The 135,425-nt window shown below is 39.7% G+C and overlaps 3 protein-coding genes across 5 annotated transcripts; all 3 read left to right on the top strand.

Moving 5' to 3' along the window:
* Positions 1 to 27,168: 27,168 nt before the first annotated feature.
* Positions 27,169 to 35,890, top strand: STMND1 (stathmin domain containing 1; the record flags this gene model as incomplete). The annotated part of the gene is made up of 5 exons (XM_081324412.1): positions 27,169 to 27,249; positions 30,157 to 30,304; positions 31,477 to 31,610; positions 34,085 to 34,192; positions 35,642 to 35,890. 5 exons carry the CDS (start codon positions 27,169 to 27,171, stop codon positions 35,888 to 35,890), a joined length of 720 nt encoding a protein of 239 aa, XP_081180538.1.
* A 20,454-nt stretch (positions 35,891 to 56,344) lies between these two features.
* Positions 56,345 to 77,437, top strand: RBM24 (RNA binding motif protein 24). The gene is made up of 5 exons (XM_081324413.1): positions 56,345 to 56,596; positions 56,724 to 56,915; positions 58,287 to 58,410; positions 62,700 to 62,754; positions 74,915 to 77,437. The coding sequence occupies exons 2-5, from the start codon at positions 56,748 to 56,750 to the stop codon at positions 75,252 to 75,254; spliced, it is 687 nt and encodes a 228-aa protein (XP_081180539.1). The 5' UTR covers positions 56,345 to 56,596; positions 56,724 to 56,747; the 3' UTR covers positions 75,255 to 77,437.
* Positions 77,438 to 84,257: 6,820 nt separating this feature from the next.
* CAP2 (cyclase associated actin cytoskeleton regulatory protein 2) lies at positions 84,258 to 133,493 on the top strand. 3 transcript variants are annotated; one of them, XM_081325795.1, is made up of 13 exons: positions 84,258 to 85,229; positions 93,902 to 94,008; positions 96,603 to 96,703; positions 103,976 to 104,053; positions 113,687 to 113,830; positions 114,409 to 114,494; positions 114,656 to 114,761; positions 118,464 to 118,650; positions 120,957 to 121,126; positions 122,804 to 122,927; positions 123,297 to 123,379; positions 123,772 to 123,912; positions 131,304 to 133,493. In XM_081325795.1, the coding sequence occupies exons 2-13, from the start codon at positions 93,903 to 93,905 to the stop codon at positions 131,385 to 131,387; spliced, it is 1,410 nt and encodes a 469-aa protein (XP_081181921.1). In that variant the 5' UTR covers positions 84,258 to 85,229; position 93,902; the 3' UTR covers positions 131,388 to 133,493. The 3 variants fall into 3 exon arrangements, with proteins under 3 accessions (XP_081181921.1, XP_081181923.1, XP_081181922.1); XM_081325797.1 differs by lacking the exon at positions 84,258 to 85,229 and adding an exon at positions 85,812 to 85,827; XM_081325796.1 differs by lacking the exon at positions 84,258 to 85,229 and adding an exon at positions 85,883 to 85,964.
* Positions 133,494 to 135,425: the final 1,932 nt, after the last annotated feature.

The raw sequence follows: 135,425 nt of genomic DNA, 5'->3' as shown, positions 1-135,425 counted from the left end.
TACTTACTTACTTACTTACTTACTTAGCAAATAAACTATCAAGAAAAAATGATAGAAAGACAATTACTAGGTGGGCCACTCAAAAATCAAAAACATAGTTAGCATAGTGGAGGATCCTTATAGATGTAGGAGTAACACTCTTCTAGAGGAACACACAACCTGTTTTTAAACACATTTAGTGGCCTTTTGAAAAAGTGCTAGACCCTTTTTAAAAAGAGTGCTAGATTCTGCCTGTTATTTGTTGCTGGTTTTGACACCAATGAGCACTTTACAGATTTTCTGTTGCTTCTTTCTGTCAAGGAATTTCACAGCCATACATATTTTCATTTCTTTAGGAGGGGGCTGTCATTTTGCCTACTCTGCACGTTCAGTGTTATTCCTGGGTGCCGTGGGGCACAATCACTTGCTGTCAGCGTCATTATTCTTGCAGACTTTATCTATTGGGGATATATGAAGCCTGTGTGAAGGCTTTCTCAAGTTGAGGGAATTGCAAGAGGCACAAATGTGTGTAATCAAATGACATGCAGATGAAATAAATAAGTCAAGCTCAACTAGATGGATATATCATGCTGTTTTCTTGGCAACAATATGTGTTTTGCTTCCCCCAACCCTAACCCTAACCCTAGCCCACACTATACCCTAGTGACCTATTGGTGGTACTGCATCCAAGCACTCTCCAAGTCTGACCCAACCAGGTAAACCAAGTACAGTTTATTTAATTATAGACAGATTGAGGCAAAACCTTGATGGTGATTACATTGTCAATAGGTTCTTCTGAAATTTTATTGCTTAATACATTCTTTGCCCTGGTCTGTTCATTCTGACTGCTGTTCAGAATCCTTCATCCACTGTTTCTTAGCATATGCTTTAGTCCATGACACTTATTTGATATTTATATATTTACAGGCATTTATGAAATTTACAATAATTTTATACATTTGCATAGGCTGTTAAGCACAATGGCTTGTTGAATCACTGAAGTTTATTAATTACAATTGGCTAGGTTTACACAACGTGCTTGCCCTGAACCTGTAGTTTAAAAAATACAGAGGGTAGATTTGTGTCACATGCTAATAAAAATTAAGTCAACCACATTGTTGTCTAGTACAATAACACAGATTATATTTAATGCAACTCCGATATTAGAGTGCAGAGAGAGTTGCAGTCAGAATTTGGCAGTTTCACCAAATCAGGATTCATTTCAACAAACCTTTTAAAAGTTCATTGACTTACTAAGTGCCCATAGTAAAAAAAAATATATGTTAATATACTGTATATATAGATAGTCCTTGGCTTACATCCATTCCTATAATGATAGTTTGGAATTACAATGGTACTGAAAAAGTGACTTACAAAATCCCTGTTGTGATCACAATTTGAGTGTTTGGCAACCAGGCCAAATATATATGATTGTTGTAGGATTTTTTAGCCTAATGAAGAGAAGACTTAGTGGTGACACAATAGCTGTCTTCCTATACTTGAAGGGCTGTCAGAGGGAAGAGGGGGTTGATTTATTCTCCATACTACCTGAGGGCAAGACAAGAAGCAATGGGTGGAAGCTGATCAGAAAGAGAACCAACCTGGAAATAAGGAAGAATTTCCAGACAGCGGGAATGATTAATTAATGGAACAGCTTGCCTCCTCTATAGCTGGAGTTTTTTCCAGAAAAGATTGGACAACCATTTATCTAGGATGGTATAAGAACGCCTACCTTGGGTCTAGGTCTAGTACAGGAATAGGCAACCTTGGCTCTTTTATGACTCGTGGACTTCAACTCCCAGAATTCCTGAGCCAGCCATGCTGAGGGGAAAGGGAGATGTTTTCAAGCCGAGCCATGGTGGCTCAGGAATTCTGGGAGTTGAAGTCCACGAGTCATAAAAGAGCCAAGGTTGCCTAACCCTGGTCTAGTAGAAGACCTCCAAGGTCCCTTTCTCTCCTATGATTCTATGATTCTAAGAATTTTGCCTGGCTGACATGTCAAATATGCATCAGGAGAGAGGAAGAACCCCAGTGATCCTCACAATTAATATACCATGCTGGGTCGTGTGGGCTGCTTCAGAACATGGTCCTTGAAGCCATGTTCAAAAAACAATCAAACTAACAGATGGATTTGGAGCTTAGTATGAAGCATGATCACCTCACATTTCCACCATGCCACCAACCTATGCTTTGGCTCTTATGCAAAAAAATCTCTAGACTGTTGGTCATACATAGCTGGAGGGTCATGGAAGCGATGTAGAGAGCCTGTAAAGCTCTCTATTCCAGGCACTCATAATCTCCCACTCAACCTATAGTACCCTAAGGAAAGAGTTTGCTGGTTTCTTTTTCCTAGTAAAGGTAAAGGTAAAGGTTCCCCCGCACATGCGTACTAGTCATTTCCGACTCTAGGGGCCGGTGCTCATCTCCGTTTCAAAGCCGAAGAGCCAGCGCTTGTCCGAGGACGTATCCGTGGTCATGTGGCCGGCATGACTAGACGCCAAAGGCGCACGGAATGCTGTTACCTTCCCACCATAGTGGTCCCTATTTTTCTACTTGCATTTTTACGTGCTTTCGAACTGCTAGGTTGGCAGAAGCTGGGACGAGTAACAGGTGCTCACTCTGTTACGCAGCACTCGGGATTCGACCCACCAAACTGCCGACCTTCTGATCGACAAGCTCAATGTCCTAACCCACTGAGCCACCACGTCCCTTTCTTTTTCCTAACTTGGGCTTATTTCCAGGTAATAATTAGCTCACAAGAAAAATTAGTGAAAAATAAATAAGTAGATGCATATGATTTTGCAGATTAGTACATCATGGTTAAAATTAGTATTTTACATTTACTATATGCTACTATTTACACAGAGTAAATCTGGTGTTCGTAGGGAAATGCCAAGTGGTAGAGTTCAGAAATATTATTTATTAGATGTGCGAGAAGGATTGGCAGAGCTGGGGATGAGTAAAAAAAGGGATCAGCCTAGAATCATTACATAGTCAAAAAGTTCAACCCCCACCCTCTTAACTGCCATTACCCTTATCTAACTATAAACAGGTACTGGCCTTAGTTGACAAGATTCCTGCCCAAAGGCGTTTAGCAATAATTCAAGTTAAACTGAATCTTCACATGTGTATTTGATCTTTGGTGCCTGACAATAGCACCTACAGATAATGGTTTTGGAAAAGGCTTTCCCTGTTTTTATTAATATAATTAGTTTCTTTTAAAAAAAATCTACTACCATATTGTTGCTCTCTAAGAACATTTCTGATAAGCCAGTAGGGTAATAAGAATTTGGTGAGTTTCTGAATGTTATCCAGATTAAAAATCCCATAGCAGCCTTCATAGCATGCACCGGTCCTCTTTTTAATTCAATGCTCTTTGCATTTAGGAAAGAACTTAAAGTGTAGATCACTTTCTCCATCCCACTCCTTTTCTTAAAAATCAAAGAATCATAAGGCTGGTAGAGAACTTTGGAGGTCTTCTAGTCCAACCTTCTATTTCTAGTCATAAAGCACCCAAACACAAATACAGAATGCTCTATCAGGTCTCCAATGGCCTTAGTTAAATACTGGAATAAAAGGAGTTGTCTATAGAAATTTTTTTTAAAAATGGTAACCCAATCCATAAAAGAAACTGAGTTAGGAACATTAACCCTCCAAAACAGCTCAAATCTTGGCTTTCTTCCCTGTCTGGGTCATTGTAGTAAAAGATTACACCTCCCTTTGGTGGCAGAGGGCAGAAAGCTCATTTCAGAGAACGGGTCTACCATTATCTGGACAATCTGATTACTAAGCAGCAATGCCTCCATTAAAGCATTGGGTCAACTGAACTTGATACATCTTCCACTTTGTATTTATTGTATTGCTTCCACCTTATCTTCACACCATCATTTCCCCCCCCCCCAGAAAAAAACCCCTCTACTCTAAACACTAAGTGATTGGATAACAATAGTGAGTTACACTGCAGATATGTCATGTACAGTAGCCACAGATATGAGTTCCTGGATTTCTCAATTATTTTCTATCACATAGTGATCTTTTCTCCACCAAAGAAGACTTGTCTTTCCTCTCCCATAAGTTACATTAAAAATCAATCAGGAAGTTCTTTCTCCAGAACAGCCATCACTATATGTATCATTGTCTGTTCAGTCTTTCATTTGTTCATTCATTCATCCATGCATTCATTCATTAGCCAAATAAACAGAAGGGCTGAAACAAGTTTATTTTTAAAAAATAAGAAATCTCAGTTGAGTGGGACAATATCCCCATCTTCCATTGTCTCTCTTACAGATGATCTTTTTCTTTTGAAGGATCTAAAATCTCCTACAGCACTATGAGCTACCACACCCCAATGCCTAAAGCATTCGCCAGATTTACAACAATTATCAACTTGCAAACTTTGGACATTTGCGATTCTATTTATATATTGCACTGGCTACCAAATCATCTGGAAATTAACACTTGGAATCATGCTCAAAGCTAATATGCAAAGCTTTTAATCATTAACCTATTGAACCATTTGCCACTCTTTGTACTGAATGCAATTAAGACACAGTGGGGGTTACAGTACTGCTTCTATATATTTGAGTTCAGGAGACAAGGAATTGAACTTTATCTTAGCTCTGAACTCTGACTTAGATGTATACCTTATCTTCTTTTCCCCTGCCTGAATGAGAAATAAAGTGAAAACTTGACAGCCATCAGAACAGCAGGTATGTTTCATCTGAAAGGTAAAATTCCATGTCAGGTTAAAGCAATTAGTTTGATTGTGCCTCTGAAGGTCAGAAGGACAGACATGCAAACAAACTGAAAAAATAAAATCCTCATGTTGAGCTTGACTCCTGGAGACACTGTGGACACATCCATGTAGCTTTCTTGGCAACAGGACAGAAATGGTTTGCTGCTGCCTTAGTTTATCCTATCACCTTGGCTTTCTCTGATAATCTCCTATCCAAGAATTAAGCAAGCCCAGCCCTGCTTAGCTTCCAAGAACAGCCACATTCTTTTACCTACCCAGACACGTTTAATTTATTTTTGTCATATTAAACCCCTGCTGTTGTCTGTTTAGGACATAGGTGAACCTTCTAAATAAAGCATTTTGAACTATTCATTAGAATATTTTTTTAAAAAAACAACAACCCAACAACCCTGTGTTATTTGGCATTTACAAAAAAAATATCTACATCTGCTCCAGTGACTATTTACTTCTCACACTACAGCTTATAAAATCCCAGCAGGCGTAGCTGTGTCCAAACAGTATGTTTTTAAATTATTATTGGCAGAAACCCATGAAATCCAAAGTGCTAACACAGATATCATAAACCACATGTACTGGCAGCTGCTGAAAGAAACAGTATGAACTGACAGACCACCAACAGATCTTGCTCATATAGTAAAGAATGCCTAGATCGTAGTTTTACAAAATCAGATTATTTGAAGGAAAAAGCCATAGAAAGACACAAAGAATGTTTGTGTCACATAGTGTTAATATACAGTAGATCTTGGAGTATAGGACGAGTGGAGTATCTGACAAACAAGGCAGGTGCTTGAAACTACAGGTGTCAAGGAGCTGGAAGACAGAATTAAATGGGTCCTGAGGCTTACCTTGTAACCCACCCCAAAAGCCTGTTGCCTTCCAGTGTGGTAGAGGACACCCTTACCCTTGAAGTAGAATTGAAATAAAATTGAAGTGCAATTCAACTATTGTTCCAACTGGTCTATACCAGGGGTAGGCAACCTCAGCTCTTTTATGACTCATGGACTTCAACTCCCAAAATTCCTGAGTCAGCATAGCATAGCTGACTCAGGAATTCTGGGAGTTGAAGTCCATGAGTCATAAAAGAGCCGAGGTTGCCTACCCTTGGTCTATACCACGGGTAGGCAACCTCAGCTCTTTTATGACTCATGGACTTCAACTCCCAAAATTCCTGAGTCAGCATAGCATAGCTGACTCAGGAATTCTGGGAGTTGAAGTCCATGAGTCATAAAAGAGCCGAGGTTGCCTACCCTTGGTCTATACTGATGGTGGGAGGTGCCATCTTTCTCTTGGTTTTAGGGGGCAGAATGTCTTGGGCCAGCCTTGGTGGAGTAGATCTAAAAACATACTCAATATTTACTATTTGACCCTGGGCTGACTGGTCTCATTAAGTTATTAACAAGAGCTGGGACTATTTGTCTTGCTTTAAAGACTCTAGAGAAGAAAAATAAACATAGCAGAAGTTGACATATGTGCCCCTGGAGTTATTAACCTCTAACTCTCTGGCCTAATTCCTGTTTGATGCTTTTCTTATGCCTTATTTAAGTTCCATATAACATCCACATATACAGTATATATCTCTGTATGTAATATAATATCTTTCCTGAGATGCCATCCCTTCAAGTTACATTTCTATTGTGCTAATACATTCATTATTAAATACACAGTGCACAGCATATTACTGCAGCTTAACTCAATCTATGACCACTGGACTTCAGGGGAATACAATGACTAACATCCCATATAAGGAATAAATGGACATTTTCTTTCTTCTGGGTCCAGCACAATACAGATGGTCACGTCTGTCATCTTGGGTGCTTGTTACAGCTCAACCCCTAATTCCTTCTACTTCTATGGATAGGGGCCCCATCTTTCCTTCTAAGATATAATAAATTTGACACCTCTTTAATGTGTTGAAACTTTTAGTCCCAGTACCTTTGCCGGGCACTTAAATAATGTTGAAGGGAAGATGCTATTGCTTCGATACCTTTTCCTAGCTACACGTTGGTGTGTAGAGAAGAATATATTTTCAAACATCCAGATGGACAGATAAATATTATTTTTCAGTCAAGTTAATAAAACATTTCCCTTTTTTCCCCTCCTAGAAATATTTTTTTAGATTTTTTTTTAAGCTGTGAAGTTTTGAAGCCTGGAAAATTGTCTGCAATGCTTCAGAAGCCAGAAGAGATAATCTATGCAGTTTTTGTAGTGAAATCCATTTTTCAAATTGTGAATGTGAAGGCAACTTTGTGGAGATGCACTAATGTACACAGATATGGATTACAGTAGCTTCCAAATGTGAGGTTGGCTTGATGAATCAGATTCAATTCACCATTCCTAATTATTTCTGATGTTATGTGATCACTTTTGAAAGATTATGTGCCATCAATTTGGTTTTGACTCTTAGCAACCACATAGACTTTTTTTTCCCAAGACAATTTGTCCCCAGATTGATTTTTTTTACAATGCTACCATATCTACTCTGTAAATGTCTAGGCAATCATTCAGTAGCATCAGAATTGTCCCAGGGTATGATAAATGAATAAACAAACAAACAAATTGGTTAGAATGACACAATCAAAGCTCAGTCTGCTTTTCATGTGCATGGCTGACAAGCTTATATATTTTTTTCACTATAAGCAAATACTTTTTGTATCTCTTTCCTTTTCTTGAGTTAACCTTTCAGGTTTTGATAACTTAAATCTTGTAGAGCTTTCAGATGATCATAAGAAGACTTGTTTCTAAAGGACTCCAAGTGTTAATCAGAGCTTGTCGTTTATCTAAGCTAATTTTTCCTCCTCTATGATTTTGTCTGGAAACAAAAGTGGTGAGAGACAAGATGACAACAAATGATGGAAAATACTATCTAGAGCAGTGGCCCCTAACTTTTTGGGTACCAGGGACCGGTTCCATGGAGAAAGATCTTTCTGTAGACCAGAAGGGGCGTGGTTTCACATGCTACCTGCATCCTGCATATGGGGCTTCACTTGTTTGTGTGGCCCAATTTCTGGCATGCCACAGACTGGGGCATGTCCATGGACCCCTGATCTAGACCAAAATCAAATTGCATTAATAAAGCCAGGCAATTGTGGGAAATGAATCTCATTTGGAAATATCTTTACACTGAAATTATACATATGACAATATCTTTGAACTCGGTGGGAACTGTGAATAGACAAACAAAGAGTTCTGCTGTAAAATAGACTAAAACACTAAAAACAGATTTGGTATGTGTGTGTGGGGGGGGGGGGAAGATGTGGAGTTTGTGTGTGGTGCACTTATGTAGTTAATGCTGCTATAGTAGCACCAAAAGATAAACATGTATCTGTGACATCCAATTTCTTGTAAAGAAATGTCAGCTACACCAGAAATTATTCTAAGGTTTATGGTATTACTTTTTATGCATTTTCCTGATTATACTGTTCTCCCAGTGCTATATCTGCTTGCCTTTCCCATTTCTCTAACTGCTTCAATAGCCTCAGTTGTAGAGAAAAGGGAAGGTCCATCTAGGAGATTGTTCTCACAATCTTTGTTGCCTTTCTTGCCTTCTTCTTTGTCTTGAACCTTTTTCCACAATAATGGACCCAAAATATAAATTGTTGGTTCATCCACTTTATATCCCTTCAATCCTAAGTCTATCATAGTCTACATGCAGCTTCAAGTAACTAGTCGCATTGATGAACATTGTTAATATTTTCACTTTCTCCAGATCTCAACACTTCGACTGGAAGGAGGGAGGAACGGGCCTTCACACTGTACACTTATAAATCACCTATTATCTTTTCAGCTATACTCCTTTAAACTCTCTTCAAATTCTTTCTCCTATCAGTCTTCAATCCTAGAGCCCGTCCTCTCCCCATCAGCCTTTAAAAGCCTCTCAAGTCTCTTAGCCAAACATCCAAATTCAAAGCTTCTCTGGGAGAATGTCCCAAACTGAATCAAATACAATCCAAACCTCAGGAGGAAAGCAAGGAAAGTAATTCATGTTTCATAATCTCTTAATTTTCATAGTCCTTAATTGGGTGTTAATCAATTCTCCGCGATGGTCCAGAGGCGGCAGAAATTCAGTTTCCGTTATCCATTCAAGCTAGCTCCGCCCGCCCCCCACTTTATATCCCTTCTATCCTATCATAGTCCACATGCAGCTTCAAGTAACTAGTCACATTGATGAAGATTCTTCACCTTTCACAAGATATCCTGGTCTCCAAACAAGCTGAACCACATTGTTCAATCAATTACGTTATAACTTGTTTATCAGGCTTTTGCTGCTACACACCATCTAAATCAATCATCCTCAGAGCATGAAGGGGTTGGGGACAGGTGGAAGTTACCTAGCATGCAATGCAGAATGATAGAAGCCATTCTTATATAAAGTAAATGTTGTCCCAGTTGAAGAGAAAATGGCTTAAGAGCCAAGAATTAGAGATTTTAATATTTTTAATCATTTATTTTTGTCCCTTGTTAATCACACAAGTGATTAATCAATCCCAGTCAATTTAATTAAGTTATGTCATTCATCTATATTTTAATCAATCAATAACTTCTTTCAGAATATACCTTGGAGATATTCAATTGCTCTTTTTTCTTCCTATTATTAAGCACAACGAGGATGTATTTTTCCAGATGTTTTTGCTCAGGGGAGGGAAAAGGATATGTTTTTAAAATGTATTCTTCACTGTCGCTCTTTGGTTATCCATTAGCAGACAGCTTTATTGACTTACAACTCTACTTCTGCAACATTCATTTAATTATTTCACAGTGGGATTTTCAAAACAAAGCTACATATTAACATTTACTGTTAGCCACTATTTACATTAAATAGACCCATTTTTTTCTTCACATGTAAAATAAACACAGAGAAATTTGTTCCTTTGCAAAAGTCAATGAGATAAAGGCAAAATTAACTATTTCCAATTTTGCAGCCATTTACAATGTTGATTATATTACAAAGGGAAGATAAAGTCCAAATGTCACTAGAAAAGGCTCTGTAAAATTCAGTCAGTCAGTCAGTCAGTCAGTCAGTCAGGTCCTCATTACTTGGAAGTTAGGTAACTTGAATTATCCAGATTAGATCAAGTATCAAGTAGATCAAGTACAACAAAGTATAGCAGGTAACAAAAGTTGTAGGCAGAAAACTATGCAAGACTGTTGGATATATTTAATATAGTTACTGCTTCTTACATGCCATGGGAATTACAATTAATTTATAGTTCCAGTTGCAGGGTACAATTTATATACTTTTTAGTTAAGTATGAATTTATAAGCATTTTGGTGCTTATTCCACCTTTCTAAAATATCAGCATTGTACTGTTGCTTGTTCCCTAAAGAACAGCCTCTAAATAGGCCTTCAGGATTGATTTCTGAAGTTACAAACAAAATTTCTAAGACAAACAAGTGGGACACAGGAATGCGATGTACCAGAATTACACATAAAAACTGTACTAGTGGCATATAAGCTTGCTATTCATATTTATAGGAGCTAGTTATGAATATTTATGAATATGTCTAATATAAACCACATCCAGTTTAATACCATGCAGTATGCACATTTTCTTTATATTCACTTGTCTGAGACTTTTTTTCCCAAAGTAAAACACATTCTGCAATTTACTTGGAGTGCTATTATCTTGTATTCAGATCCACTATTAGAAATCACATCTTTCAAAGAAGCTGTTTGACTCTCTGCTCTTCAAGCAGCACTGTCAGAAGCCTTTTCTAAATTTGCGCCTGAATATTCTGCCTATGACAAATTTTAGATATAATAGCATGAGCTGATGAATAAATTTAACCCATACCATATGCATATCATTTCCATGCTAATGATTTGGATAATCTAGGTGACTTACTTATTAATATATGTAAAGAGGAAGCAGCATATAAGACCTTCGACATTGAACATTGCCCTCTTTAAATAAACTGAATGAATTAACGTGTGAATAGGGTACATCAACGTGACTGAAGCCCAAAATGTTGCCACACGTTTACAAGCAATGGGATCTGGTATGATATTCCTGAGTATCATACTATCTCCTGTTTACCTGACTTACGGGTGGCCTGGCCTGGAGTGGCTTATTATTGTGAGGCAGCAATAATGTCATCTCGGTTACCAATCCACCAGAAGAAAGTGTTATGCACAGAAAATCAAAAAAAGTATGACAAGTGGGAAGTTTGCTGCCTCCCTGACTCCCTTTCCATAACATGCATGTAATGTTGGGGAAGGAAGGAAGGTAGGAAGGAAGGGAAGGGAAGGGAAGGGAAGGGAAGGGAAGGGAGGAAGGAAGGAAGGAAGGAAGGAAGGAAGGAAGGAAGGAAGGAAGGAAGGAAGGAAGGAAGGAAGGAAGGAAGGAGGGAGGGAGGGAGGGAGGGAGGGAGGGAGGGAGGGAGGAAGGAAGGAAGGAAGAAGGGAGGGAGGGAGGGAGAAAGGAAGGATTGTGCTTTCCTAAGATCTTGTGTATGCATGTATGCAGGCGCACATACACACACATACACATATACACATAGGCAGAGCTTCCATGAATACACCCACACTTGGGAATACCAAAAATCTTTGCCTTGCTTGTTGTACACATACCATTCTTTATATTGTTGACATATTTCAAGCACAGATGACAAAGAGGAATACAGTAGTCCTTGAAGTTCCTGTCCTGGCAGGCACAAGCTTTTCGACAGGCCCTCATGTAAAGGAGGAGCGTTTGTATCCCTATGCCAAGGTGAGCTCAAATTCAGATGAGGAGACCGACGATGAGCAGCCAGGTCCAGAGTTGCCAGACAAAGCACTGCCTGAGGAGCTGCAGGCAGAGAAAGTGGGGCTGTCCGGGAACCAGCAGGTCCAACTGCTTCCTGTCTCTGAAGAAGGAAAGTCTGAAATTTTCCCCCAAAAGGTGGGTTGGCCACACACTGTCCTATCACAAGTCTAGCACACACAAGCACACAGAGAGATGGTTTCAAACTTTGCTTCACAGTTGGTGAAGAAAATAAACTAACTTCTAAATAAACCACTCTGTATAGTCAGGAAGAAATCAACCCTCTTCCTCACTTTTAGAGATGGGTGGCATCGGCAAAGAAGACTGTGATATTTAGATTGCCAGTTGGCACTGGAATAATAGCACCCTAAGCTACATAAGCTACATAATAAGGGACGCGGTGGCTCAGTGGGTTAGGACGCTGAGTTTGTCGATCAGATGGTTGGCAGTTTGGCGGGTCGAATCCCGAGTGCCATGTAGCAGAGTGAGCGCCTGTTACTCGTCCCAGCTTCTGCCAACCTAGCAGTTCGAAAGCACGTAAAAATGCAAGTAGAAAAATAGGGACCACTACAGTGGGAGGGTAACAGCATTCTGTGCGCCTTTGGTGTCTAGTCATGCCGGCCACATGACCACGGAGACGTCCTCGGACAAGTGCTGGCTCTTCAGCTTTGAAATGGAGATGAGCACCGACCCCTAGAGTCGGAAACGACTAGCACGCATGTGCGGGGGAACCTTTACCTTTACCTTTAAACTACATCCCTAGTAAAATTGAAAAAGAATCTACTGAAAATGTGATTATAAGGACTGTGGGCCAATATTATTAGCACTCAACGCAAGTCAAAGTATCTTAATGGAGAAATTGTTGCATCCAACCTTTCAAAGTACATTTAAATGATGAGCTTCTCATTCCAAATGTACTTTGACAGAACAAGGCAAGAAAACATCAGAATGTTTGCAACTCCATCTCCTACCCTCCAGGTAACTATACTTTGGAGAAGCCTTTGCCTCTTCTCTGCTGTCTCCCAAAAAGTTCTCTTTTTTTTAAAGACAATTTTCTTTTACAGATCATATAATATTCAGCATCGGACCACACATCTCTAATCTGCTCAAGCTAAGGAGAGGGTGGATTTCTTCCTGAGTTACCGAGTGGTTTACTTGGAAGTCAGGAGACAGTCAGCTAAATTTCCATACCACTAATCAAAGATGAACCCATTTCCCTTTCTCTTTGGCCCTCACTCTAGTTCAAATTCTACCATGAAACCTTTAGCAATTTAGGCATGTGGTTGAATTGCTTCCTTTAAAAGTGCAAAAAAAACCAAATCAGATTGAAGTATGAATAATGATTTATTGAAGAAACAATAAGAATAGGGTAGCAAGGAAAGGAGTACATTGTCAATAATAAAAGTCTGTTCTATGTAAAAGTTGAATTGTTACATGCATTTATTAAGGAAAACTACTGTAACCAAGCCCTTACTCAGCAGGCCAGCCCAGATGGATAGCATGGCTGAAGGTATCAAAAGCCATTCAAAGGTCTAGCAGTGGTAATAAAAATGATAACAACAACAATAATAATAATAAAGTTGGAAGGGATCTTGGAGGTCCTCTAGTCCAACCCCTTGCTCAGGCAGGAAATCTTATACCATTTCAGGCAAATAGTTGTCCAATCTCTTCTTAAAAACATCCATTGTTGGAGCATTCACAGTTTCTGGAGGCAGGTTGTTCCACTGGTTAATTGTTCTAACTGTCAGGAAATTTCTCCTTAGTTCTAGGTTGCTTCTCTCCTTGATTAGTTTCCATCCGTTGCTTCTTGTCCTGCCTTCAGGTGCTTTGGAGAGTAGCTTGACTCCCTCTTCTTTGTGGCAGCCCCTTAGATATTGGAACACTGCTATCCTGTCACCCCTTGTCCTTCTCTTCATTAAACTAGACATATCCAGTTCCTTATATGTTTTAGCCTCCAGTCCCCTAATTATCTTTGTTGCTCTTCTCTGTACTCTTTCTAGAGTCTCAACATCTTTTTTACATTGTGGTGACCAAAACTAGATGCAGTATTCCAAGTGTGGTCTTTCCAAGGTGTTATAAAGTGGTATTAACACTTCACGTGATCTTGATTCTATCCCTCTGTTAATGCAGCCTAGCACTGTGTTGGCTAATGGAGATCCATACCCTGTCCAAAACCCTGGCTGAAGTGGACCCAAACTGTTGAGATTAAATTGAGAAGCCTTCTATGGAAATTTTGTCCCAGACAAGCAGCAATGGAATTTCTTCTTGTCACACAATTTGTTCACGGGAACAGTCCCATAGAAAAATAAGTGTCTTCTCTGCTGAAGGTTTTATAAGACAGCCTTCCCCAGTGACATTTCCTCCAGGAGTGCTGGACTACAATTTCCAGAATTCATAGCCAGCATGGCCTTAGGCTGCTGTAGCATTTGCTTTGTATGAAAACTGTTATATTAATGACTAGCTGACAAGATCTATCAGTTGGCCTGAAACGATATTTGTAAAGCTTAAAGATCGAATGCTCTAATTGCACATTTGATCTTTTGAATGACAGCCTTTTGGAAGTCCCATGTCATCTGTTATGAATGTGCTTGTAGTGCTTATGTTCTGTTTTATCTGAGTTTTGTGGACCATTACTCAGCAAATCTATTTTGTATCGTATTTCAGGATGATTCAGAAACCCACGTGAGAGTTTTCCCTTTGATCCCTAACTGTTCTGACCAGGGATTTAAAAACTACGAGTGTTTCAGATACCGTTGCTGGGAAATATTATGGGGAAGGGATAGAATTTAAAAATAGCTGCCACCTTTCTAGGAGGATGCTGAACCAAGAGACGCTACTGATGTCACTTCCCACTATGTATAGAACAGCCTGGTATAATCAGACCTGCTTACTCACCCTGGTTGAAAGGCCTATTTAGGCCCAAAGACAGCCTCTCATTTCAATATTTTTTCTTCTTTATTCCTTTGATTCTTTTGGTGTTTCCATGACACTTTTTCTACCATCTCATTTTCTCTCTCTCTCTCTCTCTCTCTCTCTCTCTCTCTCTCTCTCTCTCTCTCTCTCTCTCTCTCTCTCTCTCTGAAAAATGCTCACACTCTTCTCTTATAGAGAAGACAATCTGACAGGGAAGAAATGGGCCAGATTCTGGTTTTTGTTAGACATGGTCCTGCCACAGCATGTCAAGTGCGAAGAATCAGGACCAAACGTTACTTTCTAAAGAAGATTTCTTGCTCATGCCTACACACGAGAGGAAAAAGGAGAAGAGGACAGCAAGGATGAGATGGTTAGATAGTGTCCTTGATGCAATGAATAAAAAATTGGGCAAACTCCGGGAGAAAATTTGACTTAAAGATGTGATTTCACAGGGGGCATGGCATGCTATGGTACCAAAGTATAGGACACGACTTAGCGACTGAACACGACAGAGACAAGAATCTAGTCAATTAACAGCACTAAATAGGCACTAGATAAGAGTTCATGGAATTCAAAAGTGATTCCACATAAGGATTCCAGACTGATTCCTCTCTTGACTCAACCCCCAGATTCTGCTTCTTATTCTCTTACAAAGCATAGGTGATAATTCTTTTAATTTTCCTGATTACACTGTCCAGTAGTTTAGACTAAGCAAAGGATTTCTCAAAGCCTTCTGCCAAGGCAATGTTTCAGAGCAGAAGTCAGTTCAAGCCATGCCAACAGAATTTCCCATAATAATAATAAAGGATTAGTCCATAAGGAAAGCAGAAGTCATTCAAGCGTTGGGAAATGTGACAAATGGCTTGGTTTTTTAAAGGCATTTAATCCCTTGGTGATGCATGTGAGTATCACAGTATGCAGAAATGGGTGCATCACAACAAAGCTGTACATGGACATCCTTTGATGTATGGCCAAGTCTCTTCCCTCACCTGCCATTTTACGCAGCATAACTAGAAATTCAATGCAGCATAGCTAGAAATGAATTTTATGGTAACACCAGCTCAAGCCATTTCCAAAGAATTAAGGCCTGTGACACAGTTAAGAATGTTGCTTCATCTAATAACTGTTTTAATTGCATGACTTTTCCTCTCACCTTTTTCTGACTAGCACTTTCTGCAACTCATAGTAAGAGACAATTATTTGTTGACATTCCACACATTTTTGCTCTGAGGAACCTGAGTTCCCAACATCTCCCCATTTTTAATGAATACCAATGTTCATTAAGAAATGTTTGTTCATTCTTTGTGTGCATATATTTTTATTGGAAGAGATCAAATCTTAAACTGAATTTTAAATGCACCTTCTCTAGGATACATCATACAATGAGACATAATTAAAGGAAGCAATATAGACATTATTATTCCTCTAACTAAACATTCAGAGGAGTGCATGTTTCATGAGGTTAGGATGATGGGCTGCCAATTGGCAGGCTTGTGTTTGAGATCCAGTTGCTGCTGTAGGGTGGGGTGAGCTCGTGTCATACGCTCCTGCTTCTACCAACCCAGCAGTTCAAAAGCAGGCAACCGCAAGTATATAAATGGGTACCACTTCGGTGGGTAACTTAATGGGGATGTGAAAGAAGCCTCCAACTTGGCATCCCCCATGCAATTATTATTATTATTATTAATTTTATTTGTATACCGCCCTTCTCCCGAAGGACTCAGGGCGGTGAACAGGGCAATACATGTTAAAAAGACAGAATACAAAAATTAAAAAAGATTAAACAAGTGCCCAGAACTCTTAAATAGATTAAAACACATTTAAAAGTAATAAAAACCCAACCCCCTCCCATCAGGCCAGGCCAGCTTGTTCAAAAAGATACGTCTTCAGATCGCGCCGGAAGGAGCGAAGGTCGGGCGCCATCCGGAGCTCAACCGGAAGACGGTTCCATAAATCCGGCACGCCCACAGAGAACGCCCTCCCCCTGGGGGCCACCAGTCAACATTCTTTGACCAGTGGCACCCTGAGGAGACCCTCTCTGTGGGAGCGTATTGGGTGGAGGGAAGTTGATGCCGGCCGCAGGTGCTCCCCAAGGTATTCCGGACCCATGCCATGTAGGGCTTTGTAGGTCAATACCAGCACCTTGAACCTCACCCGGAAGACAACTGGGAGCCAATGCAGCTCACGGAGAAGAGGTGTAACATGGGAGTATCGGGAGACTCCCAACACAACTCTCGCGGCTGCATTCTGTACCAGTTGGAGCCTCTGAGTGGTCTTCAAGGGCAGCCCCATGTAGAGAGCATTGCAGTAGTCTAAACGAGAGGTCACGAGTGCATGAGTGACCGTACGCAGGGCATCCCGGTCTAGATAGGGCCGCAACTGGCGCACCAGGCGAACCTGGGTGAAGGCCCCCCTAGTCACGGCCACTATGTGATTTTCCAAAGTAAGCCGTGAATCTAGGAGGACTCCCAAGTTGCGAGCCCTATCTACGGGGGGTAATAGCTCACCCCCCATAGAAAGAGATGGAATATTCTGAATATCCCAGGATGCCGGTATGCACAGCCACTCAGTCTTGTCGGGGTTGAGTTGAAGTCTGTTCCTCCCCATCCAGACCCGAACCACTTCCAGGCAACAGGACATCACGTCGAGGGCATCACTGGGGTGGTTTGGGGTCGAAATAAAAAGCTGGGTATCATCAGCGTACTGATGATACCCAACTCCAAAACCACGAATGATCTCACCCAGCGGTTTCATGTAGATGTTGAACAGGAGAGGCGAGAGGACCGACCCCTGAGGAACTCCACAAGCGAGAGGCCTCGAGGTCGACTTCTGCCCCCCTGCCAACACTGACTGCGAACGTCCCAGGAGATAGGAGGAGAACCACTGAAAGACTGTGCCTCCCACTCCCAATCCCCTGAGACGCCACAGCAGGATACCATGGTCGATGGTTTCGAACGCCGCTGAGAGGTCTAATAGGACTAGGACAGAGGAATGTCCCCTGTCCCGGGCCCTCCAGAGATCATTCACCAGAGCGACCAATGCCCTCTCCGTGCTGTGCCCGGGCCTGAAACCCGATTGGTACGGGTCTAGATAATCCGCTTCATCCAGGACCAGAGGGAGCTGATGCGCCACCACACTCTCAACAACCTTCACAAGAAAGCGAAGGTTGGAGACCGGACGAAAGTTTTTTAACACAGCTGGGTCCAAGGCAGGCTTCTTGAGGAGAGGTCTCACCACCGCCTCCTTCAAGACGGTGGGGAAACAGCCCTCACTCAAAGAGGCAGATAAAACCGCCTGGAACCAGCTTCGTGTCCCCTCCCGAGCCGCATAAACCAGCCAGGAAGGGCACGGGTCCAATAAACATGTGGTGGAGCTCAACCTCCCCATAATCCTGTCCACTTCCTCTGGAGTCACAGAATCAAACTCCTCCCAGATAATATCGACAAGACCGCCCGTGTCCTGATCGTCAGACTCTGCCCAGTCAGAGTCCAGACCGGTTCGAATCTGAGCGATTTTGTCCAACAGATGTTGACTAAACTCCTCAGCATGACCCTGCAAGGGTTCCTCCCTCACCTCCTGATTAAGGAGGGAGCGGGTCACCCTAAACAGGGCGGCCGGGTGGTTATCTGCGGACGCGATAAGGGTAGCGAAGTGGTTAGACCTCACCACCCTTATCGCTGCGAGATAAGACCTCATATAGGTTCTTAGTCGCAATTGATTGGATTCGGATCGGCTGGACCTCCAACAGCTCTCTAGGCCCCGTCTCCGACGCTTCATCTCCCAAAGCTCCACGGAGAACCATGGAGCTCGCTGGGATCTGCGCCAAGTCAGGGGCCGCAAGGGTACAACTTGGTCAAGTGCCTCCGTGGCTGCCCTTTCCCAGGCTTCCACTAAGGCATTCGCCGAGTTGTGAGCAACGGAGGCAGGTGGGGGTCCCAGCGCTGCCTGGAACCTATCAGGGTCCATTAAGCGCCTGGGGCGGTACCATCTAATTGGCTCCACACACCCACGGCGGGGAGTGGCAAAACGGAAGACCAATGGTGATGTCCCCATTTAATCCTTTCAATCCAGGTCCAGATGGGCTTCTGGTGGAGTTATATAAGAATTTACAAGAGATACTAAGCGAACCATTGAAAGACATTTGTAATGGACTTTTATTAGAAGCTAGACTTCCAACTTAGTGGATTGAAGCAAATATCACTTTAATACCAAAAGAAGATTCTGATTTGACCCAGATTAAGAACTATAGACCGATTTCATTGCTCAATGTGGATTATAAAATTTTTACTTTGATAATGGCGGAGAGATTGAAAAAAATATTTAGTTGAATTTATATATCCAGATCAAAACGGCTTTTTACCAAAGAGACAAATTTAAAATAATCTAGGAGTGATAATAGATGTATTAGAATATTATGAGCTACATCCAGGGAAACAAATGGCACTAATATTCTTAGACACTCAAAAGGCATTTGATAATCTTTCATGGCAATTTATGATTTACCAATTACAAATAATGGACTTTGGATAGAATTTTATAAATATGGTAAAAACAATATGGAGATTGTACTGAGAGATTTGAAATAAGAAAAGGCACAAGGCAAGGATGCCCATTATCCCCTCTGCTATTCATTTTCACTTTGGAAGCTTTAAATCGAAGTATCAGACAAGATACAGAAATTAAAGGGTTGGGGATAAAGGCTGAAACATATAAATTACAAGCATTTGCTAATGATTTAGTATTTATTTTGGAAAAACCCCTGGAGATGATTCCCAAATTATGGGGAAGGCAGAACAGTACGGAGAAATAGCGGGATTAAAAACAAATAAAGAAAAAAACTAAGATAATAGTTAAGAATCTCACAGATAAGCAAAAAAGCCGATTGTCAGAATCAATAGAGGTACAGATAGTGAAAAAGGTTAAATATTTGGGTATATATTTATCAGCCAAATGCTCAACAATAAAAGAAGACAATTATATAAGGCTATTGAAACAAATAAAGCTAGATTTAGAAAAGTGGAAGAACCTACAATTGTCACTATTAGGAAGAATTGCTACAGTTAAAATGAATATATTGCCTAAGATCTTATTTTTATTTCAAACAATTCTGATAAAACTTGAGAAAAAATTCTTCCAATAGTTAAATTCATTAATTTTGAAGTTTGTTTGGCAAGGAAAAAAAAGCTAGAATAAAGATGAAAACGTTGCAAGATGCTAAGGAAAATGGAGGTTTTGGACTACCTGAGTGGGCTTTGTATTATCAAGCATCTGTATTAACATGGGTGGAAAAAATGGATAACTCTTAGGAATAAAAGGTTGTTATATTTGGAGAGACATGACTTACAATTGGGGTGGCACGCTTTTTTGTGGTACGGGAAAAACAAAATTCATAAGTATTTCCAAAATCACTATATTAGAAATGCTTTGATAACAGTATGGAAAAAAATCAAAACTAAAATATATGTAAAAATTCCAGGGTGGCTATCAATGACAGAAGCTTTTTCACATCCAAATTTGGTAGATTTTGAAAAAATTTATGCATATAGAGATGTTTTAAATACTGATGGGACATTAAAATTGAAACAAGAGCTGGAAAATCAGGGCATCAACATGTCATGGTGGGTACAATTACAAATACAAAATAGATATGAAAAAGATGTGAAACTGTATGGGTTACCGTATATAAAGAACAAACTGTATTTGATAAGATATTGTTAAATTCTGATGAGAAACTAAGAAAATGTATAATTTTTTGTTAATTTTGGAGATTTATTTAGTTACATTTATATACCGCCCTTTCCCTGAGGACTCAGGGTGGTTTACAGGGAATTAAAAAAAAAATCCAACATACAAAAGTTAAAACCAAATTAAAAAATATTAAATTGACCCTGTACACATTAAAAACCCCAATTAAAAATTTCTCCTCAGCCTGGGCCCGAGAGCTCAAAGAGCCAGGTCTTCAGGCCCCGGCGGAATGATCGGAGGTCGGGGGCAGTTCTCAGCTCCACCGGCAGCTGGTTCCAGAGGGCAGGCGCTCCCACTGAGAAGGCCCTATCCCTGGGTGTCACCCGCCGGCAATCTCTCACCGGCGGAACCCTGAGCAGACCCTCCCTGTGGGAGCGCACTGGGCGAAGGGCGTTTGATGCCGGCAGCAGGTGTTCCCTCAAATAACCCGGACCCAGGCCATGTAGGGCTTTATAGGTAATAACCAGCACCTTGAATTTCACCCGGAGGGCAACCGGAAGCCAATGCAGCTCGCGGAGTAGAGGTGTTACATGGGAGTATCGGGAAACCCCCATTACAACTCGCGCGGCCGCATTCTGCACCAGTTGAAGCCTCCGAGTGGTCTTCAAGGGCAGCCCCATGTAGAGAGCGTTACAGTAGTCCAAACGGGAGGTCACAAGCGCATGAGTAACTGTGCGTAGGGCGTCTCGGTCCAGATAGGGACCAGGCGAACCTGTGCAAAAGCCCCCCTGGTCACGGCTCCTATATGGTCTTCAAAATTGAGCCGTGAATCCAGGAGGACGCCCAGGTTGCGAGCCCTATCAACGGGGGGTAACACCTCACCCCCCATCATTAAGGATGGAATAACTTGGTTAACCCGAGATGCCGATATGCACAGCCACTCAGTCTTGGCGGGATTGAGACGAAGCCTGTTTCTCCCCATCCAGACCTGAACCGCCTCCAGGCAACGGGACATCTCGGAGAGAGCATCACTGGGTTGGTTCGGGGTGGAAAGAAAAAGTTGGGTATCATCAGCGTACTGGTGATACCCCACCCCAAAACCACGAATGATCTCGCCCAACGGCTTCATATAGATGTTGAACAGGAGGGGCGAGAGAACCGACCCCTGAGGAACTCCACAAATGAGAGACCTCGGGGCGGATCTCTGCCCTCCTGTCAACACCGACAACAAACTAAACAAACAAACAAACAAACAAACTAAAGAAACAATGACAAGGTGGGCGAAAAACTTTGGTTATAACATAGAACTAGAAAAATGGCAAAAATTATGGGAGAGAAATTATAAACTGAAAATGTCAACTGCGTATAAAGAAAATTTATATACAATGTTTTATAGATGGCACCTGCCACCAGCAAGATTAGCAAAAATGTTTAAAAATATGTCAGATAGATGTTGGAAATGTAAACATAATTCAGGCACATACTATCATATCTGATGGACATGTGATAAAGCAAAAACTTATTGGAAAAAAGTACATGCTTGGTTAGAAAAAATATTGGGAGATCATGTAGTATTTAATCCTGAATTTTTTCTATTAGGTATAATACCAGAAAAGATTAATAAGAAAAGTTTATATTTGGTTCTACATATTACAACAGCAGCAAGAATAATCTTCGCGCAATACTGGAAAAATGAAGGAATACCACCAGAGGAAGAAGTAATTTAAAAAATACTGGAATGCGCTGAGATGGACAGACTAACTATGAGATTGAAAGATAAAGAAGAAACAGAATACTATCAAAGCTGGAAATTATTCTACAAATGGCTAGAGGAGAGAACCAATGAGTAGGATTTGATTATGTATTAGCGTTTTTGAACCCAGACTGCACGCTGGTTGAAAAATTAACATATGTATGTAAAGAAAAAAATAATAATAAAAAGCTTATACAAAAAAAAGAAATCAATTTATTTAGAAGCACATTAGCAAAACACTTGTCTGTACTTGATTGCAATGAAATGGGCACTAGGATCTAGGAATCTACTCTTGAAATGTTGGCAAATATCTCTCTACTCAGTTTTTTGAAGATAGATGTGCATTCCTTACACAATAGGAATGTGTTCAAATATACTTTTATGCCCTTAACTGGATATATTATTAATATTCAAAAGCCCAATACACTACGCGAGGCCAAGGTAGTGACATTCTTTTTAAAATTATATTTCTGCTATTATTCTGGTTAAAAACACATGATTGTAAACAATGCAGTAAGTATAATTGTAGTTAATGCTAGGACAATGTTAATGTAATTCTTGTTGCTTTGTTGCCCTCTGCTGGTTTTGAGATGTATTCATTTGTATCCACTAAGTTACATAAATATACATAAATACATCCACTGAGTGAGTTTGTGTGATCTCATTGTGTGAGCTCACATTTTGGTGGGGTTGTCCAGTTACATTAAGCCTTGTGTGATTTAGGTGTTGGGAATACTTTGTTCTATTGCATTAAGCTATAGTGGTTTGTAAACCTTGGTTTATGATTGAGTGTGGCATGTGAAGTCCGAAGGAGATAGGAAAAGAGATATAGCTATTAATTAGCTATCAAAAAGATTGATTGATTTTTACTAAATACCTTCCAGCTACTGTCTGATGCAAAAACAGCTGGTATTTCTTCACAGGTAGTTTCAAGCAGTGCCAGTCAAAAGATATCGCGCAGGTCTTTTACCATTGTTCTCCTTAATTGACATTTTTGGTAAAAGTAGAGGAGTTGCAGAAAAGCATTACATACAGCTGCATGAATGTAGCACAACATTTATTCTAATGGGGAATAAAAAATGCTTGCTATTCTATTACAAATCATTCAGGGATCTGTCAGTGAATCCCAGTCCACCTTCAGCCTAAAAATGATTGTATTTGTGATGATAATACACTAATGGTTTACAGCTAGTATGAATTTAGCCTTCAGTGTCTTATCTCCTCAGAGGTCATCTATTCAAGGTTCCATCTAAGATAATGTTCACTTTTGTTGATCAGAATATTTGAACTAGAGAAAGACATACAAAGACAAGTGCTGGTATTTATTTTCTGTAAGGAATGTACAGGGCTGTAGATAAACCTAGATATAACCCTGATTGTTTTTAGATATCGGATGAGAGTAAACTCCTGCAGAAAGCAACCAATATACAGATTTTCTTTTTTCTGTCATCACTCAGCTCAAGTACTGTAGATGGGACACAAAAAACTGGCCTGGATTTATGGCATAGGATTAGCGCAGGACCTGACCTGAACCTGCCAAGGTTTGTACCAACACACAACAAGTGACTGTAGTCGTGCTTCTAAGTTGTACCATCTATGCCAATGTGATAGACTGAAAATATCTTTATGCTTACCATACAAACATAGGAAACTTTCAGATGGTTTGTTTTTACCCTTCGTAAAATACTTAGACATTTGGCTTAGTGGAATTATCTAAGAACAATTTCACCCCATTATTGCTTTCATTTCCTGTCCCTCAAAAAACATGTGAAGGTAATTCATGAATGTCTTCGAACCTGCTGACCTCAAATCTCTGAAAACCGGAAATAAAAATCATAAACAGGCTCCCAAGCTCTCACAGTCTCTGCAGTAACAAAAATCTCCACCCAACCACTCAGTTAAAAAAAAAGGAAAGGGGAAGAAATGGCTTGAACCTCTTCTTTCTGTGTGCATCTGTCTGGTTTTATATACATGTACACGTACAAACAGAAACCCTAGCATTTCCTTCCTCTAAGGCAGGGGTCCCCAATCCCTGGGCTGCAGCCCACTACTGGGCCATGGCCTATTCGGAACTGAGCCACACGGGCAGCGGGCAGCATGCACACATGCACGCAGCTCAACCTGTGCAAGTTGAGATGCACACGCTTGTGTGTGCGTGCTGACCCACCCCTCACACAAACCGAACTGTGTATGTGCGCACATGAGCACCAGCCTGCTGCTTGCGCGGCCTGATTCCCCTCTTCCCCCCTCCCACAGAGCTGGGCCACCAAACCCCAAAGGTTGGGGACCACTGCTATAAAGGGCTGAAAAGGCCGCAAGCCACATTTGCCCTTTGCAAAATATGAGGTAAGTGGCCAAGAGTGCACAGTGAGGTTGATGTTCTTATAAATGAACTCAATTCAATTGTTCATTCTAACGACTTTTATCTTCTATTTGCACATGTAATGTCACATTATTTTATTGAAGCTTGATTGATTTATGCAGCAACTTGAAAGCCTACCCTATATCTGATTACCCACACTATATCTCTTATAGAGGTGGGCTGCCTTACCATATTAATACAAGAAATAAATACATTCTTAAATTGGCAATATTTTTTTCTTTAACTGTTCTGGCTAGCTAAGGGGATTAGAATTCTTTTTTTTTTATTCCATTTATATCCCGCCCTTCTCCGAAGACTCAGGGCGGCTTACAAGCTTAGCAATTTAGCTTATTGCAATGTTTATTTGCTTATTGCAAATAATTTTTGACTGATTTAGAGATCATTCTACAAAATACAAATGCTTTGCAAAACCAGGGATAAATGCAAAGCATAGAAACATGGAAACATATTATTCACATAAACCTCTAGTTGTTTTCAACAAAGGAGCAGGGAAGACAAGTGATCATATCAAATGTAGTTTCCCTCTTTTTAAGTTTTATTCATACATGTTATTGTTAATTAAGATCACAGCAGTTGTAGACATTTGTATGGTATCAAAAATGAATTTAACATTTGTACTTTATGCTTGGAACATGACATTGTTACCGCTGTAACAATGAAGGCAGCTAAAGAGAAGAAGAGTGCCCTTGGAAGTCAAAGCATTGGATAAAAAGAGCTATGATCACATTTCATACCATTTGGCACCATCTGCCAGGACTTTCCATGCAAAGTGAAGAGGCAGCTGATGCCTCTCTATGATGGAATTTGGGAGCTCGCAAGCAGTAAGGGTTCTTCTGAATGATTGCCACCGATCAATGCTTTGCCAGCAGGTGTTGCTATCTACCATGGGAACAAGTAGCTTATGGCAGCTGCATTGGTTGAATCCGTTTTCCTGCTGATATTGTCTATAAAATTTAGAAAGTGTGTGCTACAACTGATGTTTCACAAGCCAACTAACTTGTCATTTGTTAAGCATTGTGAGCTACAACCATCTCTTCTGGATGTAAAATTGTTCTGTTAATGTCAGATGATCCCTCTCCTTTTTCTTCATCCTGTATGCAATGGGTACAGTCCTTGATAGGATGGGTAAGCCCAATTATGAGCGAGTTCAAATTGCCCCTTGTGTCCTTTCAGTACCATATACTGTGTAGCTGGCCTTTGTACTGTACTTGCGTAGCTATCTCCAGTGGCAATGACCTTGCATTGGCTGGGCAGAGGCTGCCCACTCGTTTTTGCAGGCAGGACCTGGGGAAATCTCAGCTCTTAAATCTATTAGGTGCTGTTTTGCACTGTCAGAAATACGTATATATGAATGGTGATTGTCATGGGATGAACTTTGTGCACTGAATATTAAGAGTTATTTGATGGTTCTCTTGTAAGGATGACTATGAGTTGTCTGTCAGTGGGAGCTTCTGATATATTGTTGGCAATATAATTGATCCATTGTCAGAAAAGGGCTATTTTCTTTCTATCTGTCTGTCTGTCATCCATCGTCTTTCTCTAATTCTCTCTCTCCATCCATCTTTCTATTTATTCATTTATTTTATATGGCCAACCATCTCAATTTGACTCTAAGCAGCTAACAGCAATAAAATAGCCAGCATCTACAAACACAAAATAGACAATTGGCAGCCAAAAGTTTCTTTTAAAATCAATGCAAATATCATACAAATATTTCAACAAAAACCTATTTGTTATTTGCCTAGTGGGCATCCTTCCCTTTCAAGGGAATTCATATATTACACTGTAATAACGTTTAACCCAATGGCTTCTAAATGTGCTGAGACTAAAATTCTCAAAAACACCACCAACACATCTAGAGGAGGGGTTCCCATCCCCCAGTCCATGGACAAGTACCAGGCTGCAGCATGCCAGCAACTGGTCCGCACAAACAAGCAAAGCAGGCAGCACACAAAACCATGCACCCTCCGGTCCACGGAAAAACTTCTCTCCACGGAACTGGTCCCTAATGCCCAAACGGTTGGGGACCTCTGATCTAGAGGATACTAGTTAGTGACGGTTGACAGAGAATATTTTGTGTGGGCTAACTGGGTTAGACCTGTCTCCAAGTTATTTTGTACAACTGAATGTACAGCACATAAGCCTAATATTCTTTTATTTGCTTTGAAAATACAGAAAGAGGATGGTCCATATCTCAAACAAAACTGATTGATCATATTTGGAATCCCGTTAGGCCTTATTATAATTAAGTGTAAACTATAAACCTTAACAAAGCACTAAGTTCAAGAATAATAATTTCTTGACTATTGTGTAGTTTATTTCTTATACTTATCTATGCTTCCATGTTTCAAGTGCCCACTTTCAAACACTGCTTAAGCTTTCTGTTTTGTGAAGAGCAATTAGCAAGCAACATATGTTATCTTAAGCTTGTAACAACATTTAAAAAGATTCCCTATTATATCAGTTAATCCTCTTTTTTATTAGTGTGTCTGTCTTTGAATGTAATATGAATGTAAAATGAAAGAGCCACTGAACTGAACTGAAACATTTCTCCCAATAAATTTAAGAGTATTTTCCCTTTATTTTTGTTTTTCTTTTGTGTTATTGCCAAGGAAAATATCTGGATTCTGACTTACACTAGAGAAAAGACTATACACATGTGAGTTTTTCTCTCCTTAACGGCGCTTGGGAGCATTCTTGCATAATCCACCAAGATTTGAGAATGTTATTCTACTGACCATATAAGACCCAACTCTGCATGTTTAAGCAAGGTCATATAGGTAGATGCTGAGCACTTGCAAGGTTAGGCCATAGACAAAAGACTTTTCTGAGTCTCATTTATTGTAGCAACAGACCATAGCAACAGCTTAAGTTCATAGCAATGGTGAAGTGCTCACACAGTTTTCCTGAAAACCAGAGGGCAGAACTACTTGTTCTACTTTTCAATCTTGTTTTACCCATGGGCTGCACTTCCAGCCAAGCAATTATCAAGGAATCGGCATCCAAGAATCGGCATCATGACAGAGAAACCCCAAACCAGGTAACACACTCTTAAATCTTCTCTCTGCTTCCACTACTCAATGAATATTTCTAAGGTCAGTGTTTAATTTCCTTTTACATTGAAGATCACTGGAAAATGTGAGAGAAGTTTGCAATGTCCATTTTGTTTACTTATATTCTTGTGGAGCACATTGAAGACAAATAACATGCTGTGTCCTTCTTGCACCTGATTTCTAATAGGAACCACCTGAGAAATTATCTTACCCCTACCCCCAATCACATTGACCCATGCCACCCAGTCACCCAGGGAATGTATCTTACAGATCCTATTGATTAAAACATATGATTGGCATGGCCCAGAAAGAGAGCCTTCTCTGCCATTGCCTTCTTTGGAATATTCTCCCCTCAGAAGTGAGTCAGGCCCCGCTCTCCTCATCTTTCAGAAAGGTGTGAAGACCTCCAACTTGTGTGTAGCATGCAACTCGTGTGTGTGTGTGTGTGTGTGTGTGTGTGTGTGTGTGGTTAGCAGTTTGAAGGCGCTCCCTCTGCCTTTTAGCTTTTAATTTATACTATCTTTGTTTTTAGTTGGCTCCCATTTTATTGATGTACTTCATAGGGTGGTCTGGTGGCCCAGTGGTTAAGACGCTGGGCTTGTTGGCTGGAAAGCTGGACATCCGTGTTAAAGACCCAAGCTCCACCTGATGGAGTGAACTCCTGTCCTTGCCCCAGCTCCTGCTAACCTAGCAGTTCGAAAGCATACAAATGTGAGGAGATAAATAGGTACCACTTCAATGGGAAGGTAACAGTGGTCCGTGCTGTCACACTGGCCGCAAGATCACGGAAATCTCTTCGGACAGCGCTGGCTCAATGGCCTTGAAACAGAGATGAGCACATCCCCTGTAGCTGGCAACAACCAGTGGAATAAAACCTGCAGGGTCTCCTTTCACTTTATCTTTTACTGTATCTTTTTATGGATTTTCAAAAATACTTTTACCTGCAAACTACCCAGAGTCACTCTGAAAGTGAGATGGGCAGTATCTAAATTTGACAAATAAATAAATATCCCTAAGAATCCCCCAGGTAACTTCCAAATTAATTAATTCCACTAAAAAATCCTACAGTACAGATAGTCGTCAACTTTCAACAGTTCACTTAATGACTGTTTGAAGTTACAATGGCACTGAAAAAAAGTGATTTATGACCATTTTTCACACTTATGACCATTGCAGCATCCCCATGATCACGTGATTTACATTCAGATGCTTGACAACTGACTCACATTTATGATGGTTGTCCCAGTATCCCGGGGTCATGTGATCACCTTTTGCGACTTTCTGACAAGCAAAGTCAACGGGGAAATCAGATACATTTAACAACCGTGTTGCTAATTTAACAACTGTAGTGATTCACTTAATAAATGTGACAAGAAAATTTGTAAAATGGGGCAAAATTTAACAAATTTCTCAACATAAATTTTGGGCTCAATTGTGGTCATAAGTTGAGGACTACCTGTATTTTGCACTCATCACCACTGTAACTGCGTCCATTCACCTTGTTGTTGGGAATCCTCTCCTCTTTCCCTCCATTTTTACCAGCATTAGAGGCTTCTCCATGGAGCTAGAGATTTGCATAATGTGTCTTAAGTGATATAATTTGAGTCCTTTGTGTCTTGAGTGAAAATTCTGAGATGACCCATTTGTTTTCTTGGCTAACCTTGGTATTATCAGAATAACAGAGTTGGGTGGGACCTTGGAGGTCTTCTAGTCCAACCCTCCGCTCAGGAGTTTTGTCCAACACCAAATTTCAAAAGCACTAATAGTCTTTCTATCCTGCTTCTTCAAACTCTACTACTACTACTATTATTATTATAGTTCATTGCAAAGTCAGCCACATATTTAGACTGGAGTTGGCACTTTTGTCCATCTATTGAGTCCTTCCCATATCCCTTAAGAATTGTTTTATTATCTCCTTTCCCTGTTCTAGTGGTTATCTTATTCCTATAACTAAAGGATATTCTAGGCCATTAAGCACCACTACAATCTAGAAGCATCTCAAGACACTATATTATTATACATTATTGTAAGAAACGGCATATGAAAATTATGTTTATGAAAATGAACACTGGAATAATGTAGTCTTCTTGTTCAGTCTTGCCTACTTATTCCGAAGTCAGTCTTCAGGTTTTTGTCTTATGAAAAATCTGTTACTGCTCTCCCCACAATATAAATATTGCACCTTTTTCTCCTTAATAGATTTTTCTATGAAAAAATTAAAAATTGTAGTGAGTCTGACTTTGTCTTCTACTGCCAAAAAACTCTGAATGGGGGCAAGGCAATCTATAGGCTACTAAAAGTCTCTTTACCATAACCTTTAACTGGCTGAAAAAGTGCATCATAGGGCTACAATGTTTGAACCAAAGTACCTCAAATGGGCTAACTTACAGAAAGTGTCTAAGATTTAGGACACAGGACTCTCAAGGAATTGAAATTTGGCAGATTTTATAAAACATTTTATGGTATAAAGGTTTATACAAAATGTCATAAGACATTTCCTGTTCTGTAGTTTGACTGCGCTGTACATTTCAACATGGGCTACTTCCAAGGTAGATATACTGTATCTCTGAATGTATCCAAAATAATCATGTTGCCTGAGCCAATTCTATCTGGAAAAGGCAGTGCTATCTATTCTTTGGAGCCAAACTACGGGGGGGCTTTCTGGGCAACAACCAGCACAGAGCTTAAAGGACAGCACAGAGCTTAAAGGACAGGCATCATCTGTTCATGGCAGCAAATTGTATCCCAACAGATATGGAAAAAGCCAAGTTAGGAAAGTCAGCAGTCAATCATCCCGCCCAATCTCTTAGCCAACACTTTCTGTGTGCATGCAGGCACACAGAAACACATCAGATGTTGTATATGTACAAATGATGCTGTAATTTATTTTTTAGGCTAGAGAGAAAATATTTCTTGGCACAGATAGCCTGGGCTCACAAGGTGAGTCAACAGCTGCAGATGGTTCTTGTGAAAGAGGCTTGCCAGAAGATGGAATGAAGGGATCCCAGTCCATTACAGAAGAGACCAAAAGTCAACATATGGGTGTGTGTGATAAATTATAAAAGAGGGCTGTTTCATAGGGAGATGAATGACTTATTCAAGAACCATTATTCTGGGGTATAGCTATATTGAGTATTTCTTGCATGATTGGCATAGTTTAAAGATGAGGCCTTGTGATATACTGTAAGACATAAAATGCATGACCAGCTGTCTCAGATCTACACCTGGGCTTCTGTCCCATCTTTGTCCTTTCTGTGTCCTTCAATTTCTTTGCGTATTAAAATCTGCTCCACAGATACACATTGGCAGGCATTCCAGCATAATTCTTGAGATGGGCATGGAAAGGGTGCTCTTGGGCAGAGTGACTGGTGGGTTACTATAGCAGCAAACTATGTGAAATTGTTAGATTGCCAGGCTATCAGTATTGCTGATGAGCTATATGTGCACAAACTGCAACACACAGAAGAATAAGCAATCGCACTTAGACGTATGTACCTCTTCACAGTGCTTTATAGCCCTCTCTATGCAGTTTACAGAGTCAGCATATTGGCCCCCCCTCCCCTCCAACAATCTGGGTCCTCATTTTACCGACCTGGGAAGGCCAATGAGGATCAAACCCCTGGCAGTCGGCAGAATTAGCCTGCAGTACTACATTCTAACCACTGTGTCTCAGGGCAGTAATGTACAGGAAGATTAAGCAAAACCAAAAGTAGAAAAACTACAGCTGGGCAATGTGGATAATAGTGTTTAATTACATGCATATACAAAAGAGTGTTTGCATTGGCTTGAAAGTTTCATTTGCTAGTTACTTCTACTATAAACCAAACTGTCTGGTAGGTAAAGGTAAATAAAATTAAGATTTTTTTGGTGGGCATGGGAGGAAAGGGCAATAAAACTATAGCAACCTAAAAATCCAAATTAGCTGAATTAATAGGAAAAAAGGTTATGATGTAACATTTTTTTAAAAAATGAACTCAAAATATATTTTAAGGCTATTTTGAGATTGAAGGGAAGAAAAAGAGATGATTCCCAAGAGTACTGTGATTTATATTTTTCTCCTTCTTTTTCCAACTCTTTCCCTCATGCATTCAAGTATTCTAAGTGAAAGTATGCTAATTAATATTCATTTAATTAATTTGAGTGATTGAAAATAGGAAAGAAAAAGCTGATTAATCATTCTCTCCCTCCACTTAAAAATAATTCAAAACATTTAGGTGCCATTAAATCACTTAGCAAGCTAGAAACAGAAAGACAGACATCATCAGACATTTTGGAAGAACTTCGGATGCAAGGAATAATCAAGAATTCATGCCCAACCACTAAAAACAGAACTGCAGATGATGCCATGGTAAGGATTCTTCAAAATTAGTTCAGTATACTTTAAGTTTGAGATGATGTTTTGAATGTAACCTATGAATTACTCCAGAAATGGATCTTTCTTCTAGGTGAGAGAATTGATGTTTTTCTGAAGGTCCCATTTCTGCCCAGTTTCTCCTTAAATATGAAACTCTTTCCAAAACAGCTTTGTGATCAATTTTTTCCCCCTTTAAAAATACAGTTCTTGGGAAGTTTGCAGACTTTCAATTCCATGCCAAAAACAGGCAAAAGTACATGTAACCAAACAGAATAGGTTGGCCTGAATTAAAAGCATGCTGGGGGCACGGTGGCCTAGTAGTTAAGATGCTAAGCTTATCAATCAGGTTTGCAGTTGAAAAGCTAAGTACTGTATGATGGGGCGAGCTCCCATTCTTGCCCCAACTCTTGCCCACCTAGCAATTCAAAAACATGCAAATGCAAGTAGATAAATAGGTACTACTTTGGTCAGGAGGAAACAGCATTCTGTGAGCCTTGGTGTATACTCATGCTGGCCACATGACCACGGAAGCATCTCTGGACAACGCTGGCTACCTTGGCCAAGAAACAGGGATGAACACCGCCCCCTAGAATCAGACACAACTAGACAGGGGAAACCTTTATCTTTACCTTTAGGAAATTCTTCTAGCCTACTTCATGCTAGTACTAACCATAAATCTCCTATGAATTCATTTCCTGAGACTGAGGATTAGCTGATTAGTATGTAGAATGGTATATTACTTGAACACCCACTTTACAATGCCTTGGTAAGTCCACACTTGGAATACTGCATCCAGTTTTGGTCACCACAATGTAAAAAAGATGTTGAGACTCTAGAAAGAGTACAGAGAAGAGCAACAAAGATGATTAGGGGACTGGAGGCTAAAACATAAGGAATGGTTGCTGGAATTGGATATGTCTAGTTTAATGAAGAGAAGGGCGAGGGGTGACATGATAGTAGTGTTCCGATATCTCAGGGGCTGCCACAAAGAAGAGGGAGTCAAGCTATTCTCCAAAGCACCTGAAGGCAGGACAAGAAGCAACGGATGGAAACTAATCAAGGAGAGAAGCAACCTAGAACTAAGGAGAAACTTCCTGATAGTTGGAACAATTACCAGTGGAACAACCTGCCTCCAGAAGTGGTGAATGCTCCAACAATGGAAGTTTTTAAGAAGAGACTGGACAGCCATTTGTCTGAAATGGTATAGGGTTTCCTGCCATCACCATTAATGCAGATTGTTTACAATGATCATTGGGTTGATGTGCATACTGTGTGTCATTGAACCAAAAAATGTAAAGGTGGTGAATTGAGAAGAGCTAATTTGTGTGATTAAGGATAAGTGAATGACATGACTACAACTAAGAGGATTAATTTGAAAACGTTTGATAAACTAATTAAGGACAATAGGTAGATTATGCAAAGGGAATTGCTGTCAAGCTTATCATTTCACAGAAATGTTCAGATTGCATTATTGATGTTCCTCAATATCAAAATAATTGTGCTGGTCTGTGACAGTAATAAAGATCAGATTGAATTGAACTGAAAAATATTGTGCAAAATAGGTTACTTGCGTGCTGATAGCAGAAAAGAAACAAACTGGAATTTGCCAGCAATTGTCATGCCATGAGAAGGAAGTGAGGAATTTCTTCACAGCACTGTCCAGTCTATGAAACACCATCGTTATGACCAAAAATGAAGCATCAGTCCATGTTACATTATCACAAAACTCAGATGTGAGGGAAAAAAACAGAAAGCTGAAGCTTCAAGATTACAGTTTTTTTGAGATGCAGATGATGTTATTCACATGGATTTCCTGAGCTATTAGCTCAGACCATTACAGTATGCTGTAATAGTCAAAATTTTAAAACAACAATTAAGCAAAGTTCTGAAGGATAGGAAGGAAATTGTTTTGTGGTGTGAAAACAACAGACCTCACACCTCTTAAGCTACCCAAGAGGCAATTGCAAAGCTGAATCTTATTGTCTTATACTATCCAATACTCCATCCAATTTAATGTCATGCAAGTTCCATCTTTTCCCAAAACTGAAGTAAAACCTTCATGGGTATCTATTTGATTAACATGAAGAGGTGGAAAGGATTGTCAGGACCTGGTTGAAGAGACAAAGTAGCAAATAACAATGATTATTTGGAGAAATAAATACAGGTAACAAAAGAGGTCATCTCAAAAATAATTTTCCTGGTTCATGTATTAAAATATCCCTATTTAATTAAAGTTATGTAAGTGGTGGCATTACTTTTTATTCAACCCTCATAAATATCACTGAGTATCTATGGAGAGTCTCACTCATCCAGGTCATAGTTATCCCAAAGTTGCTTCTTCATGAGGCAACTGGACTTTCTTTGAAGATTCAGAGAATTTACATTTTCATGTAAATATACAGAGTAGAACAGCCTGTTTTCTTTCAAAATACAATATCCCCTTCACTAATTATCTTGCATTTCCACAGCTGGTACCAGCAGAAAGGACAATACAAAAACCACCAGCCAGACTGGAAAAGCTAGAACTTAAACAGAAGAAATTGCATCCTTTATCAATAGAACACCCTGAAAATAAGGTAAAAAATACATTAATCTACCCCACTTTACATTAACATTTGCATATCTAGTAATCAAGGATACATTAAACAGGGAAGGCCCTAGGCCTAGACCAGGGGTGTCAAACTCAATTTCATTGAGGGCCGCATCAGTATTGCGGTTGCCCTCAGGGGGCCAGGTGGGTATGGCCTGGGTGGGCGTGGCCTACTGGGTGGGCGTGGCTAGAGTGCGTATGGCCTACTCGGTGGGCGTGGCCAGCTCTACATCGTTTGCATCAAGGGTGCCTATGGGGGCCTGGGCAGGAGTGGGACAGATCTGAGAGTCTCTGGCAGGAGGAGGGTCTCTGGGCCAGGGCCAAGGCAGTGGGGGCCGTTCCCTCACTGTTTCCAGGATGGCTTCACGGGCCACATGAAACCACTTCACGGGCCGGATCCGGCCCCCGGGCCTTGTGTTTGACTTGTCTGGCCTAGACTGTCCTAATCCTCAGCAAGCATGTTATAAGATGCTGTAAAATACATCCCCAGTTTTATTTACCGAAGATTGTAGAACTGGATGTTTTTAATAGAAAAGTGACTCAGCTCTGCTTCTGCATACATCTGAATCAGAAGAATGTGTACATATTCCAAACCAGTGCCTGGATGAAGTGATCAGTAGAAGAGGGCAATAAACTGGGAATGATTTTCAGTAAGTCAGAAGTTTTTGGACTGGGTGGGCCCAAGTTTCAAGAAAGGGGAGTTGACTTGCTCTAATGAGACTGCACTCCTAGTCAATGCGGAATGTGAGAGCCAGGTTGCTGACTGGGCCTTGAGGATGCTCTTTGCGAATCAAACAACAGCACAAAGTGCCAGTTACCAAGTCAAGGTCAACATTTTGATTTTAACATGCAAGGCCCTAAATAGCTTGGGATTGGCATACCTGTCACACACATACTTTATCTGCTGTTATATCACTAACATCAGAACTACTGAATGCCATCTAGGAGATGCAGGTTTCTGAGATGTTCTCCATAATTCAGAAGGCTCTAGCCTCTGAAACTACGGAGCTGTTTCCTATTACTATTTTAAAGCATCTGTTGAAACATTCAGCCAGGCTGCTCTGGCATGAATGTTGCAAGAAAGCTTCCTCTGCATTTTCATTATGTTTTAATTTTCATTTAAGATTACTTCATATTGTTTTAAGATGTTGTTTATTGTATATTTTACTGCTGGTTTGACTGAAAATGCTTCAGAAGAGAAAGTTACGTAGAAATAATTTAACTAGATTAAAATAAATCAATAGATGGAGATCAGGTTAGGCTCTTTCTCTGTAACTCCACTAAGTATTCTCACAGGCTGACTCCATCCATATTAGTAATTTCTTAATTAGGGCCAGTTTTGTGTGTGCACGTATGTATGCCTGTGCACAAGTGTGTGTTTGATGCTCAAAAATGTGTTATGCCCTGCCTAGCCTAAAGACTTGTCTCTTTTTAGACAAGAGAACTGAAAAAGGAATTGCTGACTGATAGATCATCGCCAATAATTCCTCCTGAAAAGAGAGTGCAGATAGGCAGTTCTATAATTACAACACCTCCCAATAGTTTTCAATTGCCACCCTTAAGTCTGGGGACAGAAACTTGGACAGAGAAGGAAGAAGTGGATGAAAATATAAACAACGGTTTTGAGGATTTTACAGTGGTGGAATCAGACATAACTTATAATACAATTCATGGAGTATTTTAATCACCAACATTTGTATGAAACATTTTGATCTCTAACCAATTTAATTTAATACTATTGCTACCAATAAAGGCTGCTGGACTCTGAAATATCGGATATTCTGTTTTCTGAGCTGGCCTAAGGGTTTTTCCTCTCCTTCCCTTTTTTAAATTTTAAAACAAAAATAAAATGCAGTTCAAGGCTGTGCCCTGGATTTGCTTCTGCATTAGCAAATCTCAACCGAAGGCCCACAAAAATGCCATGAAAATTAATCTTTGCCCCATGGAACTCTGGCTTAGCTTTTTTTTTAAATAATAAAAAATAAAAATGTTTGTGCCAATTTATTAAAAGGAATGATGCCACCCGCCAGATTTTAAGATTTTTTTTCTTTGTGGCCCATCTGAAAGGGGAAGGACAATCAGGTTTTCCTACTCTTTCTGTCAGAGATATTTTATTTGGAAAAGCTGAAAAATAAAATCAGGGAAATTTATACATAAACCTGTGCTATATGATGAACAACCAAATTATGTATACTGTGCTTCATCTGTGCATGTGTGATCTCTGGGCCAAGCTAACCTTTGCATTCTCCCAGTGTAACCAGTATTACAAATAGCACACATATGAATATCTATCGATGGGACTGGTTAGTATTCAGTTGGCACTATGTCCATCACACAACCTGCATTCCAGGTAGGGAATGTAAATCTCCCTGGCTGGTTTCTCTGTTGACCAAACAATCAGTACGTGCCTTTTCTTTTAGTTCTTCCTTCCTCCCCACTTCCTGTGATTTTCCTTTGCTGCTTACAAATATGGAAGCTTTCATACACCCCTTTCCAATACTATATCCTTTGAAATATTGCAGATATCCCCCTCACTCTTTTCCCTATTTTACTGCAACATCGTTGCTCTAATGCTATAATAATCACAGCAACAGAGGACTAGGTTGTTCTTTCATTCCTACTTTCCTCTGAAGATTCAAGGAAAAAATTGTATAAAGAAAGGAAGAACTGGCAGTTCTCTTTCAAAGAATACAGAACTGCCAGTTCTTTCTTTCTACAGGTTTTTAAAAAGGGAAGGAAAAATTAGCAGTACTAATCTGCTAATTTAAAAGCAAGCAAGGGGAACTCGTGTAGATTATAAGTGGAAGATGAAAGGTTTGAGTTACGGTTTTTCATTTTGCTCCTTGGGCAGCCATTTTATAAGCAAGCAAGATTATGAAGAACGTAGAGGACGTAACAGATCAGGACAAAATGGCTGTCCAGGGCAATGACCCGTTGCCAAATTGGAACAAAGTGCTCAAGAGCTTCCACTCTTAAGGGCTTGAGATGTCATTTTCATGTCAGAAAATAGCAGTTTTGAACTGAAGCTGGAAAACACAGGTATGTGGAGCATTTGCAATGGGCTGGGAGTGAGAACAAAACAATGTCAGGCATTCCTATACTCAGGGACAATGACTAACCCATGCTGGTCATGGGCCAGGCAAAAATTGTAGCTCTCTTTGGAGTATCATCAATGTCAGGTTGCTCTGTTCAATTTCCATTCTCATATTGCACTGTCTAACATTTTTGCCAGCCCAGACTTGATGATTGCAAGATTAAAGCAAAATAAATAGTGTCCAACAATATTTAAATATGAGCCCTTGATCCTTGTGACCACATACTTGGGTCTCAGCTTCTTCCATAATAATAACTATAAAATTGAGCATAGTGACCAGCGGTTGTTGACAACTGCTTGAATGTTTTGCCTATACCTACAGTAGTTGATTCTTCTAGGGCAGGGGTAGGCAACCTTGGCTCTTTTATGACTCATGGACTTCAACTCCCAGAATTCCTGAGCCACCATGGCTCGGCTTGGAAACATCTCCCTTTCCCCTCAGCATGGCTGGCTCAGGAATTCTGGGAGTTGAAGTCCACGAGTCATAAAAGAGCCAAGGTTGCCTACCCTTGTTCTAGGGACACCAACAGGATCAAGAGAGTCACAATCGTATAATCAATACATATGAAAAGGACAGGTCTTTGATCACATAGTTGTGGCTGCTATCATGACTTTTCTTTTACGCCCTTGTACACCTCCCTGGATCCTGCCCCCAAAAAGTAGGTGTGTGTATGTCTCTGTGTAGATCCAGTAAACTAAAACCCAGATTGTCTAGCACTATATTTCACTATATAGGCATTTTTTCAAGCTGTAAGAATCAGAAAGTTAGAAAACAAATCTTCTCTTACTGTCTCAGGAAATCCAATTAAAATCCAGTCACTCTATGAATTAGTGGGCTCACTTAAAGATCTTTATTCTTCCACATAGTTCTATCCACCTCCCCCGCCCCTGCATAATATGGAAACAAAAGCTATCAGTTTAACTGTCCTCTTTCCAAGAGCTGCACTTAGCCTTCAAGAGATAGGCCAGCATTCAAATACCATGAATTGAGCCACATTCAGAAATTTTACAGGGCCACATAGAAAGCGGCCAGATCCACTTTAAAGGCACAAAACATCCAATGCTCTCATTGTGTTAAGTTTCAAGATTGTACCTGTGTAAAACTCTTCAAGTGACTTTGGGCTACTCCCAGCCTAGCATATAGGGTTGGTTGTGGAGAATAAAACAAAAGGAGAATCTAAGTCACTTTCAAGTCTTAGGAAAAGGCAGGATATAAATGCAAAAAATAAATAAATAAAGCAGTTAATCTATGCCTGTCACATGACATATAGCAATCACCTCTCCAGGGTATATGCTCTTTTTAGACAGTAAAAATATAGCAACCATATTATACACCACCGCGGGCACCATGATTGCCTCAACCCAAATTATCCTGCATAAAATGCCACATTTATTACTTAGTTCATTGTGCTGAATGGAGGATTTGCATATACATTTTTCCTAGAACTGCATTAAGTAAAACAAAATTCAGAGGAAGAATGAGTTGGATGACATTATGATGAAGTTGATTTCTAAAAGTGAGGATTAGCATATTCAGTTAAGGATGGGAAAACAAATCCCACATCACTCTGAAATTGGCTGCTAGACAGTATTTATCTGTCAGTATTTATCTAATTACCTTGTTGGATTGTTGCAAAGGTAAAATAAGTTTATTAAAATGACAAAATATTGGTAAGACACATTATAAATAAATAAATGTTGCCTTGCTTATTACAGGATATAAATGTAACAAATAAATAATTCATTGTTTTATGATATAATAATACTGTCTGTCACCTATATTTGGGAGCATCACACATTCTTAAATTATGATTTAGCAACTGTTGACATAGATCATCTGTACCAGATCAGTCCAACTGTTTGGAACTCAAACTCAATGTTGAGTAAATATTTTAGAAATAAATATTATTAATCAGCAAAATCAAAGAACAAAATTAAATTAAATTATGACCTTCCCAAAGTATCATTCATTCATATACAAATCCATATCCCCACACTTATTTCAAGAACAGTATGTTTCATATTTGAATTGAAATAAGTCCATGCATAAAGAAACAATATTCATTCAGTGTCTCTTGAGCAGCATATGTAATGCAGAAAAAAAACACAGTAACATATTATACAGTATTTGAAATATAAAGGGAAAAAACTATGATGAAGTATTTGGATAGAAACATAAATGAAACAGCCTAATGGCTTTTGCACATGCTCAATGGTCTCTTGAAGCCATATAATTCTAGAAGTTTCATTGAAACCACAAGTGGGAAAATGCCTGAGGATTGTTTTCTTTGAGCTCCACCCACTCCCCATTTAGTACTCTAAAAGAAGGTATGATTTATTCTTTGAACGTCAGAATACCATCACTTCTTTTAAGCATCTTGTAACACTGTGGGCCATCCCATTTGTTTCCTTTAAGAGCTACTTCAAGAGGGCAGCATGCTGGGAAGACTGAAGTCAAGTAGGATCAAGATGAAACTGCAGGAAGGGCTCATTAGGACTGAAAATTATGGGTGTGGAGGGGGAATCACAAAAGCAAAGTTTGCTTTCCTAAAATGACAAATCTGTAAAATAAAATCACAGAATATTACTTGTGTGGAGCAGTGATAAATATGTTTGCTTCAATTTATACTCTCTTCCCAAGTTGGTCCAATGATGAGACTTCAACCATAAGTGGAAGAGTGGGAAAGATTTAAGTAGAAAACAACCAACTTGGAGAGGGAAAGATAAACTGGATAAGCCAGCAAATAGAATCTTACAAGGGAATATGCCTAGTTGGCTGGCATTTTAAACAGGAACATCCCATACCAGATCATCTTATTGCAGAACCATTTGCAGCCCACAATATGCTGTGTGTGTGTGTGCGCACGTGTGTGTATGTGTGTGTGTGTGTTTCCTTAGCAACTCCTTTATTTTCAATCCATGTCTTTAATCTGGTCTTCCTGGATTAAGAAAAACTGAACAAAGACATATCTCTCTCACACTCTCTCTCACTCTCTCACTCTCTCTCTCTCTCTCTTTCTCTCTCTGTCTGTCTCAGTTAAGATAATGCAAGCTACATAGTTCCCATTGTGAGAAGAATAGTAAAAACTACAATTTAAATCGGGGACTGATTCTGAGATAGACACAGGAAATGCTGAGTGGATTTGAAGATGGGCTCTAAAATAACAGGAAAAGAGACATGGTTGTTTTTCCCCCCGATGGAGGTCTCAGTAGAGAGTGAATTGGCTGGCAGGCAAAGAGATTAAGCAGTGCATTTCTGCTCAACATCTGAACATCACATAATTCTATGCAAACTTCAGTGAGCTTCTCTCAAGGAAAACCAAAGGAAGATAATTAGCATCCCTTTAAAAACAGTCTACAGCTTGATAAGTGAGGATAGTGTAAGAGTCTTCCTTAGCCTGATGATTGCAAACTGAACAGAAGCACTTCTGCTACTGGTTTTAGCTACCTAAATATTTCCCAGGAAAGCCTTGGCTGCAGAGAGAATCTTCACATGAGGTACTTTTCCTGACACAAAGATTAATCCTGGTTGTTAGGAAAGCAATATTTCCTACTCTGAAATGTTGTGTTGAGATTTTTTAAAATTTTTTAAACTGGGATAGAAAAATATTTTATATCATTTACAGTATGTTTTGTGTTCTTTCCCACTGGGTATGAACAATAAACACCCTAACAAGGTTTTAGATGGAACTTCATTCTTATCAAGGAAACTGTATGCATACATTCAGGTGTTATGTAGGCACTATAATTATTTTAAACCACATTTTCATCCACAAAAGCAAAAGGATCTCAGGATGGCATGTATGGATTTAAAATAAATTTCAGTAATATGAATAATTTATTAAGTACTGTACATTCAATTTAGAGACAACCAAAAGTACTAGTCAGGAAAAACGAGCCAAAACAATGATTTTAAAATATCCAGGCAGATTAAAAATGAGTTGGGCTCAACAAAAAAGCAAAATCATTTTAGTTTTAGTACTCCCTCAAACTGGGAGACCAGTTTTACCACCACATTGGTAAAACACAATATACTCCTGAAGAAGATCTTTCTAAATGCAGAAGTAGGATGGTAGTGAAGATGATGCTAATTTGGACATAAAACATGTGTTTGCGGTGACAGATGATTAAACCTGTTATGTATGCAGGCACCTGCATAGCAACAGCCACCAGGGGGCATTGGCCTGGACAGTTTCGGCGGGAAACCTAGGGCCAACCCCATTGGCTGTTAGCTTACCTGGCCAGGTATATAAGGAGGCCAGGTAGCCCTCATTCCCCAGTTCACTACCCCCTTCAATAAAGAGCTGAACTCACACACCGGCTGGCGTCTCTTCCTTGCGTCGGACCCACTACACAATAAAACCCATGTGTCTCTAGATAAAGGGAGAACATAGGTTTAGACACTTTATATGCTCACATCCCTATTACCTGCCCTAGCTTTCTTGAGTAGGCAATGAGGGACAAATGTAACACACAGCTAAACCTCTGCTCCTCCTTTGTAGTTTGAACAGCCATACGTTGTGGGATTATTATTTTTTTTCTAAATTGGCCAAGACACCAGGACTGGAATGCAAAAGTAGGACAGTTCTAGTCAGGGCTTTTTTTGTCATAGAACGCTCAGAACAGAGTTCCAGCACCTTTTTTGGATGGAACCTTGTACGGTAGGCAAGGCGGGTTGTATGACATGTGTGAGTTCCGGCACCTTTTTCTTTTACAAAAAAAAAGCACTGTTTCTAGTCAAACTGGGATATATGGGTTTAAAGTTTTCAAGGTAACTCTCCAGACCTTAAATTGGGTTTGGTAGGAGATCAAGTTCAATGTAATTCCTTTGGAATTATGGCTCCATAAAAAACAAGCCTAACCAAATTCTGCAATCATTGAGGCCTCCAACATCTTTCAAAGGGGGTACACACACTTACATCACACTAATACAACCTTTTTAGATTCATTTGGCATCTTTCACAGAGTAGCTAAATTATAACCTTTCTGGACAGAAACCATTGGAACTAATGGAAGTAAATGTTTGATCATTGCACTACATTAGAAAATAGCTTCCAGGGGTGAATTTTCTCTTGCTTCAAGCAGTTACTACGTCTCTGATATAATTATGACAGCAGGGCTCTGCTTGAATGCCTTTGGCAGTGTTTTTAGACCACTAACCAAGTACAGCTTTGTACCTGAAAGAAGCAGACATATCTTACATGTGAAGTATTTTATTTGGCAGACAAGATATAACTCCCACGATCCACACATATCTATTCTGTGTTAATTCCAAAATGTGAGCTTCTAGCTTGCCTTAAAATAGATCTTACAAGAATGCTTGAAATGGCCTGCATCTGTCAACAAGTGATAAATAACATTGTGGGTGTTAAAAGCTCACCCAGAATACTGGTCTAGAAGAAAGACATCAGGTTACCATTTGGTCAGCAATTTAGAGAACATTCACAACTTTCTGAAAAATAATTTCACCATATTTTTTAATATATTTACCAGTATAATATTTATTATCAGTGGAACTACATTCATAGTATTGAACATATAAATCTCAAGCATTGCACAGCATACAATTACTTAAAGGACAAAAAAACAGCAATTATTTTTCTTTTAGGTGAGAGTTCTATCTAAACTATTTTGCAAATTCCAAAATTTTATTTTATTTTATTTTTTGTGGGGGGAGAAATTATAGATTCCTTAAATATAATAAATAAAATGCATTAACATTTTATTATATTTATTAATAAGTTTATTATATTTATAATAAATAAAATGTATTAAATTCCATAATGCCAGTTTGATATAGTGGTTAAGGCATCAGATAGAAACCTGTAGATCTTAAGTTCTACCCCTGATTTGACCACAAAGCCAGCTGGGTGACTTTGGGCCAGCCACTTTCTCTCAACCCTAGGAAGGAGGCAATACCAAAGCACTTCTGAAAAACTTTGCCAAGAAAACTGCAGGAATTTGTCCAGGCAGTCTCCAAGAATCAGACAGGCTTGAACAGAGGAGAAAAAAAAATACAGTACAGTACATTAACATATCGTGATGCCAATCTTTATATATACACTTTATAAATACACTGCCTAATGTGCAATCAGCCCAGGTTCGAATCTCAGAAGGGTATGGCTGACTGATGAAGACTAAAGAGTCAGAAATGCATTTCAGTCTCCCTTAATTCTTTGATAGTAATTTACACAAATATATGAACTGTCCGGTGTGACTACAGCCTGCTCAATGGCCTTCAAGCTAGGCTGAAAACAGGAAATAAAGATTTGCCCCATGTTTGGGGCCTAGCAAGGTAATCTAAATAGTTAACATTTCACACACACACACACACACACACACACACACACACACACACATATATATATATATATATATGTGTGTGTGTGTGTGTGTGTGTGTGTGTGTGTGTGTGTGTAAATTACTAACAAAGAATTAAAGGGAAACTGAGATGCATTTCTGACTCTTTAGTCTTCATCAGTCAGCTATACCCTTCTGAGATTTGAATCTAAATAGTTAACATTTGACACATACACACACACACACACACACACACACACACACTGATAGGAAAGGGGGCAACAGATGAAGCTTTCCTGTGCTAGAAGAAGCATAGCATAGTCCATTTCTTGCCATATTATGCTTGAACCAAGGCCCAATGCTGCAATAGGCCAAGAAAAGGAATCTGGGTCACAAGGCTGCAATTTAAGTTTGCATACTCAGACATCAGGATATAAGGCCAGATTGGTATTATGACATCATAAATGATCGTATTTCTTTTTTGTTTTACATCATCAATTTTTTTAATTGAAAAGTTTTAAAATACATTTTAAAAAACATAAACTCCCTCCCTCCCCCTCCCTCCGCCTCCCCCCGACTTCCCGGAGCTGAATACAGGGTATAAACTTTAACCAACTTAAGCTAAAATATGCTAACCAACTAAAAAAGACACTTTAAATTCTATTGCGCTTTAACTCCTCTTAACATAACTAAATAACTAAATAATAATAACTAATTAATAATACGTCATATAATACTAATACTTATTCATATACTAAATGAAACTTTCTAGTCCCATATTTATTCTGAATATAATCAATCCATCTTCTCCGTTCCAAAATATATCTCTGTTGCGATTGTTCTTTTAAATATGCTGAAATCTTTGCCATTTCTGCCAGGTTTGAAACTTTTAAAGTCCACTCTTCTATAGTAGGCAGTTCCTCCTTCTTCCAATATTGCGCAACCAAGAGTCTTGCTGCCGTAATTAAATTTAACATCAATTTAGTATCTATAACAGTACAATCTGTAATAATACCCAACAGAACTGTGGAGAAAACCTTATCTTTTTCTTAAATATCTTCTGCATATTCCACCAAATTTTAATCCAAAAAGCTTTAACTTTTTTACAAGTCCACCATATATGATAATAGGTTGCATCATCACAACCACACCTCCAACATTTAGGCTGATAATTCGGACACATACATGCTAATTTTTTAGGATCTAAATGCCATCTATAAAACATTTTATAAAAATTCTCTCTTAAATTTTGTGCCTGTGTAAATTTCACATTTCTGACCCATATTTTTTCCCAGATATCCATCGTTATGGGCTCCTGAAAATTCTGGGCCCATTTTATCATGCAATCTTTAACAAGTTCCGTTTCTGAATCTATTTCTATCAGTGCATTATATATCCTCCTTATATGCGCTGGACTTTGATCTCTTATTTGTTTAACCAAATTTTCAGCAGTTATCGAAATACCAACTTTCTGATCTTCCTTCCATCTAGCTTGTAACTGCCCATACTGAAACCAAGTCCACACTATTCTTTCTTCTTTTAAAATATTAAATGGCTTTAATTGCCATACATTCCTTTCCATTCTAAGAATTTCTTTATATGTAGTCACATCATGTTTAAATCCCACACTTATATTTTCTATTGCATGTTTAGGTATTGCCCAAATTGGTATTTTATAATTTAGCTTATATCGATATTTTTTCCAGACTCGCAACAGGGCATCATCAATTTGTATCAGACATTTATGTAATCACCTATCTTATCCAGGGAAGTTGTGCAGGATTCCATTCCTTCAAGAAGAATCAAGTTTGCAGTCCAGGAGTGTTGATAAATACAAATTGCTTACCAACGTTCTAAGTGGTATCTATAGCCAAAGTTCCTTTTGGTAACTAGAGAGAGTTCTGTTATGTGAATTCTCCTGGACAGACACTATTACAGTATCTCTCACTGGGACCCTTGTTTGTCATTCCAAAAAGTGCCCTATGTTAGACTTCCTTTGAAAGATTCTTAGAAATTGGCCAACGTTCTTCAACAATGTCTCTCAGTTCATTTCTAGATACTTTCCAAAGAGCTGAGGCTAACTTTTACAGTACCTTTTACCCTTTTATATGAAGAGCTATAAATCTGTTTCTGAGCCAAGAGGTTACGGCCAGAAATTGGTCTCGTAATGCCTCCATATTCTGACATGAGGAAAGGCTGTACAGCAACCCAAGACAGAATTTAATTATAATTTCCACATTTTTGGAAAAATTTTCACATACCTCCTCAGAGGATTCTTATTCCTACAGAAGGTTTTTCATTAAGCAAACACCATTCTATTTTTACCCAACCTCTTAAAATATTGTGAAATATTTAGCTTCTATGCTATTTACATTGTATTGCATATGATTTTATTGCTGTCAGTTGATTTTCAATTGATTCTCTTAACAACCCTTTGAATTTGGGAATATCCAAGTTCTAAACACATGCTCCCAATATATTAATATGTCATAAACCTAGTCTAGCCTCTTTCATAATTGCATGGGTCTAAAGTAGATCTACTATTAACAAAATGGCTGGTGAACTTGTGATAGAGTCATTAGAGTTCCACCACTGCTTCATATGCTATTTTAGAAGACTTTCCAACTGTCTGGAAAGAGTTTATGAGACTGCAGGGGTCAAACAAATATAGCCCCACCCCAAGCAGAGTATCTCATGAGCAGAGTCTGTTTATGAGATCTCTGGATTCAGTCCTGCTACTAACTTGGCATTGATGATATTTTTGAGTGCTCAAAGTACATCACGTACCTTATCATATTCAACAACAATCTTAATAACAAAATATTATTCTGACTATACAGTACATACTGGGAAGCAGACTGGATCCCATTCCCCATGCATAAATTATCTCATACTGTACAACCGATATGCCGGCAGACTCCATTTATGTAAGAAGGAATTTTACTTACTGAGTCTAATGGAATATATGACTATAATTTAATGATTCCTCTGTTCATTTTACAGCTGATCTGAGGTCTGCTCTGTAAAACAGCACTGCCATTGCCCTTGTCTTCCCATGCCCATCATTCCAGCATTCTGTTTTACATAGAATTCCAATTACTTTTTCCTAATATCAAAAATTAAATTCCCTCCTTGCTTTTTGATCTCAAATTTGTCTTTCAATATATTGGAAATTGCTGCAAGCAGAGTAGTAAATCATAATTTCAATTATCAGAAAAATATTAGTAGTACATTTGAGAGCTAAAGAGAATCCAGTTCCTCTCCCTCCACCCACCCCTATTTTAGCATTCACACAAAGAACTCATCCATTAGTAAATCTATCTTGTATAGAGTTACCTGTTCATTTATTTAGGAGGTGTTATCTGATTTCAATACTCAGTTTCACAAATGAAACTGTAGAATAAAAAGAATGCAAGGCAACAAGACAAGAGGTGTGCCTTGCACCCCCAGACAAATGCACAAAAAGCTAGCCAAACAATCCTTTTCTTATCTGGAAATAATTCCAATTAACTTCCAAAGATAAGATAGGGCTGTGTGTTTGAAAACCAAAATTCAGGGCACAAATGTAAAGCATCTGTACCTAGGCTACTTATTAGGGCTGTTACCTACAGGTATAAATAAAAGCTTTATTACAGTCTCAAACCAACAAAAGAAATATATCCCCCCCTCTTTGTTTATATAGTTGGAACTTGATCTTTAAGAAGTACTAGACAACTCATACCCCATTGGCTCATTGTTTCAGAGATACTTTCTTACCTAAACAGAAACACAGAATGACCAAAGTGGGGAAAAAATCTGTGGGAGCAGGAATGACTTCTAGTTTCCTGCTGGCTTCCGCATTGAATTTGTTTGTGGGAATCTAGAAAGGAACATATTCCTTCCTCCCTCCCTTCCACTTCCCCTTTCCAGCAGGAAAGGAAGTAGCTGCTGCTGGGTGGGGAGTGAGTGAGTGATTGTGAGACTGGCTGGGAAATTGTCACAATGAGGATAAATGAGGATCGTGTGACTAAATCAGTAGTATAGCAGTAGCCAATAACCATGGAAGAGCCATATCTTCCCCAAATTTCTTTCCCTTAGGAGTCACGTGTCCTAGATTTTGGACACATTTTGTAAGTTAGACCATTTGAGGTACCTTGATTCAAAATTTGTTGCCTTATCTTGCACTGTTTTACCTAGTTAAAAGTCATAACAATGAGGGGTTTAGTATTATCTAGATTTTCTGTAGCAATCTTGAAACAAAGTAGCAAAACCTGGTGTCATTGTAGCTAAACTGGAATTTTTGTTGATTAATAGAAAAACTAGGTGATAATGATCTGACTGCCCTAAGATTGTTGGTAGAAAAGAAAAAAAATAAATTTTTGACTAAATCGGAATAAAAAACTTCAGGGAAGAAGCACATGCGTGATGCTTTCAACTTTCCCTACACCACAAGAGAACAGGCAGCAAGTGAGAGGAATGTTAGATGCCATATATGTGTCTGAGATAACCTCCCAATAGAATTTGCCTTTACATAGACCATCAATTTAAAAATTGCTCACTTATGAACAGGTGCCTTACATTTGCTGCCTTGATAGCATATTCTCTGGGGTGACTTTCAAGTTGGGCACTGTCTTTATTTCTGTCATGTAAAATGCCAAGCAGAACATCTGTGCATTATCATGTTACGCTTACTATCTCAATTGTAGCTGTGCCAGATAGAGAGGATCTTTTTTTCCTGAGGCCTAACGGGACCTTTCTTAGAATAAAACCAGAGTCTTGGATGATATTAGAGTCTCCTTATAAAGCACGCCATGTATTTTCTGAAGCACTTCACTCCTAGCATACCCAAGACTCAGAAATCTCACCAAAAAGGGAGACAAGCACATTCCACAATCAGCAAAGTATGATAAGCAATGTGATAAGGGGTGTGTCTAAACCACAACAGTTACCGACTTCTTGAAAATGTTGTGACATGGAGCAGACAGTTCATTACAACTGGTACAACTCCCAAGGGCTTGCCAATTTCTCAGGGATAACGAATCCTAAGAGGCAGTGCTTTCTACAAACAGCAAGAACTATGTTTACTTATATGCATTAACAACATTCAAGCTACTGAAATATTTTATTAATGAAATTTATGGAAGAGCTGAGAAGTAAGTGGTAAAATGTAAGGAAACATAAGGAAGTAGTAAAATGAATGGAATTATATCTTGTATATAACTCAAAATACAGCTCATAATATTATGCAATTTTGCATCCCACATAGGAGATCATCATGGCTTTTACTAAATACCTACACATGATACACTTCAGTTGACCAGAGTTTATTTTTAAGAAGAGACTAAGTAATTAATTTAAAAATTAAAGAACAGAAATTAAATTCTCACCAAATAAATTATTTTGGTATAAATGAAAACTGTTCTTTGATTTTATTTATTGATTCTATTTCCTTAGGCCGAATAATTATAATATTATGGTACTCATCCACAAGGAAAAGAGCATTTTCAAAAATACTTCACCTTAAAATGGGTAGTTGTTATAGATTCTCTGAGAATATAATGTTACAGGCAGACAGTTTTTTTTTTCTCTGTCTATATGCTGAGGATATCAGTGATACCTTTTTGTATGTCCCTACATTCAGGAGAAAGTCTCATTAAATATAGTTGCTCCAAATGTTTCTTTTTATCTCTTGTTTATTAATAGGCATGGGGGATGCAGTCTAACAATAGACAAAAGCAAAAATCAACCAAGTTATGACTGAGAAGAGAGGTTCATGTTGGGACCCACCCCAGGAGAGCCAGCAGCTTGGGGGACTGGGTTACAGTCCAACTTTGGGGTAATATTGATCAGATTTCCATAAGCAAAACTGAAACAACTGTCAAAACCCACTTTGGGCCTGATTAAGATGTAATGATTAAAGGTAAGGGGAACATATTTCTTGCTCAGACGTAAATGTAAATTTATTCCTGGGCTGTCCATACAAATTTCTGCACCTGCCATACCCATTGTTTTCTTATTTTGAATTTATGAACACTTCCACACAACTTAACTGCCCTGTAAACCGCCCTGAGTCCTACGGGAATAGGGCGGTATACAAATTCAATTAAATAAATAAATAAATAAATAAATAAATAAATAAATAAATAAATAAATAAATAAATTGTAAACTGGCATCAAATTTGTAGAAAGATATGCTGTGTAACTTTATCATGGAGAAGTTGTGTGAGCTTCTTTTTACACAGAAATTCATTGAGACATAGAATTTGACACTAGTGTTTACTCTCCCATGTAACTGTTTACTGAGAACTTACTTAGATATACGTATTTTATTGATGAAGGTTTGTTTTAAATTATAGGTTCAAAGCCATCATGGAACTATATGAAATGTAATATTCATGAGTTAAAAATGTGTCTGTCTACAGCCTATTTCACATCTAAATGGATGCATGATTTCTGTTTCAAATATCACATGAAACCTCAATGTAGGCTGCAATTTTATACACATGTACCTGACAGTAAGTCCACTGGAACTCAGTGGAGTTTATTTCTGAGTAGGCATGTACAGTATTATATTGCATGATTAGATCATAATGCCTATGTCCTGTGTCATTATATGGTGCAGTAGACCATTAGTAGTAATAAACAGAGTGCAATATAATCAGAGGCCCTTTGTTGTCTTCACCAGCTTCCTGGTGATTATATAGCATTGTTTTCTCTTTGCTATGACAGGCATCTGGTGGGTATAAATAAATAAAAAGGTTGACAATAGACTTAATGTTAATACCATTGAATTTGTAGCAATTGGTAAACCGGTAAACTGTCTGTTCCTAGCTGCTCTGACAGAAGGTTATATAGAAGTGTATCAGTTAAAACCATTAATTGTAAGTGATAGCTTCTGGATGAGGCCATCTTAACATATTCTCCAAGTCACATTAGATAGTTTAATTCTGCTTGAGGTAAACCATACTTGTGAGTATTTAGAGCAAAGGCTGGTATGATAATGACGATGGATTAAATTATTCAGGTGATCTATGATATAATATGTGCAAGGCCAGTGCTTTTTTTGTAAAAGAAAAAGGTGCCGGAACTCACACATATCATACAACCTGCCTTGCCTACCCTACAAGGTTCCATCCAAAAAGGTGCCGGAACTCCATTCTGAGCATTCTATGACAAAAAAAGCCCTGTGCAAGGCACTCCACGAGGACATAATTAAACTTGAGATTTCTTTCTGCAGAAATATGGCTTTTTATTTTATATCTGACAATGAGTAACCAATGCTTCTTTTTTACAAGCCTGTTCTAACTTCCCCATGTGAGGCAGTGTTGTACAGTGGTTAAAGACACTGGGTAGAAACCAAGACACAAAGAATATTAATCCTACCTTAGGTAGAAAGTCATCTGGCTGATTTTGGGCCACACACTCATTTCTTCTCACATTTCTTCCTTATGAGGAAAGCAATGGAAAACCATTTCATTAAGAAAACTACAGGCATTAGTCTATGCAGTCACCAAGAGACTTAGTCAAAGGAACACACAAATTATTTTATTTCTTATATCAAAGAAAATCATTCCTATGACTACCAGCTTTTGTAATGTTGTGATGAATAACAAAAGGAACTAATCCCATGTTGAATTGTTCCATGATGAGTTGTCCCATGGCAAGTTGGCCATGGCAAGTTGTCATAGACCCCCCCCTCCAATCTTCACTCAATCTGTGTCACCACAGAGATGTCCACAGACCAACATCTGCAAGATGAAGAAGATGATGTCATGATCTCTCTCTCTCTCTCTCTCTCTCACACACACACACACACACACACACCTGCCTCCAGTTGTGTTTAATTTTTGGTAGTAATGCTGGCTAGGGCTTAGAGAAGTTTACATCCAAAGAATCATCAGTTTCAGATCTAAATTGTGTATATCTATATGACTTCTGTCAGGTAATAAATGTAGTTATTGCTTCACGCTCTATTTTTAAACAGCAGTTCATTCATCTCTCTTGTAATACATAAGCTGTAATAAACTCTCATAAGATGAAAGTTTATTACATCTTAATGTGGCATTTTATAAGTCATCTTGCAAACAACAATAGTATAATAATAAAAAGAGTTGCAGATAAACAGAAACGTTTCTGCATAATAAAAATTTTAAACATGGTTTGGCCTTATAACAATGCTTGTAATGGTTTCAAAATTGTGAGGCTAAGCATTAGTAAATAGTTTTTTTAAGTTTCTATAAAATAGAAAAATAGAACTATTTATAAAAACTTCCTTTTGAAACATGTGACATTTTGAAACATATAACATTCTGTCTGTTTCCTATTGGAATACTGGCCAAAGTATCACATAGAAACAATCATCCAGAAAAACCACATTAGTCCTATGCAAATTCTGCTATTGAAACATTCTGATGAGAGACATGGGAAATACCATCACCTAGATATATTTAGAATGGGTTTATTCTGAACATAATTCAGATAAATGGGTTTGTGTGTGTCTGTACAGAGGGGCTTTTGCAGAGGGGACAAAAAAGTCAAAACGGTTGCCACAAATGCACAATTGAACCCCTGATCTTACCTGAAAAGGTGCATGTTGATAATAAAAATAATTTATCTTTTTTCATTTCACTAGATACCAGCTTTTATGGAATAAATTCAAGGTGAATTCAAGTACATTTTGTATATTTCTCAGTACATATCCTTCAACTTATAATTGCTTTGAAAAAAGGCACTTTGCCATCAGAGAAGTTGCTCACCTTGCCATATCTAATTTTTAACTGTCTAGTTTGGACATCTCAGGAAGGACTCCTAAGAGTCCCTTCTTTATCCAAGATTTATAGGACATGGACAAGCCAGAAGCTTTCTTAGTGGTGGCCTGCATAAGAAATGTATTATTTTGACTAGGAAGTTCACAAATCATGCTTCCTTACTGCATTCAGTAAGATGATGTAAACATTCTTTTTTAAATGATATTTGGGCTCCAGCTGATTGGTGCATAGGCATTCCTAGATGTATATTACTAATAGATGATTACATTATTTTTGTGTCTTTGTTGTACACCACCCACAGTTATAAGATTGGAGTAGTTAAACAGTATAATAAATACATAACTAGATTCTAGATTCTATAATTCGGCAATATAATTTGGCAACATATTAACAACACATAGGCTGCGGTCCCCAACCTTTCCAGCTCCGTGGACCAGCAGCAGCGAGCAGGCAGGGGGGGAGGGGATGGTTTGAGGTGCATGCCCATCACTTGTGCAAATGGAGTTTTGTGTGCTTGCCTGCCACTTGCTCAGATTGGTTCCAAAAAGCCGTGGACCTGTGCTATATAATTCAATGTTTATAAAAACTAGCTTTTTGACATTGAAACTTCTAATTTTTAATATTAAATCAATTTGGGTTACAATAATAATGTAAGTGGAAAGCAACTTCTCCTCTATATTTATTTTAAATATGTAAATTAAGAGTCTCTGTGTGTAAACTTTATTCTACTTGCTATCTTTTATCTTTGTTTTTTAGGCTTTATTGGTTTTATTGTAATTTTTTTGATTTTTGTAAATCCCCTGAGTATTCTGTTCTGTTCTATTCTCTGTTTCATTTTCCCCTGCAAAGCTACCTTTTATGGTCTGAACACTTCCAGAGAATCCCTGAGTTAAGTATGCAAGTAAAGATAACACTTGCCAGTTCTGTAGGTTTTCCAGTGCAGCTCACTCTCTTTTCACTCCTGGCCAACATCTCCACTCAAAATAAAAGACATTGATTCCTATGATTCTCCTTTCATAATCAAAATAATAGTATACTTATTTTGGACCCACCAGAAATACTTTAGCATATGTGCTGTCCCTAGCATAAAGAGATGCAGTATAGAAGAAAGGCTTCAGCTGGTATTTGGTTTCTCATTCAGAAAAACACAGAAGTTCTAAGAAAAAATAAAAATCTCGTAACATGTTTGCAGGATGCATCTCCATGTTTAGAAATAAGATGTTGCAACAGGGTGGAGGAAATGTCCCTGTTCCGAGCACTGGGATGCAATACAATTGAATACAGGTACTTCACAACAACACAAACCACAATTGAGCCCAAAATTTCTGTTGCTAAGCAAGACAGTGGTTAAGTGAATTTTGCCACATTTTATGACCTTTCTTGCCACAGTTGTTAAGTGAATCACTGCAGCTGCTAAGTTAGTAATGTGGTTGTTGAGTGAATTTGGCTTTCCCATTGACTTTGCTTATCAGGTCACCAAAGTGATCACACTGCAACCATCACCTGAATTTTGATCACCTGACTCTGGGGTTGCTGCAAAGATCATAAGTGTGAAAAGCAGTCATGTCACTTTTTTCAGTGCAGCTGTAACTTTGAATAGTCACTAGATAAATAGTTGTAAATCGAGGACTGCCTGTATATTCCAATGAAAATTAGAAAACTAGATTAAACAGGAATTTGCAAGATCTGATAGATTGATGAATCCTTAAGGATCATTTTATACTTCATTTACTGCATTGTAAAATAGAAATAATATTACAATTTAAAAAACAATTTCAACAAATATAGGCAATAAAATAAAATAAAACAAGACACGTGTTTTATCGAATGTCCTAATAACTGAGAATTGACAATAATTTTCAAGTTTTGTGTTTGGTTCATATTTCTTGGAGTTCTGCATCTGTAGAGCTTGGGTCTTTTCAGCTGGCACTCTAGGACCAATTTCAGAACAAAAGCTACACTGGACATTTTGTGCTTGCTTGTTAGAGTGAGTGGGTTCCTATGGCTTTTCAGGCTTGGGAAGGTAATTGCCCTCCATAACTGCTGGATCAGAATTCCCAGCAGCAACCAACAGTTTTGCCCAAGCTGATAGGCACTACTAAGCTTTATATTACAACAAGCTACAGAAGTCAATACATTTCCAACCATTTACTACTAATTCAACCATGAGTGCTGACAGGCTGGAGGCTGAATTGCAGATTCCCAGAGAAATAATTGTTTTGAACTTGCTCTCATTTTAAACACTGGCTAGGTAAGAAGTGAACATGGTGATTAATGAAACACTGACTGAAATGTGGGCATTGTGGATAAATAAATACTGGTCTGGGATGTAATTCTGCTTATATTGGAGAGAGCTGCACTTCCCCTCAGGCATCAGGTTCAGCATGAGAAAGGCAGGGAATTCCTTAACACAAAGATGCTTTTAGACAACCTGCTGGTTGAAGCTGCATGCAAATACCAAAACTTTGGGTTTGGCCTACATAATATATTCCAAAATTGCTGCGGATTGTGACTTTTCTTTGTGACAAAGGAAAAGATCTGGGAATAATTCATATTAATCGTGTTTACATGATTTTTAATTAAACTTTAATAAACATTTTGTCCTGGTTCTGACCACTGTTTGATTTAGGGACCTGACATTCCACTCATATCAAGGGGTTGTTCTGAAAAAGTCCACCCGCCTAGTTTAGAGATTCGGCAGCAGACGGTTGTTCGCCCCTCTTGTGTATCTCTTCTTGGCAAGCTCCTGCATACTTACACATTATGCTTCACTACTGAAATGTATCCTACATGGGTTGCACTTGGCAAGCAATCAACCTTTGAAAGAGCTGGTTGGGTCTGCATCATATCATGACTGGAGCACACCATGATCTGCACTCCCTTTTCCAGAAAGCTGACCTACAGTTTGGGAGCTATGCTCAATTCTCTGTGCTGCCCAGACCACAGGATGAGTTCAGGCAGGTAAGACAAACACTTCCTTCTTTCCTCTTCTTTCTCTGTCTTTAACTCATCTAATGACCGGGACTGAAAGTGATGTTTCCCATTGGGAAACGCCATTGCAGGTTGCCTCACTTTTTCACTTGGTGGATGTGTCCATTTCCCTTTCCTCTTTGACAAGCCTGACAGGAAAGGGTAAGAAATGTCTCCTTAGAAGCCAGCAAGCTACTGATTCTGCTTGCTCCTCCTTAGCAACAAATTGAGTTGTTGAGTTGGCTTTCACCGCTCTACTTCCCTGCCAGAGAAGGTAAGATAGCAGGAGAACAAAGGCTCTTTACCCAAACAGCCACCTCTGCCCATTCACACTCCAAGGAGCGCCCTGGGGAAGGCACCGCTCTCTCAGCCAAGGCTGAGGAATTCGCAGGCCTTCGGACCTCTTTGGACAATTACATCCCGGCAAGGCCGCCTCAGGCAGCCAACCAATGGGAAATTGGGAGCCCAGCCCGCCTGGTGGGCACAAGATAGGGGCCAGGCACGGCACCAGATGGGGCAAACCCCGCCTCTTCCTCAGCGCTGCCCGAGGTTGAACTTTTGCGCCCCGCCACGCGCGCTCGCTCGCTCGCTCTTCACGAAGTAGGGGGAGCTGACGGATCCGCCACCGACGCCCAAAGAAGGCTATGTGGTGTTAGCGTCTGGGAAGGCGGAGAGAGGCGAAGCAGAAGCTGCTGGTTGGCAGCGCTGTCAGCCGAGCAACGGGGGAACAACCGAGAGGTTCCCGCGTAGACTAGCAGCCGCTTTTCCCACAGGGCGCCGCTCGGCGCGCAGGTGGCGAGGTCGCCCGACCCCCACCCGCCCACCCACCCACCCCGGCCGCTTCCTCGCCTCTTTCTCTCACACTCTCTCTCTCTCTCTCTCTCTCTTCCCGACGCCACGCGCTAAGTCCCCGCAAGCGGGTTTTATAACCCTGCCGGCTTCTCTCCCAGGAAGAGACCAATAACCAGAGGGGACTCCGCCTGGTTACCCGCCCCTCCGAGCGGGGGGGGGGCGGGAGAGAGAGAGAGAGAGAGAGGCGGCGGAACGGGGAGCTGGCGCGCGCGCGTGTGACATTTGGGGGGGAAACCTTCGCCGGCGGAAGACTTTCCCTGCACTTTCCTCGCCCGACACCCGTCTACCTCAAGAGCATCCGACGAGGCTTCCTGCGTGCCTCGGAGCCGAGCTCAAGCACTGCTCGGAGCGAGAGGAAGGAAGGTTTCCTGCTCGGCAATCAGGGAGTTGCTGCTGTTTGCGCGGCTGGGGAAGCGGACTCTGGACGGTGAGAAGAAGTTGCTTGGGAAAAGGGGGCAGTTGGCGCCTTAGCAGCCGGAGAAAGAGGCTTCTCTCCCCGTTCCCGCTCCCCTGACTTTTTTTTCCCCCTTCCTTTTTTTTGGTGGGTCTTGTAGCAGGGGAGAGGTCTTTTTTGCAAGATGCACACGACGCAGAAGGATACCACGTACACCAAGATCTTCGTCGGGGGTCTGCCCTACCACACCACGGACTCCAGCCTCCGGAAGTATTTCGAGGTCTTCGGCGAGATCGAAGAAGCCGTGGTCATCACCGACCGGCAGACGGGCAAATCCCGGGGATACGGATTTGTAAGTCAAAAGCGCGGCGGGGGGTGAACAACTTCGAAAAGGGATGTTGGTGGTCGCTGAACAATGGGGGGAGACAAGGCAGAGCCGGGGCGGGGGGGGGGAAGGACTAGGTAATCCCGCAGTTTTCGGTCTCTCTCTCTCTCTCTCTCTCTCTCTCTCTCTCTCTCTCTCTCCTCTCTCTCCCCCCCCCTCTCTCTCTCCCTCTCTCTCTCTCTCTCTCTCTCCCTCTCTCTCTCTCTCTCCCTCTCTCTCTCTCTCCCTCTCTCTCTCTCTCTCTCTCTCCCTCTCTCCCTCTCTCTCTCTCTCTCTCCCTCCCTCTCTCTCTCCCTCTCTCTCCCTCCCTCTCTCTCTCTCTCTCTCCCCCCCCTCTCTCTCTCTCCCTCTCTCTCTCTCCCTCTCTCTCTCTCTCTCTCTCCCTCCCTCCCTCCCTCCCTCCCTCTCTCTCTCTCTCTCTCTCTCCCTCCCTGCAAAAAGGGCTTGAAAAGATTGCGACCATTCGGTTGGGAGGTGTAGAGTGGACAAACGGCCAATTCCCCCAAAGTTAAGCAACATGTAAACAAGGCGCGCTGGAAAACACAGCCTATCAAACGGAGAGGTCCCGCGATTAACTACACTACTGACTACAATCTTGTGTGGGGATATTTGAGGAGGGGGGTGGGGATGCTTTCTTCTCTGAAGAATACGCTGTGGGTGCCGTGTGCTGTGGATATTTGCTTCGTGCCTGCATAGGAAAATTTGCTAATAAAGTTTTGGCATTGGATGAAGCCAGCTGGCTGCAGACTGATAGGACATGTTCGTATTTTTATCTACAGTGACACATGCTACTGTGTCACTGGCTTAAGAGTCCTGCAAACTTTCTGGGCCACTCTTTAGGGAAACAGAGAAGGCTTCCAATAGTACTGGATATTTCAGTGTTTATGGTATTAATTTCACACATACACACACTGTCTCCAAAATTCAGACACTGAAATATACTGCCTAGTTGTATTTTCATTTGGGTGAGGGGACTTTATTTATTTTGTTATCACTGTGTGTTGGGGGGGAGAGAGCACAGGGGGAGGCTCAGCTAATCTCAATGTACACATGTTGTACTTTGACAATAAAGGTTTATTATTATTATTATTGTTTATTTAATAGGCCACCCAAACACCTGTGGGCAGCTTACAACTAAATAATCAATATATAAAAGAATGCAACCAACTGTGAAAGCAAAATACCAAAACCAAACCAGATCAGGACAAAAGAAAACAAAAAGGGAACTCCCTGATCATCCTAACCTGAAATAATATATCAGACAGAGTATTGTTTTACTATGTCTGGGAGGTTATTTTGAGGGTTACAGTTTTGATACATTTTCTATTTATTATCAAGGTGACAATGGCTGATCGAGCTGCTGCTGAAAGAGCCTGCAAAGATCCTAATCCAATCATTGATGGCAGAAAAGCTAATGTGAATCTTGCATATCTAGGAGCAAAACCAAGAATTATGCAGCCAGGTAATAACTGTGATTATTATCTTCTACTTTTAAAATGAGTGGTTTGCAAATGGACAGTGAAAGTTCTCAAAAAACATAGTTCTGAAGCATTTTATCATCACCCATTTTTGTGATTTTAATAGTGGCCAATTCATATTGAGGATATCTTGTGTCAACACAGTGCAAAACTCAGATATTACTGATTCAAATGTAAGAATTATGTCCAAGAGCCATGTCATGTGATTTGCTGACTGTGGGGCAGAGCTTCCTAGAGCTGACAAGACATTTGGAGCAGAAGATGAAAAAGGGATAAGTTATTTCTTCCCAGGTATACCTACCTGTTCTCTGTAGAAAATATGGCCAATGAAACAGCCAGAAAACTTGCCTTGTTTGCCTTGCTATGGAAACCCTTTGCTGACAAGCATAAAATGTGCACACTAAAAGTGTAGTTCTAGTTGTGTAAAGAGGTTCTTGCACAGTCCTTTTCTAAATACTTGACTGCTAGAAGTCCAGGAAACAAAAGTGGAAATTTAGAAAGCATTATCTTGAGAATGTAGAAAATAACATCATGGCCTCATGCAAAACCTAGGGATTTCTGTAGGTTACTCCCTTAAATAATGCACATAGGATTATGGTCCCTGTATATATTTATTGTGTATATATAGGAAGAGATTAATGTATATAGGAACTCTTTCAAATATTCAACTTCGTTCATTTTTGGTGAGTCAGTTCCATTTGATGTCCCCCTTTTATTGAAGATTCTAATTAATAGCACTAATTTAATTTATCTAATTAAGTAGAGAATAATCCTATTGTTTGTGATTCAGAATATAAATTTTCTTTTAATATTGGATTTAATGTTTCCAGTACAATATTTGGCAGCATCTGCAGTCAACTTTTGCTTTCTAAGAAACATAAAAAATAAAGTGCTTCAAAATGAAACCTGGAATAGCTTCCAGTTTCTTTGTGAGACCTGTCTTATTTTGCATTTACAATAATAGTCAGCAACCTATTCTGGCACCATATATGACACTGTAATAATTCCTAGGCATCTCAAAAACATACCAAATTTTGCGAAATCAATAATCTGCATAACTGTAATAATTTTTGATTAATAAGTTTGCATAAATTTGTGGATCAACAGACATCATTGGGGTGTGTAGTTGCTGTGTTGCCAAACTCTATCTTCCTGAGTTATTTCAGTTGTTTATTTATTTATTTATTTGATTTTTTTTTATCAACACTGTATTCCTGAAATACTATGCTCTTCTTTGTTCAGCCAGGCTAGCTATAACTTATTTATGGAAGGGGTTTTTTAGTACTAAAATCAGCCTCCAAACAAGTTCAGCGTGTATTCTGTTCATCACTGAGATAACTAGGAATAACCATGGTCAGCCTCTACCCCATATGTATACATTTAAACCCAAGATAAACAATTTGAAATTAAATAGAGTTTAGCGATCTTTCAGGAAAATGAACAAGTTATCACTAAAATTCAGTGGGTATTTACTTTTTAATAAAAAGTTAGATGTATGTTGTTTGAAACCCATCAAGCCTGTCATTGAAGACCTCTCCTATTGAAAACATGAAGTCATCCCCACTTACTTAGAAAATTTCATGTTTAATCTTAATTCTTTTGCATCAATCCTTTCGGTCATAGTTATTAGTTATAAATATATTATGGAATTGTTTAGAAATCACTTAGGATGAATGCATTCACCCTGTTGCATTCTGCTTTCTAATTTACCTATTTCTGTTAATTTTAATATTTAATATTTTAATATTTTCTATTTTTGCTTTTTTGATGCTGTAGATTTGCTTGACAGTGAAATGGGCTTCATATAAATTTAATAAATAAATATAAGAAGAATGCAAAGTTAAAGACTTTTATTATGAATACTGAAACTAAATGAAAACTAAAAATAAATTGTCAGTTATTTTGCTTTTATATTTAAGTTCTAAACCAGGAAATGCCTTCAACTATTATGGGAATATATAGTATTGTATGTGTATTGTATGTATATCAGCTTTTAGCATTGATTCAATTTAGACTCATCCCAACCATTTGTTCATTATTATTATTTTTGCTATATTAGTAGGTTGCTCATTCTATACAACAGTTATCAATTTGGAGTAATGGATTCCATGAGTTGCTAAACCACGATTAGAATCCATTCATTTGATACACATTTGCAAGCCATGGTTTGGCATGGTGTTTGAATTATCAAATAATTTTTTTATGTAACAAAATTACCTAAACTGAGGGAATAATAAACTGTAGTACATTACATTTAAATAAATGCAAATGACATTAATTTAACTTTGCTTTTTATCCTGACTACACAAGTCCAGAGCATTCAAATGCAGCATTAGGTTGAAAAAATGTTCTTTACTTCTGATTTAGTTAATAGTTTATTGAAACAAACTAGGATTAAACCAATTTGGTACAGATAAAGGTTCCCAATCTTCCAACCTCAGATAACAGATTGGGAACATGAATATCCCTTTTTTATTTTGTCCTTCCATCTTTGATTTTAACTATGATCTGGCATTGCCTCTTCACCATCAAGAACTAACCAGATTAACACATGATAATATGATTCAGGTTCAGTCAGTTATTTTGTAAAACTTCCTCTAGTTATAAAAAGACATAGATCATACCAGTGCAACTCCCAATAACACAGGAGTTTCATGCACAACAGCCCAAAACAGCATCGCCGCACCCATATCAAAATATTCTATATTCCAGTATAAGATCTTGTGAGATTTCACACATGGCTGCTGCAAGCTCATGAAATTTCAGTAGAAATGTTTTGAAAGAAAAGTTTTGGGGAAAATAGGCCAATGTACAAGAGTTCCCAGGACCGCCAGGCACCTGACAAAATTGCCAACTTATTCCCTTTATCATATTTAAAGCAATCCATAAAAGGGCAGCAGAAACCTTTAGAAAACCGTCTGTACAAAAGAAATTGTAGAAAAACAAAAAAATCAAATACAGCAACCAAGAGACTGTGAACATCACATCTGCCCCAAACTGTAATGATATATGACAAATAATAACTCTCTGTTTTGACGTATAATATTATTAATATTGTTGAAAGAAAAGATTACTATTAAGGCTGTGAATGCTTCAAAAATGATTCAGAGAAAGCACAGTACCTTGCTGCTATTTGGTAAAGCAGCCTGATTTTGTTTCAGGTTTTTTTTATATGTGGGGGGGTTGGCACAGTTGGCTCAGTGGTTAAGATGCTGAGCTTGTCAGGTGGAACACTGGCAGCCCAGGTTAGAGACTGGAACGCCACATGTCAGGTTGAGCTCCCATCCTCGCCCCAGCTCCCGCCAACGTAGAAGTTCGAAAACATGCAAATGTGAGTAGATAAATAGGTACCACTTCAGTGGGAAGGAAACAGTGCTCCCTGATGTCATGCTGGCCACACAACTATAGAAGTGTCTTCAGACAGTACTGGATGGATGGCCTTGAAACAGAGATGAGCACCAGCCCCTATAATTGGAAAGGACTAGCAGAGTAAAATCCATATATATAGGGGGCTATATGTTGTAAGAGTGTATTAACCTTAACGAGCTGACTAGTTAAAGTTGCAGCCTTTACTTCAAACAAGAAAAAAGATTTGTGCTTCAGTGAATTATTATTATTATTAAATTTATTTGCTGCTCATCTTGCTGTTCAAGGCTACGCTAAACATTGAATAAAAGCGAGGTTCTACTTACACAAACTGAAAAGTAGTTCTTCCAAATTATTTGCAAACTATGCAAAGTCTCAATAAAGGAGAATATTTATAACTCAGGGATGAAATGAAAAGGCCTTGGTGCTTTTTGATGATGGTTTCCTGACATTATCACTGATAATGTTACCTAGTTTGGGTAATGAAATATCTGCAAGAAAACAACCAAATTCAGAGAGCGTGACGACCCTTTATGCAAAGTCTTGTTACTATTTTACACTCTGTTATATATACCAGCCATATTAATAATTTTTGGACCACATTCAGTCATGTATTTTTAATATCGGAAGCAGCTAAATAATATAGAATTACTGTCTGGCCCCTGTGCCTTGAAAACCAGGATTATTGTTTTGTTAATTGAAACAAAATGCACTCATGTATAAAACATTTTCATGACGGGTAAGTGGCATTTTACCTGCTTTTCTTTAAGAACGATCCCAGGATAGAATTTATTATACTCTAATAAATAGACCTAATTCTCCATAGAGGGTAAAAGATTGCCAACACAAAGTATCAATGCAACAAGAGGAATGCCTGTATACAGAATGTGCTTTGTTTTGTTGTTAGGTTTTGCCTTTGGGGTTCAACAGCTCCATCCAGCCTTAATCCAGAGACCCTTTGGGTAAGTTTCCTCTAAACCTGGTTTTGTTTTGTTTTTTGCAGTGGGAAACAGATAGCGTATATATGTTAATGTCCTGTAATGTGACTGCTGTCAATAAAACTATTACTTTTTTTTCAAATATGCAGATTTAAAATGCCCTCACTTCCTTAATGATTTTCCAATAAGCCTTACAGCTGGAGGGACGATGCCCAGCATCCTGCAATGAAGCAGTCCTGTGTGCTGATAAGATAATGTGGGGAAAAACAGGTCTGCCTGTAATCAGCACTCCAGTGTACCCCCAAACAATATTTTTTTCTTAAGCTAAACTCAATGTTATTTATCTCTTTCTAATCTGACAGGGATCGTTTACAGTTAAGATAACTGATGAGAAGGATATGAGGTGGAATAGTTCTGTTTGGAATTAAACTCTGTAACCAGTAGACTCAAACACACAAACAAGCTAAAATGGTGATTAACGATGCATGTATGTTTTTTTTCCTATAGTCCATAGATATCAGTGTGGTTTTTATTTATTGATTACAGTAATGAAGTGGTGTTGATAGCTAAACTGTGTGCTTTTGTTTAATTGAAAGAGCTGTAGTGAAAGTTTTTGGTGGCTTTTTCATTTTGGTTTTGTGAAGAAGTGTTGACTTTGCGAAGAGGAGCAAAAAACCTTTTTTTCCCTCTTGCTTTCAAGCTGTAGCCTGCAACTTATTTATCTACTTTTTAACCATATTTTGTAGTGATTGCTAAATCTGTGTGATACCATTTTAATTTCTTTTTTTAAAAAAAAGAAAGCTCAACATTGCTTGCATGTTACATTTTTTTTGTTTTGTTCCTTGGGAAGGATGTGGAGCTTTGTGTTATTAACAATATGCGTCCACTTGCACTTTCCCATTAATGATTTTATTTTCATCAGCTTTAACTTAACAGTATTCTTTAAAAATATGCTACTTTTAATAGAACTTTTGGTTTTTTTAATTCAACAATTAAATATAAATCTAGAAAAGGAACACACTTTGCGCTCTTTTCTCCTTGCTAATCCTTGCTAAGTAAAACTCATGGTGAAACTGGAGAATAGTTTTGAAATACTATAACTTACTACTGCGAAACCCTAGCAGCAATAATTGTACTTAGCCAACTGAAGACTGAAAAAGACAATATCTAGATTTACATATTACTATGTTTGCCCAACGCACTGAGCTATAAACTAGCCAACCACTTTTTAGTCAAAGTCATAAAATGTGATTTACAAACCATAATTGCTGGGTTCATTTATAATGAACTGCATTATGATTTGGTATGATGTGTAAATTCAAACAGTGAGTTGATGTCCTACAAACAGAGGAACTCTAATGATAAGGGCCTGGCTATAATGGAAAAAGGAGAGAGAATTAAAGAAGTGAAAAATGTTGTGCCCTTTCAGATAGCAATTTTCACCAATTTGGTGTCCCCAGATAAATCTGACATATTTACAGGTTTAGGTAGCAGAACAACAGAGACTTTTGGGAAAGGTAAAATTGGCAAAATTTGATGGCCTTTCATCTATAGGATCATACCGGGTTTTCCCAAAAGTAAGACCTACCCTGAAAACAAGCCCTACCCCAAAAATAAGCCCTAGTATTTGGGCAAAGAGCACCCTAAAAGTCAAGGTTGGGGGGTGGAGCTGCCCCACATGCCCTGCACCCACTTACCAGGCCTCCCATGAATTGACACCTGCCTCTCCTTGCCAGCCCACATCTTCTGTGGCATCCCCCGGTCTGCATTTCACAGTCAGAGGCCTTTCCGGAAGGCCTCTGCAACCGAGATCCGAGCTATAGATTCAATCCGTAGCTCAGTTCTCTGCTGCAGAGGCCTTCCGGAAGGGCCTTTGAGTATGAAATGCAGGCCGGAGCTCCATTCTCAGCTGCAGAATGAAGCTACTCCTTTGGCCACAGAAGAAGTGGGCCGGCTGGGCAGGGCTGTTGGTGCCGCCATCACGAGGTGAGTGGAAAAGACACCCCGTGAAAATAAGACCTGGTGCCTCTTTTGGAAGCAAAAAAACAACAACAAGGTAGTTTCTGGAGTTCCACTTGATACAACACTGGATCCAGTTCCTTGCCTGCAATTATATGTAATTTTTCTGGGTATTTTTAAAATGGTTTGATTTCCCCAACTATTTTTCAGCTTAGAGTAAGTAAAGCTGTAGAAATATTAAATCTATCTGCCATTAACAGAAAAATTAACTGCTTATATAGGAGGAACATGGGAGTGGATAAGTAAGATAAAGGCTTCAAGATACAAAGCTAAATAGATCTATATCCACACAAACTTTTATTTCTTTAAATCTTCAGCCTGTTTACTTCTTGAATACCAATAAGCAGCCATACAAATTTGTTAAGAATACACAAGGTTTTGCTTCCAAAATTACGATATTTTAAAAACATCATAGTGTAACCATGTCTTAAATTGGTTTTTTCATTTCTCTTAAGTACAAAACTTTTAACGTTTTAGCTATTCATCAAAATAAACCTCTACCTACTTCCTTAAAGGGTGCTAGTGTTCTATATCAAATATTTATACAATAAATTCACTAAAGTTATCTAAATAGAGAAGAAAAGCATTTTCTATCATTCTGATAGAAAGACTTTATTTTCGCTTTACAACTAGAGAAGCCCCTTCCCCCACCACTAGAAGTGAAGTGTGCAAAAAAGAGTTTTTTTTTCTCCCACATCGTTTCTCCTGACATTTGCTATTATTGTGAAATTGCAGCTTCAGGAGGACCATTCATGCTGGGATCATAGTATGGGAGGAAAGATTAATTTCTCTCCCCTGCCATGTGGTTTGGCATTTAGCCAGTCTATTGAGAAGGATAACCATATGCAAAAGGCCGGTGTTTTGTAAAAGAGGGAAATTTAACAACTATAGTTTGGCATTTAGCCATAGAGATGAAGAGCTAAAAACTATTTAGTCAAAGAAAATACTATAAGTAGCACAACTGCATACTTTTGTATCAAAAGTTAAGTCCTCTAAATTTAATAGATATTGCTCCTTAGTTAATAAGTAAGTAAATAAATATTTCAAATACCTCAAATTGTTATTTACCTATGCTGCTGTTCATAAACCTAAGTAATATAAAGCAAGGTCTTCTGTCCATTTGTACACTATTCTACAGTTTATGTAGAATATATGTAGATGTTACAAATGCTTGCATTGATTTAGTAGCATAAATATTACAGTAGTTTCATAGTCAGCATCCCTGAATAGCTATTGTGTGTTCAGTCAGTAAAGAGAATGAGAAAGTTCCAACTATAGACTACCGTATATACTTGAGTATAAGCCGAATTTTTCAGCCCACTTTTTGGGCTGAAAAATTCCACTTCGGCTTATACTCCAGTCAACAAAAAAAACTTACCGAGGACTTGTGCGCGGCCGAGGCTTTGGTGCTTCCGGGATCGCGCGCACCTCTCCCAAGCCACCGCCGTCCGGAGACCTGCCGAAGTTTGGGGAGGTTTGGGGAGGTGCGCGCGCACCTCCCCAAACCTCCCCAAACGTCGGCAGGTCTCCGGACCTCCGCGCCCTGCCTGCCTGCTTCTTTCCGCAGCGGAAAGAAGCAGGCAGGCAGGGCGCGGAGGAACGGAGACCTGCCGACGTTTGGGGAGGTTTGGGCGCCTCCCCAAACCTCCCCAAACGTCGCCGGGTCTCCGTTCCTCCGCGCCCTGCCTGCCTGCTTCTTTCCACAGTGGAAAGAAGCAGGCAGGCAGGGCGCGGAGGAACGGACACCTGCCGACGTTTAGGGAGGTTGGGGCGCCTCCCCAAACGTCGCCGGGTCTCCGTTCCTCTGCGCCCTGCCTGCCTGCTTCTTTCCGCTGTGGAAAGAAGCAGGCAGGCAGGGCGCAGAGGGAAATTTAACAACTATAGTTTGTTAGCGCCTCCCCAAACCTCCCCAAACGTCGCCGGGTCTCCGTTCCTCCGCGCCCTGCCTGCCTGCTTCTTTCCACAGCGGAAAGAAGCAGGCAGGCAGGGCGCGGAGGAACGGACACCTGCCGACGTTTAGGGAGGTTTGGGCGCCTCCCCAAACGTCACCGGGTCTCCGTTCCTCTGCGCCCTGCCTGCCTGCTTCTTTCCGCTGTGGAAAGAAGCAGGCAGGCAGGGCGCAGAGGAACGGAGACCCGCCGACGTTTGGGGAGGTTTGGGGAGGCGCCCAAACCTCCCCAAACGTCGGCAGGTCTCCGTTCCTCCGCGCCCTGCCTGCCTGCTTCTTTCCGCTGTGGAAAGAAGCAGGCAGGCAGGGCGCAGAGGAACGGAGACCCGGCGACGTTTGGGGAGGTTTGGGGAGGCGCCCAAACCTCCCCAAACGTCGGCAGGTCTCCGTTCCTCCGCGCCCTGCCTGCCTGCTTCTTTCCGCTGTGGAAAGAAGCAGGCAGGCAGGGCGCGGAGGAACGGAGACCCGGCGACGTTTGGGGAGGTTTGGGGAGGTGTCCGACCCATCGCGACCCTATGGACAACGTTCCTCCAGGCCTTCCTACGCTCACACCTACTGCTTCAGTGACTCCATCCAGCCACCTCATTCTCTGTCATCCCCTTCTTCTATTGCCCTCAATCTTTCCCAGCATTAGGCTCTTCTCCAGTGAGTCCTTCCTTCTCATTAGGTAGCCAAAGTATTCTTTGGAATTGGAATGTAAACTGATCTTTTCCAATCCTGTGGCCACTGTTGAGTTTTCCAAATTTGCTGGCAAATTGAGTGTAGCACTTTTACTGCATCGTCTTTTAAGATTTTGAATAGCTCAGCTGGAATACTGTCACCTCCACTAGCTTTGTTGTTGCTCAGCTTTTCTAAGGCCCACTTCACTTCACATTCTAGGATGTCTGGCTCGAGGTCAGTGACCACCTCATTGTGATTATTAGGGACATTAAGCTCATTCTTCTATAGTTCTTCTGTGTAATTTAGCCACCTCTTCTTAATCTCTTCTGCCTCTGTTAGGTCCCTGCCATTTTGGTCCTTTATCATGCCTATTTTTGCATGAAACGTTCCCTTCATCTCTCCAATTTTCTTGAAAAGATCTCTGGTACTCCCTATTCTATTGTTTTCTTCTATTTCTTTGCATTGTTCATTTAAGAAGGCATTCTTATCTCTTCTAGCTATTCTTTGGAATTCTGCATTTAATTGGGCATATCTTTCTTTTTCTCCCTTGCCTTTCGCTTCCCTCCTTTCCTCAGCTATTTGCAAAGCTTCCTCAGACAGCCATTTTGCTTTCTTGCATTTCTTTTTCTTTGGGATGGTTTTGGTTGTTACCTGTTGTACAATGTTGCGAACCTCTGTCCATAGTTCTTCAGGCACTCTGTCTATCAGATCTAATTCCTTAAATCTATTTGTCACCTCTACTGTATATTCAACAGGGATATGATTTAATTCATACCTGACTGGCCTAGCGCTTTTCCCTACTTTCTTCAGTTTAAGCCTAAACTTTGCAACGAGAAGCTCATGGTCTGAGCCACAGTCAGCTCCTGGTCTTGTTTTTACTGACTGCATAGAGCTTCTCCATCTTTGGCTGCAGAGCATATAGTCAATCTGATTTCTGTGTTGACCATCTGGTGATGTCCATGTGTAGAGCCATCTCTTGGGTTGTTGGAAAAGAGTGTTTGCTATGACCATTGTATTCTCTTGACAAAATTCTATCAGCCTGTGCCCTGCTTCATTTTGTACTCCAAGGCCAAACTGAACATCGACATCTTAGGTATCAGCGAACTAAAATGGACAGGAATGGGTGAGTTTAATTCAGATGACCATCAGGTATACTACTGCGGCAAGAATCCCTCAGAAGAAATGGAGTAGCCTTCATAGTCAATAAAAGAATAGGAAAAGCAATACTGGGATACAATCCTCAAAATGACAGAATGATCTCAGTTCGAATCCAAGGCAAACCATTCAATATCACAGTAGTCCAAGTCTATGCCCCAACCACCAGTGCTGAAGAGGATGAAATTGACCAGTTCTTTGAAGCCCTACAGCACCTTATAGAACTAACACCAAAAAATGATGTCCTTATCATCATGGGGGATTGGAATGCTAAAGTAGGAAGCCAAAAGATAACTGGAATAACATCTATCCTTTACCTGGAGCTTAAACTGATTTTTTAAAAAATAACTTTACTGGGAACAGTGAAATATTTTTAAAATTCAAGATTATTACTATTTTTTATCCAGTGGCTTTCTTTTCTCTTTCTGGTTTCTTCATTTAATGCCTACATTTGGATGTTACAGAAATAATACTTTAAACTATATGAATCTGCGTTATCATTATTTTCATGGAAGTAAGCCAATATCTTGATGGGTCAATTTTTTCCTCACCCCAAATCATAACTACATGATGGTTTGACTGTATCATCATACCAATGAGGTTGGCTACATTAACTCAATGACCACTAAACTATGTTTACCAACAATAAGAAAATTATGCACTATGGTCACTTCAAATAACATAGCCAATGATGATATAAACAGTTTGCATTTTTTTTCTTCCATCACCAGTAATTCTCCTAGTTAGCTCTAGATTTTTTTTTACACTTTTGTAAAAATAAAACCATCAAAGGCAGACATCCTGTACCCTGAATGGAATCAGAATTGCTGAAAGCAGGATGGGAGAACTGTAATTCCTCCCCCACTTTCTTTGTTTCCCAAAATAACTTCCTACCAGCCCTGAAGGGATGGGAAAAAAACCAGAGCAACAGAGATGAAAAGTGAAGCAACAATTTGGGGCTATTCCTGCAGTCTTACTAGATTTTCAGTGGTTGTTACATTTAAAGCAATACAGTAGCATGACTGTGAATAAGGTGATTTGAGTTCAGCAAATTTGATAAGGCTTTCTGCTTTGTTGAGCTTCAAATATTGACACAGGTTTCCTTTCATATATGGACAAAGTAGGGGAGGGGTGATGACTGTTACGATGGGTTCATATCATAAGTGTTGTCTATAAAGAGTGCCAGGGAGATTCTTGCTCTGCTTTTTGTGTCTCACACATTGCTAGAATCAGACAGGCTCATTTGGAGGAAGACATAGTGTGAGAATGACTCAGATTTATTCACTGAATGAGTTAGAGATTATGTGTTTGCTAGTAGAATTTACGTATTTTACATTATTTATATGTTGTCCACATTGAAAGATTCTCAGTAGCATACAGCAAATAAAAACATTGTGTTAATTGTCACCAAAATAAAATAATAAAATTAGAGGTAATATTCTCTAACTCTGTAACTCTATGGACTTCGTAATCTCCCAATGCAATTTACAGAATTATGCAGTCAAGCAGGCTCCAAGCCAATGAAATTCAGTGATTTTATGCTTAATTGAATTGATTAAATTTGACTATTTTAAAAGCAGGTTGGAACCTACATCCAATTCTTCTGCAAATAATACATTCAAAAGTAAAAGTGTTTCCATCAATGTGAACTTATTTTTAGTTAGGTTTATACAGTGTAATGAGTGGCAATTAATTAAAAAATACTAGAAGTAAATGTTTCCAAAATTTTCCCTATGGCCTGTCAAATTCAAGAGGCAAAATCCAAAGATCTGGAAAGAGGCTAGGTCATTTTCATCATAATAAAACTTAGCTTACTGTGATGTTGGTGTTTTTGTACATGACTATCTATACCAGAAATCTGTTATCACTTAAATATTCTGATTCCGCTGCAGATACTGTGGAAATATTAAATGCTTTAAAGTTAGTTCTCAACTTACGACCACAATTGAGCCCCAAATTTTTGTTGCTGTGAGACAGTTAAGTGAGTTTTGCCCCATGTTATGACTTTTCTTGCACAGTTGTTAAATGAATCAATGCAGTTGTTATGTTAATAACACCGCTGTAAATTGAATCTGGCATCCCTGTTGACTTTGCTTGTCAAAGGGTCACAACAGGTGATCACAAGACCCCGGGACATGACCATTATAAATATGAACCAATTTCGAAGCATCTGAATTTTGAACCTGTGACTGTGGGGATGCTACAATAATCACAGTAACTTTTTTCAGTTCCATTGTAACTTTGAATGATCACTAAACAAATGGTTGTAAGTTGAGGATTATCTGTAATAGCCTGTTGTAAGTTAGCCAAAAGTATTAACTTTGTGGTAGCATCACATACACACACACACACACACACACACAAAATGTTTAGATCAGTATCATTAATCGTTGAATTCAGTAAAGGTTGAATTCTGAATAAAAATGCATAAGATATAGTTATATAACAAGTTCAACACACACACACACACATAAAAGTGAGCTCTTTTGAAAGGGATGAATCCAACTCCAGATTTTACAGTGATATATTGTAATATGCATGTTTTCTCAAAAGTGAGACCCATTAAGTTTTTTTAAAAAAAACTTAAATTAAATTATACTAGCACAAAATATGATGTCCCCACTGACAGACCTTATCTTGATATAGACACAAAGCTGGAAAATGATTCTATCCAGATTATGTTAAGGGTTGGTAGAACCGCCAGCTTTGTTTCCCTCACCTCCTACTACATCTTCCACCATATCACCAATAGGCATAGTGGCCATCAATTATTCTCCTTGTTGTACACTGGGATAGGAAAGAGCCTGAGGAGGCAGCAATGGCTGGATAGACATCTTTAGCAATCTGTCAAAACTCACGCTGGTTTTGCCTATTTGTTCTATAAGTGAATTTAAAATGAACCTGAGAATTGTCTGCTAGGCTTCTTTTGGACATAGGTTTAGCATTCTTATAGAATAGTACTATTCCAGAATATTTCTAAACCTATAATGGGCTGCCAGACTCCTAGACATGGTTTGAGAACTGCTCCAAAGAAAATTAAACCCATATTTAAAAGCAGCCTGAACTACAGCTAACAGGTGTGGGAACAGAAGCAGAGAGACAGCTCTCTCTTGCCACTATGCAGCTGCTCCACCACTACTGTCGGTCAGCTGTAATTCAAACTAATCCAGGACTGATCCGGGGAGACCCCAGTTTGAAAAAAAAAATGGGTTAGCCTATTGCCTAGAACAAAATGGCCAGAGAAGACAGAATGCAAAGACTGAAGGGAGAATGGTGTGCCCATACCAGCTTCAATTGCTGATACATGGTGAGTTTACTCCCTTTCATGGGTCACCTTGGTCAGTAAAGTGCATCTGTGATAAGTCTTTTTAGGATATGAGGGAAAATAGTGCTTTAATTCCAGTACAGCTACAGATGAATTAAGGCCTCCTCAGGTATTTGTTGGGGATCAAACACAATGCAGTACTGTGAGGTCCCAGCACAATATACATTCATACATACATACATACATACATACATACATCTAAAAATCTTATTTTTGCTATTGCTTGATAGAAGTCAGGAAACACTCTGTTCAGTAGGCTCACTTGCATGCAAATTTTTATTTATAATAATCTGGAATGAAAACTGATGAGTTTCAGTGCCTATTTCTAATGTACCAAAGAAAACTACCTTTGAAAAATCTGGAAAAAGCTGCAGATCCAGGGTTTCTCCCAAAAGTAACTTCAGAACATTTTTCAATCTATTGTACCGCAAAGATGCCTGAACAACCTAATGAGAAGCTCCTTTTTAACCTTTTGACCTTGAAGAACATAAAAGGAGCTAGCATTTTAGTATCATGACAATCTCTGCATGCTGGCGTTTCCAACAGATGGAAGTTTACTTTGGCCTTATAAAGCCATTTTACTCAGCTGGAAGCTCTTGTCGCATGACAGATGATCAAAAATAGACCCACTGCAGCTTGTGCTGTCAGTCATGTGAGATATGGCATAAAAGCGGGCGCCTGAACAGAGTGCATGCATATTGTAGGCTATGAAGTTCTAAAGGGGTAAAGTTTCATAATTCTCCCACCTGTTCACTTCTTGGCTTAATAGAAACAAATTACAAGAGCTTGAACACATATATTCATCAAGATATTCTAACAAGGAAGCAAGGTTAAAATCTATGATGATAATGCTTCTGTCAAAACAGAGCTATGACCTAACTATAATAAAGTGATTTGCATGTGTCTTTTAAAGATCATCTTTCTTAAGTCTGATAGAAATGAACCTTGGGAATTGATCTGTTTTTAAATGAGCATTATGATCAAATTACTATGTGTATAGTTTTATATCTATTTAAAACCATATAAAAACAAAGTTATTATTGACTTTAATACCACAGATTTCTTTACAGAACACTCAATATAAGAGACGAATAATTTTTGCTGTGTTTTTTAAAAAATTCTTAATGAATGATTGTCATTATTCTGTTCAATAATCTCTTCTTATATGCATCCTAATGTGTCGCTGTTTCTCTATCCAGAACAGTAGCAAACCAATGGTGCATTTTGTTTAGTGTTAGAGTCTTGATGTTGAATTGTAGGCATTGAAGGGGGAGTGATTAGTTTCAAAGCAAAGTTGCATGGATTTTACTGTAAGTCCAAAAAAATTATTTTCCAATGCATTAGTATTATATAACTAAAAACATTTTTTTTGCTTGGCAACTTCATACAAACATTGAAAATAATTTTTATTTTTATTTCAACGCAGCTGTATTTAATTTGGTTACAATAGGGTGATCAAGTGGATCTAATCTGTGCAATAGAGAGAAAGGAAACTTACAACATTGCATGAGAAACTGAAAGCTTTCATTCTGCATCTGAAGCTTTGTGTGTGTGCGTGTTCCCTGGATTTTATCAGAATTACATATTATGCAGGAGAAAAAGTTTGATTTCCTGATAAAGTTTTAGCTGCAAGTTAAAGCTCTGGAGAAGATTCTGTTTATTCCAAAGGGAGTAATACACCGAATACATAAGATACAAAGGCTCCATCCATATGTGGTACATATAGGTGGAAAACTAAGCAACTTACAAAGCTGTAGCAACAAGGTTGTGAGCTGGAAAGCTCATCTTTCAGAGCTTATTTTAAGCCATGCGGACTTATTTAGAGATTTTTAGGCAAACCATTATTTTTCAGCTTCACCCTTCTATGCATAATAACCATGGTCTCCATCACCAGGCCTTTTGTAAGTAATCCTGAGATAATACATGAAGCTTTTGGGTGTTGAAAGCACCACAAAAGTATTGTTATCTATACATATGAGAGCTTTATTACAAATATCAACACTGGCTTGCTTGTGCTTCTAACAGTACCAAAAAAGGTAATGTTTAATGGTAAGGAGAATATTGAAATATGTATTTAATAACAGCAAGGTTGTTCCTCAAAATATGTTTCTCCTTTTTTTTATTAAATACTAGATCTACCTGAACATAATTCTACCCCAGCTCTCCCTATTTCCTTCCAAAGCTATGCCTTATATAGAAATAAGCAAGCTGGCACAGGATTCCGTGGCCTGATATGTCATAACAGGTTTGACTTTCATGGCCTTACAACTCTTCAGAAGTGTGATGCACATCTACCCAGAGGTCACTGTCATGTATTTTAATGGCATCTATGTAGCTTCCCCTCAATAGCCTTTTGTGACGGAGTGAATTGCACTATAGTTCGTTTGACAAGTGTGATTCTTGCTGTGTTTACCACACCTGTGAACTTCTATTTAAATTCCTTTGTCGCCTGTGGTTTTTTTTTAATAAGGATGACTGAAGTTGCAGAGGAATTAATGTGTGTATAGCAATTCAAGTAGGATTGCCACAATACAAAACATTTACTACCCTACATCAAATACATTTGAATAATGTGGGTAATGCATTCAAATAAGCAGAGGTCCTGTGAAACCATCAGTACTGTGCCATGAGACTAAACATGTAGGTTACAAAAAAGTATATTCTAAGGAAAGAATTATATAAACTCTCAGTATATTACAATCCTTAGAGGGAAAAGTAGTCACTTCTCTGTGGCTATGCACCCAGACCCTAACCAGGATTCTTTAATCTTTCTTTTAACAAATGTACATTTTAAGATTATCAGTATTTTAAAATTAGTAGTGTGCCTTTTTAGCAATCCTGATCAGAGTTGTTAAGTCGGCACTAACACTGTACACTGCTATTTTTTTAAAAAAAACACACAAACAAATATATTTTCATCAGTGTGTCTCCTTTTTAGCTTATAACATGATCACTGAAATTAGTTATTGTGGCAACCCTATGCATATAACAACAACTAAATTTGAGTTTGGTTTTTAGTTCTGAGCCGGGGAGTGAGGTTTCCCAGTGGTCTAACTTTATCTTCTGTTTTTCAACAGGATCCCTGCTCATTATGTATATCCGCAGGCTTTTGTGCAACCTGGAGTGGTTATTCCACATGTCCAGCCTACAGCTGCTGCTTCCACTACACCTTACCTTGATTACACTGGAGCTGCATATGCTCAGTATTCTGCGGCCGCGGCGGCTGCAGCAGCTGCAGCCTATGACCAGTATCCCTATGCAGCTTCGCCAGCTGCTGCAGGATATGTCACTACTGGGGGATATGGCTATGCAGTCCAGCAACCAATCACTGCAGCGGCACCTGGAACAGCTGCAGCTGCAGCAGCTGCTTTCGGCCAATACCAGCCACAGCAACTGCAAACAGATCGTATGCAATAGCAGATGGACCTGGCAAAAAAGCATTCTGTTATTATTACTATCAATTTACCTTCAAGCCTTCCAGTAGAAATAATTAACTTTTAAGTAATCCAGCTTTAAAAACAAACGCTACAATGCAATAGAATAGTGTAAGAACAAATACCACTGTCTTTTTAAGCATTATGCCTCCCATAGAACGAATAATATTGTGGGATAGGTATTGTAAGAGTTTCTAAGTATCATCTTATCATGAATGCATAGCAGTAACCAAAAAAGGTGATTTTTTTAAAAAAATAAATAAGGTGCATTTTACAGTATCCAGGGTAAAACGTTCAGGTGAGCAATATGTCACTATCAAGTGGAAGATTACTATTACTTAAATATTGAAAGTGCTGACTGTCATTACAACTTTTCAGTATGGCCTATTTTGTGTGAATGAGTAGAAAAATATTTTTTTGACAATCTCATACTGGGCATCGAACAAACTAAGGAAGATGGCCCTTGGGAAGTGGGGGAAGGGTAGATAGCATCAAAGTTATTTTCTGATCTGTCCTCTCTATGAATGGGACTATGGACCAAGTGGTGTGGAATTAAAGGGCGTAACAGCTGTACAGACAATCAATGACACAGCCGGTTCTGGAAAGAACACATCACTTGTTCTCATTTGATGGGGTTGTCACATTCTAATCCCTCTCCCCATCCTGTTTCACTTTTAGGAAATTTTGACTGCTGGAGTCAGCTATTCTGATTCTAAAACAGGATCAGCTCTCCTACAACAGCTTTCTCCTTTTATTTACTGTATCTATTCATGGCTTGTGAATAAAGGCAGGAAGAATATTTGCTGAATTTAAATATTTAAGAACTGTACTAGGGAATGTTTTTTGAAATGATTTGTACACAAATTAATTCCTATTTAAATATTTATTTGCAAAACATAGGTCTCTTTCCTGCGGCTACTTGTTGAGACTGCAATTCTTCAAAGGTTAATTCTATGTGAGCTATATTGTGCCTTAATTGTAATGCTATTTAAAGATATATTTATTTTGAAAGTTGTACGATGCTGCATTCTAAAGAAATCCACTTTAGATGTGAAACTGTAAAATATTGTATTCATCTCATAGTGTAAGTTATTTAGCAGGTTTAGCAGTAGAATATAAAATAATAATCTAAGCAATTAAAGATGCTGACATAGGTTTATTGTCTTCAATAAACATACCTTTGTAAGAGTATTTTAAAACTTTTGAAAAGGTTTTGATCTTTAAAATGCTAGTTTCATGATTTTCCCTGTGTTTCACTGACTGTATACCTGTTTTCTTGGATGAAAGCCTTACTGTTTTTCAATAGCTTACTTATTCTGAAATATGTTAAAATACTACACATACCAATTGAGGAGTAAGACTCAGTTTAAAAAATTACCGCTAAATATAGGAACTATATTTATATCATTGGTCATACACATCCATAATAACATCTGCATATGGAAACCATGTAAATTGGCTGAACAATATGGGGGGAAAGCATGTAATTTGTCCAAGCCATGAGTTTCCTGTACAGAGACTTTGGGTTGCCCATATGACTGAGTTGCAAATAGCTTCAGTACCATAACAGTAATCCAGAACTGAGTCTAAGTCTCACTGATCTTTATGGGGACTTTTTCTCAACCAGCTGTATTACCGGTAATGATTAAGTCTGAAGCCCCAATCTTAAAACTCAGTATGTGCAAATAACCTCCTATAAAGGAATACCTATCATGTCTTTAGAGTGGTTATTGGTATTTTCTGCTACGAAAAGGGGTCATTTTTCAGTTTCATCTCTATATAGATCAACTATTATTCCTTAGCTAGGAAATGCTGCTTTCATTTGTCCTGTGAAACTGCAATAACTTGTAATTTTTATTCTTGACCTAAAAAGAAATTTAATATTTTAGACTGTATTGGAATCTTTTTATACTTGAACAATTTCATAAAAGGGAAGACAGGATAGCATTTTTATGGATTTCTCCAATGTCACTGGATTTATTTTGAATACTAGCCAGTGTTATATAAGATATATAACATGACTACTGTGCATGTTATTTATTATGTATATTGCTTTATAATGTTTCAGATCTTTTAATCTATACACTTGTATTAAAATAATAAAAACGTCATTGAATCCAAACTTTTTACAGTTGTACACAAAATAAATTTCTTAATGCATCAAGACATCTTAAAATGCATTTCAGATTTCCCCTATTGAGTAAAAAGCTGGTTCACGGTTTTAAAAAGGTTGATTGAGACAAATGAAATGTTACTTGCTTTGCCTTTATTTATGCAGTGCTGTCAAATTAAATTTTAAACAAGAGTTATTACATGCAGTGCATAATTAAGTTGTGGAACATCAGCATGCCATTCCTCTAAAAATTGGAATCAAGCCTATAAATCCATAAAAAACATTGTTCTCGTTCATAAAAAAATATAACTTTGTTTTGTTTTTTGCATTTTCAAAAGCATCATCATTGAAACAATATGCACACTATTCTGAGTGTCTTATTGGGGGCAGATAAAAATGAGAAATTTTCTAAATCGGGGGTCCCCAACCACTGGTCTGTGACCCATTTGGAACCGGGCTACGGAAGTGGTGGGCAAGCACATGCGATGCTGCATTTGTGAAAGTGGCACGTGCCTGTGAAACTATCCCCTATCCCCCTGCATCCACCACATCCGCCAGTCCCCCAAACAGGAACAGTTAGAGACCACTGTTCTAAATAAATGGCCACAGATCTGTGTGAATCCATATGATCCCACATTCCAAGATTTTATTTATTTATTTATTTTTATTTATTATTGGGACTTATATGCCGCCCTATCTCCAGAAGGACTCAGGGCGGCTAACAACAATAACATACAATAAATACAGAAGTTAAGATAAAATTAAAATTAAAGGCCTCTGTACAATAAATTAAAATTAAAATAAATTAAAAATTAGAGTTAAAAATTAAAAACATAATTAAACTCCCTGTCAGTCCAGGTCAGCCTGGTGGAAAAGGAGTGTTTTGAGGCCGCGGCGAAAGGACTGGAGATCTTGGGCCATCCGAAGCTCATGGGGGAGCTGGTTCCACAGGGCTGGCGCTCCCACAGAGAAGGCCCTCCCCCTGGGGGTCGCCAGCCGACATTGTCTAGCCGATGGTACCCTGAGGAGGCCTTCTCTGAGTGAGCGTACTGGGCGATGGGAATTCGTTCCCGGCAGCAGATTACCTCCCTTGTGCTACAGTATCAAAAGAGGTAAAATGAGGGGGTTGATGCTATGCATACCTAGGTGTAATTTTTTATTATGCAGAGTTTCATCACAAAATAAATCACCTCAGTGTAATTATGCATCATAGTTATTATCCATCCTTCACTGTTACTTGAAAGCTCTCGGTTTTTCAGAACTGAGACGGACCTTAGGAAACGGAAAGAGAAAACACTAAAAGTATTCTTAGAGTTGTTTGAAATATGTTTCATTTTTCTTTAATTATTTATTTAGGAATTTAAAATAATGTGTCAGTTCACTGATTATTACTGTATAATTATGGTGTGCTGTTATTTTATTTTCATACTGCAAGCATACTGTAGTTGCTGTTTCTCTCAGAAAAGCTAAAAGTGATTTACAACTGAATAATTAAAAAAACACCCTAACTTAAATAAAACCAATAATCCTTAAAATCAACATATTCCAAAATTAAAAATGTTCATTTGGCGGGGGGGGGGAACCCAGAGAAGATTGGAATTTCAAGCCACACCCTCTGATGATTTCATAATGTCAATTACCCAATCATTGTAGCTTACAACAACCAAAAAAAAAGGAGGGCAGTCCCAGAATCTAAAGCCTGACCATGGCAAGTTGCTTTACCTCTTTTCAGACCTTTTCTAATTGTACTTATACTCACTGACAGTTCCTTACAAAACTAGAAAACAATGATTAAATGACATGAATTTAATCTTACACTTAAAGGATTTGTTGGATCAAACCAAGTTTCCCCAAGGTGCCAGAGAGTATATTACTAGCCTTGAATGATCTTAAAGCTAAGCAGGGTCAAACCTTGATAGTACTTGGATGGGGGACCAGCAAAAAATACTAGAGTAGAAGTAGAAACTGGGAAGTAAAAAACAAATATCCTGGAGGAAGGAAATAGGATTTCCATATTGCTGCCAATAAACTATATGGACATGTCCTTAAAACTACCTAAAATGAATTGAAATTTCCCTTTATAAATGAACATCAGGTTGACAATTGCTTTTTATGTATAATTGTTAATAAAAACAAAACAGCATACCTTCTACATGAACTTGCAGTGTTGTGTAACTGTCAAGTGCTACATGCAGGATTCTATTAATAAGAAATGTCATGTGGAAAGCTGTCAGTCAGCCATATTCTAAGAAACAAAATACTATGACATAGCATCTTGTATTTTCAAATGAGATCATCTAATATATTTGACACAGATAAATTATAATGCAATTAGCTATCTGATCGAAGTAGACAAGTGTATATACACTTCAGGAATGTATTTTTGTAGATTTGAGGACTTGTGGAAAGTTTGTATTATTTAAATGCTATAAAATGTGTATTCTATCTGTAGGAAATGCAGGAAAACTCCTGCCTAGAAAGAATGCAGGGGTGACAAAAGTACACAGATTAGCACCTGACTATCTGAAAGACTCCCTACGTTAATAGGAACATGTTTGGGATCTAAGGTCAATAGAAGATACCTTCTTAAGTGATCAGCCAATTCCAGAAACTTATTTGTCAGGCATGTGGGAGACAGTAAATTCCTACATTGATCCCAAGCTTACAGATTCTACCCTTGAGAACACATGTTCTTTAAATATACCCAAACCAGCCACTGAGCTATGGAAGCTTTATAGCAATGCAATGATATCACTAAGAGAGTGGTCCACAACTTCTGGACCATTTGGGGTGGATGTAGGAGTACTAGGATGAGCCTTAAGGGTGAGAACAGTAGCATTTCACATCCCAGAGGCCTATGCTCATCTTTGTTTTACCATTTTTACCTGAATCGAAAAACATCCCCAAAAAAGGCAATGACAACTTATTTCCTTATCACTGCCAAGCAAATTGCATGGTTTCAGGAAGTTGTGATGGAATTCAGAAGTAGAAAAAGTCTTGGACATTATTTTGCAGGGCAATCTTTGGAAGGTCAAAAGACCACTCTTAATTTTTGTGAAGGTTGTTACAGTGACTGGAGTGGTGATGCAAATTGGTTGAGCCAATCATCTCGACTTACAAGCAATCGCATAGTGACCGTTTGAAGAAAATGGTACAGAAAAAAGTTACTTATGACCACTTATGACTCTTGCAGCATCCCCATGGTCACATGAGCATAATTCAGGTACTTGACAACTGGAATGTATTTATGACAGCTGCAATGTCCCAGGATCATGTGATCACCATCTGTAACCTTGCCAGCTGATTTACGGCAAGCAAAGTCAATGGGGGAAGCCAGAGTCGCTTAATGACTGCATAATACACCTAATAACTGCACTGGTTCACTTAACAACTGTGGCAAAAAGGTTGTAAAATGGGATGCAACTCATTTAACAATTGCCTTGCTTAGCAACAGAAATTTTGGGCTCAATTGTAGTCATAAGCTGAGGACCTGTATTACCTTTTTAGAATAGAATAGAATAGAATAGAATAGAATAGAATAGAATAGAATAGAATAGAATAGAATAGAATAGAATAGAATAGAATAGAATAGAATAGAATAGAATAGAATAGAATAGAATTCTTTATTGGCCAAGTGTGATTGGACACCCAAGGAATTTGTCTCCGGTGCATAAGCTCTCAGTGCACATAGAAGCAACAAGTGATAATTCATGATCATAATCATCATATTACCTTTTATATATATTTTTTCCATGGAGAATATGCAGGTTTATTTATTTTTAAGTTTATTTAAATTTTTGTTTTGTTCATTTCCTGTAACTACATTTTATGGTTTTAATTAATTTGAAGTAAAGATGGGAATGAATTAGAATTAGAGGAAATTCTTTTGATTGAAAGGAAGAAAAGAGCACCTAATATTTTAAAGCAGTTTGACAATTTGGCACCCTCCAGATACTATTGGGGGCACACCCTCGATGTAGGAGATGACCAGTCTGAGCCTGAGAAAGGGGTCAAAAGCATCATCAGTCATGAGTCCCTTTGAGTTCACAAGAGATCTAAGTCTAGCCCATCTTGAATTCCTTCTACTCTTATCTCCTGCTAATTTCCCTTAGCCTGCTAGTAGCTCATATTTTTGTAGAGAGCTTAAACTTGCAATAAATCTTTATACCCATTTGAACTGTCTGGCTCTCCTGATTTTCCTGGTGCTTGACACTTACCAATGAATACAGTGAGAAACTGCATTTCATTTTGAAGTTTCAGGGATTCCAGTGCTTATTGGATTTCTAGTTCCTTGGAAGGAAATTATTGAAATTATGCCTCTATAACATAATTCCTGTTCTCACCAATATTCTTGGTCAGCCTAAGCACCACAGAGTTTCTTCTACAGCCTAAGCCAACCTTTCTGCCTCCCCTTTCCAGTACCAGCTCCGACTGCTTAAAGAAGAGCAGATATTGGCCCTATCACTATCCCGAATACAATATTGCAAAAAATGAGTAATGTTCCATTCATTTGATTCTTTGGAGTTGTTTAGCCAATATTTCCTCAAGTCATTTTTTTTCCTGCGGCTCATATAAATTAGGACTATCAATTCTCCCTCTGTAAGCGTTCAAAGGGCATTGCTCAGATTGTCTATTCCAGGAGTCAGCAAATTAACCCATGGACCAAATCCAGCCCACAGGCTAAATGGACAGATTGCCAGGTTGGAGCCTCAGCTGAGCTCCCAGGACAGGATTGGGCCAGGGCTGGGGATCCTGGGCCCAGCAGCAGTCTATCTACAACCTCCTTGCTGGAGAGTTGATGCTATCTAATGCCTGCCTTGCTGTTTGGCCTGCAGTCCTGCCAGCCGCACACCAAGAGGGCAGGATCTGGCCCCTTACAAAAAGAGTTTGCCAACTTTTATTCTAGAGTACCGGTAATAGTGGAACCCACGAAAATCTTGAATTCTTAAAAAATAAATAAATACAGAAATTGAAATGAACTTTCGGATATGGTTCAGACTAGCTCCCCAAACCACAACGTCTTGGCATTATAGATATATTAAGATCAGAAAATTTACACCATGAACCCTCCCTCTCAGTGTTCCCCCCCCCACCTTTGCTCTCTAAGTCATCCATACCACGGTGAAGTGTTAATGCTTCACTCAGATTCGTTGCCAGTTTCCAATTCAGGTAGTTTCAAATTCCACCCTTCAACTCAATTAAGTGATTGCATTAAGATTTGGAGATATTTGGGAAGGGGGGGATTGGCGAGGAAAGGGCAGGAATATACTTTGCTCACACTTCAGCAAGTGTGTGATGCTGCAGAAATAACAAGTCAACCTACTTGTAAATATACATGAAGAAACAACTAGAAATACGCACACAAGATGTAGACTCCTAACTTGTCATCAAACAAGACATTTTTGAACATGCGCATATGTAGGAATGTATTTGCATCACAGTAGGGATATTCCTTAGGCTTTCAACTTTACTGTCTTTATTTTGGGGGAAAGTACGGATCCTAGTCTAGCAGATCCTAGTCTAGCAGAGTAAGAGAGTTGGACGGGACCTTGGAGATCTTATAATCTAAACCCCTGCTCAAGCAGGAAACTCTATACCAGTTCACACAAATAGTTGTACAATCTCTTCTTTAAAATATCCATTTTTGGAGCACCCACAACTTCTGGAGGCAAGTTGTTCCACTGTTTAATTGTTCTAACTGTCTATGTTACTATTAGTAGACTATCATTCCTCTTTAGGATGAATTAGTACCAGTACAGTGGTGACAATACGGTCACCATCTGCAGCAATCTAACAGAATAGAATAGAATAAAAACTTTATTGTCACAATCCTGCATTTAGTGCCATTTCACAGTTGTTTGCAGATTTCTGGAACGAAGACATTTTGTGCTCTGGTATTCCAGATTTAGATTCATCCTGTAACTCTCCCTCCCACAGTGGGAACTACTTTTATAGATGCAGCCTAGCTGTCAAATGCTCTTTTCTAAGGGAAGAAAAATTCCACCTGAGCTATAAACAGTGTTTGAAGCAAGGAAATTTTTTATTTATTTATTGAAAAACACTAACTACTGTAAGTATCTCTTCTGAGAAAGCAACTGAAGGATATAATTATCCTAAATAAATAAGCAAGAGTAAAGTAGATGTGACATTGTGTGAACACAATTAACACTCAATGTTTTCTATTTTTAAGTCTCTCTTAGGGCATCCTCCCATTGCACATATTTATAAATATACATTATGTATCTTCTAGCAGACCTACCGGAGGTTTTATGCTGCTAATCTTAAATTATTTTAAAATGTGCTTTCATTAAAAAACATTAGCAAGTATTATATTCATTATTTTCTAACTTACTTCTAAGTTCCGGTCAATACGTGCTTCTAATCTGTCATTATAGTATGTGATTTTAACCCTTCCCTTTAAATCAGTGGCTCCCAACCTTTTCTATACCCCACACCCCTAGAACGCGTCTGATATATTCTTGCACCCCTTACAAAAGTTCAAAATAACGGCAATGGATTATGGATATACACTATAATTTTGAAAACCCAAGTTTTCGCACCCCCTGAAATATCGTCTCACGCCCCCAGTTGGGAACCCCTGCTTTAAATGTTGGTGTTGACCTGTCATTCTTAAGAGTGCTGGATTCAGGAAAAAGGAACTGACTGGCGGAAAACACTGTGCAAGTTTCAAGGAAACTGTGAAGCACATCCCTTAGGGCAGGGGTCAGCAACCTGAAACAGTGAAAGAGCCACTCGGAACCGTTTCCCTCACAAAAGGAAAAACTGGGAGCCGCAAAAAATGTGTGCGCATGTGCGTACATGCATGCATGCACAGAACAGGGTTTGACTGAAGAGTGGAGCCAAGGCGTGATATGCACCTACCCTGCATATTTGAATTGATTGGTTGAACTTTTTTAGTCCCACTTTTTTTTTTTTTTTTGGACTGCACATGGCAAAGGACCGGGAGCCGCAAGAGACTGCTGAAAGAGCCGCATGCGGCTCTGGAGCCGCAGGTTGCAGACCTGCGCCTTAGGGTCACGGATAGCACTACAGAGCTTTCCCAATGCTGGCACCCTCCAGATGTGAAGGAAAGTGCCCCCCAGTTTCTGTCCAGCATAGTTTCTACGGGAGTCGCAACCCCACCCCCACCCCCCACATTCTTATTTATAACTTCACTTGGAAAGCCTGCTTCCAAGGCCGTCTCCCAAAGAAAGCCTGGGCATAGCAGCTTAATTGCACAAGGCAGCAGATTTCTGCACGGCTGCCTCTTCTGCCGTGGCACTTTTAATCTGGCACTGCCCGGGAATGAGGATGCGGCCAGCAGGTCCTCCGGGGGACCTCACGGAGCAGAAGCCGAGATTGGCAGGAAGGGCGGAAAACGTCTTCATGAAGCCGCAATAATTTTCCCCGGCACCTGCTCCGCCTTACCAGTTCAGACACTCCGAACGAGGCCTTTCCCCGAGGCCTGGGCTTGGCCAAAGGGCTTCCTCGCCTCCAGTTCCTTTCAGTCTTAGCAAAGCCGGCGGGGCCGCTGGGAAACCTGTCACGCACGCCTACCCGGCTCGGTGCATTTCCACACCCCACCTCCCCGTGCTTGCTTCTTCTTTTTTTTTCCCGCCGCCGCCACCACCCTCTCTCTTCGCGCTCTCCCGCTGGACTTGTCTTTATTTGGCGCTGTCGGAAACTCCCCGGGCTGCAACCTTCTCTCCCCCTCCCCACACTCCTCCACGCTTTGGGCTTCTTTTTTTGTGAGCGACACCGATTCATACTGAGGAGGGGGAAGAGCCTACGGATTTTCGCGGTGTTAAGAGAGGAGAAAAGACGCGCCGCGGCTCCTCAGAACAGGTAACCCCAGAGCAGGCGGCGGCGGCGGCGGCGAAGTGCGGGACAGGCGACAAAGACCAACCCTTTTGGCCCCTAAAGCGATGGGCAGGGCAGGGAGTGGGGTGGGGTGGAAGGATGCGTTTTGGCCTGGCGGCAGATATAAGGAGAGGGGGGGGGACACTTGGCCATGGGCCACAACTGTGTAGAGCAGGGGTCTTCAAACTTGGCCCTTTTATGACTTGTGGACTTCAACTCCCAGAATTCCTCAGCCAGCTTTGCTGGCTGAGGAATTCTGGGAGTTGAAGTCCACAAGTCATAAAAGGGCCAAGTTTGAAGACCCCTGGTGTAGAGGGTTTCCCGACAAGGCGAGCGGGGCTGTGTGTGTGTGCGTGCGTGCGTGCGTGCGTGTGCCTGTGTCTGCGCGCGCCTCTCCATAGGCTGCTGGAGACCGCGCTCGGTTTGGCCAGGACGGACGCGGCTGTGTAGCGGGCGCTTCTCTGGCTGCTGCAGTCTAAGAAAAAGCAATCTGGCTCGCTCTATCTGCTGTATTCCCTGCCTGTCTGCCTGCCCCCGCCCATTTGAGGCAGTGGCCTGCGCCAAGAGTGGGCAGGTCTTGGAGGTGTGTGGGCGGAGGTCCCCTTCCCGGAATGGGATTTTTTTGGGGGGTGGGGGGGGGTATTGGGTGCCGACTCCGTCGTGGTCCGAATGCGGCGGAGTGTGGACATGCTGAACTCGCAGCCTCTACCTGCAGGGAAGGTACTTTTCACCTGGTGGGATTTCATCTCCTCTGAATTGGCGGCGTTGCGAGAAGCCTCCCCCCACCCCCGGTTTAGGGAAGTAACCGTGTGTGGAAACAGACCACCCCCTTCTCTGGGCCGTCAGGAAAAGAAAAGAGGCCTAATCATTTTGTTACGATTAGTGCTTTCATGAACAATTTTTTTTAAAATGCGTGTTTCCAGATGAGGCAGCCTGAGCTACATGTGTGTCGCTATATATATACATTTTGTATGACCACCATCTGCCTATTCCTGCTTCTGTAATATCTCTCTTCTTAAGAACATCATCATCGCAAAAGGATATATATATATATGAGCTAATATATATAGATAGATATATAGATATAGATATATAGATATAGATAGATAGATAGATAGATAGATAGATAGAGATAGATAGATAGATAGATAGATAGATAGATAGATAGATGATATAGGTTTTTTCCCACGTAGAATTGAAGGTGTAGGAGCAACGTTTCAACGGAATCCCATCCGTCATCCTCAGGCTGGTGGCTTCAGCTTCCTTCTTCTGGGAGAAGCATATATATATATATATATATATATATATATATATATATATATATATATATATATATATATATATATATATATATATATGTATGTATGTATGTATGTATGTATGTATGTATGTATGTGTATGTGTATATGTGTATATATATATATATATATATATATATATATATATATATATATATATATATATATATATATATATATATATATATATATATATATATATATATATATATATATATATATATATATATATATATATATATATATATATATATATATATATATATATATATATATATATATATATATTTTCGTAGATTATATATATATTCATTCCAGTTAAACATTTAGAAAGTAGCGCATTCCAGAATGAAAAAGCAGACCTTTTTGTCCTTTGAGTATACAATATGTTATGTAAATCTAGGCTTGCAACTTGCAATGACAAATTATTTCCAAATAAGGATAAACTAGTTTGCAACTGGACTGTGGACTGCATTTACGAGCTAATATAATAAAACATTACCATTTTGTGCTTCAATAAATTTAACAGTGTGTCCAGAATAATTTCATTCCCAAATATAAATGTGGGATTGTGACTTTATTAAGAAAAGCGCATAGATGTATATGTGAGGTCACCAGGAGTTGCATTTGCCTCAAGCACTGCTTCACCTCTCTTACTAGTACTTAGAATAGATTATTTTTCAATGAAATTATCTCTGTGGAGTTCTTAATGATCTCTGAGTTTGGTGGTTTGCTTGCAGATATTTCATTACCTAGTTAGTAACATCATAATCTGCATGGTTTTATTAAAAACCTAATTCTCTGTATATGAAAATCAAAGCCAAAAATCACCCATGTTTTGGAGACTACAAGGGTTGTTTCTTTTAATATTTCATATATTACACATACATATTAACATAGTCTTTGCCAATAAACTTGCCATTGTTTTTATTTAAACTTATTAAGTATACTGTTGTTTTTAATATCTTTAGAATAAACATCAGCAAATAAAATAGTTCATAAAAATTCAGGAGACTAGAAAACAACAAAAAAATTCTCATTACATAAAGAGTAGCATGTTCCTATGTCTACTGAAAAATGAGCCAAGGTCATCACTGCATTTTGTGTTTCAGTCACTTCTTTCAAACCCACTTCAGGTCATCTATTCTGGGATAGGAATAAAACAAGCTTTCTTAAATAAATAAATCTAATAAAATAAGCATTATGAATCTAACACAAGCACTAGAATCTAAAAAGCCAGGTGGAGAATGAAAGTTTATTTTGTTAAAATGAAATGATTTTAATAAGGACAACTAAAAACTGAAACTGGGATGAATCCTAGGGATTGAAAATGTGGAAACATTTGTTCATAATTGGTAGTAGAAGGGATGTGCTAGTTCAAAATGGTAGAAGGTTAAGTTGTGAGATCATTTGAATCATTTTAATTTCTCCTTCACTAGACGGTTTTCTGTTTTTATTCAGCACAGTAACAATATAAGGAATGAGTCATTGTTCCCCATGACTCTAGAGTTGCCATTTCTGGACTAAGTGACCACTAGATGGCAGGAAATAGATACTGAAATATGTAACTCTTTGCTGACACCTACTGAGCAACTATATTTGTACAGACTGGATATGCCAACCATGACATGATTTCCCATTTGATGGATACTAAGTTCAGAATCCTAACTGAAATCATAAAAGTTTGGAAAAGAGAATGAAACTACATGAAAACTGGGTACAGATAGTGCTTGGTTAATGATCATTCATTCAGTTTGGTCGCTCAGCAGTGAGACACAGATGAAGTGGGCACAGCAGCGCCTGCATTTTCTGCATTGCATGAGAAAAGTACATCTTCTTTCACTTGTCCTTACCACCATAGAGGGGCAATCCAGAGCATCCTGTCTTATTGCATTACTGTCTGGTTTGGAAGCATCATTGCATCAGACAGGAAGATGGTGCAGAGAGTGGTGAGGATGGCAGAAAAGATTATTGGTAATTCACTTCCTTCTATCCAGGACATAGCATATAAGCGATGCTTGAGCAAGGTCTGCAGGATTATCTGAGACACTACACATCCTCTTCACAAACTGTTTTCCTTGTTACCTTCTGGGAGGCGGCTTCGTGGTATCCGAAACAGAACATCCAGATTCAATCACAGTTTTGTTCCATATAGCATCAACCTTGTGAACTCTCAAGTTTCCACTTTCTGCTATGTGTTCAAAATGGACAGTGATTAATATTTATATGTATATATACGTATGGGCATAAAGATATCTCTCTCTCTCTCTCTCTCTCTCTCTCTCTCTCTCTCTCTCTCTCTCTGTGTGTGTGTGTGTATGCGTGTATGTGTATAGCATGAGTATATGTGTGTTATGTATGTGTATGGATAGATAAATACCTTCTTTTGAGAGTAGGCCACATAATTTCATTTTTAATGTGGGCCAGTGTGCCCACAGTAAAAAAATGACAATAAAGATTATCTTATCTTATCCTATTCTGTCCTGTCTTATCTTATCGTGTTATCTTCAGTGACCATTCAAAGTTATGACAATGCTGAATGAGGAGACTTATACCTGATCCTTGAAATTGTGGCCATTGGAATGATCATGTGGTCAACCACATGACCACTCCAATGGCCACAACCAACATGCGATTAAAATGGTTAGAGTGTCCTGCAGTCACAGCCGGCTTCTCACATGCATAGACAATGAAAATGGCAATCGTGTGACATGCTTCATGACCCATGCAAGATTTCCTTGTTGACTGGAAGGGCCAGAACTGCTGTCATAAGTTTGTGCAGTCATGTGACATCACACTTTTCGACCACCTTGGCTAGTAATATTGTTCCTGTTTTCAATTACCATGCTTTGCTAAGTACCCCTGGTATACTGTGAAACATAGAAAATGGTTTTTCTTTTTTAATTTTAAATTCTGGCCATTGGCAAGTGGCTTACATAACTACATTTCTATATATACTAATACATTATTCTGTGCATAGAAGTAAGACTGAAACATTGTTTTGATTTTCATCATTATTTACTTCAAGCCAAGCAAGCTATAGCCAAACCAGATTTCCTGAAAATATTGAGAAAGTGTGAAGTGGGTAGCATTTAAGTAAAATATTTTAATCTGCTTGTATGCAGGATGAAAAGGGCTATACTATGAATTGCAGAATTATTTGCTGTTCCTTTGAAGCTAATTATCTTTAGATGTTTTAAATATACTTGTAGTTTTCATCAAGAAATTTGCCTCGTTGAAGTAACACAGAAATGTGAACAATGCATATTTTTAAACAATGTTTATCCTGGCTTTTTTTCTGTTCATGATTTGAAATAATTATGTTAATTATGAGTTGGGGTAAGTACTGGTAAAAAGTTTTTCTATTAACTTTCAAAATAGTCTTGCACATACATTTTTACGTTTATTTGAATTCTGAATGGAATAGAAGACATTATGGACTTGCCATTCATTCATTCATTCTTCTTTGACTCATTAAATTCTATTATCTATATATAGACCTCCCAGAGTTGTCGAGAGTCAGGTGGCATACAAATTTCATGAATGAATGAATGATATACTGAAATACATGCTGTTACTGGATATTAACAGCATTTGCTTCCTTCCAGTAATTGGATTTGTGGCATTAATTAACTGGATTGCAAGCACTTCAGAATATTTGATTAGTGCATAGCCAAAGAGATACTCTCTACTTTACATAACTATTGATAGAGGAGATACTTAAAATGTTACATTTTATTGGCTGCAAAAAGAAAATAAAACAAAAAAATAAGCATCTGTGTATGGTGATTCAAAAAAGTAGCACTAAATGTTATATGGATAATTAGAAACAATGTTGCCTTGGTAACTTTAAATCAGCCATTTTTTTCAAAATATTCTGGTTGTTATGGCATCAAAAGTTATTACATCCATATGTGAAAAAACCTTCTTTCCTTCTTCCTTCCTCCCTCATATGAATATGTGTATCCAACATTTGGTATTCTAAAGCAGGAATGTCCAGATTTTAATCTTAAGGCTTTTTAACAGGAAGAAACTCCTGTCCCACCAAAATTGTGAGATATATTACAAGCCTACCCCTATTTTGTTTCTTGTTACTGTTGATGATTAAATCAGTCTCAAGGAAAAATACTTTCTTAGTAAGTTGAATTTGCAGATGTCTTACGGACTTGAAAAGGTCTTATGGACTTTAGGCATTATTTTAAAAATATCCTTGGGTTTCTAGTGTTTGATGGAATTATAAGAGAAGGTTAAAGATGCTTATTGAGGAAAATGGATTTGCATAACAACTGCTGCATCCACTTAATGACCATTGTAAAGAATGGTGATTACTTACCTCGACTTACGACTGCAACAATTCATTACCATAATTTATTTATTTATTTTATTTATTTATTTATTTGTTTTTATAAACCGCCCTTCTCCCGAGGGACTCGGGGCGGTGTACAGAGTAAGGTAGGTATACAGATTGAACAATAGTGAAAAACAATAGTAAAAACAAACTGGGACCCCAATTAGAGCTATCAGGCCAGGCCGGACTGCTGGAACAGGTAAGTTTTTAAGTCGCGCCGGAAGGTGCGGAAGTCGGGGGCCATCCGGATTTCGGTTGGCAAGCAGTTCCAGAGTGCTGGCGCACCCACTGAGAATGCCCTCCCCCTGGGGGCCACCAGCCGACATTCCTTGAGCGGTGGCACCCTGAGGAGGCCCTCTCTGTGGGAGCGCACAGGACGGTGGGGTGCAGACATTGGCAGAAGGTGCTCCCGTAGGTAGTCCGGACCCATGCCATGTAGGGCTTTGTATGTCATTGTTAGCACCTTGAACTTCACACGGAAGGCAACCGGAAGCCAGTGCAGCGCACGGAGGAGAGGTGTGATATGGGAGTATCGGGAGGCTCCCAAGAGTGTCCGTGCCGCTGCACTTTGCACCAGTTGAAGCTTCCGAGTGGATCTCAAGGGCAGCCCCATGTAGAGAGCGTTACAGTAGTCTAGGCGAGAGGTCACAAGGGCATGGGTGACTGTACGTAAGGCATCCAGGTCCAGATAAGGCCGTAGTTGGCGAACTAGTCGAACCCGGGAGAAGGCCCCCTTGGTCACCGCTCCTATGTGATCTTCCAGGGAGAGCTGCGAGTCTAGGAGGACACCCAGGTTGCGGGCCCTATCAACAGGGGGTAGTAACTTGTCCCCGATGTTAAGGGATGGGATGTTCTGAGTATCCTGGCTTGCCGGTACGTACAGCCATTCAGTCTTGTCCGGGTTCAGTTGAAGCCTGTTCCTCCCCATCCATTCCCGGACCGCTTTCAGGCAGCGGGACATCACATCGAGGGCATCACTGATGTTGTTTGGAGTTGAGATGAAAAGCTGGGTGTCATCAGCATACTGATGGTACCCTACTCCAAAGCTGTGAATGATCTCACCCAGCGGTTTCATGTAGATGTTGAACAGGAGAGGCGAGAGGACCGACCCCTGGGGGACTCCGCAAGCGAGAGGCCTCGGGGTCGACCTCTGTCCCCCTGCCAGCACCGACTGCGAGCGACCCTGGAGAAAGGAGGAGAACCACCGCAGAACCGTGCCTCCCACTCCCAGTCCCCTGAGGTGTCGCAGCAAGATACCATGGTCGATGGTATCGAAAGCCGCCGAGAGGTCTAATAAGACTAGGACAGAGGAATGGCCCCTGTCCCGGGCTCTCCAGAGATCATTCATCAGAGCGACCAATGCCGTCTCCGTGCTGTAGCCCGGCCTGAAGCCCGATTGGTACGGGTCTAGATAAACCGCTTCATCCAGGATCTGAGGAAGTTGGTGCGCCACCACGCTCTCAACAACCTTCGCAAGTGGAGACTGGACGAAAGTTATTCAAAGAGGATGGGTCCAAGGTGGGCTTCTTGAGGAGAGGTCTCACCACCGCCTCCTTCAAGGCGGTGGGGAAGTGACCCTCACTCAGAGAAGCAGAGATGACCGCCAGGAACCAGCCTCGTGTCCCCTCTCGAGCTGCATACGCCAGCCAGGAAGGGCACGGGTCCAGTAAGCATGTGGAGGAGCTCAACCTCCTCATAATCCTGTCCACTTCCTTAGGAGTCACAGGATCAAATTCCTCCCAGATGACGTCGACAAGACTGTCCATGTCTTGTTCTTCCAGCTCAGCCCAGTTGGAGTCCAGGCCGGTTCGAATCCGAGCAATTTTATCCAGCAGATATTGACCGAATTCCTCGGCTCGACCCTGCAAGGGTTCCTCCCTCACCTCTTGGTTCAGTAGGGAGCGAGTCACCCTGAACAAGGCAGCCGGGCGATTATCTGCGGACGCGATGAGGGTGGAAAAGTAGTTGGATTTTGCCACCCTTATCGCAGCGAGATAAGACCTGGTGAGGATTCTTAATCGCAATCGGTCGGATTCGGATCGACTGGATCTCCAACGGCTCTCTAGGCCCCGTCTCAATTCCTGTTGTCAAGTCAGGATCTACCTATAATGTAAATAACATCTAATACATTTTATAGCTAAAAAGAACATTTTTGAGATGTTTCCAGCTTTCAGAGCATATTTGGGGACACTTCCTTCTAATTTCCATTGAAAACAAATTGTAAAAAGTGAAGTCACAAGAAAAGGAAATGCAGAAATTACAGATAGCGATAATTACCTTATTTACAGTAGTTATTAGCTAAATTGTTGGGAGATCACACAGACCTCGCATTCATGAGGTGGTTAACACATTTAATGTGATTTTTAAAACAGTTTAATCGAGGTGAAAACTTAAGTTGTGGAGTTTAGCCAAGGCTGGATATTTTCTCCATATGTTCTACTTCTAAGATGCTAACAGACGTGCAATGTTAACTTAAAAAGAAAAAAGATGCAATTTGGCAACATTTATTCATTTCCATGTGCAGGGCTGTCTGTGGTGATGGTCATTGGTTTCAGAATAGTGGGCATGGCTTGGCAATTTAGCCCCACCCCTTTTTACATGTGTACAATGCATGAATACTCTTTTAAAAGAGACAGCGTTTTGATTGCCTCTTCATGCATGGCATTTTGAAGCCAGTGATTGACACTGCAGATAGCCCTGAGTTTGGAAGAGGTATTCACAACCAGAAAATTAACTGAGTTTGGTCTAGTGGTTAAGGAACCAGACTAGAAAGCAAGAGACTGTGAGTTCAAGCCCTACCTTGGGCCCATCACTCACTCAACTTGCCTCGCAGGGTTGTTTTCGTGGGGAAAATACGAGGAAGGTCTGTTTAATGTGTTCACCACCTTGAGTTATCCATAAAAATAATAAAATGGTGTGTGTGTATGTAAAAATATAATTTCGTGGTTCTCTAAAATCTACACTTCTCATACCACAGGTAGTATTATGTGTATCTCTTAATTTTTTTTCAGAATGGCAGAGGTGGCTTTGATAGAAAGGTTGGAAAAAGCTGTAATTAGGCTTGAATCATTATCAGAATCACATAGAACTGCTGGAACTATCAATGGAATCAATGGAGGTATGATTTTATTGTTTCAGAAACTATTTTTATTTGGTTGAAAAGTGAACACCTAAATGTCCTGTAGTGGTAACATAAAGAAAGCTAAAAGATAATCAATCACTTCCATCATGTTTTTAAATTATCTGTATGGAATATTAATCTTTCATTTTAATCAAAGTTTTATGTTCTGCAGAAAAGATGTGTAATTCATCTATTATCCACATTATTGATATTATTGATATTTCAACATTACTGTTTTGATTGTTACAAATAATTTACTGTCCAGTAAAACAAAAATTAGCAGAAAAGTTCTGTGTTGCAAAATGAAAATACCTATTTTCCACTTTTTGACATTGGATTAAAAATGTACTTTGGTCACTAAAAGTAGTTTAAGGATTATTTTTATTTTGGGTTTGTTTGTTTTTTTTGCATACTGTTTTCCATTGGGGTTTTTCCCATTGTATTTCTATAATCCATCTCAAGAAGCACGTCATAGTTGTCTGATAACTTAGACAAAAACACAGTTAACAAACTACTAATCCAGTGGAAAAAATAATAATAATAATAATAATAATAATAATAATAATAATAATAATAATAATAATAATAATAATAATAATAAAGTTGGAAGGGAACTTGGAGGTCATCTACTCCAACCCCTTGCTCAGGCAGGAAACCCAATACCATTTCAGACAAATAGCTGTCCAGTCTGTTCTTAAAAACTTCCAATGTTGGAGCATTCCCCATAGATTACAGTACAATACAATCAGCTCTTTTAGCTTTACAGTACTGTAATACTTTATAACAATTATACATGCTTTGGTGCCTCGATTTGTGGATCATAGACATTCAGAGTAAAGCTTTTCATAATGTCAGCAGTAAGGTGCTTTCCTCCCATCTCTGAGTTAGGAGAAAAGAATATCAGTGGAGAAAGTGCTCTCTGTGCTGATTACCTCTGCCTTGCCTTAGACTCAGAACCAATTACCATCCCTTCCCCTCTAATCTAGTGTCCTCAGTCTATAGGCATGAAAACCAACCACCGATCATGTGTTGGGGCATTGTTGAGTGTTCAGGTGGTGTTTTTTTTTTTGTCAGTGTGTATTAGATTTTTCATTGTGGATACTTTCTTGGACTTTGTTTTTGCTGAAAATAGAGGCTTCTGCTTCAAGACCTTATAGCTTCCATAAGGTAAAGGTAAAGGTTCCCCCGCACATGCGTGCTAGTCATTTCCAACTCTAGGGGCCGGTGCTCATCTCTGTTTCAAAGCCGAAGAGCCAGCGCTTGTCCGAGGACGTCTCCGTGGTCATGTGGCCGGCATGACTAGACGCCAAAGGCGCACGGAACGCTGTTACCTTCCCACCGTAGTGGTCCCTATTTTTCTACTTGCATTTTGACGTGCTTTCGAACTGCTAGGTTGGCAGAAGCTGGGACGAGTAACAGGCGCTCGCTCTGCTACGCGGCACTCGGGATTCAACCCGCCAAACTGCCGACCTTCTGATCGACAAGCTCAGCGTCCTAATCCACTGAGCCACCGCGTCCCTTATAGCTTCCATACACAAGGCCAATTTGTGACATCGTTTTCTGCTAAGGCTAAGGAAGCAGGACTGTGCGTGGAGAATTTCCTCCACCTACTGCAGTTCCTAACTGAGATTCCCTGCTGCTGAAATGGCCAATTCTCTTTATCAAGAGCTGGCAATCGCATTTTTTTTAAAAAATTAATAATTAAAAAAATATTTTTTTTAAAAAATGTATAGTTTCAAGCTGTTATCCAAATCCTCCAGAAATTTTCTCTTGTATTATTTCCACACTGGGGCTTTCAGTGGTTAGAAGGACAATGGAGGAAGAGGCCCTGAAAAATGCAGAAAGGGGATCTCACTGCTAGTGATGATCTGCAGGGCCTCCTCTTTGCTCCCCTGACTAATTCAGAGCAGCCTGAAAGGTCCGTGTTTTGCTTGAGTTAGGAATCAGCACAGTCCTTCCAATTCCATTTCTCCCTAATGGTCAAAGGTTCTAGCCTGACAATAGGAGACCTTAAGAAGCAATAGTTCATATTCCTGACACTTGCTTCTGGATCTCCATAATGTCCCAGCTTTGCTTTCTCTTCATCTCTGGGATGGGAACCTTCACAGCTTGAGGCTAATAGAGTTCACTTGAAGGAAGTCCTCCTTTGGCCCTTTGCTTCAAGATAGCAGCGCATTTAGTTGACAATTAGTCAGCTAAATCTAAAATGTTTTATTACTTTGCTTTAATTACTCTATTATTTAAAAAATAGATAGGGATTAAATATATGGGCTCCAGAAAAGGAACCTTGTTTTAGGATTTAAAGATTGGAAGTAGCTCATCTTAAATCTATTTCAGAACAAGTAAATAAAATGTTTACATTTTACAAAATTTCATACAAATTTTTATTATTACTCTGTGTGGAAAAAGATGGCACAGGCCAGGGCCAAAATGTAACAATAATTTAAATCTGGACATTTAGATTTGCTATGTTTGCTTCTGCAGCAATTGAGTTTACAAGATGCTTTCCTGGTTATATGAGGTTTTCATTTTAGATAATGAAATGAATAGAACGTTTTAGCCAGTTCTTTCAGTTCAGCTTTCTTCCACAGAACTAGCACCATATGTTGAAGCTTTCGACAGACTCATGAATGAAAGTGTAGCTGAGTTTATAAAGAATAGCAAGATCCTTGATGGTGATATAAAGACTCATGTAAGTATTTATTTGTTTTAGTTTCTAATTATGAAGATTTAATTTTCACAAAAAGGTGGGTCTTCCATTGATTCCCTCTAGACTACCAAAGGTCCAGTACTTGCTGAAATTTCAAAGGGTGAAGAAATAGCTTTCAAACCAAGTTCAAAAAGGAGATGAATCCAGAACTTCCTTATTCTAGCCAAAAATTGAGTTAAATGTATAGAAGTTAAATCCACTTTTCCCAACAGACAACTATAATATACTTAATGTAAATACTAAACAAAAGCTGGCCTGAGAATGTTATTCAATTATAAATGTTTTGAAAGAATATAAATGTGAAGACCACTTACAATATCCTCAGACTTAAGTTTGGTTTAGCTAAACTGATATTTATTCTCAATATTCAGTTCTAGATCATCTGCCTGGCTCTTCTTTCAATTATATTAAATTTGCTAATTGAAAACATTTCCTAAAATCAATGTTAACTCCTAATCATATTAAAATTATTACCAAGATCTGGTAGAATCAAGTCTGATTTTGTAACATAACTAGACGCAGGGCTTTTTTTCTCATAGAACACTCAGAACGGCGTTCTGGCACCTTTTTTTTTTTTTGCAAAAAAAAAAAGCTCCCTCTGAAAGCCTATTGCTAGGCAGTCTTGGCCCTTTTTTATGACTCGTGGACTTCAACTCCCAGAAATCCTGAGCCAGCCATGCTGAGGGGAAAGGGAGAGGTTTCCAAGCTGAGCCATGCTGGCTTAGGAATTCTGGGAGTTGAAGTCCTTGAGTCATAAAAGAGCCTGCACTAGAAGAGGACATTTAAATTATTTACAGGATTACTTCTTTAGGAACTAAACTTTTAGAATGTAAAACAGCTAATTCAAAAAAGCCAACAGGAAAGAACCTCACATTTTTCATCTGCTTCTGTCTTTCGGAAGGTAAAATTAGATAAAATAATCTATTTCCTATGTTAACATCTCTGCAACAGTATAACAAAGTTTTGGATGATGGAATTATTTTTTATCTAAGGATAACTAATGATAACAGCTCTTAAATCTGTTATTTTGTTTTATTTTTGCACAAAAAATTGTATACTTTGCATTTGCATTCATTTACAAATAGAATATGTTGTTAAAATGTATTGGTGTTGAAATAATTAGTGCACACATATACCTAAAACTAGTTTATTGCATTTGGCAATTGTACTAAAAAAAATAATCTCATTGTAACCAATATAATTCATTTAATTTGAAATCAAGTGAAAAATTGATTTAAATTATTTTATTAAAAGAAATTAATGGCAATTCTTTTATAAGAAGTTGCCTCAAACAAAATGAGTTTGACATGCCTGCTCTAGATAGTTGAATGCTCCAAAATAAATTCTAGACCAGGCCTGTACGTGCAGCCTACCAAGCACCCTTGGACAGAGCACAGACTTTTTTTTAACAAAAAATAAGTAATAAAATCACCACCACTGCCCTGAATGTCATGTTGCCTAGTGCCTCCATGGCTTACCATGACCACGAACTCCAACACTGTAGATGCTCCTCTAGTCACCAAATCATTGATTAGCCCAGCAGCATTCCTTTGCAGACCACAAAGATTTTTAATTTATCAGTGTGGGCCTTTCCCTTCTACAAGTTGCACAGACCTCTTCTAAATTTTCCTCTTGCCTTTCTGAGTTAACTCCTTGGTCTGTCATTGAGCAAGAATTGACTTTGTAGGGAAGCATATTATCATTTGATGTATATTTAACATATGTTCTACCTTTATTTACCGATTATATAATATTTGTAGCAAATCCACATGGCGAGGTTTGGGGCAACTTACAATATTTTTAAAATCATAAGATTAAAACATAAAAGCAGGGCTATTTTTCTGCATCGCCTGGCCCGCACCACCTCTGCCGCCCGCACCGTGCAGCCCCGCCGTATAGAGCGGGCCCTGCTGCTCCCACAGCACCAGCCATGCCGGCTCCGACCCCAGGGGGCAGCCCGCCACCAACACCCCTAGCACCCGTGAACGCAGCAGTGCCGCCGCCCCCCCTGGCCTCCTGCGCCCGCCACGATGAGAGTTCCGGCACCTTTTTTTAGGGGGAAAAAAAGAAGCACTGACTAGACCACGGGTCGGCAACCCGCGGCTCCGGAGCCGCAGTCCTCCTCCACCATTCTGGGAAAAAAAAAGTGGGAGTAAAAAAGTTCCATTGAGAGAATGAGGAGGTGGAGGTTTGGAGAGCTGGTGCCTTTCAGGGCCGAAAGAAACGTGAACGAAGGCAGCAGCTCTCCAAACGGGGGGCGGAGGTTTGGAGAGCTGCACACGCAGCTTTCCAAACCGCCAACATCCCGTTTGCAGAGCTTCCGCCTTCGTCCATGTTTGATGGAGGTGGCAGATCTCCAATCGGGTGCAAAGCATCTGCGTTTGCTGCGCTTGTGCCGTTTGTTGGGTCACTTCTGGGTGATCACGGGGGCCCTGGACGATGTGGGGTTTTGTAGCAAAGCCTGGTAGGAAAAGGCTTCATCGGGACACGCTTTCCTGCTTGGGGGGGCTTCCGAAGCTACGAATCGCCCTTTCCAGTTTGCAGCAGTAGTGGCAGCAGCTGGAAGGCGGCGTGAAAACCGGTCCGCGAACCTCTTGTTTCCTGGGGGGGAAGAGTTGGAGCCTGTTGTTTTGCGCATGCACGCGCATACACACCCTTCTTTGCGGCTCCCAGTTTTTTCTTTTGTGAGGGAACCAGTTCCGAGTGGCTCTTTCACTGTTTCAGGTTGCCGGCCCTTGGACTAGTAGACGATATCATATATTAGTGCGATGACATTAGGAATTGTCCTGCATAGTCTATTTATATCATTACCTTTCTTTAGCTCTGCAATACATTTTCTTAAAAGTTTTCTGACTTAGGCTGCACTGCGAAAAAGAGACCATGGTGGATCTCAGTGGACTTGATCCAGCACCTGTGCTTTGCCTTAGCAGGTCAAAGAAGGAATGCCTTTCTTCTACATATCTTGTAGGCCACATGTCCCATGCATTATGTGTACAGCTGCTTCTTCTTTCATACCAGGAGTTGAAAAGCAAGTTGTATTTGGTTTCAGAAAACACCTGTTGTCCAGAAAACTGTCCGATACACAGGAAACAGTATATTATATCTTGGAATATGTTTAGGGTATTTTTAAACATAATCTTATGCATAATTACTGGAGGAGAAACCCAGAGAATTAAATGGAACTTTCAAAGTTAAACATATGTAAGGTCACATTAACATGGACATAAATATCTACGTCCAACCTTGTGAATTTAATTTATCCCATGTGATCTATTTAATTATACTCTGTTCTCAGTTGAACTCGGAGTTTAAGTGATATTGATATTTAACTGATATAATATATTTTGCTTGTTTATTTATATGTAGTTTTTAAAATTCTGTCTAGAAATACTGTAGTAAATGTTGAGAGTCAATTTGTAAACTTCAAGCATAGGAGAGCAAGACATAAAGTGTTTTAATTAAAACAACTTTAATTTGCTGAACCCTATGCTGAAAGGAAAACCAACCTTTTGGAATAAAAAAATCATACTAGTTCACATGGAACTCTTTTGGGGCCAAAGGAATTGACAGGGCTAGTGACAACCCACAGATACTGTATATATGCTTAAGCATATGCTCACTTTCAACCTACATGTAAAATACTCATTAGCTGGGGGAGCAAGTTTTTTTATTCTTAAATGATTCCCTCCACCGTGAATAACAGGTTTTTTTTAATTTTGATTTAACTGGTTGAATTCAGCCATTGAGCTCTGGCTTAGCACAGATATGAAAAACTACAGCCTATGGTTGCATATAGCACATGCTAGCAATTTTATTTCAGCCATAGATCTCTCAACAAGGTTAGTCGCCCAAAATTTGGCTATGGGGATATTTGGGATTTTCTTTAAGAGGTGAAATGGGTGCCAACCATCTCATCTTTTAAAAATTTCCAAGACATCTCAAAATTTCCAAGGCTCCCTCAAAAATCAAGGTTACTTGAGATTTGGTCCGTGTCTGTTTTTGAAGCATAATACAGTTTTCATTATGCATGGAAAACCTGTTGCAGCTGTTAGGTTACCAAAAGTTTGTTTCTTCATTTCCTTGTCAAACAAAACCAGAAGGATATAATGCTTCTTTTATTTAAATATTTTGTTCGTATCTGACCTCAAAGCTGTAATAAATAAATTTGAATTTTGATCGTTTCCCTACTTACTCAGTCTTCTTAAAGGTTTTATGTGCCATGCAAAAAGCAGCCAAGGTCTGCATAAATTTGTACCTCACCTTATATATTGAAAAGGAAAAAACCCCAAATGGGTGATTGTTTTTAATCATATTTGCTGATAGCAAAAAAATATTATTCTATATTACTTGATTAGAAGGTAATTGTTCTGAAAGACCTCAGTTCAGTTAATAATTTTGGGAGTTAGTTTTATAATAAACGCTACAAAGCTGAAAGCATTATTTATTATAGCTGGCTTAGGTGAGTAACTTGCAGCCATTAGCTCAATGTATACAGTAGCTCCCAAAAGGTCAAGGCTTCATTCTGAACCACTTCTTGAACTGGTGATCTGATAGATTGGTATCAAGTTTGGCTAAAGGAGGAATGATAGCCACAGTTGTCAAGGGAACACTTGCAATAAGTGCAAGCGGAACAAGCAACAATTTCTCTGTTCGACGTGCTCACATGTGAAAACAAATGAAAGGTTGGCTATTGCAGTGCAGGTAGTGCTTGATTTACAACAATTCATTTGCAAGTCGGTTGGTGACTTAACAACGGCACTGAAAAAAAGGGATTTATGGCCATTTTTCACACTTATGACTATCGCAGCATCCCCATGATCATGTGATTTACATTCGGATGCTTGACAACTGCTTCATATTTGTGACGGTTGCGGGGTCCTGGGATTGTGTGATCCTCTTTTGCAACCTTCTAACAAGCAAAGTCAGAGGGAAAGCCAGGTTCAGTTAACAACCGGGTTACTAACTTAACAACTGCAGGGGTTCACTTAACAAATGTGGCAAGGAAACTCATAAAAAAGGGGGCAAAACTCACTTAACAAATTTCTCACTTAGCAAGATAAATTTTGGGCTCAATTGAATAACAGGTCTGACATTATTATTAGAGACAATGAGAGGCTACTCTAGGTAGCAGATTCTGAAAAGGAGAGAGAGCTCCAGGGCTCTGTATGGTGCTGACACAGGACTCACACCTCATGTTAACATGGATTGTTCAGCAAGGGATAGATAGAATAGGCTGAGCCCAAACCAACAAACTGTGTTAGGGTTTAGCATGATATATGAAACAAATTATATAGCAGGGGTGTCAAACTCAATTTCATTGAGGGCCGTGGGTGGGCGTGGCTAGAGTGTGTATAGCTTACTGGGTGGGCGTGGCCAGCTCTACATTGTTCGCATCAAGGGTGCCTATGGGGGCCTGGGCAGGAGTGGGACAGATCTGAGGGTCTCTGGGCCAGGGCCAAGGCAGTGGGGGCACTGTTTCCAGGATGGCTTCGCGGTCCGCATGAAACCACTTTGCGGGCCGGATCTGGCCCCCGGGCCTTGTGTTTGACATGTCTGTTATATAGGAAGCTAGTCATGTCTCGTATCCCCAAGCCATGAAGCTGCAATGGAGAAGGCTGTCCTGTCACTGTTGAGTAATGAAAAATTCAGCCATCTGTTCAGCTCAGAAAACAAGGAGGCTGAGCAGGTGTACACACGTGCAGGCATCATATTGCCTCTCCTCTCAGGCAACAACATGTGTTGGGGTGATGATTTCTTTTTGTTTTGCTTTATCCCATCCCTCTGATTCTTTAGAGAGATGCAAGTCAGTCTAGATTGGGATGAATAGGCATGCTCAGTATGCTGTCGTTCTAACCAAGAACAATTTTGTCTTGTCTGGGTTTCGTTTCAGTTGATTACCCTTCATTCAGTGAATCGGGATATATGCTGGTTCAGTCTCCTTTGACATAGAGTTGCCCAGTGTTTTTCTAAAGCCATCGCAGAGCCATTTATACAGAGGTTCAGTGAAAGGATTTACACTTTGAGCTTTTTTCACAATGCTATTGTGATACAATTGTTCGTGTTTATTTTGGAATGAAGAGATTCTATAGCTCCTTTTAATGTGCTTGTCAACAGTTTGAATTGGTACTGAATGATATGAAGCTTGAAGTGATGATGACATACAAGAAGACAATAGAGGAAAACAAATTACAAATAAATTACATAGGATGGGTAAAATGGTTTCCTTTTGTTGCCCTGTAAATAATTTATTGGAAAATCTAAGATTTAATATTGTTAGACAGGACAAACATTTCTCTATCCTCTACATACAATTTATAATTTGCGAAATTATAAAAGAATAATTTTCCTTTTTCTTCTTTTCTCTTAAATTAAAAATTCACATTTTTAACTTAAATTTTATTGACTCTCTTAAATGAGATTAAAAAAAGAAACACATCTGTTAGTTTTACCTAGCGATGTCTCTTTTCTGTAAGCTTATATATATTTACATCATTGCAAATAAAACATTAAAAATTGTGCTCATATATACAGGTAGTCCTCAACTTAAAACAGTTTGTTTTTGTGACTGTTCAAAGTTACAACAGCACTGAAAAACGTGACTTAGGACCGTTTTTCACATTTACAATCATTGCAGCATCCCCAGGTTTACATGAACAAAATTCAGATGCCTGGCAACTGGTTCATATTTATGACCATTGCAGTGTCCCAAAGTCATTTTGCACCTTCTGACAAGCAAAGTCAATGGGGAAGCCAGATTCACTCAACAATTGTGTCACTAACTTATCAATTGCAGTGATTCACTAAACAACTGTGGCAAGAATGGTCGTAAAATGGGGCAAAACTCACTTAACAAATGTCTCACTTAACAACAGAAATATTGGGGTCAGTTGTGGTCATAAGCCGAGGTTTATTTGTATTAAGCTTACCCACAAATTGCACCACAAGAAAACAGATCACATGTGAAAAAAAATAGATGAAAGCAAAAATGGTTTCTGCCAGGAATGCGTAGAAAATGGACGAACTTGATTCAGATTAAACTGTTACCTTTACTTCTATATTACGAAGTGGTGCTGCTCTGCTAGCCGTTACTACAAACCACGCTGTAGCTTGGTTAGAGTACATGGGTTTAGCTTTATTTGGATAGCTTTGTTTAAGGGATCAAAACAGTCTCAGGTAGAGAAAGTGCACTTAAAAGTGTTGGTTTTTAATATTTTTAATTCATAGCTTATTCCCTTGTTTATCCTTTTTCCATAGGCAGAAATGGTTCATGCAGCTTTCCAAGCTCAAAGGGCATTTCTTTGGTTGACCTCACGTTATCAAGAGCCCCAAGAGGTAAGAAATGTTGTGGTCCCCTGAAATGTTAAAGTTTTGTTGGTGGATTTCTAAAAATGGGAAGTTGGCATGTTGTAAAGCAAAACAAAATCAGGCTTTTGGTTCATTTTATTTAAAAAAAAAGTCTGGGTGCCTAAACTTACCGTATATACTTGAGTATAAGCCGACTCGAGTATAAGCCGAGACCCCCAATTTCACCCCCAAAAACTGGAAAAAGTTATTGACTCGAGTATAAGCCGATCCGCCGTTCTGCAAGCCTCTGCCGCCAGCAGAGGCTCGATCCGCCATTTTGCAAGCCTGAATACACAGGAATACCCTGTGTGGCGGCGGCTCGTCGGCAGGTCTCCGTTCCTCCTGCCGACCTTTGGGGAGGTTTGGGCGCCTCCCCAAACCTCCCCAAACGTCGGCAGGTCTCCGTTCCTCCTGCCGACCTTTGGGGAGGTTTGGGCGCCTCCCCAAACCTCTGCAGGTCTCCGTTCCTCCGCGCAGACCTGCCGACCTTTGGGGAGGTTTGGGCGCCTCCCCAAACCTCGGCAGGTCTCCGTTCCTCCTGCCGACCTTTGGGGAGGTTTGGGCGCCTCCCCAAACCTCCCCAAACCTCGGCAGGTCTCCGTTCCTCCTGCCGACCTTTGGGGAGGTTTGGGCGCCTCCCCAAACCTCGGCAGGTCTCCGTTCCTCCTGCCGACCTTTGGGGAGGTTTGGGCGCCTCCCCAAACCTCGGCAGGTCTCCGTTCCTCCTGCCGACCTTTGGGGAGGTTTGGGCGCCTCCCCAAACCTCCCCAAACCTCGGCAGGTCTCCGTTCCTCCTGCCGACCTTTGGGGAGGTTTGGGCGCCTCCCCAAACCTCCCCAAACCTCGGCAGGTCTCCGTTCCTCCTGCCGACCTTTGGGGAGGTTTGGGCGCCTCCCCAAACCTCCCCAAACCTCGGCAGGTCTCCGTTCCTCCTGCCGACCTTTGGGGAGGTTTGGGCGCCTCCCCAAACCTCGGCAGGTCTCCGTTCCTCCGCGCAGACCTGCCGACCTTTGGGGAGGTTTGGGCGCCTCCCCAAACGTCCCCAAACCTCGGCAGGTCTCCGTTCCTGTTTGGGGAGGTTTGGGCGCCTCCCCAAACCTCCCCAAACCTCGGCAGGTCTCCGTTCCTCCGCGCAGACCTGCCGACGTTTGGGGAGGTTTGGGCGCCTCCCCAAACCTCCCCAAACCTCGGCAGGTCTCCGTTCCTGTTTGGGGAGGTTTGGGCGCCTCCCCAAACCTCCCCAAACCTCGGCAGGTCTCCGTTCCTCCGCGCAGACCTGCCGACCTTTGGGGAGGTTTGGGCGCCTCCCCAAACGTCCCCAAACCTCGGCAGGTCTCCGTTCCTGTTTGGGGAGGTTTGGGCGCCTCCCCAAACCTCCCCAAACCTCGGCAGGTCTCCGTTCCTCCGCGCAGACCTGCCGACGTTTGGGGAGGTTTGGGCGCCTCCCCAAACGTCCCCAAACCTCGGCAGGTCTCCGTTCCTGTTTGGGGAGGTTTGGGCGCCTCCCCAAACCTCCCGAAACCTCGGCAGGTCTCCGTTCCTCCGCGCAGACCTGCCGACGTTTGGGGAGGTTTGGGCGCCTCCCCAAACGTCCCCAAACCTCGGCAGGTCTCCGTTCCTGTTTGGGGAGGTTTGGGCGCCTCCCCAAACCTCCCCAAACCTCGGCAGGTCTCCGTTCCTCCGCGCAGACCTGCCGACCTTTGGGGAGGTTTGGGCGCCTCCCCAAACGTCCCCAAACCTCGGCAGGTCTCCGTTCCTGTTTGGGGAGGTTTGGGCGCCTCCCCAAACCTCCCCAAACCTCGGCAGGTCTCCGTTCCTCCGCGCAGACCTGCCGACGTTTGGGGAGGTTTGGGGAGGCGCCCAAACCTCCCCAAAGGTCGGCAGGAAGAACGGAGACCTGCCGAGGTTTGGGGAGGTTTGGGGAGGCGCCCAAACCTCCCCAAACGTCGGCAGGTCTGCGCGGAGGAACGGAGACCTGCCGAGGTTTGGGGAGGTTTGGGGAGGCGCCCAAACCTCCCCAAACGTCGGCAGGTCTGCGCGGAGGAACGGAGACCTGCCGAGGTTTGGGGAGGTTTGGGGAGGCGCCCAAACCTCCCCAAACAGGAACGGAGACCTGCCGAGGTTTGGGGACGTTTGGGGAGGCGCCCAAACCTCCCCAAAGGTCGGCAGGTCTGCGCGGAGGAACGGAGACCTGCCGAGGTTTGGGGAGGTTTGGGGAGGCGCCCAAACCTCCCCAAACAGGAACGGAGACCTGCCGAGGTTTGGGGACGTTTGGGGAGGCGCCCAAACCTCCCCAAAGGTCGGCAGGTCTGCGCGGAGGAACGGAGACCTGCCGAGGTTTGGGGAGGTTTGGGGAGGCGCCCAAACCTCCCCAAACAGGAACGGAGACCTGCCGAGGTTTGGGGACGTTTGGGGAGGCGCCCAAACCTCCCCAAAGGTCGGCAGGTCTGCGCGGAGGAACGGAGACCTGCCGAGGTTTGGGGAGGCGCCCAAACCTCCCCAAAGGTCGGCAGGAGGAACGGAGACCTGCCGAGGTTTGGGGAGGTTTGGGGAGGCGCCCAAACCTCCCCAAAGGTCGGCAGGAGGAACGGAGACCTGCCGAGGTTTGGGGAGGTTTGGGGAGGCGCCCAAACCTCCCCAAAGGTCGGCAGGAGGAACGGAGACCTGCCGAGGTTTGGGGAGGCGCCCAAACCTCCCCAAAGGTCGGCAGGAGGAACGGAGACCTGGGGAGGTTTGGGGAGGCGCCCAAACCTCCCCAAAGGTCGGCAGGTCTGCGCGGAGGAACGGAGACCTGCCGAGGTTTGGGGAGGTTTGGGGAGGCGCCCAAACCTCCCCAAACAGGAACGGAGACCTGCCGAGGTTTGGGGACGTTTGGGGAGGCGCCCAAACCTCCCCAAAGGTCGGCAGGTCTGCGCGGAGGAACGGAGACCTGCCGAGGTTTGGGGAGGTTTGGGGAGGCGCCCAAACCTCCCCAAACAGGAACGGAGACCTGCCGAGGTTTGGGGACGTTTGGGGAGGCGCCCAAACCTCCCCAAAGGTCGGCAGGTCTGCGCGGAGGAACGGAGACCTGCCGAGGTTTGGGGAGGTTTGGGGAGGCGCCCAAACCTCCCCAAACAGGAACGGAGACCTGCCGAGGTTTGGGGACGTTTGGGGAGGCGCCCAAACCTCCCCAAAGGTCGGCAGGTCTGCGCGGAGGAACGGAGACCTGCCGAGGTTTGGGGAGGCGCCCAAACCTCCCCAAAGGTCGGCAGGAGGAACGGAGACCTGCCGAGGTTTGGGGAGGTTTGGGGAGGCGCCCAAACCTCCCCAAAGGTCGGCAGGAGGAACGGAGACCTGCCGAGGTTTGGGGAGGTTTGGGGAGGCGCCCAAACCTCCCCAAAGGTCGGCAGGAGGAACGGAGACCTGCCGAGGTTTGGGGAGGCGCCCAAACCTCCCCAAAGGTCGGCAGGAGGAACGGAGACCTGGGGAGGTTTGGGGAGGCGCCCAAACCTCCCCAAAGGTCGGCAGGAGGAACGGAGACCTGCCGAGGTTTGGGGAGGCGCCCAAACCTCCCCAAAGGTCGGCAGGAGGAACGGAGACCTGCCGAGGTTTGGGGAGGTTTGGGGAGGCGCCCAAACCTCCCCAAAGGTCGGCAGGAGGAACGGAGACCTGCCGAGGTTTGGGGAGGTTTGGGGAGGCGCCCAAACCTCCCCAAACGTCGGCAGGTCTGCGCGGAGGAACGGAGACCTGCCGAGGTTTGGGGAGGCGCCCAAACCTCCCCAAACGTCGGCAAGTCTCCGTTCCTCCGCGCCCTGCCTGCCTGCTTCTTTCCGCTGCGGAAAGAAGCAGGCAGGCAAGGCGCGGAGTTTGGGGAGGTGCGCGCGCACCTCCCCAAACCTCCCCAAACTTCGGCAGGTCTCGGACGGCGGTGGCTTGGGAGAGGTGCGGGCGATCCCGGAAGCACCAAAGCCTCGGCCGCGCACAAGTCCTCGGTAAGTTTTTTTGTTGACTGGAGTATAAGCCGAAGTGGAATTTTTCAGCCCAAAAAATGGGCTGAAAAATTCGGCTTATACTCAAGTATATACGGTATTTAAAAAATAAAAATGACTGGCTCTTGTAACGCAGTGGTTTGGTTGGATGTATGCCTAGAATAAAAGACCATACCCTAGAGAGTGGCAGATGAATTTCTGCCAGCGGATATAGGAGTCCTATAAATAAAGTTACTTTTCCCAATCTTGGTTAAATATCTGGAAATATCTCAAAATTTGTTTTAATTCTCTAGTTAATAGTTCTGATAAAGTTGTGAAGTAAGAAACTTTCATTAAATGACCACTTAATTGTATATAAAACTGACATCTTAGGCATCCTCCGCCCAGTACGCTCCCACAGAGAGGGCCTCCTCAGGGTGCCACCGGTCAAAGAATGTCGACTGGTGGCCCCCAGGGGGAGGGCGTTCTCTGTGGGCGCGCCGGATTTATGGAACCATCTTCCGGTCGAGCTCCGGATGGCGCCTGACCTCCACTTCTTCCGGCGCGATCTCAAAACCTACCTTTTTGAACAAGCTGGCCTGGCCTGATGGGATGGGGTTGGATTTTATAAATTTGTTTTAACTTTTTTAATGTGTACTAACTTATTCATGGGCATTGTTGTTTAATCGCTTTTAATTTTTGTATCTTGTTTTTTAATATGTATTGCCCTGTTCACCGCCCTGAGTCCTTCGGGAGAAGGGCGGTATACAAATTAAATTAATAAATAAATAATAAATAATCAGTGAATTGAGAAGAATTGGATCATTCAGTCAGAAAATAAAGCTGTTTATTACACATACATATATGAAAAAACAAAACAGGAATTAGTTGCTTTTATAATGAAAAAGTTTATAGCAAGAACAATGATTGGCTAGAGTGTAATCAGTGACCATAATCCATTAGACTTTATGGACATCCTTTTAATATCATGACTGTCCACTTATGCTCCAACCACTAATGCAGAAGAGGACGTTGATAGGTTTTGTGATCAAGTTCAATTTGAAATTAACAGAACATGCAAACAAGATGTGTTGTTTGTGATTGGAGACTGGAAATTTTAAGGAGGAAAATGGAGTTGGATTGTAAGATTTAGGAAACCAAAATGAAGCAGGAGAGCAACATTAATTTCTGCCAGTACAATGATTTATTCACAGATAACACTGACTTCAAATCATCAAAACACCACCTCTGTACATGGACCTCAACAGAGTAGTGCATAGAAATTAAATTAATTATAGTACTGCTAAAAAGTGGAATTGGTATAATGAAATACTGTACAGTAGAGATGCAACATCCAAGATACGGTAGAAAATACACTATACTTAACATTAATCTATAGCATTAGAAAATGAAGTTACATTAGCACTCTAGCCCTTACCAAGTCAGAAGGCTATAGGAATTAATAGAACACCTTCACATAAAATGGCAAACAACAGAAACAGAATAATTAAAGTTTGTAATTAAGCTATACCAGCAAATCTGCAGAAAACCAGATCGGAAGAGGCCTATCTACATTCCAGTATGAAAAAGGAGATTTAACAGCATGTACAAGCTTCCAAACTACGATACAATATTCTTAATTTCACGTGCTGGCAAAATAATGCCTAGGATCATCCAACACAGATTAGAATCCAACACAGATTAGAATCCTGCACGGGAAAAGAGATGCCAGATGTTCAAGCTAGCTTTAGAAAAATTCAAAAAATGCAAGACATTATCACTGATACATGCTGGATAATTGAGAAAGCCAAAGAATGCCCAAAAGAAATCACTGTCTGCTTCATTGATTATAGAAACGCCTTCAATTATGCAGTCATATCAAGCTAGGGAATCTATCTAGAAAAATAAGAATCCTAGAACCTCTCATTTTCCTATGCAAAACCTATATATAGCTCTGAAAGGAAGAACAGAGTGGCTTCAAGTTGGCCACTGAGTGTGAGAAGGCTGTTAGAATGCAGTATTGCAGGCTAATTCTGCTGACTGCCGGCAGTTCGATTATCAACAGGCTCAAGGCTGACTCAGCCTTCCATCCTTCCGAGGTTGGTAAAATGAGGACCCGCACTGTGAAGCGGTATATAAATCTAAGTGCTATTGCTGTTGCTAGTGTGATAGCTGACAGTGCAAAGCATCTGCAAGCTCTGATGATAAAAATAAAAAGTGCACTGAAAAAAATGGGCTAACATTATATATAAAGAAGACAAAACTAATAACAGCAGATACAACAATCATCCATAGACTAGCACTTAGTAGAACAGTTATGAAGGCCCTAGGACAGAGGTAGGCAACCTTGGCTCTTTTATGACTCGTGGACTTCAACTCCCAGAATTCCTGAGCCAGAGTCCTAAAAGAGCCAAGGTTGCCTAACCCTGCCCTAGGAATATATTCCGGTCTCATGATGTGTCTGTACCTACAAAGATCAGAATAATGCAAGCAATGGCATTCTATGTGACACCCTATGGGAGCGTAAGTTGGACTTTGAAAAAGCAGGTTAGGAAGACATTTTTGAACCTTGGTGTTGGACAAGACTCCTGGGAATAACTTAGTCAACCAAGAAAACAAAGAAATGACTCATTGAACAAATCAACCTTGAGTTTTTGCTCACGGCGCAAATAACCAGGTTCAAATTATCTACGCAGTAAGGATTGACACCAGCTTCATGGCACATTATCAAACAATTCGGTATCCTCAAGAATTTTGGATCTCCTGCAATTCCTTGTGGCCCCCAGTTCACCTATTATTAATTTAGAACCTCTAGCCACATTGAATAATATATAGGATATGGTGAATCCTCCTAAGTAAAAGAAAAACAATTTTTGCTGTTATTATGATAAGCTGAAATATATATCATAGTGTAAAATTAACACAGCTGTATATGTGTATGTGAAACACAGCTGTCAGGCAAAATAAATATTCTGTAACGTTCAGCTGCTTCAGTAGCATTTTTTACTGCAAGTGGTATGATAGTTTCATCTTGTCAAAAGCAAAAAACATGTGTTGTAGATTTAGAAATAGCGGATTATAGTATAAAGAAAAGTTGATATGAACATAACAGAAAATACTTCGTTAATGTGACAGTATCTGTTCCTGTTTGTACTTTAAGCTGAAGTCACAAATTTAAGCAAAATCCAGACAGGTAGAATGAGCATTAATTTTCATCAGAATTCCCAGGGCAGAGAAAAGCATATTAAGATGACAGCAACTCCTGAAAAAGCAAGCAATTGTGCCATTGAGCTTTCCAGGCAGTTTGTGAAGCGGTGGATGAATAAACTGTTGGTGATCATGTCTCCACAGCTTTGCAAATATTCAAAAGCAATGTTATAGAAGGGGGCATTTGCACAATTTATCCTAAAGTAATAACAGAAAACAAAGCCATTAGTATTCTGAAGCATGTAGGATTCTTTAGTTCAAATGTAGCATCCATGTCGGCAAGTCACAAAGAAATGTTTGTTCATTGTGATTTTTCTGAGATATGTTTTTGCTAGCAGTGCTTACATTTTATTCCGTCTTGAAGCCCGTCATTTCCCTGCATATGCAAAAATAGCAAGAGCTAACAAGATAATTCCAGCTGGCATGTCAATCCTATAACAACTACAATAAATTACTTAGCAGAGTGAATGCTTTGTTCCTTTTTATGGTCATGTTCTATATTTGTATGTGAAGTGGAAATGGTCACATGAGAAAACCATCATCTGACACTACAGTTTACGTATACTAGCTGGCTAGTAGCTACTGCCTGCAAAATTACTCTTCAGAAACCTGCGATTTAAACTTTTTTACTTATTTGGAATTTATTTCAAATGCTTCAATGTTAAAAACAAAAATTATCCTTTAAATAAACAAGAAGTGGAAAGTTATTTTAAAAACATTTTGGAATGAGAATAAACTAAAACTAAAGTAATTATGTATAAAGAATTCCCACTAAAATAGTTTCCCTCACTTTATGTGATTTCTGTTTATGCGATTTTCTATTACGCAATTGATCATTTCCATTCAAGAAATCACTATGCAGGGAAAATAGCCCTATTATGTGATTTATGCCAGTGTAGTCCATTTGTTATTGAGAGCCAATTTGATGTAGTGTTTAAGGCATCAGGCTAGAAATCAGGAGACAATGAATTCTATTTCCATGATAGCACAGAGCCAACTGGGTAATATTGAGCCAGTTACTCTCTCGCAGCCACAGGAAAGAGGCAATGGCAAACTTCTTCTGAAATCTTGCCAAGAAAATAAGTGCAGGGACTAATCCAGGCAGTCGCCAAGAGTCGAAACTGACTTTAAGGCACAAAATAAAAAAGTTAATTTGCACCAATGGTCTAGAAACATACCAAGACTTCCCCAAACTGCCTGCTTTTTCCTAGCCAAACCCTTTTCTATCTTCCCTTATGCATTTATTATTGGGTTGTGCTGCTGTTCTAGTGATGCATGTTTAGTTCCATAGTAATAGCAATAGTAATAGCACTTAGACTTATATACCACTTCACAGTGCTTTTACAGCCCTCTCAGTATATTGCCCCCAACAATCTGGATCCTCATTTTACCAACCTTAGAAGGATGGAAGGCTGAGTCAACCTTGAGTAAGAATCGAACTGCTGGAAGTTGGCAGAATTAGCCTGCAATACTGCATTCTAACCACTGTGCCACCACGGCTCTTCATACCAATTGTACTATGGGATCAATACAGCTGTCAAATATGTTGCCAAACATTCCTATTCAAAAGGACCTCTCCAGCACTAGAAATAAAGAAGAAAATATTAATCTCTGCTGAAGCTGGTTGAGGATCTTCACCCAGGGATAAGCTTTTAAACCTGAGTGAATCTGCTCTGCACAAAAATTGAATGCTAATAAAATTTCAGAGTGCTATGATGCGTTCCACCATGCACGTTAGAAAAACTACTTTGCAAAAGATTGAGAAAATGGTTTCACTGTACATAAAATATGAGACAAGGGGGAAAAAGTGTTTGTGTAATGCAGTGCTTAAAAATAAGGCTCTGAAAATTATATCAAGGTAGATAGATACAGAATTAGCCATCCAGAAATGTAAGATCTGACCTGTGTAATTTATGATAATTCCTATTAAACATACAGTATTATAGCTAGGTTATTTTTTCACTTGAGTTTTTTGTAATTTCCTGTATGGGTCTAGATAATTTTTTATAGCTTTGGCAATGAGATAATTTTTGAATCATAGACATTTAATATTACTTAAAATGACTGTCTTTCCTTATTAAATATGCATAATTATTTTCCTAAAAAGGATAAATTTCTACAAGCCCATAATACTAATCCTCAACATTGGGTTTTCTGGGTCTTTGATGTCTTCTGGACTACTCTTAATGCTAGGTATTAAGGGCAGAGCTTTAGAAAAGAAATATTTATGAATCCTCTTGGTAAAACGAGGAAGGCTTCCATATGTATAACGACTGAAACATATTTTACCTCACAAGACAATTCTTCCTGTAAGAAATAAATTTTGAAAAGATCTCAGTTTCAATAATGACAAGAAAACTGGTTTGTGAATGCATGTGTATGCATAAGTGTGTGTGCACGCACACACACATATGAAAAGAAACATTTCTGTTCTGATACTGATTTCTTCATTTTATTAATACTGCAGTGTGAAGTTGCCATTCTTCTAAAACCAATATCGGAAAAAATTCAGGAAATTCAGATGTTCAGAGAGAGAAATCGTGGAAGCAATATGTTTAATCATCTGTCTGCTGTCAGCGAAAGTATTCCAGCTCTTGGATGGATAACAATTGTAAGTTCTGAGTTTTAGAAGTGGACAAAACCAATTTTCTCACCCTTATCTATCATGCAACCTTGGACTGGTTTGACTCGTTTCAGACCTCATTGCTTGCAGATGGTACTATCATATCACCACCTCACTTTTAAAGATTTCCTCTCCATCCTCAGTCACAGCAGCCCACTTTATTGAATCCCTCAATATGTGGGGTTGATGGAAACATTTAGCTAAGCAGGGTTGGGTCTGTTTACTACACGGCTGGGAGATCACCAGGGATGTAGTCTAAACTGTGAAGGCATGAAAGCATTCCTAAACAAGGCAGTGTCAAATATTCCATATTGCTTCCATATAGTTGCCAAGGAAACTGCAAGCATAGTCCTGAAAAGTCACCAGGTATCATGGAATGGCCTTAATTTTCTTAGAGAACAAGGTCAGCAGAATAGACTTCCACAAACCTTACTTGTATCTATGTTGCTTTGAAATAACGATCGGTTAAAATAGGAAGGAGGTTGTTCCCCCATGATTACATTTACCTTTTCTTTCTCAAAAAGGATTCTTGTGGTTTTACACAATGCTCCTCTGTTCTCTTTTAGTCTGCTAAGCCAGGACCTTATGTAAAGGAGATGAATGATGCTGCTACGTTTTATACTAATAGGGTGTTAAAAGACTACAAGCATAGGTAAGTTAATACTCCACCACCATCACCTTCATCACCCAATTTAACTACTTTGCTTGGCCAGTATATCTGAGGTGATTACCATCAGTGGTAATTCTCTTCTTGACTTGAAGGTCAGAAGGGATCCTAAAGAACATGAACATATAGCTGTTATTATGTTACAGTGATTTGCGTCACGTTGATTGGGTGAAATCATTCCTCAATATTTGGACAGAGCTTCAAGCATATATAAAAGAATACCATACTACCGGGCTCATCTGGAGTAAAACTGTGAGTGCTTTATTTCTTACCTTCCACTATGAAAAAAGAGAATACATTGTACAGTAGTGTTCCCAAATTAGTGTTGGAGGGGGGTTAAAATTATTCTTGAACTAAGAGGGAAAAACATATCATTTTGGTTCCCAGCAATGGTATATTTCCAGGACAAAGAACTTTATGAAATAAAAGAGATAGGAGAGGGTTTTAAATGTTCCATCTCTTAGCATCTTTGATTCCATAATTGATTGTTCCAAAGAAAATTAGGAAAATTATATACAGGTAGTCCTCCGATTATGATGGCAGTGGGACCAGGAATTCTGTTGCTAAGTTGCAGTTATAACATGCAACTTCATGTGACCACATCACTTAGCGAAGGCAATTACGTCAGTCCTGCTTGCCATTGTTAAACAAAGAACAGGCTAAAACATATGAAGAACAGTTGCAAGAACTGAAAAGAAGGACCAGGGGTGACATGATAGCGGTTTTCTAATATTTGAGGGGCTGTCACAGAGAGGCGGGTGACAACCTATTTTCCAAAGCACCCAAAGGCCAGACAAGGAACAAGGGTGGAAACTGATCAAGGAGAGATTCAACCTAGAAATAAGGAGAAATTTTCTGACCGTGAGAACAATCAACCAATGGAACAGCTTGCCTTCAGACGTTGTGGGTGCTCCCTCACTGGAGGCTCTCAAGAAGAGACTGGACAGCCACTTGTCAGAAATGGAATAGGGTCCCTGCTTGAGCAAATCTGTATTCTGATCACATCTGACTTCCTGCCAGCTTCCTTATTGACTTTGTTCTCTAGCAGGGATCATTGGAAATTGCAGTCATGTGACTGTGGCTCACTGTGCTGTCATAATTGTGAGCTGGGTACCAAACACCTTGATTACAGTCATGTGACTGCAATGACCAGAAGTCCGAGGAACCATTGTAAGTGCCCTTGTTCAGCACTGTTGTAACTTTGAACAGTTGCTGAATGAGTAGTTGTAGCCCAAAGACTATCTGTATACTTGAATCTACATTTTAAATATTTAATGACCACAAAGATACACATGTCCCAACCAACCCAACAACATTGGTTGATACTTTTATTCAATTGGTTCATGCATTCTTTTGCAGTTTTACCTAATTTGGTTTTTAAAATTACTTAATTTGCCTTTTCTATGTATTTTAATGCACAGAGTTCCGCTTATGGCTTCTGTAAAATCATAATTCCCCAGACATGTTACAGGTTCTCAAGAGTTGACCTTGCCTTAAAGCTAGCAATTCATTAGATTAAATCTGAGCAGATGTTTTAACAATATATCTTTATAAACAGCTTTAAAAAACTATTTAGCGCAAATGTTTACAATGTCTGTCTCCTAGGTTTATGTCAGCTGCCTCCTTGGCGGACAGCTGTTCTCTTTTGTATTGTCCATTATTTCAAATGGTTAGGCAATGTATGACAATGCATTGCGCCAACTGATATATGACAATACTTGTGCCAAAATATTTATTGGAAGTTGCTACATATCATTTTCACATTAACTGTCAGGGAAACAGTTATGTCAAATGGATGAATATCAGATGTTAAATGGAAGTTCTAGTAATAATCTAATCTTAAGTGTTTCATGAATGACAGCGGGAACTAAAAAGCTTGTCTCTGAAATTCACTTGGAACTTGTAAATGGAGAAGTGATAAGAGTGTGGGACTTCTTAATTTTGTTCTTCTCCCACTAAAGATCATGTTTAAAAACTAGGGCAGAAGTACAATTTGCAGATAACTGATTAATAACACTCACACAATGACTGAACGGCTATGCTATTATGCTATAATGAAGGATGTTTGGTTTTGGCTAAGCCATTGCATTTTTAATTACAGCTTCCAGCTTTAGCATGTTTCACAGATGGTTGTGAGCAATGAAGTATTTGTCAATTTTCATACATAGCCCATAACATAATAGCCAATTTCATTGGGTCATTAATACTAAACTGGCAAATGTGCTATATTGCTTAACATGTATTCTAGACAAGATGGGAGGCACACAGATCAATTAAACAAACAAATAACCATAAAGGTCACTAGGTAATTTGTTATGCCTTTTGCAATAAGCCATTACTTTCTTTGATTTGTGGTTTTTGAACAAGACAGAGTGGCCTGATATACATATAATGCAAAACCGTAATCTATGCTTAATAAATCTCATGGCTGAGTTCATGTATCGTTTTTAGTCAAAACCTTCCAATGTTATTGCTTAGCACAGCCCTTGAGGAGTGTGGTGGCACACGTGGTTAGAACGCTGGATTGACAAACAGCAAGCTCGAGTTTTAGACCTGAGGGCTGCTGTCTAACAGGGTGAGTTCCTGCCATTTGTTCCAGCTCCTGCCCGCTTTATAGTTTGAAAGCGTGCAAACGTGAGTAGATAAATAGGTACCACTTCAGTGGGCACAATAGGGACATGAAATGAGCCCCCAACCAGGTGCCCCCGGGGCAATGGCCAGGTCACCAGCTAATACTTTCAACCCAGAAGCACCTTGGTGCTTGAATGTGAAGCACAGCATTTTTTGTTCTCTTGGAGTTTCCTCTGACAGCAGTTTCCTATCCTTTGGAGGTGGGAAACATGAAAAGGACATTATAACGTCTAAAATAGGCAGATCAGAGTCCAAAAATAAAGAAATACACAAAACGTTTGAGCCTTTGTGAACGATGTGTATCTTGCCTACCCCCCAGTATTTTTACAAATCCTAGCCCTTTCTTGGGCAGATATTTGTATGTATTTCTCAAGTATATTACTTGTGCCTGCCTTAAACCAGATTAATTTGTAGGTGTTTATTCCAAGATTTCTGAGTTTGTCTTTAATGTACTTGTTCACGAATATATATATCTTCTCAACTAGTATATGACACCATCTGAAAAAAGGTAATGTTTATGTTTTAACTGAACATCCATTTCCCAAAGCAACTAGTTACTAAAATTCTGAAAGAATAAAATCGCATATAATTACAGTCATATATTGTTTTGTGTACACACACACACATAAAAAAGAAAATGTGAAGCTCAGATCATATAACAACCTACTAGAACAGGTGGACCGTGGCACAGAGGCATAGATCTTTTGTTAAGGTGTTTCTTCTGTAAATGTATACCGTACTAGTGTTGTCTTTATAAAGCACAAATTTTCCACCACCTGTTTTCAAGCATCCTTGCTGCAATGGAAGTCTAGTTACCAGGTAAAATAGCCGATGAGTAAAGGTAGTCCTTAAGTTACGACCACAGTTGAGCCCAAAATTTCTGTTTTAAGTGAGACATTTGTTAAGTGAATTTTGCCCCATTTTATGACCTTTCTTGCCACAGTTGTTAAGTGAATCACTAGTTGTTAAGTTAGTGACACGGAACTTGTCAGAAAGTCACAAAAGGGGATCACGTGACTCCTGGACACTGCAACTGTCATAAATATGACTCAACTGCCAGGCATTTGATCGTATGATCATGGGGATGCTGCAACGGTTGTAAGTGTGAAAAATGGTCATAACTCAACTTTTTTTAGTGTTGTTGTAACTTTGAACAGTCACTAAATGAACTGTTGTAAATCGAGGACTACCTGTAAGGCTTTTGTAGAGAAACATCGCATCTTTTTCGTCTATCAGCTGGACTGTTCCATTTGGTTATTTTTACAATATTGGAGTAAAATTGCATTTTACAGAAACTTCATCTCTTTACTTAAAAAATATTAGGGTCCAGTAGCCTCAGCAGCATCAAGTTTGCCTGCTCTAGTGAACAAACAAGGCCTCCCTCCCCCACCGCCACCTCCGCCACCAGGACCTCCTCCTGCCATCAATACACAATATGCAAAAGATGATACAACTGCTGCTCGTTCGGCCTTATTTGCTCAGTTGAACCAGGGAGAAACAATTGCCAAAGGTACGAAGCCCACCGTAACTTAAGCCTCTCTTCAAACCATTCCTCCCAACATTTTCTTATAAAAGTTAAAAGCACTTGCTTTCTATGTATGCAAACACCTTTATGCTAAAAATGCTTAACTTGGAAATCTGACACTGCGGACACTTCTGGTGAAGATATGGTGAGCTGAACATCGCTGAAGGAGGGGGCGACGGCATTTATGATGGAGATGGGCAGCCAGATTCTCGATCATGGCCGGCGAAACCTTCCAGAGAAATTTGAGATTGTGAGATTGCCCATATGTACTCCAGACAGCTCCTTCTTGTGAGTAGACCGCAGGAACCCAGGTTTTAGCGGTTGGCTTATGCGAGCAGCTGAGAATCAAGGGATTCCATCTAAGCTCACAGTCTGATGTAGCCTGTGGACACAAAGCTCAACCATACCTCATTTCTTAATCACTTTTTGATTATTATTTTTTTACTGCTTACCAGATATTAAGAACTTTTGGAACAGTGATTTTTTATTGCATCCATTGAGTGAGTCTCCTTCTCCTTAGTAAAAGAAGTTTTAAGTATGAGTTTAAGAAAAATTATTTTTTGGAATAAACAGCAAAAAGGTGTTCAGAGTATTGATTTTGGAAAGTTACAAACAGACTAAGGTTCCAGCCGGATTTGAAATGGACTTTGAAATTAATTATAAGAATCCTTCCCATGGGAAAATGCTTTTGTTTTGAATTCTTTTTTTTAAAAAAAATGATAGGATGGAATTAGAAGGTTGAACACTAGAGGAAATAGAAGGAACTAAAGATTATAACTAAAGGATAAGAACAATTAAATTTGACTTACTGGAATAAAATATTTTTAACATTTTTTTAACATTCGACATATTCTTGAACAAAGGACCAGAAATTAATGTTGAGAGTTTTGCTCATTACGCAAGGTGCATATGTGATTGCCTCATTTAACAACCACAATCCCTGGTCTCCATGTAGCAGTCATTAAGCAAATGTGTGGGTTGGTTTGTGGAGCACAGGTGGTTAGTGGGGCATGGAATGCCAAAATCAAAGTTCTAATCACCCCTTTGCTGTTTATTTCAAAAGAAAAAAAAATTAAAATCCAAGCTGTATTTGGTTTTGTACTGTATTTTATTTAATACAGTTGAATTGTGTTGTATTTTTTTAAAAAAATCACTAAGGGTTGGAGGAAACTCACTTGGTGTTTTCAAAATTCTTGAATCAAGCATACCTAATAGCTGAAAAGCAGTTAATAAACAATTTCTGAAAGTGATTAGAAAAAGGAAGCATGTGAACTCAGTACCCTTAAAGGCACTGCTGCTCCCTTGTCTCCCAGAGTTTAAGCCTGCTGGAGACTGCTGCCTTGCAACCTGCTCATAAAGGAACAAGTGTTTGGGGCACTTGTGGGCAATCTCAAGTCCTTTCCTTGTCCAGAGAGGAATTATGAATAGCTGATCTACTCACTGGTTCTTTATTCTGCCGGTTTTTTATTCTCTACTTTTAATTGAGCCTTCTCTAGTTCACCATTTTTCCCTTAGAAGTCTACATTCATGTTTTATTTCTGGGACATATTGCAAGCCCATTTTGAATTTATTGTCCTATTTTAATTACTACAACCACATTTATAGTTGTTTGGACATGGGTTCAGTTGTACATCACATACTGCCTATACTTGGGATTTACTGAGATGTAAATGCTCACATTTGTGCTTGAGAACAGCCAGATCAATAAGAGTATTAATTGGGACCTGCCCAGAGTTGATTAAAAGATGGGCAGCTATATAATTTTTAAAAAATAAATAAATTGGCAGCAGTGTAGAGGACAGTCAGGTCAGTAAGAGCACTGAAAAATAAATATCTCAGGTTGGGACAAAGAAGCTATGGTCCTCCAGTTGTTAGCATCTTCCAACAGCTTTGGGCAATAACATGAAGGGTGCTAGGAGATGAAAACATCTGGAGAGCCGGTCTCATGATTCTGGTTTAGACAGACATATGCTTTGCCTTCATATCAGCGAAACATATTGCTATCAACTAGAAACTAACATTTAAAGGCTGAGAGTACGTCTTGCACCATGAATTATCCCAGGAGACTGTTGCTTAAGGTTACTCCTTACTTTCTGAGAAACCTTAAGCTCTGCCATATTTTTAAATTTGACAATAAAACCAAATGAATTTTCTACAAATGTATTCAAATATATGCTAATTTGTCCCATGCAGTACATGAATAATACTTTGCTTATCATATATTCACAAAGCAAAGCTTATAAGTAAAAAAAAACTTTAAAAATTATACTACTGCTTATGATTTTTTGTAGGGCTTCGACATGTCTCTGATGACCAGAAGACCCATAAAAATCCCGGTCTGCGTGCTCAAGGAGTACCGATTCAATCTCCTACCAAAACCTATACTTCGGAGTCTCCCAAAACACCTCCTCAAAAGAGTTACTCTCCTGTGTTAGAACTTGAAGGCAAGAAATGGAGAGTGGTAAGTTCAACTCACTTTTAGGTAACCTGGAAATTATCTTACAATTGATTGTAAGTGACTTGTCCATTGAATTGTTCCCCAGGAATTGTGTGCTTGATTTTTTTGTAATAGGATTAACAGTTTTATGTCCTAAGAATTTTAAATAAGCAACTGAAACATATATTGGATTCAGCAGGTGGCAACATCTAACTAGCCTTGTCTGGGCTGAGAAGCTAAGCAGGGCTAGGACTGGTTAATACTTGGATGAGCAATCACCAAGAAATAGCAGGGCCGTAATTTAGATTGGAAAATGTGCCAATCGTATAGTAAATCTACTTTATATTTATTGTGAGACTTTGATTAAATTGTTACCAGGTAAGAAATAAGACATTTCCATATTTACACAGATTGCATTCTGGGTGAACGAGAATGAGATTATTCCTTTTACATTTGCTAATAAAGAAAAATAAATAAATGAATAGTTACAACTCATTCTATTCTTCCTTATCAATCCTTTAATACTAATAATAATATAGTTATGGCCGGAGATCCTAGTCTTTACTCTGATGAAGGCTGAGACCTTCATCAGCTTCCCTCAGGATAAGCCTACAGAATTGATCTCATCTGGTGTGAGAGAGAGCCCTGTAAATACTGGTACTCAAATCTTCTTGGCTTTTATGGGTTACCAAAACATGGGCATGATGCTGTATTTCTCAACTACTGTAATTTCCAAATTCTCTTGAAGAGCAGGATCCTATTTCTTATCCTAAGAAATTTACAAAAAAGGAGAAGAAAAGAATGATGCTGGATTTAGGAAATTCAGCCCAAAATTCAATGTTTGCTTGTATCATAAGGGAAAAAGTGATGACATTAACTTATTCTTGACTAAATTTCATTTCCAATATAAGTTGTTTCCTCACCTAAGGCCAAATGTTCATGATAGAATGCTCTTGACAAACACTATAATTTAGTTATTTTGTTCTCAAGGACTGCTAAGGGTTAAGGTTAGTCATTAAAGTGATAGCAACCGTAGGGTGGAAACATATTACTAAACTGAGATTTTGCTGCCGAATTTTAACTGTGTCCTGGAAGTATTGTGAGATCTGTAGTATGTATCTTGCAGGAAGGATATGAAGCAAATAGGTAATAGATTCATTCTTCTATGCTCTATTGTACATAAAGATATTTAACTTGTATTGTACTGATTTCCATTTTGAACCATATTTCTTTTTTAATACGTGTTATGTATTGCTGTTATATTTTTTTCATTCCACCTCTTTATATGTACAGTAACTCAAGGCAGTAAACATTCCTAATACTCCTGCCTTCTTTTTCCCCACAATCCTGTGAGGTGGGTTGGGCTGATAGAGAACATCTGGCCCAAAGTCACCCAGCGACTTTCATATCAATGGTGGGACTAGAATTCACAGTCTCCTGGTTTCTAGACCAGCACCCTAACGACTATACCAAAATGTCTCAAACATAAATAGTGTTATGTCCTAACAATATTTACTGCTAAATTGGGAAATAAATAAAACAATTGTAGAATGTAATTGCACGTTATGTTTTCTCTTCTACCTCACCTGCCTTTAGTCTCTTTAAACAGTAGAGATTGAGAGGAAAGTGCAAATACTACTTTCTCATTAGCGGTAACAGCTAATATAAGATCAATTAAACTTTTTTTTTTAAATAATGCAGGAGTACCAGGTGGACAAGAATGACCTCTTAATTTCAGATACTGAACTCAAGCAAGTAGCTTACATCTTCAAATGCAGTAAATCTACGTTACAGATAAAAGGAAAAGTTAATTCCATTACTATTGGTAAGTTTACTTCTAGGACAAGACTAAAGTTGAAATATTGTCCATATTTATCTTGAGCAAATCTTATGGTGCACAGCAGACCTTAATTCCAAATAAAGATGTTTAGGAATGCACCACCCATTACAGTCTTCTGGGCAAGCATTCGTTTATTCTTCCAAATAAACAAGCATAGTGTAACACTGCTCAATTCTGCAAGGGGTTTATAGCTGAATATAAGGTTTTAATATAGTTTTGTTGACATCTATAGCGATAACCATATAAATAAAGCTATTCACAGATATTTGCAAGAGGTGGCAAATAAATGCCTTCTCATATGAAAACAATATAACTGTATAAACTCTCTATATGACCCTTTTCTTTTTTTTCTAGACAACTGTAAAAAGTTTGGCCTTGTATTTGACAATGTTGTTGGTATTGTTGAAGTAATAAATTCCAAGGACATTCAGATACAGGTAAACCCATCCTGATTTAACACTAGTATGGGAAAACAAATCCAAAACAGAAAAAAGGACTATTCAGTTTTAAGATCTATCTCCCCATCCTTATGAAATTGGTATTTTGAGTGGTAGAGATAAATTAAGGAAACTGGATAAAGGGAAAGAGCCCCCCACTTTAGCTGAGCTTGGACTGCAATCAATCACTGCCTTATTAAAAACATTGCTTTTAGTTATTTGTATCCCATAGTTCAAAGAATTTCTCTCATGTTATAGAATGTCCTGTTTTTTCTCTTCTGAGGCAGATTAAAATAATTACACACAGGCCAGTATGAGCTTTAGAATTAGGGAATAGCCTCTTGGGGAGATAAAAATTTATTTAGTTTTGATTTCTGATTTTACGATCTTAGGTACTTGGGAAAGTGCCAACCATTTCAGTGAACAAAACTGAAGGCTGTCATATATACCTCAGTGAGGAATCATTAGATTGTGAGATTGTGAGTGCTAAGTCATCTGAAATGAACATCCTGATACCATTGGATGGCGATTATGTAAGTACCACATTTTGGTCTGATACAAAACACTGAAGCATACACTGAATCCTTTAGTGTATCACTGATATTTATTTTGTCTTGAAAAAGCTTTTTGGAACACTTAGTCCTTAGAAATTTGGTTTGTATGACCACAAATACCTTCAAAAAGCTTTTGTGTTGTTGTTGTTATTAGATTTTTTTTTATCTTTTATTAATTTTATAAATAACTCAAAATGGCAAACATACTTAATACTTCCTCCTCCTCCTATTTTCCCAGTCATTCAGTCAGCTTTCACGCCTAACGCAGAACTCACGAGTCTTCTGGTTTCTAGGCTGATACCTTGACCACAAGATCAAAATCTTTTCACTAGACCAAATTGGCTTGCTAATTTACTATGGATGTGTTAATGTTTATATTTATGATGGATATTTTATTATTTTACACCGCTATATATACCATGGACATTTTCAGTGCTCTCAGCAGTCATGAATCAAAATGAAATTGGCAGCATGCATATTTGGTAAATAAATAAAATGAAGCATTTCCCTAAAAGTCTTTAATATGGGATTTAACTCTTCTAATCCTGTTAAGCTTGTATGACAAAGTGATTTATATATGATATGCTTAACAGAGAAAGCAGTTAACATATACTAACTGTTGGCTAAGTGTTTAGGTCAAGGAATGTAGACAAATTATTTAGCTCCACAGGATCTTGGATTTGTTGGCCGACAAAATAACTGATTCAGTCAGTGCTGCTTACTAAACAACTATTGGACGTGATGGTTAATTCATTCCTCAGCCTTGTATGACAGAAACTAAGGTCAAGAAAGTCCAATAACTCTTACTGTAGTTATTTTGGTTTTCATCCCTATATATTCACAAGGGAGGGGTGGGAAAGAGACATAAATTGGGGTGGGTGGTTATTCATTATGCTATGGCAGAATTATTTCTTTGTTATTTTTCACTCTTCTAAAAGGAGGAAGAAGGAAAACTGCTAGCTTCCCTGATTGTTTTGCAACTGCTGGAAGACCCTAACAGGGCTTCTAGAGAACCAAATAGGAGATTTACAGTTATGTCTTGATGGTTATTTGCCTCTTTCAAAATCAGTGTGTATTAGTTGCTAGAAAGCAATTATTACAGGAGGGCTGTTGCCCTCTAGTGAATGTCCTGAATCCATCAAGTTGGATGTTGTGTGTCATAGTTTTTTTCCCTTACGTTCTTGCTGTGAAATTAGATAAAGCAGTACCTGCACATGCTGGATACATAAGTGACCCACTTCTTTTTCAACTGCTGTATTGAGCAATATACATAGAACTTATCCTAGCAACCTTTTTTAAATCAGTGTACCCTGTTTTATGCATTTGCACATTGAAACAACTGATGATGTTTACGATTGCACGGTGCAGAAATATGTACCCAGAGCAAAGTATATATGGAATTCCCAAATTAACTGTTGTTAGGCATATGGTGTTAGCCTACAATGTTGGGTTGAAAATATATTAACCATAATGCTATGTCTTTAAGTTGTTAATTGGCCAATGGGTGTGTAAGTGTTCTCATGGCCATAAGAGGAAGCTAGGAACGTAGCTTCTCTCTCTCTCTCTGAATTCACTGCTCTCTACTATTACTGTTTTTGCTCTGCTGTTGGTTTACTACTGTTGTAAACCTGAACTGTGTATTGACCTCTGGACCGGTAAGAAGACTTTGTAGTTTGGATTACTCCTTGGACTGTTGCTATTGTGTATGACTTGGACTGTTTATTTTTGACTGTGCATTTTTGTTCTTACACCACCTCAAAGTAAAATACTTTTTGCCTTTAGAACTCAGTGTATTTCTGTGTGTGACTTTTACTGCTCTCAGTGCCCTTCCTTGTCTGTGCAACTCTTTGGTAGCACAAGGAGACCTCTGCACAATAAATTCCTTAACACTGGTTATGGGCCCAGGCCTGTACTGAGAGTAAGTACACACAATATTCCTAGCTGAGTTTGTATTTGGTGTAAAATGGCACAGGAACTGTTGTCAGGCATCTCCTGGATAACCCGGTTGGATGGGACAAACTATGTTTCCTGGTCCACGAAATGCTGCTTGCTTTTGCGCAAGGAAGGACTATGGGCTGTTGTAAATAACCCACCAGATACTACTGCTTGGGATCCAGATGACGAAGAGGATGCAAAGAAGTTAGACAACTTTAAACGTAGCAATGAGAAAGCTCTTTGCATTATTGGACTAACACTGAATGACCAGCAGCTTGTCCATATTCGTGGTGAGGAGTCTGCTGCAAGGTGTTGGGATGTTTTGCGAAGGCTTTATGTTCGTGACAGTGTGGGTGCACATATACACCTTACACGTAAGCTGTTTAGGGCTCGTCTGCAGAAGAATGGAGATATGCTGACCCATTTAAATTACATGAAGGCAACTTTTCAAGAGCTTCATGAAAAGGAGCTGATTTTTTCAGAGTTGCATCAGGTCTACATTATTCTGTCATCTTTGGATGAGAGTTATGATGGGTATGTTTCTTCTTTGGAAGTCCTGACCAGAGAGGAACTGACATTGACTAACATTACTGGGAGACTGCTGGAAGAGTCCAGAAGGAGGCGTGACAGAGACCAGCTGAGAGAGACACAGCCACGAGAGAAGCAGCAATTCACCACTGCTTACAACGTCAAGAAATGTTATTCTTGTGGGGCTAGAGGGCATATAGCCAAATTCTGTAGAAAGGGTAAAAAACAGAATGTGAATAGCAGTGGGAAGGCTAAGAAGGGCATTGGTTTGGCTATTTCTGGTGAATCAACATCCAGAAACAATGAATTGTGGGTTGTTGATAGTGGGGCTTCACAATGCATTACTAAAGTGAAAAAGAGGTTTGTTAATATGAAAAACAGCAACCAATATGTTTCACTAGCAAACGGTTGGAGGATGAAGGCCTCTGGTGAAGGTAATTCCTATTGTCCATGCATTAATGAACAGTTACCTATGTTATATATACCTAAACTAAGATTCAACTTGTTATCTGTAAGGGAATTGGTTAAGGTTGGGTTTGTGGTAACATTCAGAGGGGAGCAATGCACTATTGAGAGAAATGGAACCTGTATAACTGCAAATTTGAAAAATGGTTTATTCGTTCTCACAAGTAACCAGGTTAGTACAGTTAAAGCTAACTCGATATGTGAGAACAAGAAGCCACATGATGAATGTATACATTTATTGCATAGGCGGTTAGGGCATGTAAACTTTAACTCACTACGTAAAACAGTGGAATTAGTAGAGGGAGTTAAACTGAAGCCATGTAGTAAGTATTTGAATTGCAATGCCTGTAATCAGGAAAAGAGTAAGGCAACTCCTGCAAACAGGATAAACAGCTTCAAAACAACTGTACCTTTGGAAGTTGTGTTTGCTGATTTAATTGGACCCATGAAACCAAGTTTAGGAGGATCCTGTTATATTTTAAGTATATTGGACCACTACTCTAGATATGGTTTTTGTTATCTGCTTAAGTCAAAGGCAGATACTTTCCAACAATTTGCAAACTGGCTGAAGTTCGTGGAGAGAAAAACAAAGAGAAAGGTTCAGTGCATAATTACTGATAATGGTACTGAATTTACAAATAAGCGTTTTGTTGATATGCTACAATCAGCTGGCATTGAGCATAAACGTTCAGCCCCTTATAGGCCTCAACATAATGCTTTTGTTGAGAGACGTGGGCAAACGTTACAAGCCATGATGAGAACTATGTTAAGAGATTCTGGCTTAACAGATAGACTGTGGGGGGAGGCAGCAAAATGTGCAAACCATGTTCTGAATATAGTTGTTAATACTTCTACTGGTAAAATACCATATACTATATGGCATGGTAGAAGACCAAACCTTGATTACCTGCACACGTTTGGCACCCCAGCTTGGGTCCACATTCCTGCACAACTCAGGAGTAAAGGCCAACATAGGGCTAGGCAATTATACTTTGTAGGTTACGAAGCTAACCACAGATCCTATCGTTTCTGGGAACGAGGCACAACTAATGTATATAACAGTGCTAGTGCAAAATTCCTTGAGCACGTTGGTTGGGATAGGTTAGAGCAAGTAACTGTTAATACTGATCCTCTAGTGTTTGAGGACTCCTCTGATAACGTAACTAGTAATGATAATGCATCTCCTGTAAATATAAAAGATGAAGAGGAGATAGGGGAGATAATAGATGAATCAGAGGAAGGAAAGGAGTCAGAAACTCAAAACCCTGTAATTCCTTGGCGTTCAACGCGCATCAGACATCCACCTGATCGCTATGAAGCCAGTGTAATATGTCAAGTTAGTTCAGTACCTTCTAACTATGATGAGATCAGGATGTATCCTGAAAAGGAACAGGCATCATGGAAAGCTGCAATGAACAGGGAGTTGAATTCTTTGCAGGATCTTAAGGTTTATGTGAAAGCAAAACTGCCACCTGGTGAGCAAGCTATAGGTTGTAAATGGATATATAAAATAAAGAAGGGAGTAGATGGAACTATAACCCATAAGGCACGTTTGGTTGCACAAGGTTTTGCCCAAACTACTGAGGATTATGACGAGGTGTTTGCACCCAGTCTAAGGGCAACTACTTTAAGAGCAGCTTTAGTATGGGCGGCTAAAAACCAACATATGGTTACCCATGTAGATGTTGAAACTGCATATCTACATGCTCCATTGCAACATACTATTTATTTAAGAATACCACCAGGATTGACCAGTGATAGAGACCATGATTGTTGGGAATTAAAGAAAAGCCTCTATGGATTGAAACAATCAGGCTATGAGTGGAACAAATGTATAGTAAATGAGTTAAGTGCAATAGGTTTTGTAGCCAGTAATCCTGATCCTTGTTTGTTTAGAAGGGAACACAACGGAGCATTATCTTTTCTCTTATTATTCACAGATGATATTGCAATAATAACAAAAACTGAGTTAGAAGCACAAACTATCATTTCAAGATTGCAAACTAAATTCACAATTAGAAATCTTGGAGAAATTAGCCACTATTTGGGGTTAGATATTGTGAAAACAAATAGGGGTTTTAAGGTGTCACAAGCCAGTAAAATATCTCAGTTATTAAAGAGATACAATATGGAAATGTGTAAACCAGCAAAAACTCCGATGGCTATGGATATTAAGGACACTAATGTTGAGAGTCCTGTATTTGATAAGACTATGTACCAATCTTTGATAGGAAGTCTTATGTATCTGAGTAATTGGTCTAGACCTGATATTTCTTACTGTGTAAATCAATTAGCTAGGTACAACAATAATCCAACTGTTAGACACTGGCAATCAGCTAAACGAGTATTAAGATATCTGAAGCAGACTATTCACTACTCGTTATATTTAGAGCCAAATCGTGAGTTAATCCTTACTGCATATGCAGATGCGAGTTTTGCCTCTGATTCAAACACTCGTAAATCTACCTCAGGGTTGGCTATAATGTTGGGTGATTCTTTAATTGGATGGAAGTCTATTAGACAAAAACACATAAGCTTATCTACAATGGAGGCTGAACTTATCCTAGCAACCTTTTTTAAATCAGTGTACCCTGTTTTATGCATTTGCACATTGAAACAACTGATGATGTTTACGATTGCACGGTGCAGAAATATGTACCCAGAGCAAAGTATATATGGAATTCCCAAATTAACTGTCATGTCGTATGAATGCAGAGAACTTAAGGGGATGGAAACATCTGCAGAAAGGTTAAAACATTGCATAATGTAGATGACAAAAGACAAAGAAATGATAAACCTGAGCAGTTCTGGGCCATGGTGCTCAACCTCATTCATATGCAGTAGCATACAGAAGTGAAATTCTTACAAAATCAAGAGGTAACCATTAGAAAGTGGTACATAAAGTGTGAAGAAACTATACAATTTTTGACCCAGTATCTCTGGAGCTAATGTATTTAGCAATATATTCTGTGTATTATTACCACATGATCGATCACAGCATAATAATAATAATAATAATAATAATAATAATAATAATAATAATAATAATAATAATAATAATAATAATAATAATAATAATAATAATAATAAAAACCTTTATTGTCAAAGTACAACATGTGTACATTGAGATTAGCTGAGCCTCCCCCCCCTGCTCTCTCCCCCCAACACACAGTGACAACAAACCCTCCATCCTACCACACCATGCGAACCAACTACACCACACACCGGCCTCCCAAGTCAATTCTGCATAAGATTATGTCCCATTTAAAAGCCTAACAGCCCACGGATAAAAGCTATTTTTCAGCCTGTTGGTACGGCTGGCTATATTCCTATATCTCCTACCGGATGGTAGGAGAGTAAAGAGATACCGTCCAGGGTGTGAGTCATCCCTGAGAATCTTCCTCACTCTTCCAAGGCAACGAGCCCTGGCGATGTCATCCAGTGGTGTCAGGGAACAGCCCACAATGTCTTGTGCTGTGCTCACTACCCTCTGTAATACTTACCTGTCCGCAGCTGTCAGACCAGCATACCAAACCACAATACCATACGAGAGGACGCTCTCTATAGTAGACCGGTAAAAGAGGGTCATTAGCCGTTGTTCTACCCTGTTCTTCCGCAAGACCCTAAGAAATTAATGAAGTAATCACCTCAATGTAAAACACTTTTGGGGGCAGCTCTCTGTTGGAAGTCCCATCTTGTGGATCAGCTTATTCCTGGAAATGAGAACAGCTCTCTCCCCTTTAATATACTAGAAATTAGGAAAAAAAATACCTGGTTGTTCTGCAGAGCCCTTTAGAACTGAGGAGTTGAAAATTGTGGGTATGCTGATTTTAGGATGCGTATTAAAATGTTGAAATTGAATTTGTATTGTTGCTATTGTTGTTACATAATGTGACAGCAATCTTGTATTATGGGATGTGTAAGCTACCTGTATTTGCTAGATTGAAGTAGCATAAAACTAGCAGTATAAATAACTACTTTCTGCAGGTGTGTACCCTGTGTTGAAGAGCTGTGTAGGTCATATAATCTTATCTAGGGCAGGGGTAGGCAACCTTGGCTCTTTTATGACTCGTGGACTTCCAACTCCCAGAATTGCTGAGCCAGCCATGCTGGCTCAGGAATTCTGGGAGTTGAAGTCCACGAGTCATAAAAGAGCCAAGGTTGCCTACCCCTGATCTAGGCCTCTTAAACTAGCTTGCTGCCACAGATATGGTACACCCCTTCTATCTGAGATTATCGTCCTCTTCTACCAAGTGCTCAGCTTTGGGAGGGACACACATGGAGCAGCGAGGGAGGAAGGGGACGCCTGCCTAGCCAGCCAGATCAGCCGAATCAACCCTGGCGATCAATGGGGTGACAGATGTTGCAGCCAGATCGCCCTAATAGCCAATATGGTAAAAGAAGTTTTCCATCCTGATATTGTCCATCTTGCCTCCTTACAGAAAGAATTTCCTGTTCCTGAACAGTTTAAGACATCATGGGATGGATCCAAGTTGGTTACTGACCCTACAGAAATTGTGGGCTAGTTTCCATAGGCTAACCATGTGCTCCAAAGAAATTCTGCCAGAAGGAAGTAGCACCATGAAGAACAAAAAAGTAGCACTAGTTTGCACCATGGGTGTCTCTGCAGGGGTTATCTGGGGCAAATGATTACACATGCACGATGATATTACCATGCAAATACTACAGACTACCTGCTTGTGTCAGAAGATAGGATGCAAGTATATTATTGAAGCATTTGCATGATGTCACTATGCGTGTGATTTCTTGACATTACTGCAGTTTGCTGTTGATTGCAATAGTTTATATTGCAGTTAATAGATTTTTAAGAAGCTATTCTGTGGCCTAAAATCAGTTGCTTTACATACAGTATTTTTTTCACACGGAGGTAATTGTTGGAGGAAAAGATATATACAATGAAATGCATAATTATATTTCAAGAAAACATGGCAATCTGCAATGATTACACATGCTTGGAAATCATTTTATTCAATCTGTACACTTTTTGTAAGTAACCTGACATTTTCTAAAATATCTACAATTTGCCTTTATTTGCAAATAATATACTCACGGTATCATATGAATGTATAAAGATGTTAGCATTAAGCCAATGGCTGTTTCATACAGTAAGCCAAATTAATCATCATGCATGATATATTTTGTAATATTTCAGTGCATTCCTTTTAATGATTGGGTGGGGGGGGGCAAAAAACCCAATACGTTAAAATATTTTACTTCATGGAATTGAGATCATGTACTATATATAGCTGGATCTCAAGAAATCTGCAGTTTTGAATGCTTTTAGAAGTACCAACTCTATGGAGATTATTTGCTAATGGAAAAGAAAGCAAGCCAGATGTTTTAATTATATTTCAGTTATATGCTTCCATTATATATCTCCTATTTTTTTTTAGTATTCTGGAGGCTGACAGTGGAGCACCTGCTAGGGCTCTATCACATGCAGTACTATGGAGTAGTTCACACTGATCTCCACTTTAAAATAAATACCCAAACTCTAGTGACATCAAATGTTCCAATTCTCTGTTCTTGGCTATTTATTATTATTATGGCTGGTCACAAAGTCAGCCAGTTGTTTCAGTTAGATTTAGCATTTTTATACACCTTTAGAATCCTTCCCAAAGACCTAGGATAAACAGATACTGTTTGATAATGTTAGAGGTATCATCGCAGGAGGTAACTGTTTCAAGTAAAGCTGCTTTTTTATAATTGACTGATAGTGATTTTGTCAATGCTGATGGTGTTCAAGAGGTGTTCCAGATGTTTGGGGATTGCACCCAAGGAGTCTTATTACTATTGGTACTGTTTTTGCTTTCTTTTGCCAGTAGTTTTATTTATTATTTGTAACCACTGCTTAAAAAGCTATTGACCTGTTTACTGAACTTTTAACTTTGATCACCTATATTTCAGCTTACCTCGGGATCCCATCTCCAGAAACTGTTAGGGTTTTCTTTCAAAATTTTAGGATTGTTATTCCAAAATGTAATATTAATCTTTGCTGAATTTCATGTGACTATCTCCTGCCATGAGACCTTTCAATAAATAGTAACAAATTTATAAAACAACCTGTGAAAGCAAGGGATTCTGCAGTAAATAAATAAATATAAATTCAAATTCAGCAGCTTCTAATTTAAAAAAAAGTATTAGAGATTTAATTTTGTTCAAAGAAGTAGGTGGAGTTGTACATCTGTTTTTATTTCTATTTGTAAAATTTGCATGCAAATCTTTGAAAAGTCTTTTTTCCCATAACTTCTGAACTCAAACTGAAGAAATTGTATTTTTAGGGATATATGCTTGATTTCTAAATCTACATTGTTAATTTTTAACACTGATGTGACATGTATGATTTCTGTGCACAGTACTTAACTCTGCTATGTATCATCGGTTACTTAATAGCAAATTTTTGCAAATAGCAAAATAGTAATAGGCTTACAAAATTACAGCAAGACCTATATTATAACTATTGCAACTAACATTTTTAATTGCAATATCTATTTAGTGTTACAGTAAATAAATTTTTGGTATTTGTTTAATCAATATGTATAATGTGAGTTTAGTACATGCCGATTTCAGTTGTAAACATCTGGCATGAATAAACATAAAATTGCAGTTTCTTTACACTGTAGAACATAAGTTTTATTACACTATGTTAAGCCAGCTATTCAGCAACATATAGCAAAACATTGTCATACCCACATTAATTAAATGAGGACCCAGACTGTTGGGGGCAATAAGCTGACTTTGTAATAATGCCGCTTGGGGGGGGAAAGCCCTAATAAGCAGGCATATACGGTACATAGAATGAAGGCTATTGCTAAGCACATTGGTTTGTGCTTAAATTGTAAGCCGCCCTGAGTCTTCGGAGAAGGGCGGGATATAAATGGGATTAAAATAAAAAAAATAAATAAATATGTAGGAAAGACCACATACAGCACTCAAATGGGAACAAACACATTTTGTTTTCTCCCATGTTTAGTTCTGTTATGTTTTCAGGTTTTGTAAAAATATTTCTATAATGTAGGTATTAGAACATGAAAAAAATCATGGTGTACAGAACAACATGGGTCATGGAAAAGCTATCAGAAGTGGCAAATAGTTTGATGTGCTAGTCTAAAAACATTTAAAAGATTTTTTAGTCCACTATTTTATTTATGTCCAGCTTCCTGCTCTAGTCCTGCTATATTGCCTCATCATGGTATTTCTGGAGGTTGTGAGTGAAGAACACAAGCATTGTATGCCAAATATATATATAATCCTAGCAAGTTCCAGAACACTAAGGTTGTCCCAGCTGCCCAGCTAAAGCAAGCAAATACCTGTACTGGGCAGCAGTGATATAGGAAGATTCTAGAGGTGGATGATGACTTTAGTGACATTGGCAAAAGCATTTCATACTGTGTAAGAGAAAGTACAGTAAATCAATTGTTATTTAACCAAGAAAGCCATACAAATAGATAATATACAGCTAGTCCTCAACACAGAACCATTTGTTCAGCAACCATATGAAGTTATGACAGCACTGAACAAATGGTTACAACCAGTCTTCAGAGTTTGGGCTGTTCCAGCACCCACCTAATCATGTGATTGTGATCTGGACAATTTGGCAAGTAGTTTGCACTTATAACCAGTTGTAGTGTCCTATGACCACCACTTGCAACCTTTCTTGCCAGCTTCCCCTAAAAGTCAGTGAAGAAGCCAGAAGGGAAGATCCTACGTTGCTGGGCTAAGTCTCGCATGCACAGCTTCCCAGCCACTCTGTGCTCATGCCATGCTGGCTATTCATATACCCCTGCACATCCACGGTGTGGATCACCACACACCATTATTGAATCTCTTTGACCCACACCACACCACTGTTGACCCTTCTTGTCTATGTCTCTTATGCTCCCAACCCAACCTGCACTTCTGCACCACCCTCGTTTACACACACACACTCCCCCACACCCCTACTGCTCCATTCTCCACTCGGCTCCAACTGCTTACCTGCCTGTGGGCTGGGTACTTGCAACTTCCTGCCAGCTTCCCCACTTGGTTGTGGGATGCTGGCAGAAAGTTGCCTTGCCTAACCACTGAGAGATTCAGTTAATGACAACCACGACTGCAGGGATTGCCAATGCTAAATGAAGTGGTTGCATTTTATGATGGAAATTCCAGTCTCAATTGTTGTCGCAACTCATGGACTACCAATAAAGTGATGGATGATACAATGCTGGTGATCAGCTAAAGTTGAAAACCCCTCAATATGCTACTGAAGAAAAGCCGAGGATCTTTCAGAGTATCAATGGTAATTAAGAGTAAAACCGCCAGAACATCTGATTGCTGATGGTGCTATGCAGGGGAAAAAATGGAAAATCGCAAGGATAGAATTTCTGTATGGGAAAGTGCAACACAGTGAAAGATGAAATGAAACTACTCCATTTTTGACATCTTAGGCAATAGGGAATCGGAATATACTAGGACTGGCCATTGTTAGCAGATCATACCATGTACTTACTACTCAGGACACAAGAAACAAGGAATAGTATTGTTTTTATATTCAGGAAGGATAC

The sequence above is a fragment of the Vipera berus genome (assembly GCF_964194415.1).
Source record: "Vipera berus genome assembly, chromosome: 3".
In the NCBI taxonomy this organism is placed as follows: Eukaryota; Metazoa; Chordata; class Lepidosauria; order Squamata; family Viperidae; genus Vipera; species Vipera berus.
Note: the sequence above shows the minus strand (reverse complement) of the source record. Positions and strands in the feature narration are given on the sequence as shown.

Bases quoted from the DNA above. Each gene is read 5' to 3' on its own strand.
- RBM24 (XM_081324413.1), top strand. From the start codon at position 56,748: ATGCACACGACGCAGAAGGATACCACGTACACCAAGATCTTCGTCGGG. The intron at 56,916-58,286 runs GTAAGTCAAAAG...TTTATTATCAAG, and splicing joins AATCCCGGGGATACGGATTT to GTGACAATGGCTGATCGAGC. The intron at 58,411-62,699 runs GTAATAACTGTG...TTTTGTTGTTAG, and splicing joins ACCAAGAATTATGCAGCCAG to GTTTTGCCTTTGGGGTTCAA.
- CAP2 (XM_081325795.1), top strand. From the start codon at position 93,903: ATGGCAGAGGTGGCTTTGATAGAAAGGTTGGAAAAAGCTGTAATTAGG. The intron at 94,009-96,602 runs GTATGATTTTAT...TTTCTTCCACAG, and splicing joins TATCAATGGAATCAATGGAG to AACTAGCACCATATGTTGAA. The intron at 114,495-114,655 runs GTAAGTTAATAC...ATTATGTTACAG, and splicing joins TTAAAAGACTACAAGCATAG to TGATTTGCGTCACGTTGATT.